The sequence below is a fragment of the Uloborus diversus genome, chromosome 3, assembly GCF_026930045.1.
Source record: "Uloborus diversus isolate 005 chromosome 3, Udiv.v.3.1, whole genome shotgun sequence".
Taxonomy (NCBI): domain Eukaryota; kingdom Metazoa; phylum Arthropoda; class Arachnida; order Araneae; family Uloboridae; genus Uloborus; species Uloborus diversus.
In genome coordinates this window covers 123,253,754-123,397,932 of record NC_072733.1, presented here as the reverse complement: position 1 = coordinate 123,397,932, position 144,179 = coordinate 123,253,754, and the positions used below count along the sequence as shown (strand labels likewise).

The 144,179-nt window shown below is 32.8% G+C and overlaps 2 protein-coding genes across 2 annotated transcripts; one reads left to right on the top strand and one right to left on the bottom strand.

Moving 5' to 3' along the window:
• The first annotated feature begins 29,707 nt into the window (after positions 1-29,707).
• On the top strand, positions 29,708-30,076 carry LOC129218927 (protein GVQW3-like). The gene has a single exon (XM_054853248.1). It carries the CDS (start codon positions 29,708-29,710, stop codon positions 30,074-30,076), a length of 369 nt encoding a protein of 122 aa, XP_054709223.1.
• Positions 30,077-32,345: 2,269 nt separating this feature from the next.
• Positions 32,346-138,005, bottom strand: LOC129218238 (regulator of G-protein signaling 1-like). The gene is made up of 7 exons (XM_054852463.1): positions 137,936-138,005; positions 109,899-109,993; positions 62,330-62,500; positions 43,657-43,743; positions 40,076-40,222; positions 34,766-35,051; positions 32,346-32,916 (listed from the first exon to the last, which is right to left on the bottom strand). The coding sequence occupies exons 2-7, from the start codon at positions 109,929-109,931 to the stop codon at positions 32,798-32,800; spliced, it is 843 nt and encodes a 280-aa protein (XP_054708438.1). The 5' UTR covers positions 109,932-109,993; positions 137,936-138,005; the 3' UTR covers positions 32,346-32,797.
• Positions 138,006-144,179: the final 6,174 nt, after the last annotated feature.

Sequence of the window (144,179 nt, the reverse complement as noted above, 5' to 3'; positions counted from 1 at the left end):
ACAGATTAAACGTGAACCAGTCACCACTAGCATATATGGAGGTTCTCCGACAGGCTGCATCGAACCCGTGACCCTTCAGTTACCAATCCAACCCCCTACCGATCAGACCACCATGGCCACATGTTAAGCAACATCCAAAGGTCGCTTCGTTATTCACCGCTCAATGTATAATGTTTAGATTGCCACTTAAGTTTATGAGCGTTTGGAACTATTCAGAAAGTAGCCAACATACACAGCGTCTGGAAATAATTTTGCCAATGATATGAAAAGTTGGTTTTCTCATGAATTATGTTCTCGGTGACTTTAAAATACGTATCAGCACTTCTAGTGAGTGCTATAGTTTAAAAAGACAAAGAGTATTTTTTTAAACAAACAATATAATAGTGTCTCAAAGTGCTTTCTTCGGAGCCTCCGTGGTCGAGCGGTGAAAAAACACTTCCTTTTATCACGGAGGTTGTGAGTTCAATTCCCACTGATGCCCTGTCTGTTCTTTCCTCTCTCTTATGATTAAATGTTTCTTGTGCTGTTATGTGTGCAAAAAAAAAAAAAAAATGTTTTGTATGTTGATTAAAGTGAAAAACCAACGTAAATAAAGCACAAATTTTGAAGAAAACACAGCATATAGCTGTTTCAAGGCTACAATGAAGCCTCTTTCTCAGTGCAAAAATCTCAACAAACACAACAGAAAGTCGCGAGAGAACTGCCAACAATCATGTGACGTGGACACCGGTATTTTTACCAAAGAGGGCCAACCAATAGGAATTAAGGACACAAGACAACACTCAACCAATCAGCGAACGACATTTCAACCCCGGACTCAGAGCAAGGGGGAGAGACAACCAATCAGAAGCCAGGAGACAAAAAAGAGTGAGAGACAACGAAGAAACCGTAAAAGCAACTATAGAAATTACTTCCAAATATCATTATATTATTGTAGCACAAAGCTTATGTGATAATTTTTCATTGTTTCGTATGTTGTTTTATTAGAAGTCTACCCTGAGGTATAATATAATTACTTAAACACCCTGTATGACAGTTGAAAGCAAACCATGAAAATTTTCTTTGGTGGCCAAAAAACGATTTCTTTTAAATAACCTGGAAACAAAAAAAAAAAAAAAAAAAAAAAAAAAAAACAGGATCTCCCGAGGTCGATTGAGACTACATCTGTGACTTCCCCACAAGACTCCTAATTCTGGGCTCATACGTACTCGAGAGTTAAAGACCTTGCTTCCACTATCTTTTTACTTTCTTTTACAAAAAGGAAGTATTGTATTCGCGAAAAAATTTTCACTCAAAAATCGGCCTTAATTTCCATTTTTCTCACCCCCGAATGAATGTTGAGTTTTTTTTCTTCAACCCCACCACACGTAGATATATGCCTAGGAACCTACAGACACCCGAAATATCCATTTTGACGACCCCCCGAGTTAATTACAACGAATTTTCTTGTGACGTCAGTATGTACGTATGTATGTGCGTATGTGCGTATGTGTGTATGTATCTCGCATAACTAAAAAACGGTATGTCCTAGAAAGTTGAAATTTGGTACGCAGACTCCTAGTGGGGCCTAGTTTTGCACCTTTCCTTTTGGTTGCATTCGGATGTACCTAAGGGAGTCTTTTGCCTCTTTTTTGGGGGAAATCATTGTTAATTTCGATGTGAACTCAAGTGGTGTTATAATTTGTCGAACACTTGGCGATGTATCGCCAGTCTTTTGGTCGCCAAGTTTTGTCACCAACTAGGCGTATTTTTTTTTTTTTTTAATATTAACTGATTTCAATTCGGCCACTGTTGGTGATATTTAGAGAGTAAACAATTGAATCACATTATAATTGCCAATAATGGGGAAATGACATGAAATTGGAGTAAAAGGAAGTCATGTGATTCACACATCAGCTCGTTATCACTAGAACCCGGTCTTTCCATTATGTATGATTTTCGGCTTATGCCGCATGTTTGTTTCCTAAAGTTGAACCAGATGGCAATTTTTTTTGTTGTTGATTTAAAAAAAAACCTTATTCCTTTAACCTCATACCTTCCTAAAGTGTTTTCATGTAAAATTTGCAAAAAATTTGAAATTCACCAATTTTTTCGCATAATGTTTTGTATTTCAACCCCCAAAGTGGGACCGGAACATATTTATCTTGGAATTTGTATGACTCTTTAAAACATTTTGTGTATGTATTTCTCATGTAATTTCACAATTTTTCTGCCCTATATTAGGAAAACAATTTTCCAAAAAAGTTACGCTTTCTACGGCAGAACATATATGTAATCCCATGGAAGATTAAAAAAAAAAAAAAAAAAAACGAAAATTCCTTGCATCGAAAATAAGATGTGTGAAGAACCATAGCTATGCGCCGATATTAATTCGAGATCTTTTGATATTTGTTGTAAACGAAAAAGCAGCCCCAATAGTATTTAGACTATCTACTATTTCATAGCACAAACCCTTACAAGCGTACCCTTACAACCCTTACAAGCGCGTGAGTGTATGTGTGTGCGTGTTGTGTAAAAACTAGTCAGCAAAACATGCTTTTTATCAGAATTTGGATATTTTCTAAATTTAAATGAGCAAAGTCAAGGGTTTAGAAATGATAATAGAAATATGATATGCATTTCCCCAAACTACTTGCTTAAAATTTTTGCTTTGGTCGTGAATCGTAGAAAATCTTGAAATATGAAACAAGGCAGTTTCCACGAGACTTAAAGCTTCATTTTCATTTTATTCTATTTGTTCGCCAAATTGCAATGCAGACATTACATACAGAAATAGAATCGGCAATGTTCAGAAGTATATTGATTATTGGAAATCGCTTTTTCTAACTCTTATTGTGATTCTTTTTCCTACAGGAATTGAAATCGAAGTTTTTCTGTCGGACAGATATTTGTAGAACTGAAAAGTATAGTTCGGTTCCTTGCAATAATGAAAAATATTTATGTATAATTTTTTACATTCGAAACTCAAAGGAGGATGTAAAATAGATAAAGAAAAAAGAAGATTCCTTACATTGAAAATAAGAAGTTGGAAGAGTTAAAAGTACGTCAGCATAGGTTTGAAAATGTTTTGAGATGATGTATTTCATTGAATGTGACACAAAAGTGGTAAAAAAACATGGACAGTAAAAATAACTATTACTAATAAAAGGAGAATTTCGATTTAAAATATAGTTACATTATCCTTTTTACTACTGAGAACTAAGGTAAGTTTTGGTTTTGGATTTTGCTTTAACAAATTGCCGAGAGATGAAATTTGCGATGTTTTGACATCATTCTGAATGCCAAGTATGACAAAAAGCTCCATTGTAACCATCCATTGACATCTCCATTTGACACTGATAAGAAATACTATAAATGCCCCATCTGTCAAATTCCTGAACGGTGTTTTAGTTGCGAAAATTTAAGTTTGTTGACAGGGGAAAATGCAACCGAAAAATTAAACTTTTTTAAAATTCTTGAGATTTGAAGACTGATTCTTGGAAAAAAAGGTAAAACACACACACACACACACACACAGGGCCGACGCCAAGGGGTGGGGGGGTGCTACACCCCTCCAGTTTTTCAGAAGTGGGGTCGCCAATTTTCTTTTAGCGATGCAACAAGCGAAGAAAAAGGGAAGCTCTTCGTTGTTTTAATAAAATAAAACAGTAAATTTAAATGAAAAATTGAAATAATAGTGACAAAAAGTATTTTTTCTGTAAAATTTGAATGGAAAATGTAATCTTGAAATACAATTTAGGAACATCTATGATTCTCTTTTATTAAGATTATCAAAGAAGTACGCTTCAAACGGTCGCAGAAATGTACGCTTCAAACATTTTTTAACGCGAAAAAAAAAAAAAGTATTCAGTGCACTATTCGCTAGACCGCATAGAGAGTATGTCTGTCTAGTCGGAAACTATGAGCCCGGCTCTAATTAAAGTATTGTGCATAAAGTAAAATTAGCATAATGGGAGGGAGGACCGGCGACAAAACTTGCACGCCTTGTCTCTCGGTGGCCCTGGTTATACAAAACCATGGTTTTCTTTAGTTAAAAAAATAAATAGGATGACTTCATAGGGACCGCCGAAACATTCCCATGCGTAACTTTTTTGATGAAAAATATTGTCTTGAAAATCGTTTCTAAGTGGAGAAAAATGCTTGGGTCGCCGAAATCAATTTTAAACAGAGAGAGGGGTAAAAAAAAAAACAGTTTAATGCTAAAAGAGATTCAAAGTATTGTGATGAATACTTACACCAGAAGTTCTAAATGTTTGGACGTAAAAATCGTAAGTAAATCAGAGCTTAATCAAGAGATGCAGGAGACACATTTAAAATAAAATGAAGTGGAAATAAGAACTAAGGTATCACATAAATTACCACATCCGTTCAAAATGTTAAAAGTTCTTTTTCTGGGCCGCAGACACTTGTATTTCAAGAAAACAAAAATATTAGGCTGGAAATTGAGAATTTTATTATGAGAAATCTAAGCAAATAACCGTGTTTGGCAAAGGAAAATTGGAAGAATGAAAGTATTACCACATCATGTTTATCAATAATTAAAATTTAAAAGGAAGATAGGGACTTAGCCAACTGAGGGTAGAGTGGAGACCTCCAAATCCTTTTTTTACGTCCCAAAAGCTGGCCTAGAAGTGAGTTTTTAAAACTTCGGATTTGAAAAACGTCCGAGAAAACGTTCTCAAACCCCATCCCTTGCCTTTACGTTATTAAAGATAACCTGCACATGAGTATTTAGGACTGCACTTTCGAAAAACCATGAGAGTGCTCCCAACGTAACCCCCCGAGAAACGCCCTCTCAATTAATCATTCATCATCATCCACGGTCGAATAAATTTCGTCTTTAGAGAGACTTCGATTTTAAAAAACTCCCTGAGATCTCTTGAACCTGTACTCCTAGTATTGCCGAAGGTCCTCGAAAATTTCATTGTTAAGGCTTCAATTCAGGAAATTTTTGGCGAGAGATCTCCCAAAACCTCTGCCCCTCTAACAGTATTGACAATCACCTACGATTGCGTCAGTTCATTTTCCCTGGTAAATTTTGAAACTTTACCAGGGGAAGACTCCAAATCTCTCCACCCATTAACTTTACCAAAAATCTTCTAAAACTGCGTTTTCTGCAAATCGAAAATTTTTCGAGAGAATGCCCCCTCCCTCTCTCTCGCCAACATCATCGTGAAACGTCTTAAATCTCGCTTTTAGTGCTTCAATTACGAAACATTTCTGTGCGCGAGCCCCTTCAAAACTCCCTCCCCTCCCTTTCATTGAAGGCTGGCTAAAATTACGTATTCGGAGCTTTAATTTCAAGAAACTGGCATTGCACTCAATTTTAACGAAAAAACCTACAACCGCATTTTTAAGGCTTCAATTTCAAAAAGTTTCGGGGAGATGGCACCCGCATCTCTCTTCTAATTAATATCACCATAGATCATCTAAAACTGCATTTTTCGAACTACAATTTTCAAAATTTTCCCGGGGAAGAGCTCCCGGACCCTTCTTTACCTGTCACAGTCAGAAATAATTCACAATTGCTAGCTTGGAGTTTGAAGTTTTAAAACTTATCGGGGGAAAAACTCAAGTCTCCCTTAACATCATCATAGATTGTCTAAAAACGTGATTTTCGAATAACAATCTTGAAAATTTCTCCCGGGGGAGATCCCCGGACCCCCTCTCAATGCGTAATCAAAAATAACTTACGATTATGTTTTGGTAATTTAAATTTGGAAGGGGGGGGGATTATCGGAAGGAGGCTATCGGACCTCCTCCCTTTTTCCTCCCCAACTTAAAATATAGTCTAAAACTGCGTTTTTATATCTTCAATTTCGAAAAATACCAGGAGGAAGCCCTCCGACACCCCTATTTCTGACTGAACATCATCCTTCGGATTAAATTTATATTGCTAGTACTAAGTTCTAGTAATGTGACTATCCCTACTAAACCAGAGAGAGAAGCTAAACCTTCTATCTCTCTCTTTACATACTGGAAAACGCATTTGGAACAATTTAGGGGCCGAAAAATGTGTACCCCTCCCCCCCCCCCCCAGTTTTTTGACCTAGCGACGGCCCTGCACACACAACAACCAACTTAGAATAATTCATGATTTTTATTAGTTGAATTGATAAGTTTCCTGTGTATGGTGTTTATGAAGTCAATTGTAAACCCCCGATCCAATGCTACACTTTTTAAATAATTCAATTCTGCAGCAAGTAAATTTGAATTAGAACAAATCGTTAAAACCCGGGAAAACAAAGGTTCTGAATGCTGCTAATTTTTGTTGAGGGGGATGAACAGATAATTTATGTGGGGGAAGAGTGACAGCAAAGGGTTTACGGAAAACAGTTTTCCGTAAATGAAAAAAAAATCAGATGGGCATTTATAGTATTTCTTGTCAGTGTCTAATGACATACATAGGACAAACCCGATGTTCTCTTAAATTCCGTATTAAGGAACATGAAAATTATGTCAAGAAACAAGATTTAAAACGTTCCCCGATTGCACAAGATTGTTGGTCTTTCAATCATATTTTCAATTTTTCTTCTGCCAAGATTATTCATGGGTGTTCTTCGATTTATGATTTAGATTTTTGGAAATCCTATTACATTTGGAAAAATTCTGCTTCAGTAGTTAATGTTTTGTCGAGTACTCCCCCTTTCCCTGGTGTTTAGAAATCTTATCTTTAAAAACTTTTTTTTCTGTTTGTGACGTTTTTCCGCACTATCGGTGTCGTTGCTGTTCTGTGACTCAGTGTTTCCGGTTTCCATGTCTATTTACTTTCCATTTTTCGTTCATTTGTCGTTCGGTCCTCATTGTGTGGGCTTTTCGTTCTTCTTTTATGCACTGATGAAGGGGCTTGCATTTGACAGCCCCGAAACAGCTGTTTGCTGAGTTTTTAACTCTATTTTAATACTTTATTTGTACTTTATACACGTTGTTGTCGTTTTACTCAAAAAGTTCCATAGTTTTTTTTCTTCATAATAAGCCTTTACATTTTTTAACTCGTTTTCCTTACCCCACAATTTTTGAGTAGTACAGTATGGACATTCATTTGCACTTATCGTAATGGTTCTCAACTGGTGGTACGCATACCCCTTGGGGTAAGCAAAAATATTCAAAAGGTACATGGTTAGCTAGCGAAAGATATACCAAATTAAATTGCTAAAGTTAGAATTTAATTGTAACAAAAGTCTGAGAGTATCGCATGATCCTACATTGAAACAAAAGTACTTTAATACTTTGTTAATTCACTTCTGAACTCGTATCGAAAAATTAACACAAAGAAGTAGCAGACATTAGTTTGAAGTACCTTTTGGGGTTAACGACAGCTTATTTCTGCGAAAAACGGTTCTCGAGTTTAATTTAACTGAGGAGCAAGTATAGAAACACGCTTAATGTTGAGGAAGATTTGCGCTTTTATTTGGCTCAGCTAGAGTCAAATATTGATGAACTTTGTAAACAAAAACAAGTTCAGCGCTTCCACTGGTTATTTCTTGAGACGTTTTAAACTTTGTCTGATGAATGAAGATCTCGAAATAAAATAACCATTAATTTTTGTTTGTTTTTAAATTAAATTGCCTATTTATAATTAAACTTTAACAGTCAACTAGTAAGACATAGCTAATGCTACACATTTTAATGAAACTAAAGTGTTTTTGTTGGGGTTACGCATAGTTATACGCATAGTCAATGATAGAAAGAGTGGCGTAACTATCGAACCGTAAGACTCTGTAACACGGGGGGGGGGGGAAGAGGGGGGGGGGGGCTGGGCTTGGAAGGTACCTAAAAATTAATGAGCTTTTCAATTTTGTTCGATTTTTCTGGAAATCATACTTATTATTTCTCAAAGGTTTTATCAGAACGTCATAACTTCCTTAATAAGTCAGCAAACTATTCAAGTAAGATTTTTCCTCCTTCTTTCGACGAAAAATACGCAAACAATTCGCAAACATTTGGCGTTCAACACCTCAGGCGTTAAAATGGATGCATCCGATTTTTTAAATCAACGTGGCTTTTTAAATCAAACACTATACGTGTATAAGACCTGAATCGCAAAACAAAGTTTAATGTTGGAGTAACAAGAAGCTTTTTATCAATTCATCTTTGAAAAGTCAGAGGTAAAGAGAAACCTCTGTGTGTGAATTTTTGAAACATTTATTCTCCTTAAGTTTAGCACAGATAAAAGTTTATTACTTGAGATATAAATTTTGCCTTTAACTAATAAACGTATTAATATTTATTAAAACTAAAGATAGCATACAGATTCATTACCTAATAATAAACAAATATTTTTCAAATAACATAGACCCTCACAATGTGTGCTTTGCAATCTTTTTTTTTTTTGCTGAGAGTTATACAATGCTGAATAGTTCTTCCGATTTTTAACTTAATGGTCCCAGTTCTTTGCTGGGGTGGTCTACCTTTACATAGCCTTTTTAAAACAAGCATTTTGCGTATAGCATCTTAGGCGCTGAGCTGAAACTGATGCAGCGGCAATGTTCACTACTTAAGAAGACTGAGTGCAATGTAAGAATAAAAAGAAACATCATCATTAGAAATTCGGACTTAAGGAGAATCATCTTTGTATAGAAGAAAGTTTTTTTTTTTTGTTTCCTGAGATATAGATCTGCCTCATAACTGTTTTTGACGTTAAATATAAAATCTTATAAAGCTTTTTACCCAGTAAACTTATGAGTATTAATTGGAAAAAATAATGAAAAACGTTTCGAGTGCGAATGCTCTCCGCACACGTCAGCTAATCAACCTTTTTTTAAATATTTACATTTGGTTCTGGAGTCCGAAAAGCTGTGTTAAAGGTTTTTTTAATTTTTTTTAAGAGAGAAGAAGAAGGGAGGGAGGGGGGGGGGAGAACGAACAGCTAAATCGAAACAAATTTTTTTTTTCTCTGTGAAATATAACAAGAAAGGCAATCTTAAAATAATGTTTAGAACTCTCTGACTATTATTAAGATTGCCTAACCGAAGGCAGTCGAAATGTGTGCAGCAACACTGTCTTAGCAACAAAAACAAAAACTCATAATATCATTTTGAAAAGCACAGCAAAGTGGAGCAAAATACACGAGCCACCAAAATATGTTTCAAGTGGAAGAAAATAAAGAAGAGAGATTTAAAACATTGTAGCGAAACCTACGCCAGAAGTTTATACTTAAATGTTTGAAAGTTAAAATGAAACTTTAATGAGAAACCCTGGATGCATGACATTTAACATAAAATAAAATGGAAAAAATGACTTTCATTCTAAAAGGTCAATAGTTTTTTCTGGGGTCTCAGAAAAAAGCTTGTATTTCAAACAAATAAACAACTTGGCATCCAAACAACAAAGCATAAAATAGGAATTTCCCTAGCAATGAGTAAAAAATTATTTGTTGCGGATGTATAATTTTTCTTCCCATAAAAAGTAGTCCTAATATAATTTAGGTAAAAATTAGAGAGCATTTTGAATTTAATTCGTTGAACAACTAAATTTTCGCTACATTCGAATACTTTAAGTATTGGGCAAGTCTATAATAACTTTCTTTTAGTAATCGTTTATATGGATCATGCGATGTTTTCGCTCGATTTTGGGGATGCGTAATATATAGTGGCCCAAATTTCCAACTACCGCATTCCTCCCAAACATGATTTTAGTGCATTGTCCACAAAATGGAAATCTGAAGGTGAATTTTTTTCACGTTGTGTATGTATGTATGAACACAATAGACACGCACAGGCCGTGATGACCTATTTGGAAAGGCGTAGGACTCGTAACTGGACGGTCCTGGGTTCGATTCCAACCCGTGGAAGATCTTCCGTGTTCATTAATGGTGACTGGGGCACGTGAAATATGCTCGCGGGCACAAATACCTAGAAGTTGCCATTCCAGATCAATACCTTTGGGGGTACTGGGGTCAGGGGTTATTCGGTCTGGATCGTAAAGCAAAACTCTCTTCAGGGTTTCATCCAACCGGTTAAATCACACGAAATGGCAGGTACGGGTAACTCTGGAGTGTGTAGAGTGTAGTAGATTCGCAATACAAAGCAATTTTACTTAAGCGAAATCGATATTAGTCGAGTTTTTTACGAGTAATATGAATCACAGAGCTAACGCGAACTCCCCGCCCCCTACGCAGGATTTGTCAGAAGCAAAGCGCGGGACATAATTAGCGGCTTCATTATTGACTTCATGAATGGACTTTCATTCCTTTAGCAAGCATCACTGACAGTGGAAGTTACCATACCGTACCAGTCTTAATCTTGCTTTGTTATTGAGTGCGAATAACCCCACTCCGTATTTTCCATTTATTATTTTCATTCCAAATTTGGAAGTTAATTACATATAATGGCACCTTAATGGCACCTAAGTGCGCGACTTCATTTCAGGCTAGTGGGAATGGGTAGAGAGAGAGAGAGAGAGAGAGAGAGAGAGAAGGGTTTTTTTTGGAGGGGGGGGGGGAATGAAAGTAGGATTCCGTGAATTGTAACAGTTTTACGTTGAATAACACAACTGTCTCATCTTTTTTCAAATTCAGTATAAATTTAATTCTTTATGGGAGAAACGGTAATATAAAGTTAAAGAATGGTTTAAAACAGTTTGAAGGGTCCCTACAAGCGTTTAAAACATTAGTGTATGATTTAAAAAATGTCTTATACTTAGAGCAGGAATTTAAATGGAGGGAGCAAGTCCAATCATTTGTTAAGCAAAAGCTTGGGCAAAGACCTCAAGTTATGTGACTCAACAACGACGAATGGTTGACACGTTTTGTGTGAAACTAGCAAAATAAACCTGATTTTTTCCAAAGCTTTGCTTTAAAATCTGTCACGTGAGTTGAGGTCTTCCCTTCACGGATGAAAATCTTCATTCCCTCCATTTTATCTCTTCTCAATGGTCGTATACCGTTTTTGCAACGCCAAAGTTTGACTTACAAGAAGGGTCTCGGAACGCATCGCTCGCTGTACGTCGCTTCAGAGCAACAGTAAAACATCTAATCCCAGGAATAACAGCGAGATACTGTACTGTTGCTTTGAAACGACGATATATAGTAAATAAATAAATAAATTTTAGCTGTTGACAATTGAGCCAAGGTATCGACTTAGCTCTCGCATTGAATACGAGATTCCATTTCAGGATTACACCTGCCGCTGAAACCACATCAATCGATGAGAACGTGCACTGTTAAAAAAATTTCCTGAAAATAACGGATAAAGTACCGGCAGCAAAGTTGCCGTAAATATTACGTTTCCGTTAAATTATTTTCCGTGAATTAACAGAAGTTCCATTTCTCATTTCTCCGTTTAGTTCTGTTCTTCCATTTATAAATTTTCCGTGATTTAACGAAAATTCCATTTCTCTTCTTTCCGTTGATCTATTTTTCCGTTTTTAAATTTTTCGTTCATCTATTTTTCAGTTTTTAAATTTTCTGTATCTTCACAGAACTTTCGGTTCTTGATTTTTCGTTGCGCTATTTTTTCGTTTCTCATTTTTACATATTTTACTGAAATTTCACTCTCGTTTTTCTATCCTATGTTTAAAATAATATATATTATAAAAATAGTTAACCATTCAAAAACTATTATTTTTTTAATTTGTATTTATTTCTTCAATATATTTTAAGTGAAATTTTTGCTTGATAACTTACCTTTCAAGCAATTTTTCATCTTGAAATTTGCACTTTCAGATGAATAAAAATAATCGAAAAGTACCAGCAAGGAAATTAGTGGATTTGAATATAACACCAATTTTTGATGCTGATACTGCTCGATATTTTCTTCCACATCTCCTCGTACATATTCTGGCATGGCATGGAAAAGCATACATGAAAAATAGAATATTTTTTTTGCAGAATGAGTCAAATAAAATACCATTAAAAACCGGTTGACTTTATCTTGGAATAATATACCTGATGGAGGGTACCGCATACCAATTTACTGTGTTTAAAAACAGAATCATTGACATACACGTGAAGAATTTTTTACTCAGATGATGTATACCCCCCCCCCCCCCCCGGTGATTTCCGCGTTAGAGCAAAAACAGTAACTTTATAATAGTTCTATAAATTCTAAATCAGCTATCATCGGAATTCTATCAAATGCATATTAACAAGAAAAATACATTTGTATATTAACATGTTCAAAGATATTCTACAATACTTACATGTGACCAGCGGTGCTAAGTTTAAGTGTCTCCATTGCGTCTGTACACAAGTAATCCAATAGCCTTTATTTTATAAATGGATAACACGAGATTCTAAAACTATTCTCATCGCTAGAACACACAATATGACTAACGAACAGAATTGTTCGAAGTATTGAGCAAAATAATACACCGCAATAATATTCTAATACTGACTCAGTAAAACTCACATCAAATCACCAGGGCGATCAAAACACAGCTGCCTGTCTGAAAATGGCGCAAACATTTTTCCAAACTTACAAAGTCCAAAGGCGTAAAAACAATTTCGACATACGAGTATATTACTTTCCAGGCATGAAATAGCAAGCTATCTATTTTGTCTTCGACATCTGAGTTGTTATTCTAAATAAGCTTTTAATTAAAAAATGTAACAGTGCGATTTAATAAGCACTATCAAAAAGCGATAACTTGAATAAGATCATAACTTGAAGGCTAATCAGGATACTAACAAAGTACAGCACAGCGGCAACCCTAGAAATGGGAAAATTCTGTTTTCGTTACTTCCTTTCGTGATATTTCTGTTTTTGGAAGGAAAAAATAAGTTTTGAAGCATTACGGAAATATTCTGTTAAAATCAGTCAGAAAACTACCTGAACTTTCAGGTTTTTTTTAACAGTGTGAGTGTGAAGTTAATGTGGAGAGATTTTCGGAAATTTCAAGTTCGTAGTTTTAGCTTGTATTTTCTTTTTCACTATAGAACTTTATGCAAGCCGTAAGTTTTTTCCTAGCCAATAAATATTGTATGATCCAAAGAAATAAATATAGTAGTGGAAGTATCTTATTATATACTTCTGTTACTGAGCAAAAACAAAAGTGTTATTCAAATGTTGTTTCTGGATATCGTCAAAATTTAACTGCATTATATTGAAGCAATGTAACAATTCTTACATGTTTAGAGTATTTTTAAAGTGTTTTATTTATCAATTTATGCCTCTGTTACTGTAGAATTTTCCATTGGGATAAACTGGTGCCCAGGAGTGCAGCGAAACTTAAATTTTTGGGAAAGCAGAAATTCTCGATTTTGAGTTGAAACATATAAAATTGAGAAGGTAAATTTTTTATGGTTGTCAAATTTGTTCTTGAAATCTGCCCAAATTTTAAGAATAGCCGCCAAATGTAGCGAGTTTTGGTAAGTAATGAAAGACATATTTCACGTGCTTTGCAGATGGATGTCCTGCCACATGCAAAAGGTGTGAAATTGTCGACGAGAAATTGCTACCTTCAATTTGACACTAGGAGTTTATATATGACTCTTTTCTTAAAATGTATAGGCAGATTTTTAACACCTAATACCTCGATAACGGGGGCACGAGGGCATATAATTTTTGCATTGAAAATCTGTTTTAATCTGCTCTTGTGGTTGCTACATATTTTATTTTTTTCTTCATCATTACACCATGATGAAAAGGGGAACCAGGGAATTACTCGTCATTTATTCATGAAATGACGATAATTCCTGGCTAGAATAATTTCTTTACATATTTAGTAATGCAAAAAAAAAAAAAAAAAATCTGAGATTGGAAATAAAAATCATTCGTAATGAACAATAATAAAAGAACAAAGAAATCCGTTTGTTCATTTCATCTCTATCTGTGAAGTTAAATGTGTCACTGATGGTAATAAATGTGACATTATTTTTGAAGTACGAAAAATTTCTGCGAAATAATTATTTTTATTGATATGATGCTTACTGACATGAATAAGTGACAGAGCATTATTATGTTAAAAGCTTAATGGGAAAGAAAAGAAAAATACCATTCTATACATATATATATGCAAAAAAAAGAAAAAAAGAAAACTTGCAAATATCAAACGTTTTTGCTCTTACTCTGAGAACTTATTCAACTACTAGGATTAAAAATAAAATTAATTGAGTGTCGACGATCAAGGACTAATATAATGTATTGAATAGTAATGCTTAAAAGATAAGGGGCGGGGGGGGGATTGCAGTTTCAAAAAAGTGATTTTTTTTTTGTTTCGTCTTGTATAAAATATATCCTCAAAATTTCAAGTCGTTTCGAGCAAAATTCTCAAAGTTATCAAGTATTTAGTGTCCGCTCCTTCAAACTACAGCTCCGACAGGCAGTGATGTTCCCATCAATGTTTATGAGAACATACTCTCAGTAATCCATTACGCACAATATGTGTTTGCGATCATACACATAATATGTCATAATATGAAAATTTTCGAAGCTTGAGGGTATCCGCTGTATGTCTGAAAAATGTTTGAGAGTATACGGCGTATATGGAGTATACCCTATGGGAACACCACTGCCGACAGCTACCGAAGAATGCAACAGTTCTGACAGCTGCGGACGCTCAAATGTCAGTGCTGCTTGCTTGGGGTTAGTTAAATATAATATAAATAAATAATGAAAAAAGAATAGGCTCACGAAATCGAAGCTGACACACGGACTGTCTTCTATGGAGCTGGAATTGATACCTTTTAGCTTCTAAAACTTTAAACGCGTTTTTATCAAAACCACTTTTTCAAAGTCGGTGTTTACTCCCATTTTAAAACCAATTGACAGATCCATTTCAAATTTTGTACTCACATTCTGCATATAACCCCCCCCCCCCACCTTGAGTTTGAGTTTTTTTTTTTTTTTTTCGTTTTTTTAATTAACAGAATAGCGGAATTTTTCGTGAAAAATAGCGCCTTTAGCTTAAAATGGCCGCCAAAAATTTTAAAGTCAAACAAAAAAAAAATAAAGATCTGAGAACGCAGGGGGGGGGGGGAGAGATTATTTAATAGTTTGACTAAATTCAAATATAATTTGATTTCAGATAAATGTCAGCTGAGATACAGTGAATACCACAAATCATCTTTTTCCAAAGATGCTCTGGGGAAAGCTCTGTGGATATTTTTTGATCAAAAATTTACAGAATATTCTTAAAACCATACATAATAATGCACAAAACTTTTAAACAAATTAAATCAAACCATTTTTTAAAAAAACAATTCGTAAAAAAAGTGAGTTTGGACGCTGCCCCCCACCCCCTTAAAAGGCAAAATGACTTGAAACACTGCCATACCATTACTTTTCCATAAAATATGTTTTAGAATGAATTTTAAAACTATCTGTTTCTTTGAAATTAAAATTATGTTATGCGAAAAAAAAAAAAAAACTAAAATAAAAAATTAAAACACCCGACCGAAAATTATCAGATACTAAAAACTTACCAGAGTAATCACATAAGAAATTGGAATTAGAATTGTTAAGAATATATCAGTTTTTTCTTTAAAATAAGCATAACTTATGTAAGAGTTCGGAACAAATGGCTTCAACTATGACAGAAATAGTTATGTTAAAAGAACAACTAAACTTTATTTTCATTTACGGTAACTAAAAAAGGAAGGAAATTCGAAATTTCTATGTGTAGAAGAAAAAAACGCGTATCCCATTCATAACTATCAACCCCAATAATGTTTTAAAAACATGACTGTGTTTTAAAAAATCATAACGCTCTAATTAAATTAAAAGGCATCTTAAAGTGAGTAAAGGACTATTCAAATTATACATATTATTCAGATTAACTGAACATTCATTAATACTGTTTAAATAGTAGGGCAGGGGCCTCCGTGGCTCTATGGTAGAAGCTTCGCTTCATATGCCGGAGGTTGCGGGTTCGATTCCTGCCGGTGCCCTGTGTGTTATTTCCTCTCTGTGTGCAGTAAATCTTTCTTGTGTTGTCTTATCTGTTAATAAAGAAGTGCAATTTTTCGAGGCAATGGCACCAATCTTTCCGAAGCAGTTTATTACGGACACGTCAACAACAAATAGTAGGGTAACGGCACCAGTAACTGACAAGGGTCCTATAGGGTCCAGTAACAGACATTCGTATGTTTGGATTTAAAGAGTAAGAATTTTATGCTGGTAAATCTGGTGTTGCTGCGACCCATGAATACGGCGCAACGATCTAGTGTTATCAGAGTGAATTTTATGACCCAGTTGGTACTTACAAGGCAGTGGTGGAAGGTTATGAACAGCTACCACGCGTGGTGGCGAGGTCTGCCGGCGTTTCATGTTCATTTGAATTCAATAAGGTTTTAGTTCTAAAAATAAAGAACTTTTGCACATTTTGAAGAGAAAAAAGGAATTTTGTCAATTAATCATCCTTTTCTCATTCTGTTACTGGGTATCATCAGATTTTTGGAATCTATTACTGGGGGTCGAGACCTTTCTTCGAAATTGAGCAAATAAAAATAGAATTGACTAATCCAGAGAATCCAAACGTTAGATGAGATGTTGTTGCATGAGAGAAAAATAGTTTTCAAATTCTAAATACAGTAAATGACTCAGAAAATTGAGTTAACCTGAGAGGATGTCTTAAGCATGTTTGTTACTGGTGCCGTTTCCCTAGTAGCTGGTTAAGAAAGAAAGAAAAAAAAAACTTACTTTTCAAGCAGATGTTTGCAAATCTCAGAAGAAAATAGCTGAACTCAGAAGAGCAATAATTTTTTCAGATTACTTAAATCACTGCTGCTATCAGTTGGTACTAAAATTAAATACTTTTTTCAAAGTATATTTGCAGAAACAAGTAGTGGCTCATTCAACCCTATGTTTCATTCATTACAACTCTCCCTTAGTTCATAGCTGTTGCTTTTTGCAATAGCAAAAATTTAAGGAATCACGTGGTCTTGTATGACATGTTTTTAAATTTTGTTTTTCAGGAGCTCTATGTGAACTATGACCATAGAATCCAAAGTAAAATCTTCCGTCTTAATAGATACTAGGGACAGTCAATTTCTTATAGTTTCGGAACACTATGTAATCATAAATATATAAAAAAAAGTTGTTAGAAACTCTTCGCATGTTTTTTTTTAATAAAATTTAAAAAAATAATAATTTCAGTTTTGAAGTAGAAACAAAAAAAAAAAAAAAAAAAAAAAAAAAAAAAACCATAATTGAGACAGTAGCTAAAGGCAAAATGAAAATTTTTAGTCCGACATTTTAACTATCAAACTGTCAAGCTATTTTATTGCTTTAAATCATTATAGCATTCTCTTGTTGCCTTTGAAATTGGATTGAAAAAAATAATGATTTCAACTTGTTGAGATTCCAACTTCAAACATTTCAACAGAGACGAAATAAAAATCACTTAAGTTACAGCTGTTACTTTTCAATAAAGTCCACATAAAAAAAAAGTTTTCATTTTTCAATTCAATTTTTTTACCCCTCTTTCACATTGAAAAGTCGACGGAAACAGCTATTTATATACTGCAACGATTCATCTAAAAAACACTGCTTGGCTCAAGGCATGTTATGTTTGTGTAAAGTACATTCTGTGAACAAATATTTATCAATACATATATTTTCAAAACAAATCCCGATGTCAGACCGAATTCGCCTTCGTTGGAGGATATGAAAAAAAAAAAAAAAACCTTGGTTTTTACCTGGGCTGTGGAGTCGGAAATAAAATGGCCGACTCCGACTCTTGGATTTTGAAACCCCGACTGACTCCGACTCCGGCTTATTTATTTATTTATTTATTTTTCGAATCCCTGCCTCATGGGAAGTGGGAAAACCCCTAAACAGAGATTGAAATGTTAGTTCCTTTTTATGAAATTTTCGCGTTATATTTTATTGTGAACCTGAGATGCATACAACGTTAGAAATTCAATTTGAAAATCGGAATTATCCAATAATTGCTATTTTAAAAGTGAGATTTCTTAAAAATCTCGTTTTTTTTTTATTTTGAATTGAAAAGGATTAATTTGCTCTCCTTTGACGTTTTACAAATAGATGTTGTTCAAATCCTATGCTTTCAGTTTTTTTAAAGCTGAAACTTGAGATTAAAACAAAACTTTTTTGCTAAGTCAAAAAACTGTTCTTGAGAGGTGGTTTCCCCCTCCCGGGGGACCCACCTAATGGGTGATATCTCAACATAATTTCAGAGTTTATAAAAATATAAATACTTTAATTCCGAAAAATGTTCCCGATAAAATCATAAATTTCATCTTAAAAATTTCAAAGAAAATATTGCACTATGCTGCGGGGAGAGCAAATTTTACACAAAATGCGGCGGTATACAGCTTTGAATGAATCACGGGACGCGAGAGCGTCCCGGTCGCCAAGAAAACCAAACGTCAGCAGCCAACAAAAGCAAATCCACCGCCAAGAAAGACGAAAGAAAATAAATGCGACTAAGTACAATTTACATGACAGAAAAAGTTGGGGTTTTCTGGATTTTTCACCCCTCTGTATCTCAGCCTCATGAAGACCTCTGGAGTTGATTTTGAGTATACGCAATCTCTAGTAACCCCTGGCGACGTAAACCAAAATACAATCCCCTGGACCAATAGTGGGAGGAGGAATTGAAGTTAGAAAATCGCTGTTCAAAAAAGTTTTCGCTTTCTTTGACAGGGGTACAGCCCAGACGAAGAGACGAATCAAGCTGAAATTTCGCACACACATTCCTTGTGCCCTACTGATATGCCTTTTGTACCATTTGACCCCCTTCCCCTCGTTTCCCCCCCCCCAATTGTATTTTCTCGGTGTTCTGCCACAGCCCCCCGGGGGGCTATGGTAATAATTTTTTTGTATACATATTCTTGGGGGACCATTGAGTACATACACAAAAAGTCACCCACCAGAGACATCATGGGCTAGAGTAATTAAAGTTTGAAAATCACTAATTTCCCTTAAATTCTTATGTACTTACTCTCAGCTCATAGGGTTTGTTAATCTCTGACTGCAATTGCAAGGGTAGAACAGATTCAACAGTTATTAAAAAGTTGTCTTAGGAACTGTAATTCTAATCAAGACTAAAACAGACTCAACAGTTGCAATTAGACGTTAAATCAGGGATATCAAATTTGCCACAGCGACTGCGCATGCGCGCGGACTTATCTCATTGGGCTTTCTGTTTTAAGATTCCATGCTGTTTGTTTATATTTAAGCAGAGAAACAAATTAATGATTGAGTTTAGAATGCTGTCTCCCCCCCCATACCCTCCCCAAGTTTTGCCGATACGAAATTTCCTTCCTCCTGTTTTTCAGTTTTGATACATTTAAAGGGGAAGAAATTTTTAATGTCGGCGCGAAACTGGGGTTAAACCATTAGAATATTTCGCGTGACATATTATATGAAACTGTACGTATATGACTACGACATATATAACTTTTTATTTGAAAACGAAAAATAGCACTTTTTTTATTGGTTTGCTTATTTTCTAAATTAATGGATTTTTCACCAAAACAACAAATTATGAATTGAAAGTAGTATATGAAATACGTGTGTGGATATCCGTGCTTTGCAGTAATTTGTTAGCTGACAAAATTTTTGCAATTAATTTATGCAAGACTTATAATGAGCTAAGACCGCGCGCATCATGCGCAAGTCGCTGTGGCAAATTAGGGATATCAGCGATTTGACGTCGAGTACAGTTGTATAGATCTTCTGACACATTCAAATTTAAAATATTTAATGGCTTAGTTTTTTTTCTTGGTGATAACATGCGTTATTTCGTCTTTTTTAATGAACTTTTAAGCAAAATTAGGTATTAAACAAGACAAAGACTTACATCAAAAGGAAGATAAATTACTAAACAATTAAAATTATCCCATAAAACGTAAAATAATCCACAATTTAAGAAAAAAAGTCATTGAATAAAAAGTGAAAAACTAGATTAAAATAGCCCGCAAGCTGTAAAATAGTTTAAAAAGACCTTCATGAAAATGTTGAATAATCTGTCAAATAAAGAAACTGTATTAGAATTTATTGCAAAGTTGTAAAATACTCGAAAACAATATAATTTGAAATATAGTATTTAAGCACTTTTATTACACTTAGCCTGATTGTCACGGAGTAATCTGAGGCTTGCTTTTGCTTATATTTCAGCAACTGGATCACTTAGAGACTTCTGGATTTCACTAAATCATTTGCTTAATCTTAAGGTACAACTTAACGCTGAAAAATCAAAATTCTGAAATAAAATTATTATATCGGCTAGGGTAGAAAATAGCAAATTTCATGTATTTTCCCCATTAAATGTTAAATATAAACGCCATTGTTAAAAATTTTGTTGCCTTGCAAATGTAATGCTAATAGTAATCATATTGAAAATTTTGAATCAAGGCTTCTCTGGAGCAAGAATGAAATTTATTCACTGACGGTGCTTTCTCAAGGTTTTTATCCTCATATATGCCAATAATCGAAAACGGGGCTAAGTAAAGAGATGATACTAGAATCTTCATCACAAGTAACTTATACGCTGTGAATCATTCTTTTGCTCATATTTCAGCAACTAAACCACTTAAAGACTTCGGAATTTCACTAAATGATTTGTTTAATCTTAATGTACAACTTAACGCAAAAAAAACTTGAAAATATAAGATAAAATTTTGCTTAGAAACGAAAAACTTTAAAATAACAGAAATTTTTTAAAAAATACTAAGCACTTTTCATAATGCACTCAAAAGGATAAAATAACTTTTCTGGGTCAGAAAGGACAATTTAAGTATTCCTGTTGTTTTCAATTATTCCAAGGAAAAAACTTCACAAACGATGAAAAGTGTGCTCAAGCCATTTCAAGCCGAACTTTCCCATTAAGAAAAATATGCATGCTTCAACACTCAAATTTATGATTGAAAGCTAGCTAATGATAAAACATTCTCTACATGACTTGAGTCGCACTTTTCTTCGTTTGTGAAGTCTTTTTCTTGGAATAATTGAAAACTACAGGAATACTTAAATCGTCCTTTCTGACCCAGAAAAGTTATTTTATCCTTTTGAGTGCATTATGATAAGTGCGTAGTATTTAATAAAAATTCCGTTATTTATTATCCAGAAGTTTTCTTTGCAACAGAGAGGATACAAGGAATGCAATAAAATTTAAACGGTCCAATTCTCGCAAAACGAACATAGAATCTTAATGGTCAGAAAATAACTTGACGTAAAATTAGGCTTGCCATTATTGTTCCTTAAAAACACAAAACAGCGTTGTTTCAATTGAAAATTTTCTGACTTGAAGTTCTCAATCCTAAAAATACATACAAAGCAATAATATCAATGCAAAAAGATGTGATATCTCATCAAAAGCAACCCTGTTGTAAAAATTTCCCCGCCAAGAAAACCTTTAACTTTTCCACACAAAAAAGAAGGCCCTCACACACACCCTAAAACCAAAAACCCTCAGCCTTAAAAAGTTATGATACCTAGTTTGCCTGCCAAGTATCTCTGCCAAGCTATCATCCTCCCTCTTCTCCTCTTTCATCACACCTACTTCCATTACAACCTCCTTCCACCTTCAACTCCCCAGAAATATTTTTTGCTCACCAAGCAACCACTTCAGTTTGAAAAGCCTCCCGCCAAACAAGATAAACAATTTAAAGGATCTATCCATATTTCTTACTGTGATTACTTAGAAAATGTTAGGCAACAAAACTGTTTGCTGACAGTTGCTATCAGTAAAATAAAGTTAAAAAACACGCAAACTAGGTGACGGCGTAGGTAGCTGTTACAGAAAAATTTGATAAACAAACAAGCCAGCTGGTTGCTACAATGACAGTTATTTTCTTATTAGTAGGCATTGTACATGTAATCAAACTAATTTGTCAACAGTTTTTTTTAATGACTGAAAAAAAAGCCCAGAGTCGGAATGTTTTCCAACGACTCCGACTCCTTTACCCCAAAATCAGTCCGACTCCGACTCTTCGACTCTACAAGCCTTATTTTTTACGAACAAAATATTCCGATTTAGCCATTAGTTTATCATACTTATATTTTCAACACCAGACTAGAAAGAGAAATTTATAGAATTTGACTACTTTCTCACTCTTTATCACGGAATGTATGAAAAACATTTTGCACGTTTAATAATATCCAGCAGGAATAAATTTCATTCTTGATGTATGTAAGAATATCGATTTCTATGCAGCTGTGCGAAAATGCTCGCTCAATTGTTACTGCTTGCGGCTAAGAAAATTATTTTAAAGACATAATTTCTTTCGCTTGCATATTGAAATTTAGAGCCTAGCGCGCCGTTCACTTTTTGAATGAATTTCTTCATTTCGTCACCTATATTTTATAAGAATATTTTGATTTTCCCCATTTTAAGGCGAATTCTACTCCAAATAAAACTTTTGCATAGAAAGTATAAAATGCACTGCTGTTATGAATTTGTTTTGTTTTTTCACTTATTGATGTACTAGCAGTACCCACATGACAATGCCCGCGCTAAAAATTTAACTTGAATAATTAAAATCCCTACTTCCCGCATGTACCATGAAAAGAAGTAATTTCCTTAGCAATTTAAAATATTTCTCCGAAAAATCCAACGAATGTGAAAATTCACGAGTCGCGATTTCCAAGTTTGATGGTTCGGCATACTAGTACTTAACGAGCTGATGTGTGCCTCACATGACTTCCTTTTACTCCAATTTAATGTCATTTTCAAATTATTGGTAATTTTAATGTGATACAATAGTTCACTCTCTAAATATCACCAGCAGTGGCCAAATTAAAACCAGATTAAAAAAAATATCGCCAAATTTGTCACCAAGTTTGCGACAAAACTTGGCGACCAAAAGACTGGCGATATATCGCCAAGTGTCCACTAAATTATAACACCACTTGAGTTTGCATCGAAAGTAACAATGAGTTCCCCCCAAAAAGGTGTAAAAGATCCCTTTAGAAACACCCGAATACAACCAAAGGGGAGGTGCAAAACTAGACCCCACTAAGAGTCTACGTACCAAATTTCAAATTTCTAGGACATACCGTTCTTGAGTTATGCGACATTCATACGCACATACTTACATACGCACATACAGACGTCACGAGAAAATTCGTTGTAATTAACTCGTGAATCGTCAAAATGGATATTTCGGGCGTCTATACATTCTTAGGTATATATGCACATGTGTTCGGGTCGAAAAAAAAAAAAAAACTCAACATTCATTCGGGGGTGAGCAAAATGGAAATTAAGGTCGAATTTTGAGTGAAAATTTTTTCGTGAATACAATACTTCCTTTTTTGTAAAAGGAAGTAAAAAGGGCTACCTACTGGTAAAAACTACTTCAAATGGTTGTTTTACACTTAAAGTTATCTATAAAAATTAAAACATTGAAAATAACTAAACGCGTCGGGTGGAGAAAAAAAATATTGTTTCGGCTCTCCTGAAAAGGACTAATTTTCACGTTTAGCATGATGCCGACGATATATTTGCACAGACTTGCTGGATGCTAAAATTAAGTTTTCGGGTGTTACTTTGTTACTGTAACCCCTATAAGTTTTAATAAAAATCAAACTGTCATAAAGCCAATACAACTTGCAGGATGACCTTGTGATAATCATTATTACTTAAACCTGGATCGTACATTTATTTTAATTTCTGCTTACCTTTTAATGCATACCCAAAGAATTGCTACACATAATATTAAACAGGTATACCTGAGATAAAATCCTTTTCATGCGGTTTAAACAAATTATTATGTACTTAATTACTTACTTGAGTGAGTTTTCTTCATGTCGTCAAATTTTTGTAAAATGTGTCATACATTTGCACAGACCTGATGCTAAAACTAAGTTTTCAGGGGAGTTACATTGTTACTGTGTTCTTTTCCTATAAGTTTTAATAAAAACCAAACTGTCATTAAGTCAGTACAACTTGCGGGATGACCTTCTAGCAATCATTATCACTTAAAACTGGATCGTACATTAATATTTAATTTCTGCTTACATTTTATTACATAACCGAGGAGTGTTGCTACACATAGAGGTATATGTGAGATTTGAATCCTTTTTATATGGTTTAAATTGAAAAAAAACTCAAAAAAGTAGTGAACCCCCTCGAATGTTATATAAGAATTTTCCTGAAATCCTGTAATCATTTCTTCATGATTTTCTTAACTGCATGGCCCGTGAAATTTAATAATTTCAACTTAATTTACAAGTTAAGGAAAGTTAATCCCTCTTTGTTTCTTACCCTGTACAGGAGACAAGTAGGGGTGTCCCAATGGGAGGTCACGGTGACCTTCCAAAAATTTCCATATTCGGCAAATTGTGTCTGACGATTCGGTAAAATCATCATCATTCGGAAAAATTTGGAGTTCTAATCAGCAAAATTTCCATCATTCGGTGAAGTTTGGAGTTCTATTCGGCAAAATTTGGAGTTTCATTCGAAGGAATTGAAATTCAGTGTCCGAAATTGCGATTTCTGTTGTTATTATAAGCAAATACACAAGTAATGTAGTTGTTTTAAGCAAATCCGTTAATAGCATAAATTACAATTCATGGTCATATCTCGTTTCGTCAGATATGAACTTAGCATTTCAGGCATTGCCAAAACAAGCAAAAAGTAATAAAGCAGTTGAAAATAATATTATCAGTTTTTTTTTTTTTTTTACTAAGAAACTAAAAATCGGTGCCAAAACTAAATTTTTAGCTGAAAATAAACAACTTGCTTAAGAAAAAATCCTGAAAATAATATTAATTATTTGTATTACTACGTTTTTTTTTATTCTCTTAATGAAAATGTTCGTAAAATGTTTTGCATTTACAAGAAGTTCATATTTTCCTGATATATAAAAGTATTCGCTATCTAGAACATTTAATTTATTATTAACACTGAATTTAAACTTGGCTAACTCCTCTGTTCTGCTCTAGTACTCGGTATGTTACTAAAATGAATTTCTATGTGATTTATTAAATTTAATTTAAATTTAATTTAAAAACAAAGTATGTAGAAAACAAAAAATACTGGAACGGGATTTGTGCTTTAAAATCAACAACTTATTCGACACAGTGTTGGCGTGCGTTTATTTCGACATATTGTCGGTAATATTAAGTAAAAAAAAAATATTTGTAAAATTTTTTCAACCTGAAGTTAAATGTATATGTTTATTAAAAATGACAATAATAAGTACCCTATTTGCGTTTGAACACTAGGCATTAAATTAGAATTATTCATAACATGTTTCTAACTAGTTTACAAAATTAAATTATTGATACGAGTCAAATACAAAACGTTTAATTTTAATAAAATAATTAATAGAGGCAGCTATGACAACAGTATTTTTTTAAAAATTCATTTTATTTTATCTATAGTGAAAACAAATATGATGAAACTCGTATGATCACATATTTTAAAACCATCTCTGTCAAACATTTTTCTTGGAAGAAATGTATAATGCTATGAATTATATGCACGAATTATTCGTGATATACTCAACAAAACGCTCCATTGCTCATTGATGTATTCTTAGGGGCACATTGAAGTCTAACAGAGTAGGGGAAACCGGGGATAATTGGGGAACTTTTTAAACTTTAATTTTTTAAAGGTTGTAAATAAAGTAGAAACTTTTTCTATTATTGCTTGGATAACCTATATGGTATCAGCAATAAATTCGTATTTTTGTTTTGACACTACTACGCTTTATCTATTATTTATTTATTTATTTATTTTTTTTTTGTGAACCTTCGCAGAGTTCGCACATTTGCCCCGTCATGGGGTAAATTGGCAAGCCGTATGGGGTAAGTTTGCGAATTGAGAAAAACTCATAATTGACACAGAAAATTTCACATAAAGCCTCAAGGATGCTTTAAATAAGCAAGTAAAACTTACCAATGAATGAAAAAAAAGAGAAATTAGTATTATAAGTCAGTGCTTTAAAATTAGGTACGTTACACCATATAAAAGGTTTAACTGATTTTAGAAGTAAATGTTGAAAAATGCAAACATTATTTGAAATTATTTTATTTGCATCCGTTTTTCTTTTTTATGTTTCTTTTAGGTTTAAATTCCATTTTTCTTGGATTCAAAGATTTGTTGTGTGTTTTGAGGACTTTTTGTGATAATTTACGTTTTTCTGCTAAGATTCTTTCTTCCTGAAGAGCCTTTTTGACTGGAGTATTAAAGAGTATTGCTGTAGACCTCTTCCGTTTCCATTCTTTTTTGATCCGACCCTCTCCAGCTTTAGGATAAGGTCAATTATGATCTGGAGTAATGCTCAGAGGCGTTTGTGGGTTTGGCTGAGACATAGAGCTATCTTCAGTAACAACCTCTAAATCTGAATCATTCAATGAAGTAGCAACTGAATCTGCTCTAGGATAGGTACATCCAGTTTTATTTCTTTCCAGATCCAGGAGATTGGGAGCCTGACCGATCAGTGATATAACTTGGCATGATGTCAGTCCTGAAAAATGTTTAAATTGCAGGGAAGCACACCAGTTCTTTTGAAACCATTCCTAATATTTATGGGGCTTGCTTCTTGTGGAAAAGCAGCTGTTACCACCACCACCGTTGGTACGTCGTAAATCGTCATTGGCTTCCCTGGATTATTCATCATCCAAGAATCACAGGTGGAATTAACACATTTTTTTTTTTAATGAGTCATGTAGATTCTTATCAAAAGGCAGTAACTTGGAATGCGGCGGGAAAGAGATTAGTGTTATTATTATTTTTAGTAATGTAGTAGTTTCCTTACAAAAATCAAGCCCTTCTATTGACGTGGGAGTCGTAAATGTCTAGTAAGAGAATCAGAGGTTTTTCTTTGAACATCTAGTGTTTTTAGCAAAATACTTTAAGGAATCTGGAAACATTTCAGCTGTCATCTACCCAGTAGAGAATGCACCATACATGCAGAATTACATCTGTTGGGGTTTTCCCGTTGTTGGTTTTCTATTGTAATTTCGCACTTCCTGAAAAAAGAGCACGTACGTTGGCTATTGTATAGGCATGTATATAAGAAATGATAAGCTCAAGAATAGTGTAACCTATGCAATCATTTCATTAAACTGAGAATTTACAGAATTTAAATTTCAATTAATGCTTTGACTCTAAAAACTTTTCTTGGGGCAAGTATGCGAATTCGCACACTTGCCCCAAGTCGCCGTATTGATATCAAGTCATACTAATCCGAATAAGACGTCATTTGTTGCGTAGAAACATGGGCTATTCAATATGAATAAGTTTTGGTAAATTACTCTGCTATTATATGTTTTATAAGAAAATAACTATGGATGAAAAAAAATACTTAACACTGCGAAAAAACGACTTTCTCTTGTGCAACACGTTTGGTTTGGCAGATTTCACTGAAAATAGACTGAAAGTAGCGAGGCATCTAACGTGGTTACGTGACAGCTCACTCAGAGCTGTCAAACCAAAAACAAGAAAATTATTTAACATTCGCACACTTACCCCTTCGCATACTAGCCCCGGTCTCCCCTACTATTGAACCGAATACGATCATTTATATCCATCAACAGTGCAGCCCGAAATTTCCTTTGCCCTCCCGGAAGGAAATTTCTTGCTACGCTATTGACAGGTATAATTCGATCGAATCGAACACAATCGAGTTGAATCTGCCCCCTAAGGTTAAAACTTGACTATTAATTGTTTGAATCAGAACATTCAAGACGGGTTTTTGGCTGTTGTAAAAAGAGATACTCTTCTATATTTAAAATCAGAAACCATACAGAAGGTGGCAGAACAGTAATCAGAAATTGAATGTCAAATATGGTAATGAATTTTCACACGACTTAAACAGAATTCAGAAACAAGCTGTATTAATTCATTAAAAATTACAGAACTGATTTGCCTTGAAATTAAAAGGAAATGTGTATTTAATGTAATTGAATTCGAGTTTTTGACTCCACAATTCGAATCTTCTTTACCAAGTTGTTTGTTGAGATGTTATTTGTGTTGTTAATGTTACGTGAGTTAGAATTTACAATAGTCACCTAGTTGTTGAAAATGCCTTCTTGCGTTTCGTGAACCTGATATTATGCAGCACAATTATTCTCACACTCCAATTATGTTACAACATTTAAAAATCCTTTTCGTCACTATTGTCGAAGAAATTTACTCAAACACTAATAAATATGGAATCAATTAACTACTTAAAACTGCTCGAACTGGTTAGAAGAAAAATTTGATTCGATTGATATATCCGTACATGATCGACATTAAGACATTGGAATAGTTTCTGCAAATTTACTATTATTTACAGCATACTTATAGCATTTCATAAATTCACACTATTCTCTTTGATTTTAAATTGAGGTTTCATAAATTCACACTATTCTCTTTGATTTTAACTTGAGGGATATTATATACCTTAGAGCAGGAATTAGTAAACGGAGGGAGCAAGTCCAATTATTGGCTTAGGATAAGTTCAGGCTAAAGACCCCAAGTCACGTGACTCATCAACGACGAATGATTGACAGGTTCTGCGTGAGACCAGCGAAAGAAACCTGATTTCTTCCAATGCTACGCATTAAAATCTATCACGTGATCTGGGGGTCTTTCCTTCACGAATGAAAGTCTTCACTCCCTCCATTTTATCTTTTCTCAATCTTTATTAATAATAAAGCTCAAAGAGTCTCTGTCTGGATGTCTGGATCTCTGTGACCCACATAGCGCCTAGATCGTTCGGCCGATTTTTATGAAATTTGGCACAACGTTAGTTTGTAGCATGGGGGTGTGCACTTCGAAGCGATTTTTCGAAAATTCGATGTGGGTCTTCTTCTATTTTAATTTTAAGAACATTTTCCGGAGCAAAATTTTCATAAGATGGACGAATAAATTACGAAATTATCATGACGTGGAATGGGAGAGCGAATGACCATTACCAATTGGCGAGAAATTCAATATACAGGCGAACCGAATGACCTTTTAATTTTCAACTACGGGCAAAGCCGTGCGGGTACCACTAGTGTTATATAAGACAGAAGTGGATACAACTCTGTATACAAGTTAGAGTTAACTGAGTGACTGATACTCATGGCGCTTCAGTATGGCACTTAACGTCAAGCACTTTGAAAAGCAATAGATAATTAAGCAGTAAGTTATCGCCATTAAATCAGGGCTAAGGGAGAATTACATGCAATGTACCTACAGTAGGGTCATTACATCTAGAGACTGCAGTTTCATCCAAACTGTAACCTGGCTGTCGGTATATTGCGTGTAGTTTTGCCTTAGCCCTGGTTTAAGGGCGGTAACCATTGTGCTGAATACCCAAGCTTTCCCTTCAATTTACGAGTTGAACTGCATCAAGACTGTGGACTCTCGCTGGTGTGGCTAAAATAACTTTAGCTATCAGCTTGTTGGCACTCTTGGCGACAATGAGATGACATCTGCCTACAGTTCGGTTATTCTCTATTCCAGATTGATCAGTCCATAACAAGGACGAAACTGCAGTCGCTAGATGTGATGAGAGAGCTGTCGGTATTTTGCATGCTATAACTTGTGTTCAGAAGTATTGAATCAGATGTCACTTTAACAATTATTATATGAGGATTAGAAGAGTCGTTTCAAAATATTCAGTTAACATAGAAGGCAAGGAAATGTACTGAAAAACATTCATAAAAGTTCTTTCCGATATACAGGGTCTGTATAATAAGTAATGAGACTCATTTTTTTCTGTTGCGACTATACCTCTCAAGGTCTCACAAACTGGTTAGGCCGGTAGTGGGGGTTACTGGTGGGACTCACTCCGGTTCGCAGTCGCCTTGGAGTCTTTGTTTGGGCAGCATCGTAGTTATATTGCACCTCTGTTGCAAACGTTGGTTCCAGCTCCAAAATGCAGAGAACATTTGAGCAGCGTTACGAGTTTAAGCTTTGTGTGGAACTTGGTAAATCGGCCTCAGATACTTCAGAGATGTGTAAGCAAGAGTTCGAAGATAATCGTCTGTCAAAGGCGCATGCGTTTCGTTGGCACAAGTGTTTCAAAGATGGCTGGAAAAGCGTCGAGGATGAACCTCAAACAGGTTGTCCGTCAAACAGCAGAACGGACGCAAATGTGGAACGAGTACGTGTTGTGCTAAATTCGGACTGCCGCCGGTTGAGTGTGAGAATGATTGTAGATGAAGTTGGACTTGATAAAATGACAGTTCATAGCATCATCGCTGAAAACTTGAGAAATGCTCCTCCAAGACCTCCTAGTCAATAATGGTATCTCTACGCCTGCAGCCACTATTTTGCTCCAGCAGACTTCTTTCCATTCCCGAAGATGAAAATATCACTAAAAGGGCATCACCGTGGAACTCAGGATGCCGTGAAAACGCTAGTACAAGACTTTTAAAGAACATTCTGGAAGCAGCCTACAAAGCAACCTTCGAAGCTTAGAAGACTCGCTGGGATAAGTGTGCGCTAGGCCAAAGGTCTTATTTTGAAGAATTTAAGGTGTGAGTATCAATTTCTGCAATAAATTCTTAGAACACAGCTCAGTCTCATTACTTTTTATACAGACCCTGTAAATTATTGTTAGAAAATAAAGAAACTGCACTTGATTCAACGAGATGCAGAAAATATAGTATAGAACTTCGAAAAAAAAAAGACCAGATCCATATAATTAATGAGTTATATATTTAGTTCCTTACAGCATCGAACATGGATGCTTGGAGTAAAGGTTGCCGAGTAATGTATTTTTTAAAAGTATTTATCAAGGAGCGAAAAAAATTGCGAATGATTCTTTTGCTGAATGAATGTTTCCATTCACTTTCCAAGCTCTGAAGAATAATAACTCTAAATAATATTTTATTTGCATTAAAATAATAATCATAATGCAAATAATTCAAATTCGATTCAACGTACTTTATATACTCATTAGTTAGTAAAAAAAGTTTTTCAGTGTATTTTTTTCAAATAAGGAGAAAAAAGGAAATTTAAATAGTCAATTTATTTCTCCAATACTTTTGGTATTTCTTGTGACTACTCATTAAGGACCCTGAGCGTAGTTTAAAAAAAAAAAAGTTTTTATGAAAGTAAACATTTTTGTTATCATTTGATTGTTGCTACTGGTACGTTTATGGATAGTGCGATCTCATAGGGATTAAATAACGTGAAAAGTGTTGAGAAAACTCTTAATTAAATTTACTGTTTTCACCGACTATTCAGGAGGATAAAGGTCGGTTTTCTGAAGAAAGTGTCTGAATGTATGACATTTGAAACTGTGGTTAATTCAGTGTTTAATGCCTTCTCGTTGAATGCGAGAATTGTACTTTCTATGGTCATGAAGTAAAAGGAGCCATTATTGCACAGAAAAAATACAGCTTGACGTTCCATGATGGAAGCAGTATAATTCAAGGTTTGCATGAAATGGTGAGACTGGTGCGATTACATGCAGGGACACCCCAATTGGAGTCATGGTAGGTCACAGTGACCTCCCTAAAATTTTCTTATTCGACTAATTTTGGCTCACGATTCGGGCGATTTGGAGACAGCATTTTAAAATCGCCATTTTTAAAACTCCAAAAAAGTACTTTCGGAGCGTCTCTGACCACATCAACAAGTTCAGTTATTGATCACCATGAATACGGCTAGATGACTGCAGGTTATTCTTTTACGTTTAACACATTGACTGCTAGGGACGGGATAACTCGTCCTCCAGAATTATGCTGTATGCGCTAGGGACGAGATAACTCGTCCTCCAGAATTATGCTGTATGCGCTAGGGACGAGATAACTCGTCCTCCAGCCAGAACGTTGCTATATTTTTTCAACGGATTCCATTGGCTTTCCTGGCTGTTCTGCCGCGCATAGACGAACATTTAGATAAGGTTCAAAAAGAGAACACAAGATGTTGTCACTACTGCCTTTGCTGTGAAAACATTTTCTGATGCAAGCAGGCGTGCGCGCGATCAAATGAGATAGCGCGCGAGTGTTTTGTGCTGTAGTCTGAAAGTAAATAAAAACTTAAAATGAGCAAACGTAAGAATATGTCTTACATATATAAGTATATGTAAGAAAATGCGTCGTCTGCCATTCTCTGAACATTCGAAAAGAATCGCGTTATCAATGCAAAACATGTGCGCCCAAACCTACCTTATGTGTTGTCCCTTGCTTTGAAAAATATCACAGCGTGGAAAATTTCTTTAAAAAAATAATATAGAATTTGTTTTCCATGCTGTATTATTCATGAAAAGGTCCAATAAAACTGTTTTCCTACAAATTGGTTCAAATAATTAGCTTAGCGCAGGGAGTCCATATATAGGCTGTCGACGACGCAGTCAATGTGTTAAATAGATCAATGAGACCCACACCTAATTTTTTAAATTACAGAGAAATTCATTTTAGTATCTATTGTTGACTTTTACATTTAAACAAATGTATCAATTCGCAAAGACTATTGAATGTTTTTTGTTTGAAAAGTGAAATAATGCCTTTACACGTATGCAGAGAAAAAAAAAGTGAAATAAAATTGCACTAAAAATACTGAACGCTTATTTTAAGCAAAGTTATACATGAAATTATATGCGTTTGAAATAAAGTAGTTGAACGTTTCAGAAAGTAAAATATGAGGAGTTCATTTCACAGATACATCAGTAGTCCAAATAAAATTTAAACAACACAAGAAATCCTGTAAATGCCGTTGTAGCACAACTTTTATAATGCCCTGGTAAATTTTTTTAAAAAATTACTACTTAAATGGGACATTTTATGGTACTCATTTCCAGTATTATGCTATGTCATTTCTCTCTTTTCTTCTTCTGTCACATGTTGGCAGGAAATGATACATAAAGAGTTTCATAAAACTTTTTCTAAAGTGTTCAACACGAAGATTAACACTGATAAATTATGACAAATGTTTTGTAACGTCACTTCTTAGTGGTATTTTAAACGTGTATAGTTTCATTTCATGTGATAATTTTTTTTTCGTGATAGTGAGCTTTTCAAATGACTGAACTTGATTCTTGGGGACACCGTAAAAATTCGGGAATATCACATTGCAACTCAGTGCCTCTTTGATCATCCATTCTTTGCTGTAATCTATTCCAAACTGCATTGATATCTGAAATTTAAAATACAACATGAAATGAGGGTAATATAGTATGTTGGTAAATAAATATGGCACGATACTAAAATTTATTTTTCTTTTTTTGCAAATCCGTCATTTTAATTTACTTACAGTCGTTACTGTATTGATTACTCATAGCAAAGACAGTGCTGGAGTTTTTCTCAAAGCGTAAAAACCCTCCTTGACATATTTTTAGAGGATTGAACGCATGAAAACAGTTAAAGACCACAATAATGACCAATTCCATAAAATACTAACTTTCTAAGGAAAAGATGGAAGATGACAGGTAAAGTGCTAGTCCACGGAAATGCCATCAATTTGTCCCTCACGTAACAGCTAATATATTTCAATAAAAAATTATAATTTTAAAAGATAATGAACAACTTCTTTGCTTGGCGATAAGGGGCTTTTCAGATGACTAAAAATTGGTCAAACAAACGGTTTCTCATTCATTACATTTCTAAAAACTAGACCTTTAGCTGAACCGTTTAAACAAAAAAAGAATTGAATCGGTGGAAAACTGGCGAAGTTATGACACTTTTTGTGGGAGCCACGCCTCTTTTTTTTTACTAAAAAATGCATATAAAATTGCATATAATATTTTAATTTTTAATACTAATAGCATTTCAAGTGAAGCATAAGACCTTATTTGTTTTGAATTTGTATTAAAAATAAAATTGTTTATTCAATATTGAAATTTGCAATAGTAAAACAGAAAATGTTGAGTTTCTCAAAACCTAGTTTTGGACATAATTAAAAATTTAAACTGTTCCTTGAAAACGAATTATTTAAATTTGCTGAAAATTTTATGGCAAGTATTTAAGTGGATTGTTAACATTTTGTTGTGAAAGATTGTTCTGTATAGGTAGTTTTGTGGAGTATATTTGCTATATTTTATTGAAATCTGAACATATTTTACCGAAAATGTCTAGTTTTTGGCTTTTTTTTCCCATTATTTATCTTTACCATAAAATTTTCAAAAAGTAATTCCAACATTCTATTGTCGGTTGTTTTACGTATCATATTTAGCTAGTAGCATTTTATAATTTTGATGAAATTTCATTCGCAAGGAGACAAAATAATGACAAAATAATATGACAAAAACATTACAAAATCAAAATTGAAATTAAAAAAGATTAAATTTTAAAATAATTCTATCAAATTTTATATTTGAGTTGGTATTAGCATCATGTAACTATACTGAAAATTTTAAAGAAATTCATTGAAAATTACTTTAAAAAAATTGAAACCCCCGTATCATCTTAAGAAATCACTCATGCTTCTGTGATTTCGTAAGCAATAAAAAGTTCTGAAGTTCCGTTTCAAATTATTAATTTTAATGAAATATATTTGATGTCACGTACTGGCCAAAAAGTACGCTTTTCCGTGGAATGGCCCCAAAAGCAAAGATTTTAAGATTTTTACTGTTTTGATTTTTCAACATTAGAATTTTGAATTTAGAAAAATAAAAAATGTTCAAATTCAATATAATAAAAATTCAATTGCTTATATATATATATATATATATATATATATATATATATATATATATATATATATATATATATATATATATATATATATATATATATATATATATATATATATATATATATATATATATATATATATATATATATATTTCCCCTATTTTCTACAATGCTAAATCCATTTTATCCTGAATTTATTTTCACATTTTTTTCAATCATGTTTTTCGGGGCAACAACCGTACTCTTATGAGCTCTAGATATAAAAAACTTTTGACATTGTAAGAATAAAAAAAAAAAAAAAAAACAATTCTGTACGTAACACTGAGTGGTTAATAATACTCAAAATAGTATACCTTTTTTACAAGATAAGAAAGATCTTCTTGTAGTTGAATTACCATCATCACTAATTGCGTTCAATTTGTTATTACTACTGCCGTAATTTGTAGAATTGGCTTTCTTTGGATGTATTCGATGCCTGTCTCGACTTTTACTTCGAAAGCGAGTTCCGGATGGACTTTTGGAACCTTCTACATTATTGCACGGAAGAGGCTTTCCCAATTTTTCTGCAGTCAAACACTCCACGAATAAATCAGATTTTAAGAATCTCTGATAACAATCAAATTTCATGAGTGTGAAAACCTGAAACGAAAAAATAAACCTTAGGTTGAAAAAATGTATGAATTAAAGAGGAAAAAAGAGAATAGATTCAAGATTCTCCGTTCATAATCGCAAAACATTGTAGATCGTGTTGTAACTTGAAAATAATATTTTGCGAATTAGTGTCTTAGAAAATTATTCTTCTGTTTTTCAGACAATAATTCACACTGTTAAAAAAAAAAAAAAAAAAAAAAAAAAAAAAAAAAAAAAAAAACCCGAAACGTTCCTGTAAAATGATGGGCAGTTGATAAGCCTAGTTTTTGCCAATAACACATCTGGCAGAAACCAGGAAGTTTTTCCGCTGAAAGATTCCTTCTTGTAACCATCTTGAAATTAACCTGGAATCTTTCTGAAAAATCCAGAACTTATCCCAATCAAAACCAATCATGTTTCTGGAATAATCCAGGAACTTTCAGTGAAAACTTGAAGATGTATATAGTAATAGCTAGGAACTTCCTGATTTATAAAGATAGCTCCTAAAGCAAACATGACGGAAGTTAAGACGGAGGCAATTCCTTTGAAGCTAGAATATCCAACGACCGCATTTCGCCCTTGATTGGGGTTCAGTCAATCCGGAGAGGCCATGACTAAGCTGAAGGAGAAAACCTAATAAAGAAGCCTAGCATAGTTTTACACTGTAGGATAAAAATGTTTTTTACTACAGCGTAAAATCGGCATTCATGGAGTTTGTAGCGATCCAGGAAACGTTTTTGCCAAAAAAAAAACTTGTTTTTTACAGAAAACTGGTGTAAACCCTTGAAATCCCGGCTTTAAAGTTTATAAAAATTTAATATTTTTAAAAATTGAATGCAGTCATATCATCTTTATGTCATAACGCACTAATTTTAATAACTAAAACCTGATAAGAAAAAAAACTACAAAAATAAAAAGCAAAAAAAAAAAAATAAATAAATAAATAAATAAATAAAAAACAAAACAAATGTCATTACTTTTAGGAATCTCGAAGGCTTAATAAAGCACGCATATATTATATTTATTTCTTTTCTTTGCCTTGTTAAAACGTAAATGAGCTGCTAACATATGAAATTATTATCATCTGCGATACATTATTTATAATACAAAACTACATTCCAAACTTTAAAAACTGCAATTTTATGCACATCAATTCCTCTTTTTAAAAATCCCGTTATTTTGAATATACTTAAGAATAGTTTTTATCGTGGTAAGAAGATTCCTTTGAGAAAAGAAATAAATTTTATTCTAGGAATAAGAATTTATTTTTGAGGAGAATGTTTCTCAGATCTTTTCTTTGATTAAAGTGACTTCAAAGACTTTCCATTCTATACTGCTAAAGATTTTTAAATCTCTTATTTACTCTTTTTTTTTTCTTTTAATAAACCTCAAAACAAGACGAATAGGAGGAAAAAATAAAGATGAAGAGTCGAGATTCAGAAAGTATGCGACGTTTCAGTTTTAGCATTTTCTTTCAAAATCTGCGATCAACCGATAGGTTATCAGATTTGAACAAACAAACTTACTGAAGTTATTGAAAGTTAGAAATCAAAATGATTACTTTTTTTTCACGTTACATAACGGAATTTTTCCTAAGCGGGGTATTTGTTCGGAAACTATAGAACAGTGTTTCAGTGTACTGTAAATAAATTATATATTTAGTACGTTATACTAAACCCCAGTTATACTAAAAAAGTGAAAGTATTAAATTATATTTTTCAGTGCAAATAAATTATAAAGAGCTTAATAATAAAAAAATAATGTTTTAAAGTTATAATTAGTACAGAGTTTAAATGCGCAAAATTCATATGGATAGTGAAAATTCGTTGTATTAGGAATTTTAACTTTCAAACCCATATTTTTACTTAATAGTTGTTAAAAAGAGAGAGAGAAAGAGAAAAAAAAAACAGAAAAAGAGAGAGAGTTTCGAGAATATCAATTCAAAAGAAAAGCGAATGCTAATCAGATTATTACATTCGAAAGTTTCTACAGACTATACTGATTCTCACATTAGAGTAGTAGTTCTCAGATTTTAAGCAAAAAAGTGTAAATTAAGTAAATATTACCTAATTCTACCAAAACACCTTTAAAAAAACGCCAAATTAACTATTCATTTTTGATAAACCGAATTCAAACACAGGAACTTAAAAAATCACATTTTGTAAAATATTGAATCATAGACGCTTTGTAAGAAAGTGGCACCTGTTTTCCTCCATTACCCAACAATATTTTTACTCTCTTTTTCAATAAGATTGGCTGCTCCATGTAAGGCTTGCCCCCTTCGTTTTCTATGTAGTATAGCAGACGATTTAGCATTTGCTAAATCGTGATTTCACATCAGAGAACTTAACTGATGATAGAGCATTATTAAAAAGTTTATCGACATGCAAAAGTGAAGAAACAGTTATTACAAAGCAGTTGTCAGAATTTCCCGATCTTATTTCATAGTAAATTAGTAAATTTTGTTTTTTCGTAGTTCACTGAAGTTTACTTGTCTAAAAAAGTTGCTAATTGTTTTATAAATTTTGATTTATGTAGTTGACCAATTGTTGTTGTTGTCGTGTCTAATGACGTGCAGAGTGCGAAAGGTTTAGATGCCTCCAAAAGTCTTGATAACAAGAGTTGACCAATTAAAAAGAAAATAAAGAAAAATGTCGCTGTGTACCGTCATTATTTCCTGTAATTTGGTAACCATAGAAAAGTAGACTGTTGCTTAATAAGACAATGATAAGTTTGATTAGGACTCCGGTGTCCCTATTAAGACAATGAAGGATCGGATGGAAGATGTGATTCTATGTTGCAACATATGTGCATGAACTGTTTGCAGGAGTGACTAAAAACAGAATAATGAATTATAAATGCCTCAAAAATGACGAAGATCTTTCTCCTTTCCATTCAATTCAAAATGTAATTTTTGATTATGTTTTAGAGTTTACCTAATGTTCAGTTAAACTTAAATTTTCAGATCGAATGATTTTTTTTCTGAATTTAAATGAGTTATTGATGAATGTACAAAACATGAAGTCAATTGAATTATAAATGAGCGAGATATTAGGCCATAACTCTTGGATTGGCTTTATTTGGTGCTTCTTTATTTTTACCTTAGTATATTTATTATTGTGTTGAAAATATTGTATATAAAAATACTTGTTAAATGTTTACAGAGACGTAAACATTTTATACATTTATTTGCATTAAACGCTGAAATACTTACGAAGAAATACGTATCAGGGGGTCTCAATAAAATTATGAATTATCGTTGAAAATATGTAACTTTCATTTGATCAACAGAAGTTTTCATTATCGGTATATGAAAATTGTAAAAAGAGCAAGGACTTCCAGAAAAATTGTTCGTCTTTGTGAGATTAATGAAATGCGTGTGAAATTTTTCTAAAATAAAAAATATATACAAATTAATAAGCAAATGCTTTTTGTGTAGTAAGAAAATATAAATGTGTGTGCAAATGAAGTGAAATAACTACCAATGTAGTTATGTTGTGTTGAACATATCATAAATACATTTGATAAAGTTATTTTTGATTACTTTAGATTAGAAGATACAACAATCTTCTGTAACTCTTGAAAAACGCGTAAATACTCACACTTCTTTTTCAACATTTCTCATGAACGATGATCACTTCATCTGTTTGTTTAATGATGTTCCTGTGTAAGACCGTGTGATCATTTTTTGTAAAGGCATGCACTGATACTTAAAATCTACTTTGAGGTAAAACGTAACCAAGACCGACGAAACCCTTTTCTTTCGTTTCTAGATGCCAATGAAATTTCGTTTAATTTTTATAAAAGTATTGCATTTGCTTCAGTTTTAATTTGAGGTTTTATTTAGTGAAGTTTCGAAACTCGGAAAAGTTTGAATTTTAGGCAAATCATCCGCAATAAGGAAATAACTTTATATACAAGGTCTGATGTCAAGAAAGTTGATAAGGATCTCAATGCATTTCAATAAATAGTTGTTTTCAACACATTTATTCATAATACGCGACCAACTGTATGCATTTAAATAAGATCGTAAAACAGGTTTCTCACGCGACCATATTTGACCAGAAAAACCGTATGAAACATTATGTGTCCAACAACGCCTCTCTGTTAACAACACCCTCGAATTTAAAATTTTTATTTTATTGCTTAGAAATATTTTAGTATGTAATATAGTACGTTTTATTTTGAATTTTAGTGTACGCTACTTTACTTTGTGATTCAGTGCAGTTTAACGATTGATCATTGTGCACTTTTGGTAGTTGTTATATTTACTAGGGATGCAGAAAAGGGGGTGGAGCCATGGCACGAATTGAGCCACTGAAATTTTTAGACGGCAATTTTAGTGGATTTTAAATAGCATTTTGGGGGTCTTGATCTTGGGTAACAGGATGTGTCATTGCTCTTGGGGGGAATTGGGCAACCCTCTATTTACATTTTTATTTTCTTATTACTTTATTTTCCTGTGCAAATTGTTAATTTTCTGCGCATATTTTGCTTTTGCATAAAAAGTATTTTTTTAAATTTTTCTTAGTTTTTTGATCGATAATGTTCTTGAAATTGAATGAATTCCAGACAAATATATTTGAGCGTAAATTCATTCATGGCACTATTAAAATTTTCAAGTTGGAAATAAGTAATTTTGAACCCGATTCTGAAATTTTAAAGAGTTGTTTCCCCAGGATTTCAAGAAATTAAAACGGTCCATATTATTAAGTAGAATATGTACATAAAATGATGCATACTTTTAAAAAATACTGATGATATATGAGCATTTTATGAGAAATTACCTTTAAAATGATTAATAACTTTTGACAGTTAGAGAGAAAATTTAAATTGGAATATTCTTGGTGCCTTTTGAGAACAAGATTTAGTTCCAGAATTTTGAGTTATTTAAAAACTGAATAGCGTACTTGCTAATCGGCCGTCTACTATTATGCGGCCGTCTACAATGTTACAAAAAAGGGAATAACGTTATGAATGAGTTATATAAATATTTATGAATTCATGTATCTTGTATAATTTAATTATTTTACTTCTCTTTCTGCTCGATGGAAAAGATCACTTGGTGGATTGGACAAGTTGCTAAGTACATACTGCCGAGTCTTGCTGTTGATATTAACTGCTTCGGGAGCCCCTGGACGTAGGTGAAGGTCGTAAATATCTTTGGCTAATCTGATCATCTGTGGGAGAAAAATATTTCTATGAAAAAAATTAGAATTCGTAAAAAAATATCTGAGAACCAAAACTTAATGAGAAAATGTTTTTTTTTTTAATCTTCCTTAATTTTCATCAGAAAAAGCCTTACTTCTTTTTTTTTACTAGAAATTCAACATTTTGGTTGAACAGATTTTTTTTGCGTGTATTATCATGTTTAAATTTATTTTAAGAAACTCCCCTAAACAATAATCAGGAAAAAAAAAAAGGAAGAAAAGAAAAGAAAAAAACACATTTCATAGGAGTTGCTCCTACGATGTTTGATTATCTGAAATAATTCAACATGTCTCTTTTGCACGCAGGGCGCATGCATAAAACCTGAACAAGGGAGTTTTTGTTGCTGGTTATTATGTGAACGCCTAGGAAATAAAATGTTAGCTGCATAATTCGTATTTACTTTTCCTTGTTTTTAAAATAAATAAACAAGGAGATTTGGGTCAAAATGTTTTGTTCATTACAGGTGCTGATTAATTTCTTAATGTGTTCCGTAAACTCGAAAATTCAAAACATTTCAAACCTGAACTGAATCTTATGGAGAGCAAACCTTCTAATTAAAATCTCAAAGTATTATTAAAAAAATTCGATTGGTTAAAACTTTGATGAATTAATTAGGAATATTGCTCGTTAGCCTCTCTATATCAATAGCATAGTTTTTCCTTTTACGAGCTAGAATCTTTAAAAAAAATTAAAAAAAAAAAGAAAGCTGAACAAAAGAGTTAATTCTATTTGACGACCTGAATTATATTCTTAGTTGTTAATAAATCTCCAAAAAGGCTTGCAAAAGATGTGTTTGTTTCTTTCATGTATTAAAAGATACCGAGTTTCTGAAAAACTTAAGCATCTTTAATTTCGGCGATAGAAATTTAACACCCATCTAAATTTTGTCTTCACAACATCTTGAAATGATGAGTTGATAGAGATAATATAGCTAAAATAACGAATTTGAAATCAAAATTAACTCTTATACGCAAATATCCATAAATTTTATCTCTCACAGACAAACCAGAGGCACAAAAAGTAGGGTAATATTCTCTTCTAAGAGACCTTACGAAGAATTAACATGCTTGGGTATTTTTCCAGTTCACAGGCAAGTCAATAGTGATATCTTTTGCATAAATAATAGTTTAATAAGAGTTTTTTTATTTGCAAAAATACCTTTTAATTTACTTATCAAAGTTTACTTTTGTTCTAAATTTTGAAGCTCTGATGAAGATGACAAATTTGTCGTTTAACAGAAAACTGGTGATGTCATTAACTGTCAACAAGCTTAAAACTAAGTGACACTTGAATTAAGAGCTACGCGTTCGTAAACAATGACATAATAAATTTTAATTCAGAGGCTGTAGGATACCTATTTCGTTAACTAATGTTTGAAGCAGCTGCATTAAGTATCAAAGGAAGCAATTATTGTTGCGAGAATAAAGCTATTTAAACTGAGTCATCTTCAACCGTTGGGAAAAACATTCTCTCTATGCAGCAATTATGCTTAACAAATGTAGCACAGACAAGGATAAATAGCCTTTATTAATAAGTTTGAAAAGTCTCACATTTTGCTGTGAAAATTTAACGCTGTCTCAGCTAAATGCACTCAAAGGGGAATGTGCAGTTTAGAATCATGATTTTTATGGTTTAACCATGGCATTTATTAGTATTTATTGTTTAATTACTATGTGCAATTTTAAATTATTTTGATGGTCAAGCAAATTCAAAAATCTTTTTGTATTCATCTAGACAAAAAAAAAATTAAAATTATATGTTTGGCATTTTTGAACATTAATATACTTTTTTGTATCAGTTTATGTATCAGCGAATTTTGCACTCTCAGTGCTTACTGACTTTGTGGATTCGAAACCTTTTTTCTCAACCCAAGTTTTAAATAACTCGAGATCACCTAATTGAAGATTTGTAGCATACTCAAAACAGAAATAAATTAAATTTAAGAAAATAATTTATGATATATTTATTCATTTTAAGATCTGTCAGAAAAGAAAAAAAATGTTTGCGTGCGGAGTAGAAGCTATGGTCTGCAAAGAAAAAAACATTGCTGAAAATAATTAGCAACAAAATAAATTTGCGCATAGTTGGGTGCATCGTTTGCACTGACGCAATTAACTTTCCTACTTCTTCACGCACTGCCAAATGATGATTATCATGCATGAGTTGATAGAGGCTTGAAATTTTAAACAATGTCATTCTTTTCAGAATTTCAAATTACTATCTGCTTATTTATGAGTAATAATACCTATAGTTAGATCTTTGCTCTCTTTTCTTTTTGGCACAGGAGTTTTTTCTCACTCATGTCTATTTTGCCGTGCTAAGTACAGAATCGTATCTCACTTTTTATGAAAATTCAGTTCTTGTCCCTAGATGGTTCTTTATGGCATAATTTACCTACTATATGCAATGTTTTATATTCATTTGAGAATGGGATTTTTTTAATTCTAAAAAAGCGGAATCAGAATCAAACAATGGAGGCGTAAAATTTTAAAAGAGAGCTTCTTTTTTTCTTCATGAAACATTATGACTCTTAAAATACCTTATTTCAGTATTTTTTGGATTTTTTTGTTAACCTAAATTGCTTATTCAAATGAAAAGTTAAACATGGTACTTAGATAAACCCAAATTTGTTAAGGCAAAAAAATGTACAACTTTTCATGTAATGACATCGAGGCTATACGAAAAAGAGAGTGGACCAGTCTTTCACATATTGTGCTCTTTAGTTTATATTTGCGAAAGTCGTTTCGTTCTTTGCATGTATAGTATTACACTTTCAGTTACATTTTTCACAATGATTCAGCAATGATAAATTAATAAAACCTCTTCAGATTATACAAGCTGTTCCATCAAGATGACATACACAAGGCAACCATAAAAAGACATCAAAAGAGCAAAGAAGTTATTCCCAGGTTGTATATTTTTTCTCATAACAACGAATGGAACTTCTGACATTACACCCGTTTCACCAAAAATAAGCTTTCTTTGAAACAGAAACAACATTATAGTAAAATGTCATTACGGCGAATACCAGTACAACGAAGTAGTCGTTTCAGAGAAATAAATGTTCCCTATTAATTGCTGTTACATCTTTGAATTTCATTGCAGAGAAATTTCCGTTGCAACGAAAAAAATTTGAGGGTCCTTTATAGTCGTTGTAACGGACTTCAACTATACTTGAATAACTATTCCACTGCGAGCTTTATGTAACCGCACATCAAGTAATAATACACATTAAAATAGCTCATTTTCCTGAACAATGAATTGAAAATAAATAAGTTACATCATATACAAGTTTGTTCTTTCTTATGTATGATGTAAAATAAGAAGGGGGAAATAGTTTTACTATGTACATGAATACAAATTTGTTATTTGTTACGGTATATCCATATTTAAAGTGTCTTACCTGATACCTGTCTGTCAATTTACTGTACTGCTTGCACGCAATCCAAAACATAATGTTTTCGCCACTAAATTCTCGTTTTAGAAATTCCTAATAAGACAAAGCACAGTATTATTTGCATCAAGTTGCATATTTCAATTTCTATTGTAGCACTAAAATATGTTTTCCACATTTTCAGCTAAATTAACTCAACTAATGATGGGGAAAAAAAGAAAGACCAACATCTGCCCCCCCCCCCTAGAATTTTGGTAGGATGGAAACAAACTATCCCCCTTTGGTAATTTTTGATATTAGACTGCTATTACGCTTAGATTAGGCAACATAACTAAGAGTTCCTCGTGTTTCCAAATAACTGCAAAGGTGATATTATTGCATGAAAATGAAATAAAAAAATTTTTTTTTAAAGTTTTGTGATCTTACCTTTTCCCCAACAGCAGGTGTACAGTTGCGAAGTGAAAGGTTTCAACTAGTTTTTTTGTCATGTGGAAGGCTTTTAAAAGCATTTTTTATGAGTTTCACCTTCCAACTAGTTTTGCTTGTCATGTGGAAGGCGCATTTTTTTATGAGTTTCACCTTCCCAGCTATTTTTGTATGCATTTCAGGTGTTTAAATTTGTCCCATGAAAGATGTACTCTATGGTAAATGGACACAACTGAGTTTCTTCTTCTTCCTATTCTTTTGGAAGATTAAATTTTGTAGTAAATTACACTGTTGAGTGTGTTTTTCATAAATTTAACGTGTAGTTAAACGTTTTGTACGATTTCTCTTTTTAAATGATTTCAGGTAACATTTGGAGAGTTCAGTGAATCGCATGTCATCTACGGATTATGGATTGAGAACTGGTGGTGTACATCTTTTGAAACTTTTAAACTTATTACGTATAGTGCAATCGTCTACCTACATCAAAATCATAGAGAAATAAATGGGATGTTTTCATCGATCCCCTAGTCTCTGGGGTAAAAGGAAACACGCTGAGGTAAAAACACAAACATGAGTTCATTAATAGTCATAAAACCAAATTCTTCAGACTTAGTTACTCTCACAGATGGAGTGCATGGACAATGCACAAAAATTTATTTCTCAATTCATCCAAACGAAAGGAGAGCATCTAAAGCTGAAACACTGAAATTGTGTTTCCCTTTCCCCCAACTGACTCTACTAACTATTGCTTATTTTTTGCAAAATAACTGGCGCCATATATTGGTAGCTGACTATATGATACACTCACTCAATTTCATAGAAAATTTTATGTATCACATCATAAAATCTATGACTTTTTATCATGGATCAATTTCTGCTTCATTCAAATAAAAATTACAGTTTACAATTCCAAGTTAGAACTGGACACGTATAAAATTAAGTTAGACTTAGCCACTTTCCAATTTTATTAATAACAACATTCAAAGAATATGTGTGCGAATGACTACTCACTTCAAGGTGAGAGACAAGAACAGAAGATAAAAAATACAGGGTGAGTTTGATCGAATCTGCCATACGAAAGGGGGTGATAGAATAGCTTAAGTGGAGCATAGAACCACCCATTATCGTGTCCAATCCTTAACCGTAACCGAGTTATGGTAGATATAAGAAAAATGAGTAAAAAAAAATCTGAGAAAACGATCGATTTCTGAGATTCCTGTAGAACCCACACACGAAATAAGTACATACTGTATAACGAATAAATACCTTTGTGCTGAAAATTCAAAAAATCAGTAATCCAACGTCAGAAAGCACAAATATTGCAAAATATTGCAGACACGTGTTTCGGTGTTACAAGGAACACCTTTTTCAATGCAAAGAAATGTGAGCTTCTGGATGAAAAGTCATCCGAGAAAAGATGGTTTTCTCGGATGACTTTTCATCCAGAAGCTCACATTTCTTTGCATTGAAAAAGGTGTTCCTTGTAACACCGAAACACGTGTCTGCAATATTTTGCAATATTTGTGCTTTCTGACGTTGGATTACTGATTTTTTGAAGTACATACTGTATTTGAAAAGAACAGACTAAATCCTACAAAATGCCACTTTTCCCATCAAGATAGTCGCATTTTACAGCGAGCTACAAGCTGTGAAACATTAGACACACTCAGAATTGAAATAGTGTCAAAGTTTTAAATCAACATTTTCAAAAATAACCATATGAGCTATAATCAAGGAAATGAATCAAAAACTGACCCATTTTACTAGCTTTCAGATGATACAACAACAAATCGTATTGGGCTTCAAGTTCAGCAGAAATTCTGGCTTTTGTTTGAAACAGTGTAAAAATCTGCAGTCGTTGAAAAAGGAAAACCAGCGAAGAGTCGCACTTTTCTGTTTTAAATTTTCTTTTTCACGTAAGTATGTTGCTTTCTTTGTTTAAGAAAATGATACTTTTATATCAAAATAATAGTTTTAACATTATATTAAGTAAAAAACACAAGAGATAACAATAAGTAGAAATAAAAGAAGCATTACTTTCCCGTTCTTTTCACAAAGGAAAAATCAGTAATAAAACAGTTACACTAACATCAATGAGTACATTTAAACAATCTTCAAAATTTACGATAGATGCTGAAATCAGTCGCCGCCACACCTGACACATGCCCTTGCCTTTTTGCGAACGGAAACAGCCGTTGCTCTAAGTGAAATTTCATTTCTTAGTTTCACTCCTGTTCCATCAAGCCGATTCCTGAAACTGGCTACTTCTGCTTTGTAAACTTCTTGTTTTAAGAATCCCTAAACAAAGAAGTTCACTGGAATCAAGTCAGGTGATCTAGGTGGCCAAGGAATGAAGACCGCACTATCAACCAATTGGGAATACTGTTCAGTCCGAAAATCCCGAATGGCATTTGAAGAATGTGTAGGGTCTACATCGTGGTGGTAAATGATTTCCGCTCTCTCTGAAACAGGAATAGTATCATGTAAGACAGGTAAATGATGTTCAATGAACTCTAAAAATGGGTTTCCTGTTAGGCTACTGCGAAATACATACAAACAATCAAATGATCTCCGATTACGCTAAACCAAACATATAAGCTGAATCGACTCTGGAACGATGAGCTTCGGGTTGAAAAAAGGGATTATGTTTAGCATACTTGCTCCAGTTATGCAAATTTACGATGCCCCCTCTAGTGAACAACGACTCATCTGTCCACAGTATTTTTTTTTTTTTTTTTTTTAGAAAATGGTGTTCGTCAATGTCACGGGATTGCAGCCATCTGCAAGTTGTTACCCGCTTTTCCAAATCTGAATTACGCAATTCTTGTACCGGTGTGAAACGGTAAGGCTGATACTTGTTTTGGTGCAATGTTTTCATAACTTTACTTTGTGAAAGTCTACGTACCCTAGCAATTCTGCGTGGAGTCACACTTGGGTTTTCCACTATTCGGTCCAGCACATATTCCTCAACATCGGCAGAACCGTGATCCTGCCCCCTTTCCTGGTTCGGAGCGAGCGGAAATCATTTTCCAACATGATGGAGCCCCTTCACATTCTTCAAATGCCATTCGGGATTTTCTGACTGAACAGTATCCCCAATGGGTTGGTCGTACGGTTTTCTTTCCTTGGCCACTTAGACCACCAGACTTGACTCCAGTGAACGTTTTTGTTTGGGGATTCTTAAAGCAAGAAGTTTACATAGCAGAAGTAACCAGTTTGCAGGAATTGAGGAACCGGCTTGATGGAACATTAGAGAAACTAAGAAATGAAATTTCACTTAGAGCAACGGTTTTTTTCCGTTCGTAAAAAGGTAAGGGCATGTATCAGGTGTGACAGCGACCAATTTCAGCATCTATCGTAAATTTTGAAGATTGTTTAAATGTACTCATTCATGTTAGTGTAACTGTTTTATTACTGATTTTTCCTTTGTGAAAAGAACGGGAAAGTAATGCTTCTTTTATTTCTACTTATTGTTATCTCTTGTGTTTTTTACTTAATATAATGTTAAAACTATTATTTTGATATAAAAGTATCATTTTCTTAAACAAAGAAAGCAACATGCTTACGTGAAAAAGAAAATTTAAAACAGAAAAGTGCGACTCTTCGCTGGTTTTCCTTTTTGAACGAATGCAGATTTTTACACTGCTTCAAACAAAAGCCAGAATTACTGATGAACTTGAAGCCCAATACGATTTGTTGTTGGATCATCTGAAAGCTAGTGAAATGGGCCAGTTTTTGATAGATTTGCCCGATTGTAGCTCATACGGTTATTTTTGAAAATGTCGATTGAAAACTTTGGCACCATTTCAATTCTGAGTGTGTCTAATGTTTCAAAGCTTGTTGGTCGCTGGAAAATGCGACTATGTTGATGGGATAGGTGGCATATTGTAGGATTTAGTCTGCTCTTTCCAAAATGTACTTATTTTGTGTGCGGGTTTTACAGGAATCTCAGAAATCGATCGTTTTCTCAGAATTTTGTTTTTTTACTCATTTTCCTTACACCTACCATAACGCGGTTACGGTTAAGGATTGGACACGATATTGGGTGGTTCTATGCTCCACTTGGGCTCTTCTATCACCCCCTTTCGTATGTCAGATTCGATCAAACTCACCCTGTATATACATTACTATAAGTAAAATATTAACGGAAATACTTATTACAGAAAATGTAGAGTGAATGAGTTGATTTGATGCATAAATGTTCGCCCTTTGTAAAATACAAGGGTTGGCGGATGCATAAAGTCGTACGGAGTTGAAAATAAAAGTTCTTGAACCAAATATAATTAATATAAATTTAACTTTAACGGATATCTTTTATTGCATAACCATATACCATTTTTGTTGATTACATATCTTAGTAAATAGTATTGTGACTAAAGCCCTTGAAAATTAAAACAACAAATTTGCTGTCAAAAACAAGGATATTTATTTCATAAATGGAGTTGTATGAACTGAAGTCAGATGATTTATTTACTTGCTATTGATGAAGAGTTGGCTATCACATACATTATTCTTTAAGTAATAACCCTGCCAACCGTAAGTAATAGCCCATGTACCAGCATGTAGTAGCCCTACTGCACCAACTTGAGCAGTGATGGAGCAGAGTTGACGAACAATGCGCAAGAAAGGTTAATGACCTTTAAAACCACCAAAAAAAATGAATTTAAATCACGTTACTTTATTGCAATATTAGATGTCTTCGTTGACGATATTAATATAAAACTATGAAAGCATTAGCTCAAAAAATAATACCTCGTGGTGGAAAAAAAAACGAGAAAAAAAAGTATAGTCTTTCTCCCCCCCTCAGACGAAACATCATAAAATGCGCAGAAAAAATAAATAGCTTTGACTCTCTGCTTTGGATATTCTTTTATTTGACTTTTCAAAGAGCACAATCGAGTTCCGTTCAAATCCTTTCTTTCAGTGAACTTTCCCATTCACTTCAAAGACTGAATTCTTTACTCATGAATATGGTCACGGCCTCTAAGCAGATACGAAACTCCCTTCTTTATTGGTCACTTTAGCTGAAATTTTGCCATCTTCAGTGGAACTCAACCGAGTCTGGAGGTCGAATGGAATGAGCCATTGCATTTTTTTTTCTCAAAAATAACAACTTCCAAAATGTTTCTGAAACATTGAATTTTATAATCACTGATTGCTGGGAGTTATCACTGAAAAAGGTCTCTGACATTTGATTGAAATGAATCTCAAGAAAAAGAAAACGCAATGGATTTCTCTTTGAGTTTTTACTAAGGTTCTTATTATCAGTTTCGGACTTGAAATTTACGAGATTATTCCATAGCAACTTTAACAATAATGCACGTCTGATCATTACAAAGAGACTTATAACAACAGTAATATTATAGATATCACGCTATGAGGGGAGAGGGGGTTCGTCAAATTGTGATAGTTTGTGACTAGAGGGAGGGAGGGGATAACACGAAGAATACGTTTAAGAAAAATAGCGTGACATGTAACAAAAACGGGAGGGGGGGTATAATGAAGTGTGACACAATGTGAACAAGAGGGGAGGGGGTCAAAAAGTTGAACAAAAGTGTGACATCATTTTGGACAGTCCCCTATATCGATAAAATTTATTTATAAATTAGTTTTTATTCCAATAAAGTCGCCACTTGGAAGAGAAGTACGTTATTTTGCTGATTTTTAAGTTTGAAATCGTGAACTGAGTCATTTGGGATCTTTTTGGAAAGTTTCTTTGGAATTTCAGTTTCGAAAAGTTTTGTTTAGATCCATTAGCTCCCTAAATTTTTTGTTCACCTCAAAAATAAATAAAATAAACGTAGAAACTGAAGAGTAGAAAATAATGTTATTATGATGTGCAGAAATGCAAACTATTCAAGTGAACAAATCTTGAAAAAAATATATATAAATATATGCATCACCATTATCTGTACAATGTAAGCATTACTTAAGCACTCTTAAGGTGCGGCATTTCCTCAAGCGCAATCGAAGAATAACCAATAAGCGATATGACGTATCGCTTTGCAGAAGTTATTAATCTGATTGTATTTATTTAAGTCACGTTGCAAAGCATGTTTGCCGTTTAAAAATACTGTGGCGTACTTCCAAGGACCTACTCGTGAGTCCCCTTGGGGTAAGCACACCCCAATTCCTTAAATGCTGCTCTCGAAATGTTTTCAAGTCCTGTTAAACTTACAAACGGTGATACGCAGAGCTCTTGAAGTATAAAGGCTAAACGGTACTAAAATGAAAGCTTAAAACTTACTTTAAAATACAAAAGATTGTTTTGTAAGCATTATATAAGGTGTTCCGTTTTAACCTGCAAGACCTTTATTTTCGCAACCGTTAGTCCTAGATGTATACTTCCAATTGAAAAAATGTTCAAATTTAGATGTAGAGTTAAAATATTGAAAGTTTGAAGTAAAAATGAAAATATGTCAAAAAAATACAAAATTTAACTTTCTATACGGGCCCCAGGTCCCCTAACTTATATTTAGGGAAATAATTTCCATTGAAAACTAGTTACAACACAAAAAGTTTGAAATTAGTACGACCAATATTCACCGAGGTATGAAATGCAGCGTTTTGTGACTTACACCACATTTCACTTGACGTTTTGGGGGAAATATAGTGGTTAATAGGGCTCGACCGATGGCATTTTTTGGCCGATGGGCCGATGCCGATTGTTGGCCGATTGTTCAAAGATGGCCGATGGCCGATTGTTTTCCTCCAAATGGCCGATTGCCGATGGCCGATGGCCGATGCCGTTGGCCGATGGCAAAAAAAAAGAAAAAGAAAAAAAAATCAAACAGAAATAAATTGATGAGATTGTCAGGGATTTAAAGTATCATTGATTCATTTCACTTTACTTCCTTTTTACGAATAAGGAATTGTAAACACAAAAAAAAAAAAAAAAAAAAAAAAAAATTAGATTTCGACTTAAATTTCGATTTTACGATCACCATATTTATATATATACTCTTGTGATGTCTTCATGCGCGTAAACTTGCGTCCCTCAAAAACGTTATGAAATAGTAAGTTGAAAACTCATACGTATGTAGGTAGTATGATCTAAAAGTTCGAGGACAAATTCTATAAAACCTTACCCTGAATAGTTCACATTGCTGATGCACATCTGTCTACAAAATAGTCACCTTGAACGACTATGCACTTTTGCCAACGTTCGTATAGCTTTTAGAAGCACTCCTGGAAGACATTTTTCGTAACCTCCTGTAAGGCCTCTTGCGCTGCTGCTTTTAACTTCATCGTGGGGAAGAAGGCGACTTTCATGTTGAGGATGCACGTTTCGATTGGTCAATACTCTGATATGACAAACAAATAACATAACGTTTCGTCGGACTTAGTTCCGTGTGATTTTTACCTGTTCCCAGCAAAAAAAAAAAAAAAAAAAAAAATGCGCGCCGCTTTCTTCCGTGAGGAGAAGATAAAGATGCATCATAGAAGGTAGCGAAAAATGTTTCCATGAGTGTTTCCAAAAGTTATATGAACACTGGCAGAAGTACACAGTCATAAGACGACCTTTCGAAGGTGGATGTGCTTCGGTAATGTGAACTATTCAGGGTAAGGTTTTATACAGCTGGTCCTTGAACTTTTGGATCGTACTACGTACCATCTGTATAGGGTGCAGTTGTGCTTCTCCTTTTTTGACTGCTGTGATTAAAAAGAATGAACAACAGCAAAAAAAAAAAAAAAGAGACTGTTTAATAACCAATTGATTTGTCTTTTTTTTTAAATTGAACATATAGCTAAGATTTCAGTAATATTGTAATAATGTATGGATTTAGGTACATTAAACATAATTAAAAAACATTAAATTATGTTGTTTAATCATTCAAAAAAATTAAGAATAAAACTATGAAACAGGAATATTTTTATACTTATTTAAAATTTATGAATAGAAAAGTTTGCATTTTTCAAAAAAACCTATAACAGTGACATAAATTTTGCTGGAAAAAGAAGTAGCCATGAAAAGAGCGAGATTCTTAAAATGCAACTACAATAAAAAAAAAACTCAATATTTACACCAAGTTAATAACTGAATACATATACTACGTGATCTGATGTTTGCACAATATTGAGCAGTTGGACTGTTTAATCTTTTATGAAGCTTTACAAACAAGTTCAAATTAATTTTTTCAATTTAACAATAATTTTCTGAAATTTAAAAAAATTGCATAATAGAAAATCCTTGAAACTTTTAATAAAAAAACTAAAATAACTTATTCATTGATATACATAAAAATACATAAAAATAGTTACAACAGAAAAAAATCGATTGCTATTAATGATGCAAAAAAGACGGCGCATTACGAAATATAAGTGAAACAAGTATGAGAAATACGCAAAATGACACTCCTTGACCAAAATAAATAATCGCTAAATATTTAAAAAATGCTTGAAACGACGAGGTAGGGTTAGGGGATCACCCTCTGATTTTGGAGTAACTCACACTTCGGCCCCAACCTCGGCCTCATTTTTTTAGTACAGAACCGCAATCCCCAACGCCTCGGAAGAGTTTCTGAATCTACTTCAGCAGTTCTGAAGAAAAAATTCAGAAGTCCCTTTGATTTCCGAATTATGTCACCATTGAAAACGTCTTTAATCAATTTCTTACAATAATGCTTTAAATTGTTTCTAAACAATAGATAAAGTTTGAAAAAAAAAAATCTTTAATTTTATGAACGGTGTTAGTTTTAAACAACTCAGAAGTACAACTAGAGTTTAATTTCAGAAATATAGGGAGTGGAAGGAGGGGCACGCAAATGTTCTCGGAAATTCAAAAAATAGTCGTAAAAAATAGAGTTCATAATAATCATAAACATTCAGCAGAAAAACCCTTTCAAAACTTGCACCCGAGTTTGTTTTGACGTGCAGTGGCGGAATTAAAATATAGCAAATGTTGCAATTGCGCGAGAGGCCATATAACCATAGGGGCACCGTAGGAGTTACAAAAATGCTTATGATAAATGTTTTACAACTTCTGTGATAGAGAAATAGGGCCCCAAAATGTATTTCGACGGGCCCCAAACTTGTAACTACGTTGAAGCGATACAGAAAAGACTGCATAACTGTGATTCATATAACAAATACCGAAAAATTACAAATTGCCGTCGGTTCAAAGGGACTCTAATAAAATGACACAAAAACCGGTTTCGCCATCTCATATTTGTTTCCATGGTCTGAGATGCTATATTAGTTTTGCATTGAAATAAGTAATAAATAGCCACAAAAAATGAGTAAACAGGCTTTTCAGAACACCCGAGCGAAAACAAAAAGGGAAGTGCACAACTGGAACATACGCACACCCCACATGCGAAAATTTATCCTTCTACAGCTTACTATTTTTGAGTTATGACTTAGGAGAGATGCATACGTACATCCAGCTGCAAGAAACAACGCAATAATTAACTTGTTTGGTACCTGAATGCAGTATTAAAAACTCTTTTAGGGGCGACTAAAATAGAAATTCATACTGAAATTTAAGTAAACAATTTTATATAATAGCAATAACTCCCTTTACTTTGTACTAAAAAATAAAACAGCAAAGGTCCTTTCTTTTTCAAAAACATCGGCCAATTCCATCGGCTTTTCGATGTTTTTTAAGGCCGATGGGCCGATGTTTCCTCCAAGTTAGCATCGGCCGCCGATGCCGATGCCGATGGCTAAATTGTTGAACCATCGGTCGAGTCCTAGTGGTTAACAAGTGTTTAAAATTATATGTGTGCATAGAGTGTGGTTTTTCAAATTGATCGAGGTTTCGTCGTGTGCTTTTGCGTATCACGGCATAACATCTTTATTTATTTTAAAATAGCAATGAAAAATATAAATACCTTGTTTTTCTTACTTTGACGAAATGTCATTTTTCTGAAAGGGCGATAAGTTACATCTCATCTTCTGTATGGTCCCTTAAAACTTTGATCTGGAATATCTCTTTGAGTTTTGCTCACACAAATGCCAAATTTTGTGTGTCAGTAATAGTTTTCAATTGATATTATTTCTCTAAATATAACTTAAAAGACCTAGGGCCCGTATAAAACGTTAAATTTTGCATTTTTTACTTATTTTCATTTTTCTCCAAACTTTCAATGGTATACGCCCAAAATGTCGCGGCCAAAATGTCGCGGGCCAAAATGTCGCGGGCCAAAATGTCGTGGCCAAAATGTCGCCGTCCCAAAATGTTGCCGGTCCAAAATGTCGCAGTCCCAAAATGTCGCCGGTCCAAAATGTCGCCGTCCCAAAATGTCGCCGGTCCAAAATGTCGCCAGTCCAAAATGTCGCCAGTCCAAAATGTCGCCAGTCCAAAATGTCGCCGGTCCAAAATGTCGCCGTCCCAAAATGTCGCCGGTCCAAAATGTCGCCGGCCCAAAATGTCGCCAGTCCAAAATGTCGCCAGTCCCACAATGTCGCCGGCCCAAAATGTCGCCAGTCCAAAATATCGCCGGTCCAAAATGTCGCCGGCCCAAAATGTCGCCAGTCCAAAATGTCGCCGGTCCAAAATGTCGCCGGCCCAAAATTCGCTAGTTCAATTGGTACGAAAAATTTAAATGTACGTCGATGCTTTTCAGCATAAAAGTTGCGAAAGAATATTAATTGCCTTTCAAAGTAAGTTCCTTCAAAAATTCCAAACGTTTTCTCCTGTCTTAATTTGTAAACATCAGATTAATTCCAGAAAATTAATAGTTTTCAGAAAAACATACGTTTTTCTATATACTATTACGAACGTAAACATGCGAAAGGCTGCTGCAACGGATTTCTCTTTCTCGTTTAATCTGATTAATAATAATACTCAAGATGTAACGCAAAGGATCAAGATGTAACGCAAGGATTCAGACAAAAAATTAGTATGGAAGTAAAACTAAACTGTTCTAAAGGCGAATGAAAGAATAGTGAGGCGCGATGTGAATATGGCAAGAGAATAGGCGGTTTGTATTTTTTGGCGTAATGAAGTAAAAACAAATAACTCCTTCACTCTAGCATATTATTACCTTAGCGACAAGTCAGTCATTTAGGGGATCAGGTGGAATGGCCCCCGACTTTGAATTTTTTTTTTTTTATATATACAAGTGGAAGTGCTTTTTATAGCAATCCTATGAAATTTGCATTGGTTATTAGGGTGGGCCGAAAAAACTTTTTTTGGAAATCTGTTTTTGGATAGTGCGGACAAGTTGCTATATGGGCCCGTTATTACCCATACAAAATTTCGCTAAATTTGTTTAATATTTAGCCGGCGCTATTTGACCTTGAAAAACTGAAAAAAAGGGCAAAAATGCACTTTTTCCAAAAAAAAAATAAAAAAAAAAAATAAATAAATAAATAAATAAAATGGAGGGGGGGGGGTTAAAAATGAAAGTTTGAAGCTAGTTTCAGCAAACATTAGAAGTATCTGTCAGTGAATTAGTTGAAATCCTCAAAGACTTTTATACATTTCGTCGAATATTTAGCTACGCTCCTTTAAGACTGACACATGGGAAAAATGAAAAAAAAAAAAAATTTAAAGTAGTTTCAAAATAAGTAAATACTGAAATGTTACGCAATACGTTGCTTAGAAAAAACAGTGAAAATTCAATCAATTTTATGCGACACTTGTACGCCAATTTTAAAAAATGCACACACTCAAATAAAAAATAGTTACATAAGATGCTAATTTTTTAATCTTTGGTTCCAATTGTTTCTCCTGGATAATAAACGGCGCTCAACTGCTTCTATTATTCCTAAGATTATGTTATAACTATTTTATATATGTTTGACAAATAGAGCCCTTGAGTATTAAAAAAATGTGAATCCTCTGAAGTCTTTTAAACGGGAGCCGGACATTTCGAATGTCATTGCATTATTATCTTTGTTTTGGCATACAACACGACTGTTATGTAGAAACGCGCGAAAAAGAAAATAACGCGAGCAAGCACAAGTAGTCTTCTATTTGGACCTGGAAGAGATTTGTCTCCTCCCGATGTTTTATTTCTTCCAACATATGAGGACATTATCAGATGTTATCAAATCACTAAGATGCAAATAAAGGGAGAAGGAAGTAAGCAACCATCTTCAGCAAGTGTGGCCGCTGTAGTTGCAAAAAAAGTTATTGATATTTGGGGGCGTGCTTCCCTTCCCCTTGTTTCGATAAGAAGAGTGATTACCATGATTTTATCTTATTATTCTAAATATAATAGCGAATAGCGCAACAAAAAATGCTAAAAATATAAAGACGCAACTTTTACAATCAAAGCTTAGGCAAATTTAAAGCAGAGGCTACGACTTTGACGTTTGTGCCTGCAAATGCGCAGATTTATATTTGTGTAATTGCAGAAAAAAAGCAAAAGTCCCTGATAGAGAAAAACAATTTCTAATTGATCAAAGGACAGTAAGAAAAATGGCTATTGGAAAAGTGGATAAGGTAACAAATAATGCATATTTCGCTCATCCTGAACAGCTACTGATGACAATGTTGTTTGACTCAAGAAAATACATTCGGGAATTAGCTGTTAGGTGCATTCTGAACTCTAGAAATAAGAAGATGAAGAACTCGGATGGTTACGATATTTAAGCGTCCTAAATTTAATTTTGAAGCCATTGATAATGTTGATTTAGTTCATTGGGCAAACTGTGTTGCAACAGAGTCACCTCTTACAATGCATCTAAAAGACCAACAATTGAAAAAAATGTGCAAAGAACAGCCTACAGAGTTCACTTTTGAGAAATTTCCCTGTCACACGGAAGCTCTGTGGAACGTTGTGTGAAACTAAAAACCGAGGCTGCAATAAAAGTTCGTGGTGAAACTGCACGAGATGGATACATTCGTCCCAAACTTCAAGCTAGGAAAGAACTTCCATCATTTGATAACAAGGGACAATATTATTCCAAAAAATAATATTCATTATGCATGAGGTATTATAAATCAAATTTGAAGATTTCTTTTTCAAAATTTTACTATCTTTATATGTAATTCTAGAAAATGTATGATATTATTGCGTGATAATAATTATTAAGATTAATAGTGCTATCTAATTAATTAGTCTAGGATTTTATTTTGAAAAATAATTTTCACAATGGTTTTTAAAAAAATTCAATATTTTTTCATTTTTTTCCAATTTTTTGATGTCCGAAAGGAGCGGTTAAATACTCATTAAAATCAATGAAACATTTTATGGGCTCGAACTGGCTCATTATATAACATTTTCGGTGCATTCCAGCAAAATATTTGGAAATTAGTTTTTTAAAAGAAATTTCGACACAAATTCATTTTTCTCATTTTTTTCGGTTTTTTAGTGTCAAATAGCGCCGGCTAGATATTTTTTAATATCCAAGAAATTTTTTGTGAGTGCTAACTAGCTCATCACGCAACTTTTGCGCGCTATCCAAAAATTGATTTCGAAAAAAAAATTTTTCGGCTTTTTTCGGCCCACCCTATTGGTTATATGCCCGTTATCCTCCCTCTCCCCTTTCACTGGAAAAATTCGAAATCACGGGCCAGAGTGGAAATTTAATTTTCTCATAGATTTTTTAACATCACCCTAAGAACTGTAAAAAAAAAAAAAAAAAAACTGGAGAGGACATTTGTATGTCCTTTGCGACCGGGATTTTGGGACAGCAAAACAAATGTTTAACAGAGATGACAGATTATTGCCGTGGAAACTCCCATGTCTTATGAGTAAAATTCTGAAATTACGTCGAAATGTTCACCGTCAAATCTTTTGAAATCAATGAAACCCGTAACTGCTAAAACAGGTGTCTTTCACTCAGATTTTTGAAAAACGACTCTACGCGATGACAAATATTTTCAATTCTCAACATTCATGAAATTTATATATTCGATAGAACATCAAGGGGGACAATTTCAGAACAGCTATTTTATTAGAGGTTTTCAAAAGGATACTTTCATGCTTGCGAAGTAGCGCTTGTCAGCTGAATCACATTTTCCAATTTTAAATAGAAAAGAAAAAATTTCATAATGTAGGGTGAAATAACTGATATCAATGAGATTATTCAGATCAATTTTGACCTAGACTTATTTTTAAAATGAGTTTCAAAAAGTAATAGTTCCAGCTCAATATAGCTTGGTAATTCAGAAAGAAAAGAATACTGATAATAATAATAATAAACAAATAAGTTTTTCCCTCTCAGAAAAAATTGCTGTTTTAATTATTGAATTTTTACTACGCAAATTGTATAAGAATGCAAACTCAGTTTTTATTTAACACCCACGATAGTTAAAGTGCTACAAAAATGAGAGGAATACACGGCTAATTTAGATTTTATTGATATCTTGCTCAACCTCTCATATTTAAATTCAGTATATTTTTCATTGTTTATTTAATTACACTGACTCACGTAAACGATTACGAAACTCAACTTAGAACGAAAATAAGGCTTGTTTTCGTTCAATTTCACTTACATACTACATTTTTGTATGAATCCTCGCATTACTTCTTGAGATATAGCAGTCACATAAAACGATAAAAATTATTCGGTGATCCATCCTTTTGGGATGACTGAAGCCAAAAATAAATGAGCAACTCGCCCTTTAAGATATACCTGTAGACCAAATTTTGTCTTAACCCTTGTACAGTAGACCCTCGTTTTACGCGGGTGTTATGTTCCACGGAAATGCTGCGTAAATCGAAACCGCGTAAATTGAGACCTAATATCAAAAATAGGGAATGGGTTCAAAATAGGGATTAGGTTCCGTAGATAAAAAAATACTTCATTCTAGTGATGACTAATTGTATAAAAAGTTTAATGTGTACTTATATCGATTTTTATGCATAATATGCATAAAGAAAACAAACTAATTTCGTGTTCTGTTTATGAAGAAGAGCTGGCTATGATAGTCTTTTGGTAGTCATTAAGAATTTTTCCTCTAATTCTTTGCTGAGCATTAACGCATCCATGACCACTTGCGTCATTTCCTTGATAAAATCTTCCTTTACTAACAAATCAGAAAAAAAGTTTATTTCTATTGTCTACGAATGGTTCAAAATTTTCAATGTGAGCGTTTTTGGTTGTGTGTCACCGGAGTCGGTATCCTCGTTGGTTTTGACCTCCTTTGTCACTCCTAAAAGCTCTTCTTCCAGTGAGTTCTGAACTGTGTGAGTTTAATCACTTTACTTCTAATGGAAAAAGCTCTGGAACCAATCGCAAAAAATGTCTCCAAGGACCCAAGTTCGATTATTAGCACGCCAAAATGCAGTTAGTTACGAGTAATCTGCAATCTATAGGAGCTTGGGTTTTGAAAGAGAGGAAAATGTTATCTGTTTGCATTGCCGCATCAGCGTAAAACCGAAACTCATCTGCGTAAATAAAATAAAGGTGTCAAATCTTCAACCGCGTATAATCGAAACTGCGTAAAATAAACCTGCTGAAAACGAGGGTCTACTGTATTACTTTTTGAGATATATCAGTCACAGATAATAAAAAAGAAAGGAAAAAAACATTCGATTGCTCCACCCTCTGGTGTTATTGGCTCCAAAATCTGTCCCCCTGCTGCTTCCTAACATTTTATTTGATTCCGTTCATCATTTTTTGAGCAATGACAGTCACGCATATCGATGAAAACGTTCAGTTACTCCACTATCTTGAACGAATTGACGCAAAAAAACCACGCAGCCCTAAATCATATATGGGTACTTGCGGGTATCGTTCGAATTCTTACTACAGGTTTTGACGTAGAATGGCCCCAAAAAGTCGGTCACATACAAACGCACACTATTCTTGAAGAAAAGTTTAAAATAATTTATCGAACGTCAGAACTGAACGCCGTCAGAACGTTTTACAGTTGGTAGATAGCGAGTCACAAGAAATAAGATAACGTAACGCTTGTATTCTATTTGTTTGCTGAAAAACAGCCGAGAGCTGCGAACCAAAACGGAATAATCTTTTTAGAATTCATCAAGAAACTCAGTTAGTCCAGTCCCATTTTTAACGGAGACATTCATTAAAGGCAGTAATCATTTATTCTGCAAATTTGGTGTTAAACAGCGTTTTTGTACATTTGCATTTTTCTTACCAACTGAATGAGCGAATTTTGGTTCTACGACATTTTGGACAGGCGACATTTTGGCCCGGCGACATTTTGGATCGGCGACATTTTGAACAGGCGACATTTTGGATCGGCGACATTTTGGCCCGACGACATTTTGGACCGGCGACATTTCGGCCCGGCGACATTTCGGGCCGGCGACATTTTGGATCGGCGACATTTTGGCCTGGCGACATTTTGGACAAGCGACATTTTGGATCGGCGACATTTTGGCCTGGCGACATTTTGGATCGGCGACATTTTGGCCTGGCGACATTTTGGACAAGCGACATTTCGGCCCGGCGACATTTTGGACCGGCGACATTTTGGAAGCGACATTTTGTCCCGCGACATTTCGGTGGCGACATTTTGACCCCAAACCCTTTCAATGACTTAACTCTGCATCTGATTTTGAACATTTTTGCAATTGGAAGTATACATCTAGGACTAACGGTTGCGAAAATAAAGGTCTTGCAGGTTAAAACGGAATACCCTATGTTGCAAAATTAGTAGTACATTACTGGTTATTTGTTCCTAACTTTAATTATTTTTGCTAAATCCGACAAATACAAATAAATTATTAATGAGAACAAATACTGTCTTCTGTTAATAATAACAACTATCAGCAATGTAACTCAATCCAGACAGTGCTTTAGTATTTCAGTGGTACGCAAGTGATGTGGCAGTTACTTGAGTGGTACGCAAAAACAAAAGGCATGAGAACTGCTATTTTAAGGGATTATATAAATAATTTTTTTCTTTTGGTAAAGAGAACATAAGTATGAAATACTAAGAGAATACTTTTTGGTTTTGAATGCTAGCCCTGTACCCTCAAAAGTTTTGACTGAAGCATATGAGCATACAACAGAAGGAAATATTTTACAAATTTTTAAATGCAATACAAATGTAGACAATTAAAACTAAATGAAAGTATATAAGAACTTAAACAGAGTTTAGTTTGTTTATTAGTCACAAAATGTCTGTCGCCAGATACGATTTTTTTCAGGGAATGTTGAATTGTAAACATTATTTACTTTAATAGAAAACATTCTGTCTAAATTGAACCGCAAAAAAAGTTATCTGTACAAACTCAAGATAACACCAACCAGAAACTCTTGACTTGGAATCGTGTTGTCGTAGCTTGATATTATTTTTAACAAAAAATAAACACATGGTCGACACTTTCGGCGACTGATACTTGATTCTTTGGTAGCCCTTTTCAATAAAATGGTCAATTTAGAGCTATCGTTTTTTGTATACTTGGAAACGTTACGTGCTAAGGTTTACAGGTGGCCAGTGTTCCTAAAGTCGAGTTCCTCCAGTGACCAGTGCTCCTTCAGTGCAAATGGCTGAATTTGAAGAGATCACCTTAATCGGTCATCATTGTTTGCAGTGATTTCTTTTTTGAGCAAGATTAGCTTTAATTTTGAGGTCGGAATGTATTTTAGTTCACATGAATTTAAATTCTAAGATGTTTGGGTAGTGATACTTTTTCTACCTTTTATTACTTTCTCTTTAACCTCATTAAGGAGAACCCGGGGCAAGATGACGAAATGGGACAAGATGAAGAATATCGTGCTTAAGTTTTTAGACACTAGATCATAGCTTTATTCATGGAATGGTTCATGAAATCGTTAGTTTAGAATTTTTTGAATTACTCAAAAACTTTTCATGCAATATCCAAATTTAAAAAAAAATCGTTTTTTTGTACACATTCAGCGTCAGAAGTTTTTTTTAACAAACTTTGTTCGAGGCAAGTTCGTCTTTTGCATAAGGATTGATATAGGGTTTAATTAACCCGGTAGGCGCTAATGTTAGTTTTTTTTTTTTTTTTTTTGATCTGTTGAAAATCAAACAAAAGTATGCTCAACTAAAAAAAAAGTGAAGCGTGAGTGTGAGGGAGAAAAGGACAACCTAGCAGAACTCTTTTAAAAAACAGTGAATTTGTCAATCACCTATGAGGTCATTGCTGTTACCAGTAATGTCATACGGGAGGAGAGTGTAGACGTTCAACATTTCTACACCTTAAAACTCTATTTTCAACTTTTTTTTTGAACTTTTATTCAATTGTTGAATGAGTGTTTGACTTCTTTTTTTTTTTTTTTTTTGTTTTCAGTGACGTTTTTACGATATTTTAAACCTTTTTTTTAAACTACGAGAGAGTTGGATTTTAAAAAAGGGGGACATAAATTATAATCTAAAGTACAACCACATTGCCAAACAATTCTCTACATCACGTACCGTAAAAACTCTCAGTCCCGCGGGATCTTCAAGCATATTTTCAAAGCTAATATTCCAACTGACTACTGACTGTGGTTTATTTTTGCTCGTAGACTTCCCTTTCTGGGTACTCCGTCCAAACATAGTTCTCGGCTGCACCAGACTGATCTTTTTGGAAAGCTGTAGGAACTTCTGAAAGAAGAAAAAAAAAGAAAATAATGAGAAAATGATAAAATAATTAATCTTATTAAGGAAGAGAAAACCTACGGAAAACCAACAGTTAGGTAGAATGATAGCAATTCCTTAACTAAATAAAAGAAGTATTTTCTGGAGATTTTCAATGACTTTTTATTTTATCATTTTTATTTACTTTTTTCGGTTTTATGACACATCTTCTTCGTTTACTATGTAGCTTTAATATTCGATCATTTTGAAGAAGTAAATCTGCCTGGTTTAAAAAATATTTCATCGAATGCTATAAAATCACAAGAATACGCTGAAAAGAAAGAGAGTTAGTCGAGTTAGTCTTAATACCTTCCTTGTCGATTTTAAAATGAAGTGTTTTTATTGTTAAATTTTAAAGACTTGATGCATCAATTTAATGTCTTAAAAACTAAATATATTTGGAATTATGTGTCTTGTTTTAGAATAAAAAATACAACAAGCGCTTCATTTAAAAAACTAGACGTTATTTATGATACGTTTTAGGTACAGAAAAGTGCGTTTGGATGCTCTTAAAAAGTCCAAGTCAACCATTTACCTTCCGGCTCCGCAGCCCCATTTGTTTTCCCCATTTGACGCTTTTTCTGAAAACATACTGCAAAAACACAGATTTCTTCCTTATTTCTTAAGAGCAAGAGACTAATATAATAAAATTTTAGGAGTTTTTTAATTTATAACTAATTAAAGAGCTGGTATTTTAAATTTCGGCGATACACGTCTCACATTCGACCAAAAAAGAAAAAAAAGCTAATAACGTAAACAAATGCATTTAAATTTTTAATAATTCCATAAACGCAATGTTTTATTCAGGGAGGAAATGAGATATTTGGCACAATTCTTCTGAACACACACACACAAAAAAAGCCCCCCCCCCCAAAAAAAAAGAAGAATTTTGAAATTAATCTACTGTGTTAAAATATATTTTACAAAAACGGGCATATATTTATATGCCAAATTCAAAATTTATTAATAATAATTGTTATTGTCTGTTATTATTGTTAGCATTCTGCATACCGTTCTTCATGGCTCAATTTTACTTTTAAGAACTGCCTACAAATTAAGTTTCAAAAAAAAAAAAAAAAAAAACGCTTATAGTTTAAAACTATTTGAGTAACAACAATTAAACTAGAATCACATTAATAATGTACGGTTCCCTTTATGTTTAATTTTGAGAACACGTGGGAATATCATGGGAATATTAAATCATTTATCACTCAAACACTCCTATGACACAGTAGTACAGTGAGAGTCGGTGTCGACTGGATGTTGCAGTTATACCACTTACTAGACAAGACGTGTTTTGTGTTTTTAAGAGTTTCTGAAAGTAAATTTTCAAATGCTTTAATATATTTATGCACATGTGACTTGAACATTGATATTAATTGTAACATGTACTAGAGGAACTATAGTTTGTTGCACTGTGTTCGACTTTCCGCTGGTAATGCTTTCTCCATCAAGATTCATTTTCAATGATGACTCGACGAGAATGATGGAATTCCAAGTATTCTGCAATCTCTAACCCTATTCTGATGTCCCTATTTAGAGTCCTGATGTATTTATCCTTGGTACGTTCAAGTCGACATTTTTTTTTCTATCCATACACTATTACCTGCAAAGAAAGTTAAATAGAGGCAGTAGAGCTGAAACGTTTTCTACAACAACCTACTCGCCAAATAAAAAAGAGTTAAAGGATAAATTGAGGGATAATTAAAATAGAAGGAACCGGATGATCCATAACAACAAAACAAACCAAACGTTCGAAGATTTTCAATGATTCAAACTGCCTATTTCATATTACCCTCCATTTGCCACATTTTTTTTTTTTTTTTTGCTACTTTCCTTTTTTTGCAAGTGACAGTTTAGTACAGACCAGTGGTACCCGCACGGCTTTGCCCGTAATAGAAAATTAAAAGGTCTTTTGGTTCGCCTGTATATTTACAAATAATGTATGGTGATTTTTCTCGCCAATTGACTTGTGCTCGTGTTACGGTTCCACGTTATGATAATTTCGTAATTTACTCGTCCATCTTATGATAATTTTTTTCTTAAAATTGGAATAAAAAAAGAACCACATTGAATTTTCGAAAAATCGCTTCGAGGTGCACACCCCCATGCTACAAACCAACTTTGTGCCAAATTTCATGAAAATCGGCCGAACGGTCTAGGCGCTATGCGCGTCACAGAGATCCTGACAGATAGAGATCCGGACAGAGAGAGATCCTGACAGACAGAGAGAGAGAGAGAGAGATCCGGACAGAGAGATTTTCAGCTTTATTATTAGTAAAGATAGCTATAGTATACACTGAAGGTGAGTTGGGGTTTTTTTTTTATCTAAAAAGAAGTTAAATTATATTTTACCCAATAACGATGTAAATAGTAGTTATTACTCTACTTAAATATATTACTACTAGTAAAATAGTTAATACTACCTCTTAACTTTCCTCTCCTTTATCTCTCTCTCTCTCTCTCTCTCTCTCTCTCTATATATATATATATATATATATATATATATATATATATATATATATATATATATATATATATATATATATATATATATATATATATATATATATATATACATATATATATATATATATACATAAAAAAGATACATTTTCAATTTCTATCTATTTTATTTATCCACAACTCATTTTGATGAGATTCAAAAATTTATGAGCGAATATAAAGATTAAATGCTGTTTTAGTTTTACATAACTCACTCCTCTCTCATAGCTATTGGTGTGAACAGCAAAAATTCCCGCTTCCCGCTAAACTGCCGAATGTATAACGAATTTCAGTGCATCAACGAATAACGGCCTTTTCAATATTTACGGCGTGGGATAGACCTTGAGGCTTTTGATGTCTGTTGTTCTAAATGATGCATAACACTGTGAAACGAACTAGTTTGTATGAAAACTGAAAAATAATAAAAAGATTGATTGCTTAATCGTATGGGACACGGTTAATTTTACTTACATAATTTCACACTACCATTAAAGCATTGTGTCCCATAAAATATTTTTAAACAAACTGTTTACTTTTCTTCAACAAAAGCGAAACCTTTCAAGTGAAACACAAAGGCATAAGGCAACAACTTTCTTATTTTTATTGAAGACCCGTTCAAGTTTTAATTCCTTGCTTCACTGTTTACTGCACCGGTGCACAAAAACAATTTGTGATTCGTTTGTTTCCATGTTTAAACATAAGTCATTACATGTGTTAATGAAGCATATTCTTCCATTTTAGGGCCATGAGTTCAGTAAAATTTAGGGGATATGGTTTTTGTTGCAAGAGTTTCGAATCACGATTGTTCGTTGCACTTACGAAATGTTTTCTGCTTTCGAATTTGTAAAAGTCAGATGATTGTACAACAATTTATTCAAATTTTTAGGTACTATTGAGGTAAGAAAGTTTAAAGTCCAATGTTTAAAGGGAAAAACTAAAACTGGAAACATTTTGTTTATTGAAGTTTTTAATGTTTCACAAACGGATTTTTTTCTTTTAATATTTCGTAAACCAAAACTTTATTTTTCGTTTGATTTAAATCTATGGAAACTTTTACATAAATTCATATAGTATTGATATTTTCACAAACTAGAATACACTTGAAGATTAATACTTTTTGCTAGACTAAGATTTACCAGAAAATTCTTAAGCACAAGCTATAGTATTAAATTAAAATTAAAAAAAAAAAAAAAACAAAAAAAAAAAAAAAAAAAAACCCGGACTGAAATGAATTATAGCTAAGAACACTCTCGATAACATCACCTAAAGAAAACAAGGTTCTTCCGTTTAGGATCTACGATGCCCCAGAAAGACACACAAACACACACGTTAAACTTATAACCAGCCCTCTTTTTTGTGTTGATGGTTAAAAATAGTTATGATTCCGCTACAGTTGACGAGTCGGCTAAGCAGTACTTAATTGTTCTACAATGTATATGGTTTTCAGTCTCAGCAAATATTTACTGGTCATTTGAAGGAGCTAATATAATAGATTCATGAAGTTAAATTTAGAAAAAAACCTTTAAATGTGTAAATTAAAAAGCTTTTTTAGTGTTCTAAATCTATTATTTGTTCCCCATTGGAAAAATTCAAACTGCACACGTATCTTTTCTTATTTTTTTAATTTAAACTTAGATGGTGTAACTGAAGTGAAGTATCGATCAAAGAGTTTTTGCCACGGGTAAGTGTGGGAACGAAACTTAGCAAATGTTTAGGAATTTGTAAAAGCATCTGGTGTGTGAAATGACAATGCAGGAGTCCCTCGTATAACACGGTTAATTCATTCCGTGTAGTATCGAAACCGTGTTATACGACTTTTTTAAAAATAACTTTTAAACTTATTTTTTCACACTAATTAATCACGTACATAGTAAAAACCATGTCAATATTTTTCGTATTGTATCGAAACCGCGATTCGCGTTGTATCGAAACCGTGATTCGTGTCACGTCGAAACCGTGTTATACGAGACTAAATAACGTGATACGAAATAATGTGAATCAAGGGATGCGTACCGTGTTGTATCAAAACTAATTTTCATAAAAACCTATTAAAGTTGTTATCAAACATTGAAAGAAAGTATTAAACAGAAATGACTTTTTAAACATAACTTTGGTGTTAGGGTTGGTTGGGGGAAGTAGGTCACTGGGGTAAGTGGATCACCCCCTAAAACTGAAATGCGGATAAAGTTTTCAAACCTTTTTGCACATATCATGGTAAATTTCATCAGTGATTGGTTTTGCATGTATTTCAGATGCCTGGAATTTTTTTCTAGGTCACAGCACTTAGTCAAAAAATAATTCTGAAAAAATTTTTTTTGCAAGTTCAAGCAACATTTTTCAAAGAAGTGTTTCCAGGTTAGTTTTTTATTACTTTTTAGATAATTAATTTTTCGCGTATAATTTAACAAAAAGCTCATATAGCAACAAGTATTTTTGTATAAAATATTATTAATAAGTGTTTAAGAGGAGGGGTCCCACTTACCCCGTACATTTTTGCTATACGGGATAAGTGGGTCTCCTCACTATGGGGTAAGGGTCCCCCTATAATTATGGGGATTTCAAAGCCAAAGGCAACTCTGATTAAATATTTGTGTTGGTGAAATACATGACAACTATGATGACTTAGTAGGAATTGATAGTTCAGCTACAAAAACTGCTAAAGCTGGTGATTATGTATTTGTGAAACATACATAAAAGAAAATCATTAAGATTTAAGTGAGTCTAATGTTGGAAGTTGATGATACAAATCAAAAAATACTGTTGAATTTGCAAGAACGAATAGAAATAGTGACACTTTTTATTGGCATAGTGCAGATGATGTTGGAGTAATTACTGAGGATGAAGCGATAATTGTTATTCCTTAGCCAACTTTACATAGACGCAGTCATTTAGTGTTTACAATTTCTTTTTCAATTTATAGTTTTGGCAAATTCAATCAAACTGATCTTAATCAACTGTATTACGTTCATTAAACACACCTTTATATGTAAAAGTAAAATATATCTCTATATGCTTACAATAAATTTCACAAATGAAATTGTTTTGTTTTTCGTTTTAAAATTTTCCTCGACACAGATTTAAAAGGCAGTGAATATCTCATAAATGGATGCATTTACAAAAAAATTATTCACACAAAAATTTTTTATTCTTTATCATGTAAAGTATCAACCCCTTACCCCTTTTATAGATATGCTTCATTTAAATTTAAATGAAAGGGAGGTGTGACTCACTTACCCTTTACTATGGGGTAAGTGGGACACCCATCCCATTTTTCAAAACGTATAATCGTCAAGAATATTTAAAGCATAATTTTAGAAAATAATGATTACTTTCTGTTTGTTAATAATGTCCAAGATGAAATAAGACAATAAGTTTTTTTTTTCATAACTTTTGTATAACGTTTCAAAAAGGAACTATTCTCAAAAGGGGTCCTACTTACCCCAACCAACCCTATATCAAAACCATGAAGTATTAAATTCAAGTTTCGTACCGTGTAATATCGAAACCGTGTTGTACAAGTACCTTGTTATACGACGGACGCCTGTACATGCGTTACAAAATAGTTTTGACACACAAAGGCCAAAAGAAAATATTTATTCTTGCTTAAGATTTTTTTGAGAAAGCATTTATTATTCTTTCTTCGAACTCGGGGAAGTGTTTGCCAAAAGAGCATACACCCTTGTGCAAATTAACTGAAACAATTTTTTTTCCACTAATTTTAAAATCGTTCCTAGTATTCAATCATACTAAAGTTTGTAAAAACATGGATGGGATGAATAAATCCTTCACCTGTCATCAATTTTTACCAATAAGTGGGGTTTGTGAGCTCATTTGCAGGATTTTCCGTGAATGAAAGCTGCAGCTATGATCACTTAAGTTGAGATTTCACTCTCATCAGCTGTGGATGTGAATCCGCGAAAGCGTACAAAGATTGTTGCTTTTTCCGAACATATGCCAAAGACTCATAGATATTTCTAAGATAGTTGGCGTTAGTATTACAACTGTAAGCCGTATTATAAAACAAATAGAGAAACAGGATCCATGTCTCTAAATCGGAGAGAGAGATATAGCCTAAAATCGAAAACAACACCAAGAAATGACTTTTTTCTTCTTACGCAAAATAAAATAGACCCTCGAAAGGCTACTGCAGCCCTTAATATAGACTTAAAAGAGCATGGAATAAATATTAGCTCATCTACTGTTCGGAGGGGGGGCCTATAAAGAAACACTTTCCGACCTAACGAGTAAAGAAAAAGAGCTACTTGTGGGCGTTATGTTGAATACTGGAGGAAAGTATTATTTTTAGCAATGAAAGTCATTTAATTGTCCTTGGCCAACGAACTCAACACATGCGGAGATCTCCAGGCAAAAGAACTCGGGATAGACCCAAGAACCATTTGTAACACACCCTTAAAAGACGTTTTAGGGTTGTTTCCATTACATTGGGGTTTGTTTTTTGCAGCCTGTTGAGGGTATGACGCATTCTGAGCAATATATAACTATTCTGGGAAAAAGATTTTACCAGAGTTAAAAAAAAGATTCCCAGATGGAATGAGAAATTTTCAGGAGGATTTAGCCCATTACCATTCGTCCAAAAATGGTCAAGAAATTCATGTCTAAGAACCAGATTGAGACATTAAAATGGCCTGGGAACTCTCCTGATATCGAGCCAACCGAGAATCTTGGGGTCGTCTATTGCATAAGGACTGTTCGACTACAAGAAGCTAATCACTGCGGTAATTCATGTCTGTTACAAGGGCACAAATATTATAAATTGCAAAAAATTGAAGCATTTCATGCCAAATCGTGTCCAAGTGTTAAAAAATTGTCTTGGAGATCATATTATGTACAAAAAACTTTTGATTTTAAATAATTTAAAATAAAAAAACATATCTTCTTAATTTTCTCATTTTTTCGAGTTTTTTTCAATTAATTTTCACAAAGGTGCGCCTTATAAAGCGCAGTCCTATTAGGCTAGAAAATTCAGTGTCCTATCAAAGCAAAACAAATGAGTCAATCCAGCAAGCTCTTATCACGTGATTTGCGAAATTTTCTCCCTTACTATTTAATTCAAAAACAACAGTATCGGTACGTCAGAAACAAAAGAAAAAAAAGAACAAAAAATTATTATTTCATGATATGTTTCTTACTAAACTCTAAATGTAAAGTTGATCTTCTAAGAAAAAATTAGTCGCAGATTATGATTAACCAGTATGCAATATTTTTTTCTGGGGCGGGGGGGGGGGGGGTACCGTACGAAACAATGAACATTTTGTATCAGTTCGCGCAACAAAGCAGAAAGATTGATTTAGAAAAAAGGCAAGAAATAAAAAATAGTTGGAAATATCATAGAATTTTGTCGTACTCAACTTTTAATGTTTTAGATGCATTGAAAAATATTTCATTCAAATTAAAAAGAGTAAACTACTAAATAAATTTTCAATAAATAGATAAGTATACGTATATAAGTGGGGGGAAGGTGGGGTACCTCGGACCTATTTTCATTTTTCAACTTTTAATTTCATAATTATTTGCCAAATCCAAATACCTTTAGTTAAAACGTTATGATTTTTTACACAACATATGAATTTCTTAAAAATTTATCTAACTTATTTCAATTACATTTTTAAGAAGAATGCAATTAGTACCGAGGTACACCACCGGTGGTGTACCTTGGGTCTTGGGATGGTGTACCTTGGACCAATGATTAACAAGTAAAGAAAACATGATTTTCAGTAAGAACATCCCTATTTATCAATCAGTAAACCACACACAATTTTAGAAATACATTTTTTATTTGTTTCAAAGATAAATAAAAATTTAGATCTTATTATCTTATTACGGTTCACTTTTTTAATAAAATAACAAGACGTTCTAGCTTCTGAAAACCATACTAAAGATTATTTTTTTAAGCTACACTTTTTTCTAACTAAGATTGTGATCGGATTAGTCAATTCCAAATGTTAACTTCTCGAGCTCCCTCTCAGATCCACCAGTTAGTGTTGGGGTGTGGTAGCTTGAATATGATATCCATTTTGTCAACTTCATAAAGAGTAGGATCTTCTCTGGTGAATTTCTGACAGTTTGGATCTTTTTTTTCAGATATTACAGTTCATACTCAACATCAGCAATAGAAATAATCTCTGCAAGAAAATATTTGATAGTTTTCTTGCCAGAGAATTTCACCAATACAAAAACACCAATCTGAATATTGACGTTATCTGGATCTTCTAGCTCATTAAAATGATGATCTGAAACATCGGTATCCTCATATAAATCTTTGATATTCTCAGGTTCAGACTCTGAGGAATAATAAAGTGTTCTTTTACCTGGCTTGGTAGGGGGTTTTCTTTTACTGTCTTAGTTTGCTTTACTTTTCTATTTCAAGATTCTCTTTCTCGGGTGTGTCGGTCAAAATACAAGACTTTATTTTAGGTCTCCTCCTATGAAATTGTTTTCTCGGTAGTGCCTTTGGATATGGCCTTATTTCTTCAGGAGTGACAAGGCTTGGGAAAAAATACTAGCTTCTGATGTTGACACACCAGTAAAATCATTTTGTGTGTTATTTTCTTGTTACTTTTGCATTGAGAGATCAGTGACATTTGATAATAGGAAATCAAAATCATGCGGAATATTTTCATTCAGCATATGTAAGCCAGTGACCTTAAAGCCATTGATTATATTTTATAATATGAAGGCCAGTGGGAATGTTCGTCCAACTATTTCAACAAACATAACTATGCAGAAGCGTGTACCTTGAACCAGTCCAAGATAAACCACTTGTTTTGGGTTCGAGGTACACTATTTGGTTATAAAACACAAAATAGCTGACCATCATGTTACAGTTAGGCCTAACTTTGTTTCAAGCACATGGTGTTATAGCTAGAGCATGACTGCATACTGCATGACCTCTTCATTTCAGAATAAACAATATTTGTTTCATAATAAAAAATACATAAAAGTATCTGGAAAAACTTACTTTTGAATGGTATACTTCTTTTTTTAATAATACTTCCATCAGATGAGCTTTCAAGAAAACAGAAAGGTATGCAATGAGACGTCTAGTGGCAAATACTTTAACTACACATGTTGCTATTCAAATATTTTAATAAGCAGAGCTATAATCAGCCTAGGTCCAAGGTATACATATGTCCGAGGTATACGACTTACCGAGATATAAGGGGGGGGGGAATACCGTACGAAACATCGAACATTTCGTTTTAGTTCGCGCAACAAAGTAGAAATATAAATTTAGAAAAAAAGGCAAGAAATAAACAAAAAATTGAAAAACAACATAGAATTTTGTCCTACTCATTTTTTCTTAATGTTTTAGATGCAATAAAGAATATTTCATACAAAGGAAAAAGAGTAAATTACTAAATAAATGTTCAATAAATAGATAAGTAAAAAAATAAATTTACTAATAGCAAAAAAAAATAAATAAAACAAAGGTCATCTCATTAAGAGCATAACAAAAAGAATAAAAAAAGACCTATTTAAACTAAGCAAATAATGTCCGATACGAATAGATTAGAAAATTTCAAACTTAATGTACTTCAGCTGTTCATATTGGACTACACTGCAAATAAACATGAACAATTTGGAACACTTTGTTTCAGAAAAAGTGATCCTAATATGTGAATGTAAGCTATGAAGTGTTCTGAATAAGCTCCGTCAGAAGGAAAGTGTTCCAAATGGGTTCTGGATACTGAACCTCGACTGCCAACACACGAGTCCAGGCAGCAGATGGTTCGTCAACACATTTGAAAACATGTTTGGTCACATTTGGGCACACTTGTAAAATCATTGCTTTCTTTGCTGCAATGAGAATGGCTAGATGAAGATTGGTTGGTTGTACTATATACTGTATGTATACACTATTAAATTAAATGACGTTATTTTTACTGTAAGTTTTGTTACATTTTTTCAATACCCTCACTCATAAACTTAATTGAAAGAACTTTGTGCTACGAAATTGTGACGTATTTCATCACGTGTGCCAAATTCTGCGAAGCTACGCCGAAAGTATTAGTAAACATTCATGTCGATTTCAGAATTTTCATCTATAACTGTGTTGGCTTGGTTTGGAATAATTTAATGCAAGTTACTTATTTCCATTACTATTCATTACATTATGCTTAAACATTTGAAAATTGACTTAGCACTCACAGATCGTTGAGCTCCATATTTTGTGTACATTATGCGTTAGCATTTGTACATTAAGCACTTGTACATCTCTGAGCATTCACATTTGGTTTTAAATAAACTTTTATTCATCATACTGTTTAAGTTGTAGAAGAATCTAAATTACTAAGTTTAAAAATTATACAATTGTAATCCAGATGTTTGATCATTGATTATGCTTGGAACAAGGATTCCTAACCTTTATTGTTATTTGTTACTTTATAAATTTATGAAATTTGATTCTCACAATTTAAATTTAACACAAATGCATAGTAAAGCAAAAAAAAAAAAAAAATGATGTTTGGAATTCTACTCTGAGCTCGAAATATATGCAAAAAGTTATATCAGCTATCTTGATCTGTTTTCTGAAACTACTAAAGCTTATATAGAATTGTATAAATGTATGTGTGTCTCAGTACATATATCGGGCCTGGAATTGTTCAAAAATAGGGTTGGGAATCAAAAAGTTTTAAAGCATTGGTTTAGAAGATAATTCTGAAAAATTTACCTTTTTTTTTTTTTTTTTTTTTTTTTTTTTTGCCTTATTTAAATCAATTTTTCAATTTGCTGTTCGACAAGTTACTAAAAAAATCTTCTACAACTAATCTACAACTTGTGATGAACTAAAATTAAATAACATATGATGAAAATTTTGACGAAAACGTGTAATTATTGGATAAGTAAAAAGTTCATTCTGTTGCAGATATCAAAGAAATATTTTAATATTATACATATATTTCATGCAAACTATTTAACACTATAAAAGAGAGAATCAGGGGCCCACAGACTGGAATTCTCGGCATTTTCAGGGCTTTTAATTAAAAATTTATTTTAGCTTTAATAACGCAATTTTAGGCCATATTTTTAATATTCGGGCAAATGTGTAGGGATACCTTCCCGAGATATTTCTATTCTATTCCATTCAAGAGTCACAACTGACTACAACTGTATTTATGTCGAGGACTGCATACAAAGTGCCTTGCCTCCATTATTTTATATACCGATAGATGGCAGCACCATCACCGGATCGAACAGTTAATGAGAATTTAGAACTAGTCCAAGAGCTAATAGCTACCAGGTACTAGCACCCCCAGAGGTATCGTTTCACTTGGAGGACATTGAGACCACGAGCATATTTAACGTCGCCCAGTCCCCTTTAATGACGACGGTGGGTCTTCGACCAGCGGGGATCGAACCCGAGCCCCTCCGGCCCCGAGTCCAATGCCCTACCGATCAGGCTACCACGGCCCCCCCGAGATATTTGTTGAAGCTGATGTTTTGAAAATAACGTTTAAACTGTCTTTGGGTGATGTAACGGTGAGAAAACGAAGGGGGGGGGGTCTAGAAAAATGAATTAAACTGGAGTTTTAAAATTGCAATTTTACATTGGTCTTTAGTAAATTATAGGGTAAGAGTTTCCATGAATGATCCCCTCCGAAAACGATTCAGAGGTGAAGAATGAAGAACATTTTTAGGGGACTTAAGGGGATATCCAACCTCAATGTTTCAAAATTTAATTTTAAAAGTATAATTTTAAGCTGAACTTGAAGACGTTAGAGGAAGGAGACACGGAGAATCTCACCGTAAATTTAAAAAAAAACAACAAAAAAAAAAAACTGATATTTTAAAAACATTTCAGCTATATTTGATGATAAAAGGGAAGGGAGGAGGGGGGGGGGTCTAATTCTAGAAAAAAATTATCCAAGAAAATTTAGTGTTAAAGGGGACATATATTATTTGTGTTCAACTGATAAAGTTTATAAATGTAAAAAATAGCTTTTATAAATTCAATTTTTATGGAATCTTACAATAGAATTGACTTGCATGTAAAAACGAGGATTCAGCAATACAACTGTCCAGCAATGTGATGTAAATTTTAAAATCTGAACATGTGTCAAATTAATTAATTAAAAATATATTGACTGTTAAGTAGTAAAACTGTAAACGATTTCTTCAGATGTGTTTCAGGATTTCCTTTTATTGAAAAGAAATGAACATACTTCTGTTCAAGCTCGAGTTATGTAAGACTTTTTCCTGACGTCGTTTGTATTTAAATTTTCAGACATTTGAAACTGAAAGTCATTTTTTTCGTATTTTGAAAAGCTTTGAAACAATGAACCTACCACACTAAATTTAATTAAACGTTCGACTGAAACAAAATAAGTCAAAGTTGACCAACACTCAATTAATTAAACTTTTGCCCAAAGACGATAAGGATTCAGCAATACTACTTTAAGCAATGTGATGTGAATTTTAAAATGTGTATATATGCCAATTAGGTTAATTTAAAAAATATTTTGTTTTACGACAAGATGTGTTTAGTAAAATGCAAAATAGGAATTTAGAGGTTCTAAGTGCATCAGTTTAAAATGTAAATGAAATACGCTTTTAATTTCTAGCTGCATTAGGGAACTTATTTCTTCCTTGAGACAATTTAACTTTTTAAACAGCACTCTGTATTTCAAAGTATAATTAAGCAAGTTTGACCAGGAATTTCTGTGAACTCGTGTTTTTATTTAACGAAAATCGAACTACTGAAAAAATTCAAGTACAACTGAAACTTTTTAAGTTGAAGTGGCCCATTCAACTCAAACATAATTCGATCCAATCGAATAAGATTGCATCTACCAATAGCACAGTCAAAAATTTGCATTACCTCATCCAGTTGAAATTTCTCACTACGCTACTGGTAGATAGCATTTCATCAAATTGAACACAATCGAGTTGAATGTGCCATTTAAAAAAAAAGCAAGTTACGTTTAATAACTTTTGATCAACCTAATAATCAGATGTTCACAAAATTGTATTCCATAAGTAATTTTTCCAAAAAATCATACTGAAATAACAATTTAGAAACAGTACCTAGTGAAATATTTGTCGCTCAATTTTTCACCAAGTGGGCGTCCATTCATAACATCATTTCAGGGGCACATTCAACCTAACATAATTGATGATTCGATTCGAACGAATTCTATCAACCAAAACTGAAGCCAGAAATTTCCTTTACTCCACCCAGAAGAAAATGTCTCGCAACGTGACTGGTAGATAGAATTCGATCGAATCGAACATAATCGAGAAAAATATGCTTCTTAGTCGTCATTTAAAACTACACCGATTTGGCTCAAAAAAAAAAAAAAAGAAAAAGTGTAAACGCTTCTTTTGAAACCTCTGTGCACATCAAAAACGGAGATGCACAACCAGACTCCACTCAGTCTACATACAAAATTTTAACTTATTACGGCATACAGTTTTTCAGTTATGCGAGATACATTAAAACCAGAGGTGAATTCGTGCTTGGTCTTACTGGAACGCCGTTACTTTTCAAGAAAAATAATTTCGCTTCCACACAAAACTGGCCAAAAATCGTTATTCAATCATTTGTCACTAGCGTTTCTGGTACTGTAACATTTACGAATTCACCTCTGATACATACGTACTTACTGACGTCACGAGAAAACTCGTGATAATGAATTCAGTAATTATCAAAAATGGGCATTTTGATTTCCCGTACATTCATATGCACTTACAAACGGGTTGAAAACACTATACATCTGGGAATGAGTTAAATGGAATTCTTTGGCCTAATTCAAAAGGATTTTTTTTTTTTTTTGATTTAATGCATTTACTCTTGTACTTTGCACAATGAAGAAAAACTAAATACTAATTAATTGGCAATTCTATCTTTGCAGTGAAGTTTCACAGAAATGATTAGTTATTAAAGAATTTCATTGCATTTTAATGGTATAAAAGAGCACTACTTTTTTAAATGGTCATTGATCATAAACCGAGCAGTAGACTACTGAGTAGCTAAGTCAATGGCGTAGCTACAGTGTTTGCCGCCCGGGCCGGTTTCTCAATTTGCCGCCCTTTCTTTGTGAAATAGCTAATACATTAAACTGTCAAGGGTGTTTAAACCAAAACTAGAAATTTAATTAAAGAAAAAAAAGACGTAATTAGTTTCTAAATACTTATAAAAGAAAAAAAAAAGAAGAGTGGTGGAGGCGAGGCCCATACTTGTAGAAAATTGCAGAATTTACGTAAAAAATCGCAATTTTCGGCAATTTTTAGTAAGGTTAAGAGAAAGGGCAGGTTGGGTTTGCTCCCGAGTTTTTCCAAAACTAAATTTTGGCAATCTTTGGGGACATTAGGAAAAGCTTTGAAGAGTTCGGCTTTCCTTCCTCGGAAATTTTTCAAAATTGAAGTTTCCAAAATGCAGTTTTAATCTTTGGAGACGTTAGATGAGGGGAAAATGATTAAGGTGCGAAGAGGGGGGGAGATGCTCTCAGAATAATTTTGAAACTGAAGTCCTAAAAACGTACTTTAAGCTATCTTTGATCACGTTAGGAGATAAAGGATAGTCAAGTTCAAATGCTGTTTTCACAAATTGATATTGAAGTATCGAAGCCTTAAAAACGTAATTTTAGATTATATGTTGAGATATAAGAGAGGGTATGAGTTTTCACCAGAAAAGTTTTCAAAAATAAAGACCCAAACATGTGGCTTTGTTTGCTACGTTAAAGGAAAAGACCGGGTTCGGGGTTCTACTCAGAAATTTGTAAACATTGAGGTCAAAAACCGTATTTTAAGCTATATTTGGTGATATCAGGAAAAGAGATGAAAGATTCGAGAGCTGCCCCTCCTAAAAACATTTTGAAGCTATCTTTCACACTTTTAGACCACAAAGCGGAGGTGGGAAAGGTTCCTGACAGGAATTATTTGATACTGAATATGCTAAAAAACAATTTTAGACTATGTTTGGCAAAGTTGAAGGACCAAACCAAATGTTAAAAATGAAATTCACGTACATAGCGCATAAAGAGTAGACTAACGTGGGATCCAAAGTTGTCGGATAAATTTTCTACTCTCAAAAGCGAGGAAACGGAAATTCTTTTTACTTCTTTTGAAATAGAGAGCTCTTGTAATGAATGAGAAATCGAAGTAAACTCTACAACATATAAAGCCACCCCTGTGATGTCAGTAAATTGCTTCGAGTACCATTTTTCACCTCCCCCTCCCTTTCTTACTCTTGTCACCAAAAAATTTTTTGTTTCCTAAGGAGGTTTTTAAGAAACTCTCTTAAAATCCAGTTTTAACTCTTTCTTATTATCGAAAATTGGAAAACTTCATTGTTTTCTTCCTTTTGGAGTTAACTTCTAGAGTCTAAAAAAAACATTGGTCCTATAACTGTTCACTGCCGTGTCCTCAGAAAAAAAAACAAGGAATTGTACTGATATGCTATCAAGAAAGACTTATGAAAGTTATTGAAAAAAATCAAGCAGAAGGTTTTGTATAAAAGTAATTTTTAAATTTTGTAATGACACAAAAGTCTTATAATTTGAAGATTTTCTTTTTGCCTGCAATAACAGATTGAAACCATAATTTCCTTATTTGAAAAATACGTTCCCTTTTCCACATCAAAAGGATTAATTTGCCGCCCCCCTAAAAGTGCCGCCCGGGGCGGACCGTCCCCTCCGCCCCACCCTAGCTACGCCACTGAGCTAAGTAGTAGGAACGTAAACAAATTAGATTTATAGACAGTAATAAAAAGTTTTTGTTCTTGAGGAATTTTTTTTAAATTAATTTATATAACCATTTATTTTTGACACATTTTTGTTTACTTTTTACATTATTGATTGGCTTTGAAAACTTACTTATAGAAATTTATATTTCAAATTTAGTTGTCATTTCTGTAGTAAATATGATTTTGTACTACAATTTCCTGCTACTGTTTTTGCTCGTTTGTCATTTTGCTGTAAACTATTCAATTGATTTTGAGATGCCATTAGATTTTAAATTTTCATACTCATAATGCAGATTAATAATCATATTCACTCAAAGCCTAAACCCATCATCAAGCCTGCAGTCTCAACAAAAATGAATTATTGAGTATTTTTTTCTTTTTATAAGCTTTTTTTATACTTGGGTAGCACACATTCCGGGAGGATATTAGCGATCGGTAATTGTTCCGAAACATATCCTAAAAACTGTACTAAAACGTGTGGCACAAAATGTTTAGCGCAAGTGTTCAAAAACCATTTTTTTTACCCCATCCATGAAATGTCTAAAAAGTGCGCTAAAAAGGATATACATGTTCCGAACAGTGTTTCTAGAAGTGTTTTGAAAACTGTCCGGAAAAAGTGTTCTAAAAAAGGGGACAAGTGTACGTGTTCAAAAAGTATTATGACATGTGTTCACAAAACGGTTCTACACTGTTAAAAATTTTCCGGAAAATTTACGGTAATTGTTACTGGCATCCATGTTGCCAGTAACTATTACCGTAAAAATCAAATGTTACTGTAAAATTTTACGGTTTCCTCGGTAGGCCACAGCAACCAATTGGCGCTGGGATCACTCATTTCTCCGGTATAAATTACCGTAGAAATCAGCGATGCGTTAAGTCTGCCATTTTACAGTAACAATTACCAGAAAATCTTCCTGAATTTTTAACAGTGTAATAACTATTACAAAAATAGTGTTCTTAAAAAGGGGACAAGTGTGCGTGTGAAAATAGTGTTCAAAAAGTGTTTGATTATTTGCAGTGTAATTTATAAATTTACAGCGCACGAAGAAAAAGTTTACTCCCGCACTGCTAATTCCATTGTCACTTTTGGTGCAACCACATAATTAATTACGCATGAAAAATAAATCCATACTATTAAAATCTGTTCGCGTCCGTCTGTCTGTCCATCTGAAGATTGATCTTATCGAGAATCGCTGCGAATCGAGAGTCGAACGAGATACCGGTCGATTCGAAATTTTTTAAAGAAAACAGTAAGTCCAATCTCGTAATTGTACGACGGAAGTATTAATTAAAACTTTAATTAACATTACGTTATCCAGTAATTTTTATTTCTTTCTTGTTGCCATTTTGTTTATTGGTGAGCAAATAAAATTCTAATTATTGTTTTTAAATGATTTTTTGGTTGCTGTCCAAATCTTAAAACAACGTTTCCATCTAGAATTTTATTTTAAATTAGTTTAAAATCGGTTGTTATTTTCGGATATAACCTTTATTTTATCGTCTGTCCTTTTTTTTTTTACAGCCACCGTTCTTAACTCATTTCAGCATATGAACATTGTTTCTTTAGCTATGTTTATTTATTGTAGTGTAAGTTTATCATTACCAGTCTCATATTTTGGTAAATTTAGGATGTGCGACTAAATATGTTTATTTTGTTGGACTTTCCCCCTTCACATTGGTGAGTTTTCGAATTGTAATAACTCTCATTTTCCTTCCTGTTTTTACTACATTTTGTATCGTTAAAAGAACACGTTAAATTAAGATTGCTTGGATTTCTTTAAGTGAAACAGAGTTGAACAAAAAAGATTGTTTTTAACAATTTTAACTGAAGCTAAATTATAATCTGATGAATTGGTATTAAATTAATGCTTATTGGTATTTATTAAGTCTTGGTGCTTTAGTTTCACGTAATCAACCAAACAGTGTCTCATTTTATGTAAAAAGCTGATTGTAATTGCACATAAATATTTCAGATGTAGTCTATCAGATGTAATTCAGTTTAACGTGAGCACAGATTATAGTTGGTAATACATATATTTTCTTCTATTGTGCTAATTGAAAATACTCGTAACTTGTATCATTGATAACTATGATTAACGTTAATGAGATTTTTTCCTAAAATATGCTCTACTGGTGTTTTCTAAACCTTGCATTGCGCTTATTTATTTATTCCTTAACGCGTTAGAAACTGATGTTAGAGTAATACTAAAACATCAAATGGACATCTCTTTCATTTTTTAGGTAGCCCGTGCAACACCGGGCACGTAGCTAGTAATAAAATAAAATTTGTTTCAAAGGTAAGAGTTTTAATATTATTAAGAATAACATTGAGCAATCATGATGTACTGCTAAAATATTATTATTTTTTTTATATAAAGAAGACATTTACTTAGTTGATTTAAATATCTTGCGCGGCAAAAAACAAACTTTAACAATGCTTCAAACACCTTTTTTACTGATTCTTATGTAAAATAATCCACATAATCTAAATAAGACTACCGTTTTCTCTCATGAACCTCCACTTTTAGAGATTCAAAAAAAACTCCCCTTCCCCTCATATTTTTTGCAGTTTTCGACAGTTTCCTAGCCATTATTTTGATTTGGAAGTTTTATCAACCATTTTATTAACCATTAACATTCTTCAGAGGAGCTAGAGAGGTGAAAAGCTCAAAAACATGAGCAAGAAGGGACATTTAGAGGTTAATTCTGCCCCAAATAATTTTTTAAATAATCTATAACGATATTTTTTTCTATGGAGTTTTGCTCAGTTTTTCCCTTGTTTCTAGATGTAAACCCAGAGTATCGGTTTTTGACTGAAGCCCAGGTCCGAAAACAATTTTATTTAGATATGTGTGAGGCAGTTGAAAATAGAGAAATTAAAAATTTTAAGAGTTTTCATTCAGTTGTATGCCATTCGATTCAATAACTTTACTAAAATGTGAGACGAGCAAATTGCAATAGAGAAATTGCGGAACAAAGTAATCCTGAAAGAAGGAAGTCAAAGTAATTCTTCAACTAAAAATGAAAGGCAAAAATGTGATTTCACGGCAAAAGAGGATAGAAACTTTAGGATTGCATAAGATTCTATTTAAGGAGAGTTAAAATCACAGCGAAGAATTCATTTAGGGGCAAACAAACTTGCCCCTATTACTGTCACAAGTTTTAGCTCCTAAACTATTGAACGTTGAAAAACTCGTACGGCACTAAAAACTTTAACTTGAAGTTATTTTTGGATAACTGAGGAAAACAGAGAGCCTCTGTAAATTGTATTTTCAATTTAAGACTTAATCTCTTGTTACTTGGACTTTAAATGCCGCTCTTAGTTGAATGAAACACGTACAGCACAATTAAAAGGAGGAAACATCTTTAGATGCATTTGTTCTGAATTTCTCAGAATACAATACACCATTCATAATTGTTACAAGGGTCCCTTTTGTCATAAAATACGGGATATTCTAAGAAAATATTTAAGATCAATCACTGTAAACAAACGAAGATATTATCAGCAATATTTTTAAAAGCTAATCAGTCGAATCGATTAGTAAAAGTTTAAAGTTACGCATTAAATTTTATTTCAATACTGCGTTAACAAAACAAGAGGAAAACGATTGGTTTAGTTTTACTTGTTAAGGCTTGGTTTTGTTTTAATGTTTTCGATTTTGCCTTATATGTAAAATAATATTGAGAAAGAAAGCGTATTTTACACATTAAAAAGATAGCTTTATATCACATATTAAATAATTTAAAATTGCTAAAAGATGATGGTTTCGAAGAAGAATAGTTGCACTAACAATATTAACTTTCCAAAATTTCATGAAAGGTGCAAAATGATATTGTTGAAAGGAGATTATATGTTTCCTTACATGCTTTGATGTTGTACATTTTGAAACATTGTTTAATAATTGTACAAAAACATCCTTCGTTTTCCTTATGAACTATATCTAGTCAATATATTTTAGCTGCGATCTTCGACGAGAGTGTTCTTGTATGAGGGCTCCATAACTTAGAGCTGAAAGAACGTGATGATGTGAAATTTAGACTGGTTTAAAGTTAAACTTCTTGTGGAACAAACGTAAGATTCACTAAAAAATTTTAACTTTTGTCAGTAAACAATATCATATGAACAGAGACCACATTATTCAAATGCAAATATAATTCATAATTTATTGCTTGAAAAACGATATACTTTAGTTAAAATTCAATAATTTTCCCCCTTTTATACCTTTGTGTTGTGATATTAAGATTTTGATAAAAAATCCATTGATAAGCAAAAATTATTGTTACCGAATTATTTTTAGTGGAAAAAAAAACTAATTAATTTGAGATCATACATCCCTCTAAAAATATTTTGTTGCACTTTCTCAAAGTCTGCAGCAGTTTATTTAGACTTCTGGCATTAAATATTCTTTTATTCAAGAAACGCAAATGATGCAGGTATTTATTTTTCATACAAACCATATTCACACAATACCGTTTTTCAAACAATAGAAAGATTATGTTGAAATCAAGATCGGTAAGAAGTCATCGATTATAGTAAGAGAGTACGGATTTTGAATGCATTCAGCTTTTTTTTTTAAATTCATGTCATAGATTTCTTGAACCCAAAATACTAAAATAATTGTGTTTTTTATTTTCAAAGCTACACTGTAAAAACGATTCAGAAACGTTCCTGGAAAATAGTAGGCTACTGATGTGCCCAATTTCTGCCAGTAACATATCTCGCAAAAACCAGGAATTTTTTCCGCAAAAGTTCAGTAACCATCTTGGAAATTATCCTGAAAAATCCTGAAATCTTCCCTTTTAAAGCCAGTCGTGTCTCTAGAGCTTCAGAGTAATCTTAGGTAGGGATAATATAACAGCTCCATAAGCAGTATTACAATCATGGCCAAAGCTAAGCCAGAATTGCAAGTAAGTATCAAGTACTTGATCGCAATTCTTGCAAAGCTCGTAGTCCAAAGACTTACTCGCTCCCTTTGGGAACTTAATTAGTCAGGACACGCAGATTCGCTCCCTTTTCGAACTTAATCAGTCAGGACGCACCGTATTTGAATTTAAGTCGATACACCTCATAAATACTCTCAGTTAATCTTTAAACTGGGAGCTATAAATATTTTTCACAACACAGAGAATTTTGCATTCCTGCAATTTGTAGCAATACTGGAAACATTTTGACTGTGATACTTGATATTTTCAGGAAGAGGATAAAAACCATTGAAATCCCGAAAAAGTTACACGGAAATACTCAGTAACGTTTCAGAATTTTTTTACAGTGTATGAACCTCTTTGAGATTTCAATTTTGCAATAGTTCAAGTCTTTAAAGAAATTTTATGAGCTAAGACAAACACGTCATATTTTATTTACTTCACACATAAAATATTCTCCTTTAATAAGGACAATATCGTCAAAATGAGACATTGTTAGATCAGAAACCTTAATGGCAAGACTTTCACGCAAAAGCAGCTGGGTTGTTTGGAGTGGTTTTGTTTAGAAATGATATAATCAGCATCGGAGAAAAGTGTGATCGTTAATGTCTCGGAACTGAAATTCGTAAAAAGTGGTGTTTAATATCTATTTTTAAAATTAAATGTAACAAAATATCTAATTTCTGAAGAAAACAATATAGTACATTAGAATGGACAAGGAAAAACCTTAATTTATTCGAAATTATTTCGTACACGAATCAGAATCGCAGGCAATACGGTCAAACTCGCTTATAGCGAGTACAAAGGGACCGAGAATTTTTCTCTTTATAACTAAATGCTCGTAAAAACCGAGTTTTTGGAGAAAAAAAAATCTTAATAATCACCACTTTCAGAAAAACACCATAACCTTACCTCATTCGGGCGTGTCACTCGCATTAATCCAAAAACATTTCAATCATTGACTAGATTATCAAGAACCGATGCAAAAAAAAAAATCGTTTTACAGATATTACGTTTAACAATATCGACAACTTTAACGTGATTGAATGGACAAATCTCTAAATATCGCAAATAGTGCCAAATCTAAACCAAATTCAAAAACCCTTTTTTTTCGCCAACTTTGTCACCAACTTGGCGATGTATTGCAAAACAATATACCAAACTTGGCTACCCAAAGCATGGCGCTATATATCACCAAATGTTCGCCAAATTACACTATAACTTGAATCTGCATTGAAATTAAGGCTGATTTTCCCCGAAAAGGTACAAAAGATTCCTTTTAGAATATCTGAATACATTCAAAAGAGGAGGTGAAAAACTAGACCCTACTAGGAGTCTACACAGCCGAATTTCAACTTTTAACGGCATACCGTTTTTGAGTAATGCGAGATACATACACACATACGCACATACATACATACGTACATACGGACGTCACGAGAAAACTCGCTGTAAAGAATTCAGGAATCGTCAAAATCGATATTTTGAGCCCCCATACATTCTCATGTAAATATGCACGTGCGGTGGGGTCGAAAAACCACTCTACATTCATTTGGGGGGTGAGAAAAATAGAAATTTAGGCCGATATTTGAACTAAAGTTTTTTCGCGAATACAATGTACTTTATGAATTATGTAAAAGGAAGAAAAAACAGCAGAACTTGAAGCCGTTATTGATAATAGGAATAAAAATGAATCAAATTTAGAGAAACGATTCTAGAAATGTAAAAAGAATAAAAAACTAAAAACATTAATAACTTAGTTTTGTTGAGGCGGAGATGCCCCGGTGAATAATCAGATATTAACAAAAGTTCAAACATCATTATGGTTCCTACATTACAATAATTCAGTTTCTTGATGTTTTTACTTAGTAAATAATGCATCAGGTATTTATTGTTTAATTGCGCTCGTGTGCCAAACAGGACCAGCCAAAATGCTGCGTCTTATCCTGAACAGACGAACAGTGTTAGGTTTCAGAACAAAATTCTTAAACAACACACAAAGCATATTGTTTATATTTTTCCTCGATGTATATTCGGATATATCGTCACTTCAGAACAACAGTAGGATAACTTAGTGTTATTCCTGGGATTAGATGCCTTAGGGTTGCTCTGAAACAACGATATTTATCATTCAATAACATAGCATTCTGTGTGCGCCATGGTATTTTTTACATTGCTTCAAAAAAAGTGCGGTTTAGCTCTCGGATTTAGGGTCTCAAAGTTTACTTAGTCGTTTTTTATTCTAAAAAATAAAATCCCCCATCATCCTTTCAAACAACTTGATATCCACTGTCGTCATCGCCTTTCCTAAATCTAAAATTATCAACCACCCGCTCTTAGAAGCAAAGTTTTTTTTTTCTTTTTGGTATTCTACAACTAAATATCCATCATTTCCTTTAGGAGTTTTATTTTCTGTTTCAGAAAATATTGTTATCGTTTGTAGAAGCCAAATGTTCTTGAGACCAAATCAATCCAAATGGCTGCGAGAAGCAGAGATTGAACCGACAAAAGAAAGATTTTTCATTAATAGAGGGCAAAGGTCAAATTCTGTGGGAGTTTTAATAATGCAGTTTTTCTAAATTATATTTAATAGCAGCGCCTACCAGAGCTACCACAAAGATTTTATTTCCACAAAATAGTTTGGTGTTTCTCCTGTCATTTTCTTTTGCTATTATCCATCCTACATGTTCTTTACTGACAAAGCCTTTTCTTCTATGCGTTGCAATTCTGATTTTTTTTCTTTGTATCAAATAAAAATTATTACAGAACCCATTAATTTTCCAAAATATTAAAATCAAAAATTTGACAAAGATTTTTAAAATATAAGATAGATACTGAAATATTACACCTATTAAGATGATATTTACATTCGTTCTTTATCGTTGCTGACAAGAACATTACTACGTTTAATTCTTGCGATAACAAATTTTATTTATTATGGTTCGAATAGTCATTTTATTCTTATTTATCCTTTTAAGTCACATATGCTTCTAACGAGGTGATATGACTTCTTTTAAAAACGAAAAAAGTAAAATTTAAACGTGTTAATGAAAAATGTATTTGGTCTCTAGAATCAAAACACATTATGAAAGAACTACTTGACGAGTTATTGGGAGGTTTTTCCCCCTTATTTAGATGCAAACGTAACTTGTGACGAATACTGTATTTTCAGCTTCATTTCTGAACTTTAAGTTATGAATGGCTAAATGTTTTCCATAATAAAAATAAGATCATGAAAAAGAGTTATTTTATACCAAACCTATTTTCCTCATTCCAAGAATTAGAGATAAACATCGAAGTAAAATTGAATAAATGTAACTTTAAAGTAGTCAAAATAAATATAAAGTAAACAAACTAGCCTTTAAACTTTCTTAACTGATCTCTTGCTACTTACGAATTTACAGTGAATATTAAAATCGTTTGAACTGTTTTAACGGCTACGTGTGTAATTTTTCGCTGTATATTTCTTTGCGTATTAATAATCTTGTATTATGATGCTCCTGCAGAGTGATTATTGATTCATTTGAACGCATCAATGTTCATTCGTTAACGTTTTTCTTGGAACTTCTATTGAAGTCACAAGCGCAGCCAGAATTACCTTTTAGAGGGCAAAAGTTTTTTCTTTTTTGACCAAAAAAAAAAAAAAAAATCCTATAAAATCAGTATAAATTACTACTGCAAGGTGAGTGCGCCAAATAAAGCCATACAGACCAATAACCACATCTCCTCATTTTTTGATGTATCATAACAAAAACTCGCTAGATCATGATTTGTTCCTTATCCGAAAACCTTTACCTTCTTTCATCTTCTTACTTTTTGGTGTTTTTTTCTGTAGTCGGGTTACAGTTTTTAATAAAGTTATTTAAAACTCGTGATAAAAATGAAAAAGAAAGAAATTAAATCGGTTAAAATCGGGATTTACAAGGTAAAATTCTTATTCTTGAAGTTGGTTAAAATGTAGCCTATGTTATCCGGGCAAAAGTAACCAATCGATCGATACCTTATTCCTTAAAATCGGACAAACAGTTTAGGTGCTACGGTGGAACCAGTGGTTGAAAAACTATTTTTTTTTGTATGAAACTGCAACTACTTTATTACAATGTAGTTAACTACAACTATTTTTTTTTAATGTAGCGACTACAAACTAGTTTTGAAATACAGTCGCTACTTGGCTGCATTAGAAAATAAATAAATAAAAGCATAAAAGCATACACACACCGTTTCAGGATTGAACGAAAAAATTCCAAAAGTTGCTCAGATCGATACACTAACTAATTTGAACATGGAATATTACTTAGAGTTATCATTTCTTTCTTTTTTTTCTTTTTAAAACCATTTTTACGAATATTCGCTGCAAGAATGGATTAAAAAGTTTAAAAATTTATTCGACCATTTAATAAATGTAAATAGCAGACACATAATCTGATTTAAAATTTACATTGGCATTCATATACATAAAATTGATTTGATAAGGAAAGCATCTTTTACATAGAGGAGAAAAAACTTTAATTTCCTATATTGGAATTTTTTTAATTGCAGGAACTTATATTTTCTAGGATCGAAGTAATTAATTTTGAGTTTCAAGCCAGGGGTCTGGCATCAACTTTCTTACGCTGCTGAGATTTTTTTTTTTTTAACTTTAAAAGTAGTTTTCAGAAATCGCAACAAACTACTTGTATCGAACTACTCGCTACTCCACTTTTTTTTAGTAGTGCGCTACACTACAAACTACTAAAAAATATACCTTCTACAGTAGCGTCGCTAATTGTAGCGCGCTACTTCCGACCACTGGGTGGAACATCCTCTCCTTTTTGCTTTGCCGTAGTCGGGTAAATAAAAAAAAAATCACAAGATTTCCTTTTTTCTTCGCGTAGTCGGGTAAGTTAATAAATTATCAGTCAACATTCGGTTCAAGTATCTAGACAATTGTGTCTATTTTCAAATGGAAAAGCACTATTTCTCTTCTGTCAAACATATTAAAAAAATAAAAAAAAGATGTCCCTACCTTCAAGCATTGACAAATGAAAGTAAATAAGCAGCTTGATTTAAATTATTGTTCCAAATCTCATCTAACTGCATACATTTCTAAGAAATGTTTGAACCCCCTCCCCCCCCCAAAAAAAAATGAAAAAGCCTTAGACATCCAAATGTTTATTTGTATTTTTATCTTATTTTTAATTAGGCGTAGTATATTTCAATATTTGTGCACTAAATAATACTTTCGAATCCTGCTTATAAGATATTCTACAAGAAGCTGTTTCCTTTTCAGCGGCTGCAAAGAGAAAGTGATTTACCTTACTCGTCGCTAATTAAGATGCAGGTGAAAACCAACAAATATTTGGGCATGGTTGGCGGAGCGTTAAATATTTGCAACAGTTGGTTCTGCCTTTTGTATCACCTTTTCAACTGCATACCTTTAGTCGGAGGCGGAAGTAGAAGAGGAAGATGGATCCTTTCTTTGTTCGGTTCTTCTTTACTGACTGAACTTCTTCACTATGACTCATACTAACCTATTTGACCTCTGATCCCTCAATGATAAAAACGAATCAAAATACTGGTGTGTTATGAAAGCAGTCTTAAGCAATCTTAAAACAGGGTTTTCCCGTTTAGTGAGATATAAATTGTGGGATGAAGTTAATATGTTATGTATACTATTGTTATCTAACTTGCTAACTACTTTTCCCTTCAAATGAGAAAAACATAATAAATTATATGCTTGCGAGATGCGCGAAAGGTGGCGCACTGGTAAGAGCGAACAGTTCCCAGGGCAGAACGTTCAGGTATAAATTTCATTGCTTAAGGATTCAGACGTTATGCTTTTGTCACCATTCATAAATTGACTTGTGCTGCAAATGTTATAGCACTTGTATTTTGTACAAGAAAAAATTTTGTTAAAAATAATTAGCAGTGTGAAACGTTATGAAGGGGTTTAAAATATTCATATTACTCATCAACTTTTCAATGCTAGTCTTATTAAATCATAAACAAAAAAGAATATGCCAAAATACACAAACTATGAATGAAAATATAAATTTGAAAATTAATGTATGAAAACATAAAAGCAGAAATTTTAGACGAAGAATATTAGCGGTTCGTGACATGCAGCTTGACATGTATATTTAGAATCTGATTACCTTTTCACTGGATCCAAAATTCGTGATTTAAAACCTTTTTTCCCACGGAAATGAAAGAGAATTAACGAATGGGAATGGAACCTTGAGGATGTTAAGAAGGGGTTTATTCGGCCTCATTTGAGGTTAGTAATAGCCTATGCTCTACGTATTTGCTATTCTAATGTATTTTCTATTTCTAATATCATTGTAGATGAATATCTTTAAGACACTGAACATTTCTTTACAATAATTATTTTAAATAAACTCCGTATGTTAGCTATTCACACATATGAAATTGCAGATGGCAATCTTTGAAGCACTGAACATAGGGGGCTGGTGCGCAAAAAAAAGTGGGGGCCCAAAGGAGGTGTGTGTGTGTGTGGAGGGGGGGGGGGGTAGGGGCGCTACCCCAAAAGTTGTTTTTTTTTCCTCGATTTTCGTAAATTTGAGCTACATGTTACTGTGTTTTCACATTACTGATTAAGTGACCCCTGAAAAATGTGGACTGCGACCTTGAAAATCGGAGTGACTGACCACCGTAGACTCCTCCCTTCCAACTAAAAATTTCATTCTTTTAAAATAGCATGCAGAAACCCCATTTTTTGAAATTTTTAGTTTTTATTTTCATGAAATAAATCCAGCTACCAGTAAAAAAACATTTTACAATCTATCGTTAATTTTTAACTCAGAAAAGCGAGGGAGCAAGACCCCTTTTCATTTGGAAGTGAGAGGACAGTCGCCACCCTTGCCCCCCTGTACGACCCGGCTATGGCACTGAATATTGCTTGACGGGTATTATTTCATTAAACTCCGTACGAATTAACTATTCCAACATACTGAATTGCACATGACTATCTTTGAAGTACAAAACCTTGTTTTACAAAATTATTATTTCAATAAAACAAACGGTTGTGTCACAATATTGACAAACGTGCTACTTTGGGGTATACGAGGTGATTCAAAGATGCACACGGCACCTCTGCGTGTTGTATTATAACAACGAAACACTATGTTAACAAACTTTCGGTGTGACTGAATGGTTCTGATCAGATAAAGGCTAAGTTAAAAATGTTTGCTATTTACGTCATGGGTAAAATGGTACCACTTCAGGTGTGCATTTCAGAGCAAGTACCTTTAGTTCCAGTTGTTTCTCATGCTTAAAAAGTTGACCATCAGAAAAAAACTCATATATTTCAATACTGTTTTTTTTATGGTTTTCTTTCTTTCATGTTTTCTGTCAACGATTAAGAAATTTAAGAAATAAATAAATAAATAAACAGAAAGAAAAGTGAGATACGCAAAACGCAACGTAAGGTTTTGCGCTGAGCTGCAATAGTTTGAAAACCGTGAAGAACGGGAAATTCAGATTGAATTTTTGTTATTCATATCCCACACGCGGACAGTCCTATTTTCACACATGCTAAAGAAAAGACTCGAACGAGAGTTTTACTATAGACTTGAGTCTAATTAGTTGGCTTTGGTTCTGTCTGCAGTCAGCGTAAATCTAGTACGTCATTATCATACACGAGTGTTTTTACAAACCCCCATATAGCAATTATTTATTTATGTTTTTACATAATTCAAATTTAAAAACGTAACACGTTGAAGTTTATCGCAACCATTTCATAAAAAAACTAATATTTTAAAAATAAATATATCTTTCTGTTTTTTGAAACACATAAAATACCTCGCAGGGAACAAAATATTCCACAGAGCATTCAGTTTGAGATAATTATGGGTGTTACGTGAATACAGATCTATCATTTCGAGTTTTTCTAGGGAGGGGGGATGTAAATAATACCAAAAAACTGAGAAACCACGTCCACCTACATGTAACTACATTCATTTCCCAAATTTAGGTGTGCAATTGACACCCCCCGACCCCCTAGATAACGAACTTTCTCTAATATCCCTTGAAATTTTTCCGTTATATTTTTGCTATTGCTATATTTGTTCAACATTATTATGAAACGAATTGACATTGCCCTTGAAGTAAACACCAAAACATGCGGATATTAAAAAGAAAATTTTATCTCATCCAAGGAATGAAATCATTGAGCAAGGTTTTAGAATGACGTGCACCGTGACGTCACAATCTTATTCTCCCTTGTTTAAAAACATACTCTTCGTTTTAACTTTTTCTAGACTATTTTCGGATAGTTCGGATTTAGAGACATAACAAATGAAAAAGAACGATCGTTACAAGGCTGGATAATAGCGGAATTACGACGATCGTGTTCGATTTTTAAACTTAAGTATATAATTTGGGGAGAACATTTTCTGCTACATGTGCGTGGGCCGCATTCATATGCGTCAACACCATTTGACATTTTGGTCATTAATTAGGATATTCGCACGAACATCTGAACAAACATTATACTAAGTATAAGAGCTCATCCCTACTTTGAGAATGACATGCTATTTTTGGTTTAGAAAAATTCTCTTGTGTACAGTGCTGCAATGTTAATTTTTTCAGTGCAGGAACAATAGAAAAATTACTATCACATTATGTACCTTTATTTTCGAACATATGCAAAAATGTTAATTACTTTTGTTTCTAATTGCAAATGGTTTAAAATATTCTTCAAATTGCAAACATTTTAAAGTAAAACTTTTCACATTCATTATAAGGTTTAAGACGTAGTTTAATTGTTAAATTTAAAAAATAGTATTACAAGATACTAACATGACGCTTATTGTAATTATTATTATTATACTCGATGTTTTTAAATATGTTTATAAAAGAGCCCAACATTTGTGTGAAATTTTTTTTGAAAGCCTCAAATAAGCTTACTTATTGTTATTTGTGCTATTTTTTCTTACGAAACTGTTATTCTCATGAAAAAAAAAAAAAAAAACATGTCATTGAAAGGGGGAAAACTATTCGTTAAGGGGTCCGGGACACAAAAAATTGTCAAATTTTGTACTTTTTTTCTTACCATATAAAAAATATTTTCCGTTTTTTGTCTGCTTAAAAGGACGTTTGAATCTTGTTTCTATCTTAATTACAAAGAAAGATATAATTATTTTTGTTGGCATGCGTTTAACTAATATTATATTTAACTTTAAACGCGTTTTTCTCCATGATGCAATTTTCCCGATTTTTTTTCATTTGAACTCTTATAAGTCTAGAACTGATATAGATAAAGTAATAAAATTCGGAGCATATCATTCAAACAGTTTACTTTAAATTTATTCGGCAAATTTGAAAAAAAAAAAAATAAATAAAACATTTACTTCAAAAAATGTGATTTTTTTTTAAAAAAAAAGTATCATTGAATTTTTTGAAATTTTTCTTCAAATATTTTCTATTTAAATAATATTTTTTTTAATTAAAGCTTAGATATTGGTGCACTTTTTTTTTTTAAATTGAAAATTGACCAGGAGTATTTTGAGTTTTATCGATTCAAAGCAACCTTATTAAAAAAAAAATTAATTTAAAAAGTTTTGTGCTATGATTTTGCTTATTAAATAGATGGTGAATCAGTGCAAAAAATTTCAAAACTCTAAACTATTTAATTTTTTTTTTTCAAAATGAGTCCCGGACCCCCTTAAAGAGGAAAATGATTGTGAATATAGTTGCAGAGCTTTTGGAAAAAAAAGTAGATCAAACAAGCTGTTGATTCCTTGGTTCAAAATCTACAATAAATAAAAATTGCAAAAATTTACGAAATAAAATGGGATTTTTTTAGAACACCAGTGGAATACGCCGTTTCCTTGTGCACTCCAGCCACTGCATCCCTGTACAGCACTAGGCCTGCGAATATAAACCTTTTGTTTGTTGCCTAAAGTAAAATATATGATTTAATATAATGTCGATGTCTGCGAATCTAATTTTTGTTCTTGGAATATTAAGATCTCACCAGCTCTAAGTAAGTTAGATTACTTTTCGTAAATTGTGTTTTGAATCATGTTGAGCATAGCTTATTTATAGTGACCGTATAACTGACTGAATGTCACTCTAATTAAGTAAAATGACAGTTCGTAAATCTCTGGTCATATGGGGTAAGTGACGAATTCGGTATCTGTTGCAGAGAAAATTATATTTGCACGGTAGGATTTCCAGATAAATTGCAAGCATTGAATGTATTGCATTTTCCGGACAACAGAAACATTTTTCCCGTCATACCCTCGATAATGCTTTTGTGTCACATCAAAATTAATCAGTTATGGAAAAACATTTTTCAGCCCCCTAGTATTTCTTACTGCTATGTTTTTTTTTTTTTTTTTTTGAATTAGGTGTTATCTTAAAAGAAATCGTCATGTAGCCCGTATAAGGGAAAAGATGGCGAATAATTTCATTTTACAAAAATAACTCGATCTGCTACGAAATTTTTAAATCATTTTATGTTAATTACATAGCTTTATAAAATGATATTTATTTTAAGAATTTTGCTAACAAAGTATCAATTGACAGTTTTTTTTGCGCTCGGGAAAATTAAAAAACGTAGATTTTGTCATTTTCCTATAAAATCACAAATGCTCATAAATGTTATAGCTATTTTGAATTAATAATGCATAATGAAATATGCATTAAGGATAAAGGAGTCAGTTAGAATTTCGTTACAGGTGTTGTGTTCAAAACTTTGATTTCATGTTGGTTGAATACAAAGAAGCTTCTAGGGATTGGTTTGCCACTTGCATATGTAAACGGAGACAAATTAATCCACCTATAGATAGTCCAAGTCCGTACGTAGATATGCTTTTATCTATAGACATTTAGAAAAAAGAACTATTCGAAGCAAAAATTTGGGTTGCAACAAAAAATAAGAATGCATTAGAAATCTACGTAAATGATTCATATTTTAACGCAATCTTTAGAATATCATAAATTTCGAGACATTGAACTCCAACTGAAGGGTATGAAAAATTTATTTCTTTGTTCTCCTATGATATGCTTCTTAAATATTTTTCTCTTTTAAGCCCCTTTAAAATTAAGTAAATTGAATTTGTTAAAGTCAATTTAATTAAGTCAACTGAAAAATTTTCTCGTAAAATAAGTAAAAAGTATATTTAATTTAAAATTTTATTTAAAGTTCTTCTTCAAATATGTAATCAAAAAGACGTGATTAGAGTAAAAATTATTCAGAAAAATTGTATAGCAATACAAAACTATTCCAATTTTTTTTCCTTTCTTAAAGCTGAGGTTAAAAAAAAAATGAATTAGCGTAAAACCTAAGTAAATAAAAGTAAATAATGCAAAAAAAAAAAAAAAATAATATAAGTTCAAATAAAAATAACCATGTCTATAAATAAGTACATTTTTTTTGCTCAGAACTGAGACCTGGTTGCTTCAATGAAAAATTTCTATTTGCGTATCGCCCACGTTTGTTTTGCTTTGTATTTGATTCTTGCACTCAAAAATGTTTTATCTCTATAAATAAGTCTCTTCTCATTAAATAAAATAAAATAATAATATAACAGGTCACTTAAACAAAATTATTCGGCGAGAGCAAATGAACTCACATCTTCCAAGAGAGTCTCTTTTACCACACTAGCTACATCAGATGGTATCCATGAGAACATTCGTATCTAAGTATTTTATTCCTTATAGTTTTAAAAATATAAGCGTAACAGATTAATAAAAAACGACAGTTTTACTTTCATCAATCTGAAAATATTTTTTTTTACTAATAATAAAGCTGAAAGTAGGGGTCTCTGGATGTCGGGATGTATGGATGTCTATTACGCATAGCGCCTAGACCGTTCGACCAATTTCCATGAAATTTGGCACATAACTAGTTCGTAGCGTAGGGGGGAGCACCTCGAAGCGATTTTTTGTAAATTCGATTTTGTTCTTTTTCTATTCCAATTTTCAGAACATTTTACCGAGCAAATTATCATAACGTAGACGAATAAATTACCAAATTATCATAAAGTGGAGCCGCAACATGGGCGAGCACATGAATATAGCAAATTGGCGAGAAATTCATCATGCATTATTTGTAAATATACAGGCGAATCAAATGACCTTTTAATTTTCTACTACGGGCAAAGCCGTGCGGGTACCGCTAGTTCATAATAAATGTGATCTGTGCATATTAAATATTAGAAAAATAAATATACTACTTTTATAGAAGACTCATGTTTGTTTCTAACGCATGATTTTACCGTTATGACTAAGGCTCAACTTGTTCCTGTCAAAAAATTATTTCTTTGTGATTAATATGACCTATACATAACATATTCTAAAAGTAAGTGTCTTGCATTAATCTTCATTTCAATAATATCCTCTAAAAATAAACAACAGTTATTCTTACTTTTAAAAGTTTTTATTATCTTTTTGATATCACTGACGAAAATCTATCTTTTCGTCTTAGAAAGAAAAATGGATCGGGTTCGGTGGGGTAAAATGGGTCATAAGGGTAATAAGTCAGTTTGTAACTACCACAAAGTTAAAACAATTAAAATGGAATTTTTTAACCAAAAGTTATAATATTTTTATGTTTGACAGCAACGAATTTTAACCTTAAAAACGTTTCTCTCGCGAATGTGATAACAGAAAAAAAAAAAAAAAAAATCAGTATCGTATCGGATGCTGTTTTACTTGACAAGCTTCTAAAATATTTTACATTTTATTGAATAACTGGGAAAATTAAAGGTATTTCTTTATAAACAGAAGTTTATTACATCCGCTGAAAGCAGTCAGATTAGATAATACTGTTTATTTATTTATTTATTTATTTATTTTTTTTGCGTTTAATTTAGGGTGGATAAAATGGGTCATAGTTAGACTTAGCTGAATTTTCCTTAATATTTAGTCTATAGTTTTATTTGTAGGACATATCACATATGGTGATAGCAAGGAAATAAAAGAAATGTATTAAAAACATCAAGAATGGTGAATCGTTATGCATTTGTAAGAAAGAAAAGATTGATGTGTAAAAGGCCTAAAATTACTGAAAGACTCGATTTTCACTCAACGTCAACATTATCATTTAAAAAATAAAAATTAAATTCTTTTAAGTATTAGTTTCGTGTCTGTTAATTGCAGTTTTTGAATAAATAGCTCCGACAATATTCTAATTTAATGCCGTTTTTGCTCGATGACCCATTTTATCCCATTATGTAGTAAAATGAGTTTACACTTTCGTGGTTATTTTTTGTTAATTTAACATTTAAATATTTTAAACCTAAAATTACATGTTTTTAGGATAAATCTAATGTCAAAATGTAAATAAAAGAAAACATAAAAATATGATGATTTGTTTCTAAAAAGCCTTAAATATGAACATATGAAGTAGTGAGAAACAAAGGAATGTAAGAGGAAAAATTAAAAATTTGGAGATAACCAGTACAAAGGGTGGGTGAACCTCTCTTCTACCTAGGTAGTTATGTTTTAACGCATTTCACTCAAAACTTGAAAATGTCCACTTACATCCCTTTGCTTTTCACTGCCTCATAGGTGAAAATGATCCATTTTACTCCACCTTACCCTATTTTGACAAAGTGCATGCTTATAAAAAAACAATGAATTTAAGACTTATTTTTACATATTCTGTCTGAAGTGGTTTAAATAATAACGGTTTTTTTTGTATTAAAATTTTAAAAAAGGTCATTTTATTGCGTCAAATATAGATAGATAATGCAGTACGAATTTTTAATTACAGATCTTCCATTTAAAATAACTATACAGGGTCATGCAAGGGAAAGTGGGGATAAAATCAAGCTCTTTTAAAGACAAAACCCAAAAATCAGACTAATAAGTTTATGTCAATGAAAACTTTTAGTGAATTTTGAACGAAAACTATATTGATTAAACCTAAAGCTGAACCATTTATTTTCTTTGATTTCTTAGTGAATAGCATGTTTTGATACTTCCACTCTACTCCTCAATACCGTTGTTCACACATTAGTGCAACGTTACCGTAACAACTGAAGTAGGAGAATGCCAACTTTCATCGGTGATTCACTGAAATCCTTCTCCGTGTGAATGTTGATATTCACTAGGTCGACCTACGACCTTTATCAAATTTCAGACTTCACAATAACACACAAACACATGTATGAAAAACAATATGTAGACATTGTTTTTGAAAAAAAAAAAAAAGAACAGTGAAACAAATGTATCGTAATTACAAATACGTGATTCCTTTTTTTTTTGTAATATTTTATTACATGAATTATGCGAACCTATAAAAAAATTCTAGAGGGCCTTGAAACTGAGATCATCTGAAACACCTAGTGTTTCAGTTATTTTTCTGACAAATTTAAAATAAAAGAAGTACATTTCTTTCAAAACAACACTGCTATGAATATTCTTCAATGCGATTTAAAAACTGATTTCCTAAAATTATCCTGCATCAAAATATTAATTTTAAAAATTATGAATAATTATGAATAAATGACTTAATACTTCCACACTAGAAATGTAATTAATAAATTGATATTTTCATATCAGAATGAAAAATTTACAGTTTTCCTTTTTATCATTTTATTAAAATGTAATTTTTTAATGTGATTCAATATCATCATTTCATTTTATTTGTAAAGTGTTAAGCATAAAACTTTTGTTTAAAATCAGCATTTTGTAAAATCGTTGAAAAATATTAATAATTACCAATTAAATGTATTAAATATTTCCTAGTTTGTGCCTTAGATTTGACTTATTTACAGCGCAATTCGTAACTCGGAGCCGAATTTAGATTACTACAAACGCAGCAGGACCTCCTTTAAGACGCCAGATTCTTTTGTGAATTGTCAAAAGAACCTTTTATAAGTAATGGAAAATCTAGTCTGCCGCAAGCATTCCTTCGTTACGTCACAAAAACTTCTTTTTCTTTCGCCAGACCTCTCTATACCCCAGACGGAAGGGGGTAAACGATGCGATTTGATACGACTCTAAAAACCACGTGATTTCAGAATCTTTTCATCAATGGTTAATCGCATAAGTTGCGTTTTCAGCTCCTGTAAACAAACCGATCCGTTGAAGATTTTTTTCGGCATGAAATTTAAGACTGTTTCCGTTATATAACTCTCTTTTTCCTTCAGTACAGATATAAACACAAGCCATTTTGAATAAGAAAAAAGTATCAATACATAACGCAGGGGTGCCCATCTCTATTTATAATGTGATGCAACCATTAAAAGACTATGACCCTCCCCCACACACACAAAGAAAAGGGGAAAAAATCAGCCTAAAGGATTTCAGATCTCCAAAATATCCCCCCCCCCCCTCCCCTTAAAATTCTAGTGGCATAATCTACTCCGTGACCTTTTACCGTGAGTACCGGGCTTGTCCTTTGGGGATCGGGGGGGGGGGGGAATTGACTCCTTCCTCCTGGATTTTAGAGACATAATGAAATTAGACTTTTTGTACATACGTATTTTGTTTTTTTTTTTCTGTATAAAATGCATTGAACACAAACCTCTTTACCCTGGCAGTCAAAGGGAAAATACTTAGTGCATATTATATTAAAACACGCAAAAACCACGCCCACATATATGGAAATCCTTTGATTTCTCAAAGCCAGGAGGGTCAATTACCCTCTTAAGACCCCTAAATAATGGGCCTGCCTTTGCCCCCCCCCCCCTCTTCACTGAAAATATTTGAAATGAAGGGCCTGGTGGGCACCTACGTATTACGATTGTTTTTTAACTCTTAGTTCTTCGTATGAAATCACATTTTGTAATAATGACATTGCAGTTGCCGTGTAGTTATTTTTTCTGGTAATAACCACGATTTATGTTTCTAATAATATCAAATTAGCATTAAAATATGAACAACCGCTTATAGTTGTCGATGTTCTTACAGTCTCAACTTGCTGTATCGGTCATTTTGTTTTCCACCTTCTATGTTTCTTAATGTCACTTTCCATAGTTAAAAAACTTATTCAAAAATCTTAGCTCCAAACTGTTTTCATATCTTTTATAATTCCTACATTCAAGATCCGAATTTAAACTAGCAAAATGTACATTTATACCCATTTATAATTTCTCATTTGGAGAATCGTGTTATTTTAGCGCAATTTAGTGCTTTATTATATCAATTACTTACATCAAATGCCTAGTTTAACAAACTTTGTTTATAGCATTATACTGCCATGGGCAGGTAAACGGAAGAATCTTCAGAAATGAGTTTTCAAGATGCTTGAAGAAAATGCGTTTAGGACTCACTACTAAAAATAAAGAAATGTTGAAATTTGACGTTTTTTTTTTCGCGCTTTTTCTTCTGCCGAAACCAAATATGTTAGCTTCTACAATATAGCTAACGTATGATAGATAGATGACATAAATGCAAGGAAAAAAATGCAGTTTCAGTTGTTGCAGATGTAGATACAGTACAGCACTATCTAACTTTCAGTTGTAGTTTGATAAGTTGTCGTACAGGGAAATTTTAATGTAAATATTTTGCAGTAAAAGGTGTACTGGATTTTAAAGCTCTCTTAATAAAACTGTAGTCTCAGCGCTGAGCCTAACAGCACAGCATGGTAAAATTTCATTGTAGGTATATGATGATTCTTAGTATATGTAGACGTGAGGATTCAGAGGACACAAGATATACCTAGCTAATTTTTGTCCACAATATTTTAACAAAAATCTATCGTGTTTGAAACATTTTCATTAATTCTACATAACCCGTTTTGATCAATAACTGTTGAAGGGAGTGGACATCGCATAAAAACGGTGAAGATTTATACATAATCTCAAATACTTTCCGAAACAAGTCAAAACATCTATTATTTCCTGAATAAGCAATTCGGGTTACATTGAAATTCAATTATTGAACTTTTTTCGCCGATTTTTAACTTTACCAAGGTGACCCACTAAGAACATTTTGGGACAAAGTTAAAGTTCAATATGTGTATTTTTTTCTCTAAGAAATATAATATTTAGATATATTTAATACTTAAAGCAAATGCTAGAAGAATAACAAATAACATTTTAACAATAATTTATCAGAATGAAGAAATTTGACGAAAAAAAAAGCGTTACAAGGTGAGCCGCTCTTCCAGATATTGTAAAAAATTTCAGATTATAAAGCTTGTGGTAAATTATAGCAGATAACTATTTACAAATTAGGAAATATTCTTGACTATTATGAATAGAGTAAACGATAAAAAATAAATTGCTGCTAAAGAATAACAGATTGTTAGTAATATTTGAACATAGGGGTTAACCAAATTTTATGCGAGATTATTTTTGAATCTCGAATATATTTGTACTACATACATTTCTAGCTTGTATCATCCGCCAAGAGTCTAATGTTTCAAGGTTTTGAAATCAAGAGTAATATGATTAGAAAGTAAAAAATAATAATACGAAGCCGAAAATCATAAAAAAAATTCTAAAATAACAATTAATGAAATTCATAGATACGAACGAATGAAACTCATCAATAGATACGTGAAGGTCACAACAGTTTTCATGTCATACAAAAGAAGAATACGATAATGAAATGTGATATATGGTACTTTTTGGTGTATGTTTGTCATGTGAAACTAATTGGAATATTTGCGTAAGTCTTTACTAAACGTAGCCAGTTTTAATTTATTAAGTTTTTTTCCCAAACATTCCATGTAAATTTCAATAATCTAAAAACAACTGTAAAAGCGTATTTCTTTTATAGAAAATGAATTGTTCTTAGGGTGCATTTATGGTGAAACTTTGACTCCATCATAAAAATGAAATAAATATTTCTTGAATTATTTGAAAAACATTGCAGTTTTAATAGAGCTTCTGATGGATATCTCTTACATTACAACAAATCAATAAAATGTAAATGTTTAAACTAGGCTTGGAATTTTTTTTTTGTTATTTTAGCATTTTTGTGATATTGTGGGGCTCTACCTTAGACGAGTTCATTTATGTTTGGGTTGAAAGAGATGAAATTCTTAGATTGGCACTTTACCAATAATCATTACCACAAAGTAAAGTTGCTCTCATCGCTTCAATTATAATAAATGGAATCGTTAAAGCCTCAGTGGATCGGAAGTCAACTTATCAAAGTCAGGCTATACTTCAGTTTGCTTTGACGCTTAAAACTATTCTCTGATTGCATAAAATGAGGACTGCTGTTGCCTAATTTCTGTTGCCTTATTACTTTCAAATTTTATCGCAATAGAAACAAAACACTTAGTGCTAGCACTACTACTGGTTAATATCTCTATATCTGAGCTCAAAAAAAAAAAAAAAAAAAAAAAAAAAAAAAGAAGATCAACATTTCTCAGAACAATTTTTTTGTAACGAACTTTTTTTAAATATTTTGGAGACAAATAAACTTTTTTCCCCTGATTCTTAAGGCTTTCAGAAACAGGTTTCTTCTAACAATAATATTGATAAGAGTAAATCGTCCTGTGAATAGTTTGGACTTAAGTACAATTGGAATGGTTGTAACCTAAGCGCAAGTTACTTTTCAAAAACTCATAGCATTTTTAAAAAATGTAGCATTTGGGACATAACAGTAAAAATCTTTTCATCATATATTTAATTATTTTTTTTCAAAATAAGGAGAACTTTTACGGTTTTTAGTCAGATTTTTGAGGAGCATAAAATTAAAAAAAAAAAAAGAAAGAAACAGCGCTCTCCACTCAGTGAGTGAACACCCCTAACCAGGGGATAAACACAGCATTTTCTAGTCGTTTTTTTTTTTTTGGAAATGCTTTAAAGGAAGTTGCTTACAACAAATTCAGTTGAGAAAAAGCTTTTGAATTTTTTTTTTACTATTTTCTAAATATGAGGCGTTTGTTCACTGGGATGTTGATAGGCCTGTCTACCCGACATTAAGAAAGTATTAAGAGAACAATATGTATATGTAGTTCCTTCTAAGAATTCCCTATCAAAACTAAATCAAAAGACCGGAAACCACAGCTAGTGATTCTTGCTCGCACAGCAAACTACTTCACATTCGAACTTCCGTTTATAACAAATTCAGTCACTAACTGCTTAAAACTTCGACAAAGAATTACTGAAGAGCATAAAAGTTACTGTGTACTACGTGTTAATTGAAGTTGATAAAATAGCATAGACGTTTTGAATTTACATAGAAAGTGTCTTAAGAATTAATATTTATATGTTTATGTCACTTTCAATTCCGATCTTGATATTAAAATTGATGTTGAATTGAAAATAATAGCAACAAATTAAATCATTTCACTCTGGCATAAGAAATATAATGCGCTTTATCACAACATAAAAAGTGGACGATTAGAAAATCATAAAATATTTTGTTATATTTTTTCAAGCATTTTTCGCACGTTGCAAATAGTCTACCCCCTCTCTCTCTCTCTCTCTCAATATATATACATTTATTCGTTAATTGAAAAGTACCCACAATTTTCCACACTTTTCAAGCTAATGTAAAACCAACAATGTATAAAGATTACTTTAAATGACAAATATACTAATGATTAATGTTTTTTAAAATGAGAATATATCAAATAGAGTCCTTCGAGTTCTCATATTCAAGATTTTTTGATTGTTGATGAGAAAATTTTAAAGAATTCTGAATCATAACTCCATCATGTCGTAGCAAAATGCTAACCATAGCTAACATAGAGTTCAAAAGTTCACTGCAACCGTTAAATTAGATCTTGAATTCGCTCCATGTTCTTCTTCCTGTTTGCAAGTAAATAAGATCATCTAAGTCACTGAAATACCGAAACCGTAAACAATAGTGCAAACAAAATTTTAAACGGGATAAAAATATCTTTCTTAGAAAACCAGTTGCGTAAAAATGAATGTCAAGAAAACCGTCAGAAGCTAGTGAAAAGCTTGGGGAGAGAAAACAGACTTGCGAAAACGTTTAAATTGAGGAACTGTTTTCACGCTAGTAAGCTTATATACGAAATATTGAATTGATAGTATAAACTCGTTTGATTTTTATCTCCTCAGCTACAGTACATTACATATCATTAATAAATCATTAATTACTGATATTTTTCTATTTAGGAAAATTAGGTTTTTAAAATGATTTGGTGTTGATTCAGTGTCGGAAAAACAGTTGATAAGTTGATCTATGAAACATTGATTTTTTATTGGGTAATTAAAAAGTCAAAATAACTGTAAAACGATAGGGACAAGATGAATAAAATTATAAATTAATTCATCCGGTTCAGGGGTTAATTTCTAACAGAAAAAAGTGTAGGACGCCTATATTCTCGAGAACGTATATTAACAGGTAAATTATATGGAATTAGCCGACCGACACTTTGATCATTAAAAAAAATCAATATCGGAGCGTTTGTTTTTACATCATTGCAAGAACATGGTTGAATTCCACAGGCGGGAAACTATACTGTATTTTAATCGTGTAATTACGTAGTTGTTGAACAGTTTGTTATTAATTTGTTAGTAGAAGAGAGTAAGAGAGAGAAAGCAAAAAATCTATTTTTCGATTACTTATATTTTTGTTTCAATTAAAATCATAACACCGACAGCAAAATTTGATAAACTTGGTACAAGAGGTTTCTAAAAGACTGAAAATTTTAATCGTATGATTATGCAAATGTTCAACAATGTGCTTTTAATTTGTCGGCAGGAGAGAGAGGGAGAGAGAGAGAGAGTAAAATTTTATTTTTTGCTTACTTATATTCTCCAGTTTCAAGTAAAATCAAAAAACGTGGTAAACTCGGTACAACAGGTTTCTGAAAGTCTAAATATTTTAATCATGTAGTTAAGTAAATGTTGAACAATTTGTCAGCAGAAAAGAGAGATAAAGAGAGAGAGAAATATTTTTCGCTTACTACTTATATTTCAGTTTCAATTAAAAGAATAACACTGACAGCAAATACATAGGGAATTCGATATAAGAGGTTTCTGAAAGTCTGAAATGTTGAAATACGAGGAGAGGGAGAAACTGTAAACACGAGAAATCAAATAACGGCAGATATGGGTATGTTTACTATTGACATTCCTCGTTGCAGTGATAGAAAGAAGCTCTCGACTACGTTGCATGTTACGTCATACATGTACACTTTTGCAAAGAAAAGAAAAATACTGTTAATCAATCGCGGAGTTGATACACTGGTAGACTCCGGATCACAATATCGATGAAATCTTTGTTTTACCGTTTAATTTCTGAAAATTCGCTGGAGAAAAAGGAGTGCAAGAGCTGAGCTCTCGTGAGCTCCCATACAAATTAAGCTCTGACCTGCCGTGGGCAGGTAAACGGCAGTATTTACAAAATGAGGTTTTGAGGTACTTGAAGAAACGCGTTTTTAATTGCCCACAAATACTAGTTGAAACGTTGGATTATCACATTCTTTACATGCTCCATTTTTATCGGAAAACCAAATAAGCAAGTTTGTAAAATAAAATAGAAGTAAATGAATGAAAAAAATGCAAAACAAAGAAAAATGAAAAAAATGTAGATGCTGATGATTACCTGCCTCGAGTACCTCAGGGATCTAATATGTTAAATGAAGTTTAGGTGTAGATGCATATGTTTTTAATTGCCAGAAACACTGTAATAGATTATACGCATTTTATGTGTACATGTTTACCTTTTGTATAAGCCATTACACTATTTTAATTATACCCAATTTCATCAGATTTACAGAGACAAAATGTGCCAGCTATATGTAATACATTAAATGTTAGGTGTGAGAAGAAACGATACAATATTGGATATTAATGCGTTGACTGTTCTATTAATATTTTACTCATTCAACAAACACAGTCTTAGATAATTTTATGTGCTTATTTCTTAAATATAAACAGGCTAAAGGACTGGAATGTAATTAAATTTTGAATAGACTGACTAGTCATTTCTGTAGTTGACATTCTTACAATTATTTATTTAATATTTTAATTGGGAGGAGATCGGCACCCTGCAACCAAAATGGAAAGTGTTAAGGAATCGAAACACGACAAAATACCAAACTTCATTTTTTTTAAAATTTATTGGATAAATTTTTTTTCTAGCATTACACAAACCTTATAGCTAATAAATGTAGTGAATTTTATGTTTCTATGTGCATATTGTATAGTAAAATTCAAAAAACGTTTTCGCAACATGTGACCAGAAAACACTTTTAATTAAGTTATATAGCGAAATTTTCATTTTGAGTCTCTACTTTATCCAGGAGTTTTATTTTTTATGAAAACTAGAACGCAGTCTCCAGCCGATTCGCTGTATTTCCCCAGGCAAACTTTCAGCCGAAGAATCGTTAAGCGCAATGCTATCTTGTTCTCATTAAATTTCATATTTTGAATAAAATGTCGACTCAAGATGAAAATTTCGCTATATAACTTAATTAAAAGTGTTTTCTGGTCACTTGTTGCGTTTTTTTTTTTTTTTTTTGAATTTTCAGGTCTGCAATTACGTAAAAAGTTCCTTATAAAACCTCATTTTTTCAAATGCCTCTAAAATCTGTTAAACGATAAAGTAGAAGCTCTCCTTTTCAGGAAACGTAGTGCTTAGTGGTACTAATAAACTAAAAAAAATTAAAATTTTTGAAATTGACATGTTTGAGAAAAATTAAAAACATTATTTAAAACTTTTTTTTTTTTGCAAAAGACTGGAAAAAAAACTAAAGCACATATTTCAAAATGTTGCATATGTTTTTAAACAAGAAAAAATATCCTTTTAAATAAAACAAATCGCAACAAAATATTTTCTACTGTTCCTGAGATAATGTACTTTAAAGATTTTGTCGAAAATCCCAAGTGAGAAATCATAACAGGACCGCCATCTCTGGCGGCCTGTATCTCGGCTCAGGAATATTTTGGGTAAAAAAAAAGTATTTCTTAATTTTTTTATGAATTTTAACATATGTTAAATTCAAAAAAATCCGACCATCATATTACAGCCCTTGTTGAATTGACATGTACTCTACCGTTTATAAATTGTATTTTATCTGCTTTCAAAATAAAAAACTGAGCTACCTAAAAATCAGTGAATCAAAATGAGAAAAATGCAAGGGGCTAAAAAAGAGTCTTAGAGATTCCTCGAAAACAAAAAAATGCATGTTATGTAAAAGGGCTTAATATAGTAATAATATTAATCATGTAAATTACGATCTCATTTTAAAATTTTATGCGTGGAATAAAAAATATTAAACCGTTTAAAAATTCGAATGCAGTAGATTTTTGAAAAAAAAAAAAAAAAAAGCATAGAACATATGATTGCAGTAGAATCTTTGAGTCATGACGTAAAGAAACAGAAGTTGCTATCTGTACGTAGGTATTTTTAATGTGATGATCGTTACTTCTATCGCTAGAGCAAGTTGTAACAAAGTTCGGTTTTTGAGGGAAAGTCATTAGTGAGTACATTCGACCGTGACATCAAAGTGAAGTAGAGAAAAGCGCAATGATATAAATGCCAAGGAAAACATCAGCGAAACTCAAGGGATGACATAAATGGATGAAGAATTTGGCTATCATTGCTGCAAGTGGGAACAAAAGATTGAAAAGGAAGGAAGAAAAGGTGCAATTATTTTAGACTGCACGAGAGGTTTAGAGGCAAAGGATGCTTAGGAATGTTAAAATTGCTTAGGTAGCATGTGCTCTAGCAACAGCGATAAGTCAATGCCCAATTCTTTTGACTGGATGTCATACGAGCTAGACTTTTCATTACAAGATTTGGGGTCATATGAGACAGTGAGAAGCAAAAAGTGTAAGTGGACATTTTCAAGTTATGAGTAAAACGCGTTTAAAGATAACATCCTAGGTAGGCTTTCATTGAATTTATTTTTCTAAATCATGTTGTATAGCAGCAACTACCAGGGCTACTAGTACCATCTCTTTCCCGAAGACAGAGGAGGGGTTCACCTACCAGGTGTGCTGGTTATCTCCAAATTTTTAGTTTTGCCACTTACATCCCTTTGCTTCTCACTTCCTCATATGCTGTAATGAGAAAGATACATCACAAGGGAAATTTCACATTTGAGTGTTCATCAATAAAGATTGAAAAAGTGAAAAACTTTAAACCTCTGACTGATGAACTGTTTTAACGATGACAGTTTAAAATTTCTACATTTTTTGAGCAGAAAAAAAAATGAAAAAATATATGTACTAAATGTACACAACTTACGTTAGAAATTACTTTTTATTAAAAGATTGAATACTTGTTTTCTAAAACTCAAAACAAGGATTGAAGAAAAGCTCTTCTTCACTTCTCCGCACCTTTCGAAATAAATAAAAGCGCACTTGAAGAAATTTAACCTCAAAAAGAAAAAAAGACTGATCACAAAAGTGCGAGCAATATTTATTTATTGTTTCGTTTAAAGTAGATTAAATGGCATTCTCCAGGTTGAAATTCAAAGTTAAAAGCAAATAACAACGAACTTTTAGGATATAAATGCCTTTGAAGTATTTATTTTAAGAGATTTTTATGAGTGCAAAAATTTTTGTAAGAAGCTCAAAAACAACATGCATTGTTTTCATGTTTTGAAATAGAAAAAATGCGATTTCTTTCATCCCCATACTTCATATTTTTCATTCATTTTACTAACATTGAAGATGAAAACTCATTGTTCATTTATAATCTCTTCAATTATGTATGTATATATTAGCAATGCAAACACATCGCAATGAACTTTGATTTTTGACTTTCATCACTTATTGAACTTTGACCTTCATGCATTAATTAAATTGGCTGACATAATTAGTTATTACATAAGTTAATCCCGCTAGAAGTTTCACATTTCACAAAACTCTGCTCAAGAGTCTTGAATTCATCTTAATTCATTTAGCTAACAATTAAATACTGATTAATTAGTGTGTCAGTAAAATTACATTAAAATATGCGTCTTATCTTGTGATTGTTGGTTAAAACTTTCAGTATGTTTCATAAATTATCAAAATGATCACTCGGATTATTGACAGTTCTTTGTGAAGTCGATACGAGCTTGTAGTAAGCACAACATTTTCTTTTAGTTAGTTAAAGTGACATCGTTAAGAACAAATACAAAAACGCTATGACTATGGAGGTTCAAGAAAAGTAAAGTATACGATGAAAAAAAGCTTCACATATTTTACTTACTGAAAAACTGAAAATGGTTTTATACATTTTTCATAAAAGTATAACGGAATCGTATATTTCAATAATTATTTTTAAAAAGAAAAAATTGTAGTCTTACTGAGTGTGTATCTTGCATGCATAAGATATTATAATTTAAAAATGCTCAAATCTTTATGAAATTACTAGCTACGAAATAAAATTTAATTAAATTTCATTGCGTTTTCCATAGATACCAGAATAATATCAGTTGCTTCAATTGAAATGATCTTCAACTGAACGTATTTTCGTGGATTAAAACAAAACAAATCTTACATATTAGTTATTTACTTAATTTATATTATAGAGGAACCAACTGAACAGTTGAATTCAAAGAAAAATATTTGATAGAAAGCAAGAAAATAATAACGATAGGCATTGTAAAAAAATGAAGAAACTATATTTAAGAAAATATATTTTTATCACATAAAAAGAGTATTTCATACTGGGTGACACAAAATTGTAATTTTGTAACAATCCAATAAAATCAAGAATGATGGAAGAAAAAGCATTTTGTTCATAGTAATTGAAACCTTAAAAAAACAGTCATTTAAGAAACATTATTGGAATTCGTCACCTTTTAAAAAATAGATTCTTTTGATGGCGTCCGCCTATAATGCATTCATGAAATCTACTTTTGTATCTAATTCTGCTGTTAAAATTCCACATTGACCGCAGCAGCATCTAAGCTGGTACACTGTGAGTTGTATCTTGAGTATTCTGTTTACAAACCAAGAACTCTAGAGGAGTTAAAATTAAAAATCTAGGCTGAAATTCATAGTATCAAAGCTGAGATGCTGCAGCGGTCAATGAAAAACCTCAACACCAGAAGTAGATTTCAAGTATGCACTCGTACAGGAGGACGACATCTAAAAGATGTAATTTTTGACAGCTGATGAATTCAATAAATGCTCCTTAAATGCAAGTTTTAAGGTTGTAATTATTATGAATATTTTTTTTCTTATATCACTCTCTGCTTTATTGGATTGTTAAACAGTTATCATTATTCGTGTCATCTTGTATAAGAAAATTGAAAATAAGCTAGGAAAATCTTTCAACCTATGTTGAAGCACAAACAGGATATTATGACTAAATTTCCCGAATTTAATCTGAAAACTATTAGTTTTACATGATATTAATATCTTAACATGAAAGTGAAAATAAAAGTTAAAAGATTACCTTTATGTCGATTTCAGTTTTCATGAAAAACATACATGAAGGCACAACGTTGAAATGAAAATTGCAGACAACGTGTTTCGGGGTAGTAAATAAACCTAAAAACAAGCAATAAAATTTTGTTGTAAGTTTTTACCTAAAAACGTTGTTCTTTCTTTTAAGAGCTATGTGTTTGGTTACGTAATGGATTTATTATTGTAATTTATTGTTTAAATCTAAGTGCAGGGACAATTTAACATTGCAAAAGCTAGTTTGCAGTGCTCCAGACATTACATCTGGAGCTTCGCAAAAACATTCATCTCATGTTGGCGTGGTTTCTTATGAATTCTTATGAAACGGAATATCTAGAAAGAAATGTCATCCTATAATTAGTAGTCGTACTATAGCATAAATAAAGCGTCGAGTCTTGTTTACGACAATGCTGAGAGCGACAGTCCCAATCTATTAATCGATAATTAGAGAGTACATTAAAGATTCAAATCGCGATTGTTGTCGGAAAAATGTGATAAGCCTAGAAGGAGATTGGTTAGGGGTTGGTGGAAATAGAAATAATTATTTAAAGCAAAAATAATTCCTTAATCTTATAACTTCTCCCAATGGCAAAACATAAGCAAGGCTTGTCCTCAGATATAAAGTTTTGGCTCATTCATCATAATGCTATTTGCTATGCCACAGATATATTTGTAAGTTTTCTTTTTTTTTTTTTTTTTGTTATTTGGTTGACGAAATTCAGATACCTTTCAGAAACATGAGGTTTTAAGAATGAATTGGATTTTTTATTTGCAAACTGTTTTTAACTACACAGTTTTTTGTACTATTATTTTTCAGCTCGAACTAATAATAACGATTGTTCAAAATAAAAAGACATAATATCGTGAAATATTTTTTATGTCCTACGAAATGACACATAATAGCTAAATTAAGCGCCAATTTTTTGTTTAAATCACATCAACTGGAACATCTTGTACAATTTTTGTTTTGAAGTTTACAAACATGAGTGAGTTTTCAAACGGTTGCTTTGTGGATGATATCACCTACGTCCAAACAATGAATGACTGTTCTACACACGGATTTCGTTCAGGTTCAGTGGACATTCGTTATCTACTTGCACGCATCGCTGCTTTAAGACTTATTTAAGGACCACTAAGAAGTTGCTAGGACGGCTTCGAAAAGTGGATGGTATGCATCAATTAGTCAACACACTCCGGCTCTTCCAAAGTTTTGTTTTCAGCCTCTTGCATTTTCTGCTAGTTTCATTGTCAGTCAAAACTTAACCTTGATCGGAAAGGATAGTTCTTTTTTTTAAATGTTGTGTTGAATCTCAAATGAACATCAGTCAAAAACGTAATTCTTAATTTTTCTCATTTTATAGATACAATTTCATGATTCACAGCAGCAACACTTAGTTATACTTTCAAAGACTTTATGTATATTTTTTATTATGTCTGCTACTACACTGATCGTCCGTGGGTTCACAGACATTTCTAACAACAATTATTTTTACACCCTAGAAGAAATGCAATGGAAATTTCATTCACTAAAGAAGTAAAGCCAGACTAGCCGACTTGTTTTTATTGCGTTTTCTGAAGTTTTCTCTATAGCTAATTATAGAATGTCACGCCAGTTTCCATAGGCAATATTTTTCAGTCAATATGTACTCTAAATCACACCTCATATTTCTACCACTACAGTAAGTGCATATGTGTATATATAGAGGTGTGAAAATTATTAGAATAATTGTGAAATTTATAGTAATTCCTTGTTATATCAAAGAAATATTACTTTCTTTAAAAAATGTTGATACATTTAATATTGAGGGGGCATTCTCTTATGTTTTAATAAAGATTCCATCCATCTTGGCATTTTTTAAATAAGTTTTTGGCCATTAATTTGTATTTCCTCGTCATTGTGCCAAATTTGAATGAGTACTTCTGTGAGACAATTCTTGTTTGTGAAGTTCTTTCATTTTTTCTTTACAATAGTTTAGATATTCGCTATTGGGCTCATATTTGGTCTGTTTCCATGCCGTGAAAGTGTTTTTACATACGTTTTTTTTTTTTTTTTTTGCATTCAAAATGTTGGTCACATAAAGTTTCTAGACACAAAACTCCATCATGCATGAATATGAAGTCCCCGTTTGGAAACCAAACTTTTAACTAAAACCTTTGTTAAAGCACTTTTTCATGTTGATATTCGTTCCTTATGCCTTCTACAATGCTTAAACATCCAGAATCCTGAGTGGAAATTCCGCTCCAATCCATAGCTTGGGTGGTGTGTTTAGACCGTTTGTATATAATGCGACTCGGAAAAATACTTTACTGGTACTTCTCCTGACACACTGACTGCTATCTTTTGGTATTTTAAGCACTGATTTATCAGAAAACTATACCTAAAAGGTAAAAAATACCTTAGTGCATGTAATTTGTTGGGAAATATTCTCATGAAATTTTTTTAAGCCACATTTATAAACAGTTCTGAATCTTCAGTCATAATGCAATAAATTTAATTTTAGGAAAAAGACTGAGCAACTTGAATTTAACCGAACAGTTGAAGGAAAATTAACGTTTCTCACCTTGCTCCCATCACTAGTAAATAGTATATGTACAATTTTTTTCCCAAGCAAGTCTCTTTGTCATATCAAATTTGATTTTAGCCAACTTCACGAGGATAATGAGCACAGAGTGTAACTGAGGTGAGTTTTCTGCGAATAGAAGAATCACATTCATTTGCTCCTTACACTTATAAAGATCTTTTTAGTTCATAATCAGTTGTTTTTCTGTTATTTTTGGCAACATGACTTAATTTTATTTCTATTTTTGCAATAAAGTTACTTATCTATTGTGTTTCCCTACTCAGGAATTTATTTGAAATTCAAAGATCTTTTTTATTATACACACAGATGCTTGCAAAATTTTTAGTTTTTAGCGATTTCTTGTTGTATATAGAGATTTTCTTGGATGAGACATTTTATTGCTGCTAGTTTTCTAGAAAAAATATTACTTTTTTTCGTTCATGATCACGCAATAATTCTTTAACAAAAGAGAAAAAAATCTGCCGATTACAAATTAATTAAAGCTGCAAAAAAAAATTGCATTAAGAACAAAATAATACTGATGCCAACCCATGGAAAGAATATAAAATACTAGCACCGCAAGCTGACAGTTTTTAAATTTATTTTAAATTCGATTGTTAATCGAACACATGCTTTATGCACTGCGAACAATTTCATTACTTTAGATCAAATGTATCTCTATTTTATAAATGTCAACATTTAACAAAGTAATGTCCCCAAAGCTACTCTAAAGGAGTGAAAATATGATTAGAACAACAAAACAAATTATCCTTCATGAATTATTGCAAGTTTATACAAAATTATTCAAGAAAAACTGAAAAAAAATCACAATTATTCGAATAATTTTCACACCTCTGTACACTTACTGTAGTGGTTTTTTAGTTGGTTGCTGCCAGAGCCGCGGATTTGGAGGGAAAGGGAGCAACTTCGGCTCCGAATCCTACTACCGGACTTCTCGAACCTACTACTCCGACTCCAACACCTTTTACCCCCAAATCAGTCCGATTCCGACTCTGACTTCCCAGTCCTGGCAGAGTTGCGGATTCGGTGGGAAAAGGATCGACTCCACAGAATGACTCTGACTCCGCAGCTCTGGTTGCTACAGCCCTTATTGTAGACGCTCTGTAGTAATTTTGCAAAACAATCCTTTGAAAAATATTAAGTTAATTTTATTTCTATATAAGTGAAAGTCTTATTCTGATTCCTGCATTGCCATAAATATTCAAGTATTTTTTGTTAATGGCAGGTAGACAAAAAGGGTTTTGTGAACACTTTTCGGGTAGAAGACAAGAAAAAGTTAAATATCGACAACACTTGCCAGAACATTGACCAACACTATTTCAATTTAAGTTGACGATAAACAAAACATGTGAGTTTTTCAGGTGTTCCATATCTTTTGCAACTTAGTTATGGTATTAGAAAGTTTTTGTTTAGAAGATAATTTCATTTTTATCAAAAATTTGCATTTTAAATGATTTAATTTTCTCATATTCTTCATGAATAAGCAATTTTTTGAGTGGTCACAATTTATACGAATAATAACGAGAATAAAAAGCCTTGAAATTACAATTCTAAGCAGTTCAGTGAGTAACTAAAATTTATTATGACACAATTCTACTTACACCTTGTCAATTTGCTGGCTTGAAATATCTCTGAGCCAATAATGAAATAATGCATAAAAAAATTTCACCATATGAAAGCAAGAAAAACTTTTGAAGGCCAGTACAGAAAACAAAGGCATTCCGTAGAACAAATGATTTATACTACAAGTAACAGCAGAGATCGCGTAACCTGTTCCTTTTGTAACCAAATGCAAGTAAAGAGTTATGTCTTCAAAGGTTTACTACAAAAAAGTTTATGATGAAATTTGAATTAATACGCTTACTTCGTAGGATTTGATCTTCTAGTTAGAACAGGAGAATAAATTGGAGTATCAGTGATGAAAGAGAGGAAAATATGCAATGCGTGTGCGGGTAATGTAAACAAAAAGACAGAAATAGAGATAAAAAAGGAAGTTACATTTACTTCCTTTTAAGTGTGAGAGTGGGTAAGTGAAGAATGAAAAGCAATATGTTTTGTAAACGCAACTTTTAGAGATTTATTTACAGTTACTAAAAAAATTCTTCGCAGGTCAAAAGATGTGACTTTAGTTTCTTGATGCAATATTAATAATATATTCATTCAGAGTTAAACGAACCTGATGAAGTAATATTTGTTACAAAAACGTTTATTTAAATTTTCTTTGAGTACGACAGAATTTTGGGTTCCATAATATCACCAATGAATTATTCTTATAGTGCGTTAATCGCTTGGTGCGTTAATTGTCCAATAAGTTTCTTTCTTGAACGTACATTTATTTAAAAAATAAGTTAACACTTTTTAGGATTAAACTTAAGGTTTTTTATTTTTTGGAATTTTAGCCAAACAGCTTATTTTTTAACAATGTTGGTTTTATATAAATAAAAAGTATTATGTATGCACATATACAGGCATCCCTCGTATAACACGGTACTTGAATAACACGGTTTCAATATTACACGGTACCAAATTTGCGATTATTACAACACAGTTTCGACATTACACGGTATGAAACTTGAATTTAACACTTCATGATTTTGATATATTACGAATGTTATTTTTTAAAAAGATGGAAATTCATTTTTGTTTAACACATTCTGTTAATGTGTGATAATAACTCTAATAAGTTTTTACTTTGTTTTTATGAAACTTGGTTTCGATATAGCACGGTACTCATCTCTTGATTCACATTATTTCTAAAACTCGTAAAAACGGTTTCGATGTAACACGAAACACAGTTTCGATACATATTGACATGCTTTTTACTATGTACAGGAGTAAATAATGTAAAGAATAAGTTAAAAAAGTAATTTTTTATAGCGTTTTGTATAATACGGTTTCGATGCTGCACGCAACGAATTAACCGTGCTATACGAGAGACGCCTGTATTAAATTTCATACATAAAAGCTTATGTTAAATATTTTAAGCTGCTGCAAATTAGTTTTGATGCGATGAAATCAAAAAGTGTTGCCCGCATTTTCTATTCCCTATATTCTTACAAAACAAAATTTAATAAAAGTACTTTTTTCTGATTTGGTAGAGCGTTACGAAGGATTAAATTTATATCATCGAAACTTAATGCTTTTCTGTGAACTATTCAGAACAGAATAAAACGTTTTACCAATTCAAAATATAAAACGAAATTGTTAGAGGGCGAGAGTTATTTTCAGAAAAGCACCTCTCTCCAAAATGTCATGTATACCGCAGGGTCGGGCTTTCTCTGTTTTTATTTGCCTCTCTTCGTTGCTAGTAACGGAATTTGGAGTTAAGATCATTTTATGAATAAAGTTCCTGTCATTCATTGCATTCAGAAAGTTGATGCGTCGCACAGTGAGGCAGCCTATGGACAAAAGTGGAAAATGAGACTTTTTTTCCCAACATGTTTTATTTTATTAATCCTTCGGAATGAATTGGAATTTGGGCTTTTAATCCGATATCATAAAAACAAAGGATAGAAATCATGTTTGAACAAGTGGCAGATAGCATTTCTCTAGCAGTGAAACAATTTTAATTTAGTAGGTCCTTCTTTCGGATTGAGGACACATCGGCAATTTTTATATTTTTTTTTATATTCCATTTAGTATGGAAGGCATTAAAGAAAGTGAGTAAAATCCATTTTTTCGTTAATATTTTTGAATAAATTTTTTTGTTAATATCATTAAATAACGTTTAAAAAATAACTTCAAATAAACATTTTTCAATTTTGACTCAAAACATTCCGAGTTTTTGAAATATTCTGATTTAATATCGATCATACATCATAAATATACAAGTAGGTCATGCTTTAAACTGCTTTGAATAGTTCTGGGTGATTCTCCAAAAACATAACGTTTTCCAATCACAATTTTTTTGAAAAATAAAAATGCTGAAAAAATCTGAAAATTGTATGCTTACTCTTTGTTAAGAACTTATTTCGAGAAAAAAAGAGGAATCTCACTTTAACTATTCTATAATAATATATATTACAAATTCCGTCAAAAACGACTTTTGTCCACTTTGACCGTAAGAGCACCGCACTGTGCGTCGTGACCTTAGTGGTTATAGTGTTACTGACGGCGAAGAAAAAGAGAACTCTTTTCTATATTTAATCGAGACAAATATGCTTACTTGCAATTGTAATGCCTCTTAGAAGTTCAAAAAAGCCCAAAACGTACTTTAAAATCTGGTTTAAATTATATGGGAGCTTAGTTCCTGCTCTTCTTTTTAACGTTATTCAATACATATTAGTCGGAATGCAGATTATTTAAGCAAAAAACTAACTTTTGAAGACTAAAGGGTATCACCTATCTTTTGCTAGAAACTTAGGACGAAAAAAGAGTAAGAGAGTGCTTCAAAAGGAAAACCAGACACACAGAAAGGGAAGCAGAGCGTACCATAAAGAGCAACAAGGAGCGGATCCCGGGCAAAGCAACGAATCATCATTACAAGCGTCCATAACTGTAGGTTTTTCTGAAAGTTATTTTACACTTTTGAATCATCATCATCAAGAAGAAAAAGTAATATAATCGAAATCACTTATTGACTCCGAAAAAAGTAAAACACTTTGTGAAAACATTACTCTCAAAAAATATTTGAAAAATCAATGCTTCCAGACATTTTATATAAGAAAGTTTCAATAAAATCCAGATCTTGCTCATGACACAAAGAACGAAGACATAATACTCAAGCTTAGTTGTTGAAGTACGTATTTGACCCAATATATACGGAGCAGGATTTATTCTAGCCCTGTAGTAAGTCATCTTATGTATCCCAAGCCCTTCAAATAACGACTTGCTTTTTAAATTGCAGTCTTCACAACTACAATGTACACTCCTGTTTGTGAAAATTGCAACACCATGAAGGAAGCATCCTAGTTGAATGAACTTTAATACACAGTTACATGGTAATGGTACAAATAATTGATTACATTTTCAAACAAACAAACAATAAAATGAGATAGAAATTAGTATTTTGTGTGGCCACCACGCGCCGCAATAATAGCTTCTACACGGCTCGGCATGGAGTGAAACAAAGTTTGAATACCTGCCTGTGGAAGAGTATTCCATATTGTTTGTATGCGCTACCAAAGTTCGTCTGTCGAAGCAACAGGACGAGGATCATGAGCGAGACGCCGCCCAACGAAATCCCACACATGTTCAATCGGTGACATATCCGGGGAATATGCAGGCCAAGGAAGAAGCTGTACCTGCTGCGAATCAAGGTAAGATTTGACAGTCCTGGCGACATGTGGACGGGCATTATCCAGCTGGAATACAGCCCCTGGCAATCCTTGCAGGAAGCGAATAGCCTGGGGCTGTAAAACTTCGTTTATGTATCAGGTACTGTTCAAATTGCCCACAATTTGTAGCAATTGTGATCGTCCATGATATGCTATGGCACCCCAGACCATAACTCCGGGTGTTCGTCCACTGTGGCGTTCGATAATGCACTCTGGAATGTGCCGTTCACCGGCATAGCGACTGACATGAATTCGGCCAACACGGTGCCACAAATTGAAGCGGGATTCGTCAGAAAAGACCACCTCCTGCAAATCAGCGCACCAGCTCCTATGCACATTGGCCCATTGTAGCCGCAGGCGGCGATGGTTTTGCGTGAGCGGAATCCTGTATAAAGGAATCCTTGCGCGCAACCCATGCTGCAGCAGACGTCTCCGAATTGATGAAGCACACAATGAAACACCTGTAGCTGTTGACCACTGACTGCCAATTGTCTAGAAGAAGCTGTGCGGTCCGTCAGCACCATACGCACCAGGTGTCTGTCACCGCAAGCTGACGTCACATTTCGGGGTCCACTCCCGGATTTCCGAGCTGTCAGACCCTCGTTCGTCCACTGCTTCCATGATTGTGCTGCTGTTACGCTGCACACGAGCGGCTACTGCACGATAAGACAATCCAGCTTCACGAAGGCCGACGATTCTGCCCCGTTCAAACTCCGAAATTTGCTCAAATTTCGCTTTCTTTCGTCGAAGAGGCATAGTAAAGATTCAGTTAGCGTTTACTCTAGCATATAACCTGCGATAATCATACACGCCTCGCTACAGCCGTCTATTTATATTCGGTTCGATCCGTCGTTCAGAGGGCGCTGCTCAGCATACGCATGCGCTACCGGTCTGCAATTCTAATCATTTGCATATCATGCCCTACTTTACATTTTTTTGCAATTTTTAGCTCACTCGCGTAAGTCCTTCGTTGTGTTGCAATTTTCATAAACAGGAGTTAATTTCAACTGAAGCTTCTAATCTTATTCGCAGCGTTATGTAGAAAACACGTAAATTTTTAGCGAGCGGCTTTTTCGCTCGTTTGATAAAGGGACTTCACAGCGTCATAGAGATACATTAAAAATATTCAGTCAAAAGCAATCCTTTTAATTTGAAATTGAATTACATCATGTATGCTAAGAACTATACATTTTCCTCCCTCTAGGTTACATTTTTTACATGATCTTGGAAAAAAATGGGCAAAGCGGGTATAGGATTTAATCATGTATTTATTTATAATTTTTTTAACACATGTGCTGACTTAGATTTTCTATTTCAACAGGATAAGTATAACTTTAAAAAGTTATTTTTTATGATGGCCATTGATTATTCTATAATTTAATCAGTTACTTGTTTATATTTCATAAACAAATGCATTGACTTTAAACTGGAAAAGTATAACTTTTTCATACATTTTTTTTATAATGGCAGGTAGCTAGTCAACTAATTTAATTATTTATAACTTCATATTTGATTGGCAAATGTACCAAATTACAATTAGTTAATCTTACCCGCTTTGGGTCCCCTGGAAGGCCAAAGCGGGTTTTTCAAGTGATTGTAATGTTTGATGATTAATAAATATTAGGTTTCAAATAATACAAAAATCACTTTTTATTTTGAAGTTCAAAAACCCTGCTGGGAAACAAAACCAAAATTATTGCAATAAAATTCCAAAAACTACAATTTATGAGCGTTCTTCGTTAACCTACACCGGCTTTGGGCCACCCTCCCTTATATATATGTTTTTATACACATATTATAAGCAATAGAAAATTTAAGCTAGTAGGAACGAAAATTTTAACCAAAAATCCCAAAACACCCTGGGGCCTCATCAGGGGGTTACTGCACAAGGGCAGGGAAAACCATGAAATGTTTCGTGAGTGCTGCAGGCGAAATTGCCCAAAAAACGCAGCACTAATACACCGACACCTCACAAGTCTTGCAAAGAGGATACCGGAAGTCAAAAATACAAGCATGACCGAAATTAATTAGAACATTTTCAAATCAAATTTCAAACTTCAAGAAAAAAAAACATCTGAACTAGGAAAAACATGAAACAAAATCAAAAAGGACCTACCAGCTACTCCTTCTTCAGCTTACCAATGATATATACACACTTGTATGTATGAAAGATTCAGAAACTATTCCATGATATAAAAGAATGCAAAGATTACAAAAGATATCAACAAGAAAGGGAAACATTAAGTTTTGTTATAAAAAGAAAGAATAATAGTCGCATGTGTCAGTGTCTTGCGTTTAAATTGAAAAAAAAGAAAGAAAAAAAGAAAAACAGAGGAGGAGAGAAACGATAATCTGCAGAAAACTACAAGAGAAAACACGAAAAGGGACATAATATCAAGATAAAGGTGACATTGAATGGATAATAACGTAAATAGAACATCATGTGTTACAATTTCAATCCCAATGCCAACAAGCGTGAAAAATTCGCAAAGAATGCGGAGTTTTCACCGATGGTTCATAACTTAATATAAAAGAATAAAAATAAAACGAATCCAGGCGTGAATTTTCAACCAGTAACAAGAAAAATAAATTCAAAAATAGATTATGAACCCCTCATTTTTTATTATTTTAAATTAAAATGAAACTTTTTTATCATTCATTAGCTAATAGAATTGTTTTTTTGAGTCTTTCATTTCTTTTCGGCTCATATTTTACTGTGACTTTAATCACGTAATTTATTCCGGACCATACATTTTTAGAAAGATCATGAATAGAATGATATATGATTAAAATGATATGATAGTAATGATATTGCCCCCATGAAATAAAAATAGATTATGCCCCCTTCATTTTTTATTATTTTAAATTAAAGTGAATCTTTTTTATCATTCATTAGCTAATTCGCAACTCCAACGAACTATAGGGGGCACTGAAGTCACTGTCTAATGGCGGACTTAAAAACTAAAACAAACGCACATGGTAACGAAGAAAATGCTAAAAGTGTTGTGATTTTTGTTCGTACGTATGATTTTTTTCGCTTTATTCTTTTTAAATTAATTTTCAAAGTCTTGTGGATATTCTGGCCCACGTAGAAAGAAATGAGAATTCAAGAAGCATTACTAAACGTCAAAGATTAATGCCAACTACGTAGTTCGTAGTTCTAAGCAGCTATTTCCACGATGTTGAATTCGATATTTATCAATTCTTGATAAAACTAAATAATAATTGTGGCCTGACAAGAATAACAATTAATGCTAGAAAAGTCAATATGACATTACAAATTGTTATCGAAAGAAGATGATACTTTTTTGCCTTGCTTGGCTAGCGCTTATTGTTTTCCATTTGTAGCTGAGTTATTTCTCTCGAATTCCCGAATCGGTTAATTTAAAAATTTTCTGTTTCGATTTTTCTAATTTCTGAGTTACGATTTAATTGTGTCATGTTATGCAAATCATCAACAAAATTCTCACGGATATATGGTGGTAGTTTTCTTTTCAGTTGATTGACCATTATTTCTTTTCACTTATCGAATTCTGTAATCTTACTACCATTTTATTCCACTCATGATAAAAATTAAAAATGGTTTGTCTAAAAACGCGAAATCTCGCCAAGGCTACTTTGCTCGCACTATACTAAAACTGTAACCCTAAACAAATTTGGCGAAACCTTTCAGCTGAGAATAAAAGGAATAAAGTAAATTCTTTCTCGGTTATTCATTTTGTTCTACGATAATATATTCAAGAAAATATTTTGCATACTGTCCATTCCAACTAAATGCTGCTGTAAAATATGGTAAGTTTAATTAATTTAAGATTAAAAAAAAACCCATATTCTTACAAATTCATACAAAACAATAAATTTTTTTACCTTGTATAACGTTATCCAAGTTTGTTAATCCAGAATTTTCGCTTTCACCAATTATTAAGGAAATAATGAAAACTAACATTATTTTGAGAAGCTCGAGAATACTACTAAGGGACGAATTAATTTCTGTAGCTGAAAGCAAACTAAGACACATCGATTGCGTTAATAAATACTCAGAACAAACTGCCTGTGCTTACGTCAACAGACACACGTGGAACGCAACGTGGCAATGTTTTAGTTTCATTTTCAGTTTTGTAAATCACCGCAAGGTAGCGTATTCGAGCGCTGGAGTTCCGAATATTTTTTTTTTTTTTTTGGGTTTTTTATTTCTTTTTGGCTCATATTTTACTGTGACTTTAATTTCGTAATTTATTCCGGATAATACATTTTACAAACATCGTGAATAAAATACCAGAACCAGTTAAGGTAAATGCACCAGCAGTGGCCACTTTAAGGTTTATATTTGAAAAATAAGGATTCCAGGTCTCCCAATGGATTCAAACGTGCAGGAGGTAGAGCTCAGCCTATATTGTAGTGGGCAGTTCAAGGAGGAGTAGGCAGAGCATCATGAAAAATTGCTATCAACTATTTAGTATGGCCGTTTACATTGTCCAAGTTTTTCCAGCTATCTTCTAATGCTTCTCTATAACGAGGTATATAAACCTTGCGTTGTATTATGAAGAGAACAATGCTCAAAAATAATATTTTTGGAACTGTAATCGTGTTGTGAAATGTGAAAGATCATGTTTGGAACGTTTTCAACTCGAAATAGTTGCTTTCTTGGCTGACAATTTATCTGGTTACTACTAGTACCAAAAACGTTGGGTAATTCAAAAGTGGCCACCGGGTGGCCACTACTGAATCAGAAAGGTTTTTGAAGAATCAACTTGATTTTCCTTTCAATAGGTTGCAATCTCTTCACATAACAACCTGCCTCTTTTCTGATATGATATTATTGTGTGATCTAGTTGTAGCCACCCGGTGGTCGCTTCTAAACAACAATATGGCCACTACTGACTCATGTACAATCATGTACAATGGCCACTGACGGATCAAATTTAAGGTTTGGGTAAACAATTGAACAAATTGACAATCTAGCATTTTTTTAAAATGGCACGATTAAGGAAGAATAAGGCTTTACGCTAATTGAGTTTCAAATGTGGTAATTAATATTGTAGGCCCACAGTTTAAAAAAGCCATAAAATAGGCTTCACTGTGGCGACTACTAGTGCGTTTACCTCTTGTATGGACAGGCCCAGACTACCCATCAGGCCATCTTAGGCCCTGGCCTAGGGGTGCATATCACGGAGGAAAAAATAATTAAATAACTTGTTGGTTAAAAAAAAAAAAGAAAAACTAAAAAAAGAAAAACAAAACAGGAATTTGGCGCGCTAGTGTATTTAGAGGAGAAAAAATCATCTAGAACCGATTGCAACCTGCCTGCTGAGCAGGTAAAAAATTGGACAGGGGGAGGGCATAATGCTTGATCGAGGTAATCCTTTTCTGATCAAAGCAGATAATTTTCCATACCTTGGATTTAATCAATCATTTCTTGAAAATACAGATTTTCTAAAGTTAAAGGTTATTAGAAGTAAGTCACACATAGTAAAATTTGTAAAAGCCATGATATATATGAAACTTTCAGTTATAAAACTTGCTTATGGAACTATTTTTTCTTGAAATCTTTAAACCATGTCAGCAACCATGTGTTTTGCAATTAATAATCAATTGATTCATATTTATTTATGACTGCCAATCGTAAGGGGCGCCCAAGGTTCAAATTTTGGGAAAGGGGAAAAATTATCAGTTTACCGAATAAAACTTCAAAGTTTACCGAATAGCAAAATATGAGCGTAGTACTACGAGTAGTTTTCTAAAATATTTGAGACTAGTAATAATTTAGTAGTTACTAAAATTATGTTTACGATAAATAACATAAATAATCAGAAAAAAAATAAAATATTAAAGTACTTAATAATTAATTTACTAGACATTACCAGATATACCAGATATTTATCTCCAACGTTTTAGGATATGTTACAAATATTGTAACAGTTCCGAATTTGTGTAATTTGTAACATGTTCGGACTTTTTAAAAATTTTACCCTATAAAATTCCCTGATTTTTGTATTTTATCGGTGTCTAAAACATCCGTAATTAATTCTTCAGACCAATTTTATTTTAAGACACAGCTGAGAATTAATGATAATTTTTATAAGGGTTAAAAATAATGTTAAATACATAGTTATAAATGCCCAAATGGGATTTCGAAATGTGTGAAAACTCGAGATTGACGCGTGAAAAATGGCCAAGATGCGTATTTTTAATCCAATCTGTAGAATTCGATAAATATACATGTTCTTAAACTCAAAATCCATGACCAATTGTCATTTGACCAATTTTTGAGACTTTTTTGCCGAAAATCATGACTTTCCATGACCATTTTCGATCATAGCCGAAATTTATGGCTTCCCATGACTTTCCAGATGCGCGGACACCTTGCCTTTAGTAATATTGAAAACTTACGCAACCGATTTCCTATATCCATTGATGTGCCTTGGTAAGTTGCAAGAAACAAAATGTCCTAGAATTACAATGAATGGTGTGCTTACCTTAATATTTTATATAATATATTTTTTATATAATATATTAATATACAAATATACTTACCAAAATTTTTATGCATAATCTATATATATAAAAATGGATGTATGTTTGTGGGTATGTGTGTATGTTCCTTATACAAATCCAGTTTTCGTTGGATTTCTTCCAAATTTGGCACAAAGGTAAATTGTTGCTCAGGAATTCATATAGGAGGGTTTTTGGAATTTTAAAACGACCCACAAAGATCTAATTTCATATTTTGAGTCATAAAATTACTCTTTTCTGCATGAACTAATTTTTGTATAGTTATGAATTTAGTTTAAACGAAAAGCCCGTAAAAAACTGCCCTAGATGAAGTTTCTTCAAAGATTGACTTTAATCGTTAAATTTGTGAACCTTGGTTCGAAGCAAATGAAAACGGTTATCAACATATAACCACCAGGAGCTATTTTAAATGCAATCAACACAAAACGTATCCTAAACGATAGCCGTCAATGCCGTTTAGCGATGATCGTTGAAGCATGTTTAACGAGAAAGCCGTAGATATAAGAAATGATGCTACACATCGTTTCTTACACTGCGACCAACGAGGCCCCAGGGGTCCATTGATGCTACTCATGGTGCTACTTAATTTGAATGCTACCGTTGAATTATAATTTTTAAATATTGTTTAATTATAAAATCCACAACAGTAAGGCTTCGTGTAATTTTTAATCAGTGTTTATCCCGTTATTAGCAGGATAATACAAACATGAGTAAGGTAATAGTATTGCATTCAATATTGACGTACAATCTTCGACTGTTTCAACATTAGACTACTTTTATTAAAACCACATCTATTTCATCCTTGCAACAGAAATTTTATTTAATGTTCTATGATCCTTATCAAACCAATTTTCAATTTTTAAATTTTCTTTATATTATTGCTTGATTTACGTCGAATCTTTAAGTAATTCGGTTCAACTTCGGTATTTGTGAACTTTGGTTCAAAGCAAATGAAAATGGTTAACAACATATAACCACCAGGAGATATTTTAAATGCAATCAACACAAAAAGTATCCTCAACAATGGCTGTTAATGTCGACTAGCGACAAACGTATAACCTGTTTGGCAAGAAAGCCGAGCGAAAAAGAAATGTTGTCTTTCAGTAGTTCTTAAATTGCACCCTACAAAGACACAGGGATGCATTGAAATCAGCATCGGTGGTTCTTCTTCAATTTGCTTGCGAATTTCGCTAATAAGTTTTCAAGTAATAACGTAATTGTAATCGAAATTTTGATTTGTATTTTCTATACATAAACAGCACAGAAAATACCAAAATGAGATAGGTATTATCGAAGTACAGTCTTCAACAGTTTTACAATTAGAATACTAAATTTATATTAAAACGACATCATTGCATCGGAAATATAGTTTAGTATTGTATTATTCTTAAACAAATCAATATGTATTTGCTATTTATACTATTCCATGATTTAAATAATTCAGTTCTCCTAAGTTTCATAGAAATCGCTCCAGGTTATCAGAGACCAGGAGTAAAAATACTAATATGGCTAATGAATTGCAAAATAATCATTTTTATGCATAGTAGCGTAGATTGAATTAATTTTTCAAGGGGGAGGGGGATAGTCATGGGGTTCAATACATGTACATAAACTATCATACTAGGATTGCTAATGTGTGGTAGAGTAAAAGGCTGTGCACCTTTAGACTCGAAACCACACGAAAATTTAATACGGCAGAATTCATAGTTTTAGAAGTGTAAAAGTTTAAAGTTTGAAAAATGTAAAGAAATATTAATTTACATTTAAACTTTTAAAATGCATAAAATGTCTCCATTTTTTACGTGAACAAATTTCTTAATCGTTTAAAATTTTACATTACTTTAACGCTCGAAGCAATAGTACACCTGAAGGAGCATCTTCATTGACTAGCAATAATCTTAAACCAGTTAGCGGGCATGAGGCAACTTTTGACACGAAGAGATTTCTACTGAAATGGGCATGATGAAATATTACGCCACATTATAAAGTTTTTTCGTTTTAGTCTTCATCGTGAAATTAGTTGAGCAAAGCTCCCTTTCCAGTTACAAGACTCTCAGTTCGATAACTTTTATTGTAAACAATCGAAAAATATTACTGCTTGTAACTACCACTAAGTAAGTCAACCGTCATTGAAAAAATGCTGTAAGATAAAAATGGATACGTATCAGTGTTATAGAAGAAACTCTGTTTACAGTGGAGGGATAAGGTGAAACAATTTGTATCTCACGTATATCCGCTAATCGCAATACATCATTCTTTAAACTTCAAGAAATTAAAATTTCCAGTGAGACTTAAGTTCTGTATCACGATCAATAAGTCAGAAGGGCAGGCGATTAAGTATTTTAAATGCATGTGAAATTTACCTATTTCCCATATAGATAATTTTATGTTGCATGCTTAAGGTTGGGTTCATTCAAAAATGTATTTCATTTTGCTGCTGGAAGTTGGACTAAAAATTGTATTCAGGAGCAAGATTTGAGTTAAATTTAAGAATTAGAAAATTTTAAATAATTTAACTTTTTAGTTCTTGGATTATGTTTTTAAACGTGGAAATACATTTCCTTCGTTTTGAAGCTGCGGATATGGGGAACAGAATGTGCAACAAGCTTTTGTAAAACATAAACAAAAGAATTGTCTATTATACAGTTGTAAGTAGAAACAAGACGGTTTTTTTCTTTCTTTTAATTTCTTGGCTTGCAAAAAAAAAAAAAAAAAACTACGCGGATAGCGACCAAAATGTGCACACCTATTTCTTTTTCTATAAGGCAGTTCAATTGACGGGTTTTATATAGTTCGTTTCATAAGTTCGCGTCCACGTACTCCATTTTTAATGCTTTATGTGTCTTAAAATAATTACTGTAACTGTTTCTTTGGCAAATATTATTCAGTTTAACCATTCCTACCCCTAATGACGACTGTGTCTCTGCAAATTAAAATTTCGATATTCTCAAAGGAATACTTCAGAGCAGCAAACTTAAATAAGTGATCTTACTACCTGCATCAGTTTGAGTTCTCATGTACAACATTTACGGCAAGTGTGAGGTTTTAAAAATTTGAAATAAAATTTTAATCTAGACAAATTTTGAATCGTTGCAAGACACCAATATTAATATCTAACTGTCATTTTTACCTACGAAAATAGAAATTTGACATAAATATAGGAAATAAAATGTAGTTGACGTACGTCATTTTATGCAATTTACACTTATCTAATATTACTCCACAGCATGCTACTAAATCGCCACGGAAAGGGCAAACAGACATATTTTGTGAAGGTATTTATACTAAGTGAATGTTTTCTACGGAATGTGCTTACATTCCTGAACATTTACAAAAAAATATAAAATGAGTCTACCTAACATGTGAAACCTTGAAAGTAAAAACACCGCCAATTATCCGTAAAACGAAATGTTAACGGCTATTAATATTAAAGACCGAATTCCTTATTTTCTGAACAGTGATCTATGATCACTGATCTTCCTTATTTTCTAACAGTGATAACTGACTATCTGTTTAGCTTTTGGGCCATTGAGGATGATTTTCATATCTGAAAATATTGTAACGGCGGCATATTTTGCATATATTTGTAACTGATAAAAGCCATTGAATTTATTCACGACTCTTTCTAGGAAAACACCCAAAGATTTTTTTTCCCAGAATAAAATGTATGTGAAGAATACTATAGCAGGCTTTAATGTCTTGAGGTATACAAAACCGTCAAAGGCAGCACAACGGTTTTCGTATTCGAAGCACCACGCAAAAGGTTGTCCCACAAGATATGCAAGACAATCATTTGTCTCTGCATTAAGACATTGGATGTACCGCCCGTCTGATTCAACCGCAGACAACGTGCCAGTGAACCCTGAAGAACCAAAGAATATCGTTGACAGAACCCCGATAACATGTCTCATGCTTTTTCGTTTTTACTTGATGCTATTTTTCCTGCAAATGCTCAACTTTCTGTGCTATTTACAGTCTTTTGAAAATTTGAGCCTAGAGTTGTGTGAATGCAGTTTTTTACTCTCATTTAGATAGAATTCATCCATTTAATTATCTAAATGATATGTTGCATTGAGAAGCACCCGGGCAACGCCGGGTAATAAGCTAGTGTACAATAAAAATGTGATATATTGCTACTTAATGTAAATATCATATTGAATCAATTTTATTCATCAATTATTTGAATTTAAAGTAAGTAATGTAAATTCTAGGGAAAGGACGGTCAGATGGCCACTACTGACTCATGCATGTGGCCACTACTGAATATTTCAGATTTTGGAGTGGCCACTAATGGATCAAATTTGAAGTTTGGGAAAAAATGGATAAAAATTGAAAAAAAATTGAAATTCTGGCATTTTTTGAAAATGGGACGATTAAGGATGAGTTGGGCTATAATACGCTTATTGAGTTTTAAAATTGGAATTAATATTGTAGAACCACAGTTTAAAAAAGACAAAATATGCTCAACTGTGGCCACAACTAGCGCGTTCATGATTAATTATTTCCCAAATATTCACAGATTTGTGCGCATGATTTGTCTGAATATTTAAGATCGATAATCTTTCATAACTTTTACATGTCATTTCTTTTACCTCCATCATTCTGGGAATCTTTGCACGGCTTCAAGTTTTCCCCTAAATAACGTATGGTGCAGTGCATCCAGATTTCTTATGATACTCGAAAATCGTCCGTTATGGTATGACGGGCAAAAATTGTTTCTACATTTGAGCGAAGCAATTGCCTGTTTGATGATATTTTGATAGTTGAAATTTTTATCCTAACTCCAGTGGATTAACCTTAAACTCCAGTAGATAGCAATCATTGTTGACCACTTTATCGTTTCTTCATTCTCCTAAACGAACTGTCTTACCAGTAAAACAGTTAAGTTACCGGATCCAGTTCAGCCATGTCAAAATAAAGCATTTCCCTGCATGTCTAACATTACCAAAACATATTATCAAATTATCATGCAGTGGCGTGAGTTTCATTGTTGGTGACGTCAGCATTACTCGATCAGTGAGTTGGACATTATATTCACGAGGATATATGAGGATATTCAAATATTCATTACTTAATTTTATAAATACAAAAATAATGCTATTTTGTCTATACTCAAAGAAATTTGAGAATATAATCGCACGAATTTAGTTTTTTTTTCTTTAAACCAAGCTTTAGCTTCTTAAACATTCACAGCATGTTCTCTGTCCAACTTGAATCCTTTTTGGAGCTTTTTTCTAACTTTTCCCTGCCATTCAGCTTAAATTTTTAAGATTGCCATATAGCTGAGTAGAAGTAATAGATTCATCCCATGCTAATGATCAAGCCCCCATCTGTTTAAACGCCAACGGCCATAACCGCTACACCACATAGGACCATTTTAGTCATCAGGTATTAGTGATTTTCTTTTATTTCACATACAAGTCAGATATAGATTTGTCATTACGAAGAATTTCTTTTTTCTACAGTCTTAACGCTAAGAAGTTCTCGCTTGCTCTATACGCAAAGGAATGTTTGTCGTTGCTGCTTTTCGTCTGATGAGGGGATATATCAAATCATTGTGCTGCATTTCGAATATAGATTAAATGATTAAACATTTGAAAGTTCGTTAAAATTCGTTGAATTTCAATAGTAAAATGAAAAATTGGCGTAATTAATAAACTTGGTGCACAAAGGGTAGTCATCTATACCAGTCATGCTGTTTCCCTAATCAAAACAGAAGTAAAAAAATTGTAATTTATATTCTGATCAGTAGTTCTTAGCCGAATTTTTCAAATAGCGAGTATGCAAATGATCAACTAGCGATATCAGAACTAATGTACTTTCCCACTAAACATGACGTCTGAAACAGGTTTCCAGTACTCTAATTACCTCAGTTGACTACGCATTTATTAATTTAACGCGTTATCTCTTTTTATTCAATACAGACTTCGTAATGTTAATATTCTGCCAAAACTCAGACAGAACAACACGTACTGCATTTTTTGGGGGAGAATCAATGCGAATAGAAAAATCAAAGCATGATTCTGCATCGAAATGTTGAGTTATTAATAGTTATCTCAGGAAACTAGAAAAAGCATATTTTCTTTTCGATGTTATCGCTTGTGAAGAAATTCAGGCAAGAAAAATCGTTTTTTTTAACTTTCCTTCTGTGATTTGCATTAGTTCACAACTATCAATTTTCCCATCGTATGTTTCTTGTCAATTGAAATAAAGGACGCTCAAACTGCCTTAAAAGACACTTTTATAATTCAATTTAGAATAATAATGCAACTGATCCAAGACATCATTTTATTATCAGTTTGGTAATTTTCATTTATCTCGAAAATAAATTTAAAATTAGTTTTATACATAATAGCAAAATTGGAGATATTACCTATTCTATGCTGCAAAATTTCCTTGACATGGGAAAAGCTGATGCAAAACGGCATTTTAATTTAATGGGGATTTATTTAACTACTGAAATGCTTGAGGTTTCCTCAATAGAATTTGGAAAGACAAATTGTTTTCTAAACGGCACATAGCTAAATGAGGAAGTTGGGACAATCATGCAAATTTTACAGTAATTTTTGAAGTTATTAATTTCCTTACATTTTCCTAACCAAAGAAAGAAAATGGTTCGGTTTTCATGTAATTAAATCTTTCTGAGTAATTAATAGGAGCTGCGTTCATTATTTTGGAAGTCATGGATGGTGTACTCATTATCCACAGTATCAATCTTCAACTTTAACTCAATGGGACCTTTTATGAGGGAGAGACGTTAATTGAACATAGTTGTACAGGATATAAACAATAGCGAGTCCTTACTCTTTTTAAGAACTGAGGACTATATCGGAAGCCCTTACTCTTTTTCACGAACTAAGGAAGTTTTACTTTTGGGGATTATGCATATTTAATAAGCAATAATCTTTTCTGCTCAAAAATGAGTTTCTGCATTTGAGGAGCATAGGACTTTCCCCCCGTAATAAAGTTTCTATTTAGGAATGAAGGATCCTTTACTCTTTAATGAAAACAAATCATATCTTTTTAAAGAATGAGGGTTTTTGCTCATTAAAATGGAAATAGTACTTTTTTTTGAAAGACTCTGATATCTTTAGAACATATTTTTTTTACTTCTCAACAAAACATTTCTACTCTGCTAAGATTCCCCAAACTTTTTTTTTTCAATTAGAGTGTTTACCTCTTTTAATTAAAGAACTAAGGTGCTTTTACACATCAAGGAAAAGCTTCATATCTATTATGGGATTCTATATTTAGACGTGAGGGAACTGTTCTGCCGTGGGAATGTAAAGAACAGTACTAGGATTACATACTAACAATAGTGAAATGTTGAAATTTTACTTTTTTTTTATAGTTTATTTTTAGAGTAAACCAAATAGGTGAGTATGTGCAATGAATCTTAAGTGCTATAGATGACGAAAATTCAAAAAAAAAAAAAAAAAGAAAAGAAAACTTGAAATTTTGCAGATAATGCCCTTGACCTTCTAAAATGTACGTAGTTAACTCATTTGCTGTTTTTTTAAATCACAATATATTAATGTTTTAATCTTACACGATGAAATTTTGTTTTATACATTTTCATCTCACTTTGTTTTTCTGGATGAGGAAGAACTTTATTTATAACGTATTAAAATTCCTATGAAAATTATTTTAATTTTCTAGGTATATTTTTGCTTAAGTGAAATTTTAACTTTCATTAACAATTCCTCTGAAGTATTCTTGTTTTCAAAACATACATCTGTGAAAGCACGCCTTTTTAAAGCAATAAGCAAAATAAAGATGCCATTCAAATAATTAATAAAATCTGAATAAAACAATGCAAATAAATATGCTAGGGTATTACAGAATACTATTGAATAAAGTAAGAATAGAACATTTGTGGCAATATACTCGCGCTTTCAGTTTTGGCATTCTATAACTGCAGATCAGATAAGTTTGCTAAGACCACGGCCGCCCGGTCCCTATGTGCAAGGTCGTGCAATACACGACGGCGCCAGAGTCAAAAAGGCGCCGAGTTCTACCGATCAAAAATGCCGCAATTGGAAGAAAAAAAATCTCCGATCAAAAAATAAAACTGAACTTTTCAGTACATATAAAGGTGGCGAAGAAATTTTACTGCTCATTGAAACAAGTCATCCGTCTCGCTGTCTATGTCTAAAAAGAAACATTATTGCCTTGTTGTGTCTAAACATGCTTTTCAAAAGCGATGTCTTTTACACTGAAAACACGTGATGCTAATTAGTGCATACATTCGCATTTTTCTTCGTAATGTGGAGCCGTGAATATATTTCAGTATGTCTATAGCACACAAGGTCGAGCATACGAGGCACAAGAACTTTGCTATTCCTCAATTAGGTTCTTGTGCTCAATGGCGTAGCCAAAATTTCATTTCGGAGGGATTCCGATAAAAAACTATCTAATACCAATCCTAACCCTCAAATCCGATTTTGCTAAAAATCCTTTAAAAAGCTAATATTTTTGATTTTCTACACGTTTTTCAGATGCTCTTAGACCATGCTTTGGCTTTGAAGTTGCTTCTTATCAGGAGGAATAAATGTCTTTAGTAGTAACGTCATCTTTTAGTGAAATCATTGCATTTTTTTTTAATGAAAAAGGGGGGAAAAAGTGTAGGTTTTCAAATTCGATTGAACCTTGCATTATATAAGAAGCAGAGGAAATGTATAGAATATTATGCACTCAAATTCGAGTTTATATATATATATATATATTTAACTATGTAGAAAAACTGCGTGTAAAAAATAGATATTTTCTATTTTTGAAGTTTGTTACTCACTTCGGGGAGGGTCCCGACTTCCTGGATCCACTCTTGGTTACGCCACTGCTTGTGGCGAATATATTGTATTATAATTTGTGTAATACGTATTTTTGTGATTTTTAACTATTGTTCGAGGTAATTCGACTGCTTCATGATATCATACCTAAAAATATGGTTGGCACAATTGCATATTATTTACTCGTGCGTAACATTTATATATTGTAGACAATAACTTAAAACATTTTAATTCCGTAAAGTAACGACTTGAGCATAATTTCTGGATTCTCTACCCTTCCCCCCTTATCTTCAACTATTTGTGCATTAAATTAAAAAACGAGCTTTGGACAATGTATTTATTTGTTTTAGATATTAAATTTAATTTATTTTTAACGATTCTGTACTTTAGAAAAAAGTTATTTTACAAGTAAAATTTTAAATTTCAGTTTTTAAAGTGGAATATCCTCAATTGATGAATATAATCAGTACCCTGTTGTCATGTTTTTACAGGCATAAAAGTTTGACTAATTATTCATCAATTAGAGATTAGGAGATATTTTTCTTTTTCTAAAACTCATTAGCATATCAGATGAACTACTGAATCTGAAATAACTTCGAGATATGAAGCAAAAACGTGCACTGTATTCCAAAATTTTATAGTTACACATTGTTTTTTAAATAAATTATATTTCGAACCATTTTTTTTTTCACAGTATATTTGACTACAAAACCTCACTCCAAGTGTTAACTCTAGATTTTTCCGGAACGCCACTGCATAGAAGAGCTCAAAAAAAATTTGCACGACGGCGCCGATTAAGCTTGGCGCGGGCCTGGCTAAGACATATTTTTAATCCAGTCTACACAATTACAAAAGTCTCAATATAGCGGATTAGGGCCCAAGCACTATAGGACCGGACGCACAGACCCAAAACAGTAGCAGAAGCCTAAATAGTATGGAGATGAATTTATATGGATTCCTATACAGTGAAACTTACAACGGTTGATTTATGTGATAAAGGCTAATTCCGTACCTGAAAAAAGCTGTCAACTTAGACAGGTGGTCAACTTACAAGGGTGGTCAACTTCACAGATTTTACTGTATCTACTTCAACCTATTTTTCTCAGTTATCACATCCGGTTAAAACCACACCAATATAGATAGGTACCTCGGTGATTCACTTGACTTAAATAAGCAAAAATAAATAAAATGAATAAAATCTACTTCAACTTCGGTTGCAACAAGATGAGGAAACTTGGGTCAGAATTCCATCTCCTAGAGCGCGTTTTTACAAATTGCAATTAAACTTTGGAGAATAGCAGAAAAAAACTCAAATAATATTTTTTTAGTCAGTAATGGACGTATCTTATGAGATACGCTCGCTACTAAGTAAAATAATTAATTCAAATATTATTTCTAGGCATTTTTAACATTAAATTGCATTACATTGAAGTGACGTCCTTGTTCTCAGGGGTTGATTATCGCATGGGTCTTACGGGGCCTGGGTCCTGGTCACTTAATTCGAAAGGGTCCAAAAACCAGTAAATTTACTAAAAATCTTTATTTCTTTTTTTTTTTTTTTTTTTTAACAAGAGCTCAAAAGCAATGTTACACATATATCGAACTACCTCTAACTTTCGAATCTTAATCATGATCAGCAAAAAGTAAATAAATAAAATTCAAAACGAGTGAACTAACTAGAAGTTGAGATATTGGTTTGAGGGAAATTCACCCAAATTGAGGTTCAGGTTATGGTCTATCGAAATTTTTATCACAGTCAGGTCCTGCATGTTCTTCATTAAGTGATTCATTCTGGCTGGTGTCCTGCAAACTGTTTTTGTGCAATGATTGATGCTTCTATTCAGTAAATTACCGCCCATTAGCCATGGCTAAAGCAGAAATACATCGCCAGCTCAGTCATTTCCAGCCGAGGACAGCAGTTTCGTGCTTATTAGCACTCATCAGCCAGGCATAGGAAAGTGACTGAGCTGGAGATGGAAAACCTCTTAAGGAAGCCAAGAGTGCCAAACAAACTGGTAGCTAATATAGAGTAAGCAGACCAGACGAGTGACCGAAGCAATGGTTCGGTTCAACTCGAAGATTGAAGGCAAGGCATGGTATATTCAGTAAATTACCGCCCATTAGCCAGGGCTAAAGCAGAAATACATGAAATACACCGCCATACACCGGCATACTTTCCTATGCCGGGCTGATGAGAGCTAATAAGCACGAAACTGCAGTCCTCGGCTGGAAATGACTGAGCTGGCGGTGTATTTCATGTATTTCTGCTTTAGCCCTGGCTAATGGGCGGTAATTTACTGAATATACCATGCCTTGCCTTCAATCTTCGAGTTGAACCGAACCATTGCTTCAGTCACTCGTCTGGTCTGCTAATTCTATATTAGCTACCAGTTTGTTTGGCACTCTTGGCTTCCTTAAGAGGTTTTCCATCTCCAGCTCAGTCACTTTCCTATGCCGGGCTGATGAGTGCTAATAAGCACGAAACTGCAGTCCTCGGCTGGAAATGACTGAGCTGGCGGTGTATTTCACGTATTGATGCTTCTGTTACCGGGGAATTGTTCTGCAGCTTTTGGTCGAAATTGGAATTCACCAGTGATTCACCAGAAATATTCGGTTTTCTTGGCTATGTGGATGTTGACATTTACCAGCGATTGTTGACACTTACCAGGTTTGGTCTTTTTTTGGCAGCATACATACATTTAAGCAATAAACGGAAATCCCTTCCCCCATCGTAATAAAGAAGATCTTGTTTGTGCTTCTGATTTTTGAGCCAAACTATTTTCTGGTGCTGTTTCATGCTTTAAAAGTAACGAATCTGCATAATTCAACAAAATATAGAAGTTCATTGTGCATTTAAAGTACTCATTTGGCTGCGTGAAACTAATGTCGCTTAACGACGAAAAAGTAGGTTCATTTCGGGAAGAAAATATTGAAAGTTCTCGGGAATTTTCAAACAGTTTAAAGAAATATAAATCTTATTTTTGGTTCTAACCCCTTTCCTTAGCAATTTCAATGACGTTTTAATTTTGTAAATTTGAATTCAGCAGTATTTGTTTTTTAACTTTTATAGAAAAAAAAATGTTATAAGCTATATGCTGACTCTTGTAACTAGCTGATATTCCGTATTCAGTATTTTTTTGACGTATTCAATGGAAGACGTAACAATGGTTGTTCATGGGAGTAATTACTATTTGTTTAGCGAATTTAATGCTTTAGCTTTAGATAAACACATTAACTTTAAATTAAGCAGTAACTTAAGCGGACATATGTTTCAAACATAATCGCGTCTATGGAGTCTTAGTTTTCTTCTTTCGAAGTAAACGCAATTTAAAGATTTAATTTTGAACTTATTTTTGAGCGGATTGTTTATTGTTCTCAAAATACTCAACGAACCCTAGTTTTGTCCAACGTTAAGACTACGAACACCATTTTTTTTTAAAATCTTACTTGAAATGCTAGTATAATGTTTGGAGAATAAAAGAATACTTAGTGATGAAGATAATGCTGAAAAACGCCGTCTAATAAAAAGTTAAATTTCATTTTGTCTAATAAAAGTTATTGATTTTGTTAGACTTTTTCTGTCAAAACTCCAACTGTGTACTTCAAAGATTTTGTCATAAAAGCTTTAAAACACGTTCTTTTTTTTATGAATAAAGCCGGAATACTTACAACTAACAACGAATTACTTCGACTTATTTTTTAACAGTGTGTAATTAATTATGCTTAAAATAATGACCCAGATCTTTTGGCTGTATGTTTAAAAATATAATAATGTTTAATAGGTTTTGTGGTTTGGGGGTAGGCTTTTTTTTTTTTTTTTTTTTTTTTGCAGGAAGCTGCATATACTTTCACAACAAGAAAACTTGACTTAAAATTAAAAAAAAGAAAAAGAAAGGATGCAAATTATTTTTAAAAAAAAGGTAATATCCGGATAAGGTAATATAATGATTATGTATTCGGGATGTAATATCATGGTTATGTTATGTAGTTGTTAGCTATATTGCTCTCTTTTTTTTTTTTTTTGTGAAATCGTATTTACAGATTAAATGCAGTATTTTTCAGATAATTTTAAAAAAGAAAAGAAAGGTTGTATTTATATATATATATATATATATATATATATATATATATATATATATATATATATATATATATATATATATATATATATATATATATATATATATTGCTGTGGTATTACTGTGTACACACAGATCCGTCATTTCTAAATTTCCGGGGGGGGGGGGGGGGGTTTATGTTCAATACACACACATTTTGTCAGAAAAAAAATCAACTAAGTCTGTACAAAAATGCCTAATTTCATTATGTGTCTAAAATCCAGGGATCCAGGGGGAGAGCAACTGACCCCCCCCCCCCCCCGATCGTCCAAATGACGAGCATGTGAACTCACTCATCAGTGCTGGCTGCATCTTGATGATACGTTGTTCAATGTAAAGTTTTTTTTTTTTTGTGCTAATTACATTTCTTCTAATTGTTCAAAAATATCACTATCAAACTGTTCACTACAGCCAGTCTACTGAGTGTCACAGAATCACTACAGGCTGTTGTATTTACGATGAATGCCGAAAAGTAAACATTTAACGAGAAACAACACGCTAGGAAGTCAAACTTGAGACGTTAGTTGACAGAAATAAGTTGGCATTTTTCATCGGCGACTCTTAAAAATAAAATCACAAAGTGACAAAAGTATTGAATAAACACAAGCACGTTTTTTCTTGAAGACACCTTGTTTGTGCAGCTGGTGTCACTCATATCTGGAGTAGGATGACCCACGACAATGACCAACAGGACAAATTCTGATCACACATATAATTATAAGATTCAACAAAGCGAGAGGCAGATTCTTACCTGGAAAATGTATTGCAACTTCCTGAAGAGCGGTCACGCAGCGAAAGTGACAGCGAAGAGTTAAAAGCCGCTGATCAAGTGGGCACGGGAACATAAAAGGATGTGAACCGTTGTTGTGGAATGGCGCTGCAAGCGTTCAGCAAGTTTTTTTTAATGAGTTACAAGTGTTGCGACGCATTTAGGGGGATAGACTCGGGTTTTTTTTTGCAGCCAGAGCGCGTTTCCGTCAATAGTGCACCGAGAATTGCTTACACTGATGTTTTTTTAATGGTTATAATTTTGTGCATCTCCAGGGGGAGGGCTCACCAGGGGAGGAGGGGGGTCATGACGCAGACTGTTGCATTAAAATTTTTACTAGAGCTTGTTTGCAGAGATATTTCTTTTTTTCTTTGTGGGGGGGGGGAGCTCTCGTTCCGGGGGGTTTGAAAAGGAATGTGACACATTGTTCTTGGGGGCATCCCTGACTTCTATTAAGTAAATAATTTAAACCATAATGCTTGACAATTATTTTTTGTTAACGCATAACATTGGAATCATATCATTTTCTAATGCTTGATTGGCTTGCAACGGCAGGGACACGTACATTTTTGGGAGGTTGGAAAACTTTACGTTTTCTTTTTTTTGTTATGTATCTTAATATTATGATTCAACAGAAGTAAGCACATTTTTTAATCTTTACATTAGATACAAAGAGACTCCTGACACAGTATTATTTTTATTTAAAATTTTATCCCTTAAAATCTGATTTATTTGCATGCGTCACGTACGGGACATCCAAAGTCAACCTCTTGTTCTTTGCTGTATGCATTACATGTTCTATATGTTTGCTCTATTAATATAGCAATGAAGAAACAATTTAAAAGTTTTGTAAGCTAAGGTCCCAACGTAAATGAAACATATCTCATTTGTTGAGAACTTATAGTTTAAAACGTTGAAAAAAAAAATATATATATATGGCCACACACATTCTACTGAAAACGATCATTTTGTCCCGCAGGTATTTTAAAAAGCGATGATGAAATTTTTTCTCAAGCAGTCACACATACGTTTGTGATTTTTTGAGCAACAAAAGTTTGTTCATTACCCTTTTAAATTATTATTTTTAACGAAGTGCATGAAAGTCATGTGCGTGACAAAATGACCGTTTCCGTGGGGGGGGGGAACCTTTTGCAGGTACTGTCCCCTAAGTTGTTGAATCGTCAGACAAAATTTACCAAACAAGGAATGTTTTCTGATGGTCAATGATCTACTGTGACTTCCCATTCGGGGCGGGGGGGGGGGGGCACACAACTATTCAAAAGCAGATTGTACTGTATTTGTCTGAACGAAATATGATCATCAATGCATGACTTCTCACCTTTTTTTTTTTAATTTTGGACATTACAATATGGAACCATTTTAATTCATTATTTTGTGCATATGTTCCGTTTGTAAATCGTGCACCAGCGACAATAGGGGAATATCTCAAAAACAACTCTGGAGAAAGTCAAGGTTTTAGGCAGTATTTCTTTTAACTTGTTTACAAATTCTGCACTGCGCTCAAAGCATTTATTATTTATGTTTACTGCTTAGTTTTGTAGTCTAAACTAAAAAGTGTAGAATTGAAGTTGGAAATTTATTTGCAAATTATTATGATCATGCAATTTTAATAATTTGTTACTTTTGATTATACCATTTATATGCCGCCAAGCACCAGTTATGTAAATTACTTTTCTACTAGTTTTGTGGCAAAGAAAGAGCATTAAATTGAACTTTCAAATAATTAATTAGTACTTTTTCTCTAGTTTTTGAGATATATCACAGTTGTCGATGGTGAGTGATATCTGCCCTGAATCTTCAGTTGATTCATATTTTAGCACAAATGGTTTTTAATTATTTTTTGTGGATTTATAAACATGACGGTAGCTCATACAATATGGTTCATGCATTAAATCTGCTTGATATTTTTAGTCATCAGATTGTGATGTTAGTTTGTTTCATGTTAATCATATCGATTTTTATCAGTGACCAACAGTCAACCAATTGATGTTATTAATATTAAACTACTTACGAAAACAGCCCAATAAGTTAATTTGTACCGTACATTTTTGCACTAGCCACAAATAATTTGCTGCCGGTGTATGCCATGCAGGAAAGAATCAATCAAAATATCAACTTTAAATTTCAAGAAATAGGAAAAATGATTAAAAAACAATTCGCGATCGGCAAGAACAATTTCCTTTTCGAAGGTTTGAATGCTCGATAAAGTGACAGAAAAGCTTGCACATTAAAGTAAATAAAAATTGTTAACTATGTGTTAATTGTATTAATACACTAAAAAAGGCTCTTTGTGTAAAAATTGTTTGAAGAACATTTCAAAACATGTTCTTTGCTTCGAAATTGGCCCAGAAAAAAATATTAAGTACAAAACTCAAGAGGCTTAAAAGATGAACTTTTAATAAAAATTGCAGATACTTGCTTTTTTTTGTGAATGAAGATAAGATTTATTCAATACAAGCAACAAAATAATATTTTAAAAATAGTAAAAGCTGTCGTAGTGTTTTTATAGTAGTAAAATATGAAAAATATTCCAATTTTAAATTGAGGTGAAATATCGTTTTCAGAAGAAAACGATATTTTGGAAGTTCCAAAATTTAGTAATGCTTCATAATTTTATACAAAGGAAAATTCAATGAATTTTGTTAGCATTTCAATAAAACAGATGATTTCGTTTGAAAAATGAAAAGGAAAAAAATCGATTCCTTTTCCTTAATTCATTTTTTTAAACTGCTGCATTTCTATTAAACTTCTTTTGTTCAGTGAATTCTTCTAACCTGCATTTAATTTGATGTGAATTATAACTTTCTAACCGGTTTTATTTTTGAAATTCCAGTTATAAAATTTTTCAACTGGCTTTTTTTTGTCGTTTTAACTGGATTACTTATTTTCCTTACGCAATATGATGCTCTGTAAAAATTTGACTGGGATGTTCAGATTTGTATGATGTTACATTTTAATGAACTGAAAAATATTGATAGCATTAAATAAGAACACAAATCGAAAAAGAATGACGGCTTTAAACAAGTTAGGAAATGTAGGGGTAGTGCTGAAATGGCAGGGCAAAGTGAAATAGTAAAATATTTTCAGTTTGCAGCGCCACCTATTCATTAATATTTTCACAATGTTCTGAAACATATAGCTGATTCCAGTCGAAAATTAAATTTCTTTAAAGATCTAGATATGAAATTATACAAGTCATTTTAAAAATTTGATATCTATAACGAAATGTTTTGCGGTATATCAATTTTATTATATATATATATATATATATATATATATATATATATATATATATATATATATATATATATTGCTGTTAACACTTAAAATATTAAAAAATGTCTACTAATCTAATGCCCTGTGAAATACTTATTTAGTTTATATTAGGTATATTTTGATTTTAAGTTTTAAGCGTTTAACACAATTTGTCAAGTGTGAACGTGGAAAAATTAAATAGTTCATTTCATTACCTTATTCATTTAAATAAGAAATTTTTATTTATTGATCTCAATTCACTTCCTTCATTCACATCCTTTATTTATTCATTCATTCACGAATTTTTTTTATCCACTTTTTAATTCACTCGTTGATTTTTTCTTATGTAATTATTTATTTAGTCGTTAAGTGCTTCATTGTTTATTCATTAATTCATTTGACAAACAATATTTCAATAATAAAATAGAAAATATTTTAAGAAATAGAAAGTGTTATTAATTTGTATTAGACAAATATTTGACTTTTCTCTTTTGATTGAAAAGCGATAGCTTTGTGCAAGGTAAATTAGATAAAAATGGAACAACGTTTAAAAGCACAAAAAGGATAAAAAGTTTTTAAAAACGCAGACATGTTTCGGAAGCAATAGCCTCCTTCCTCAGTGCGAAATGAACAAATGGATGAATCAAGGTCAAGGGAGAGTTTAAATGCGTAACCGGAAAAACATTGACCAATCAGCTATCAGCGAGTGCTGAGGCAAAATATGACGTATTCTAACATGTAAGATTGAATAAGATTGGAGAAAAATGCGGAACAGCAAAAGACTCATTGCAAAGATTATTTAAGTTTTTATGAATATAAAAGGATTCCAGAAAATCTAATTCACCTACTGTTGTAGGTCTGCAAATGATCTTGGCCTCCGAAAAGACAAAATTGTGCCCTGTGTCCCAACAATGTTTAGCAATTGAAGATTTGTTCAGTTCCTGTTTTTTAACGTGGTTTTCATGTTCTTTCAAACGAAATTTAAGTGAACGCCTTGTCTGTCCCACGTAACCAATATTACATTGACAAGGAATGTGATATATGCCCCACTGATCTAGTGGTTGGATTGGGTCCTTCAGTTTGGAAAAAGAAAGTTTATTTATGGGTCTGTGAATTACGCGAAAGTCAAATTTACTGTGAATTCTAGAAATACGAAAAGAAATGTGTGGATAAAACGGTAAAACCACAAAATTTGTAGAAGAAAAACTACGTATGTTGGAGATTTTATTCCGGGTTGAAAGTTTGCAAAAAGCCCTGTCGATGACCTGAAGAGGATAACCCCTGTCCAGAGCCACGCCTTTCAAAAAATTGAGTTCATTATTGAGAAGGGTCTGATCAGAACATATGGAGATGGCTCGGTTAACAAAAGTATAAAAAGCAGACATTTTTTGCTTCTTCGGGTGGCATGAACGAGAGTGTGGGGGAAGACAGACAGCAAATGGTTTTTGGTAAACAGTAGTAGAAAACTTATTATTGTTCTTCGAGATTAAAACGTCCAAAAAGGGCAAAGAATTATTGTTTTCAATCTCAGCAGTAAACTGAATATTAGAATCGACGGAGTTAATTAGATCAATGATAGACGGAACAAAATCAACAGTGCAATCTAAGAGGGTGAAAGTGTCATCAACATATCTAAGCCAGAGTGGAAAGTCAATTAACTCAAACAATTTCCGTTGAAAAAAGTCCATGTAGATTTCACTGAGGATGGGACTCAAAGGGTTGCTCATAGCAAAGCCGTCAGTCTGTTGGTAAAAAGTACTCTCAAAAATATAGGTAGAATGTTCAAGACAAATTTCAGTCAAAATTACAAGTTCGGAAATTTCGTGTTGAGTGTGATGGAATTCCCGGAGTCTTGTTTCAAGACACCGTAAGGCTCCAATAACAGGTACATTGGTAAAAAGAGATTTAACATCAAAAGAAAACCATAAGTAAATTATTGGGTTTGAACCGACGAAGAATATTAACAAAATCAACAGAATTTTTGACAGAATGTGTGTTGGAGTCCATTAATGGGGCAAACCTAGAAGTGAGAAATTTGGCCAGTCCATAAGAAGGAGGCACCCCGCTTCTTATGGACTCCGTTGATTCTAATATTCAGTTTACTGCTGAGATTGGAAAACAATAATTCTTTGCCCTTTTTGGACGTTTTAATCTCGAAGAACAATAAGTTTTCTACTACTGTTTACCGAAAACCATTTGCTATCTGTCTTCCCCCACACTCTCGTTCATGCCACCCGAAGAAGCAAAAAATGTTGGCTTTTTATACTTTTGTCAACCGAGCCATCTCCATACGTTCTGATCAGACCCTTCTCAATAATGAACTCAATTTTTTGAAAGGCGTGGCTCTGGACAGGGGTTATCCTCTTCAGGTCATCGACAGGGCTTTTTGCAAACTTTCAACCCGGAATAAAACCTCCAACATACGTAGTTTTTCTTCTACAAATTTTGTGGTTTTACCGTTTTATCCATACATTTCTTTTCGTATTTCTAGAATTCTCAGTAAATTTGACTTTCGCGTAATTCACAGACCCATAAATAAACTTTCTTTTTCCAAACTGAAGGACCCAATCCAACCACTTGATCAGTGGGGCATATATCACATTCCTTGTTAATGTAATATTGGTTACGTGGGACAGACAAGGCTTTCACTTAAATTTCGTTTGAAAGAACATGAAAACCACGTTAAAAAACAGGAACTGAACAAATCTTCAATTGCTAAACATTGTTGGGACACAGGGCACAATTTTGTCTTTTCGGAGGCCAAGATCATTTGCAGACCTACAACAATAGGTGAATTAGATTTTCTGGAATCCTTTTATATTCATAAAAACTTAAATAATCTTTGCAATGAGTCTTTTGCTGTTCCGCATTTTTTCTCCAATCTTATTCAATCTTACATGTTAGAATACGTCATATTTTGCCTCAGCACTCGCTGATAGCTGATTGGTCA

Bases quoted from the DNA above. Each gene is read 5' to 3' on its own strand.
- LOC129218927 (XM_054853248.1), top strand. From the start codon at position 29,708: ATGCAGAGAACATTTGAGCAGCGTTACGAGTTTAAGCTTTGTGTGGAA.
- LOC129218238 (XM_054852463.1), bottom strand. From the start codon at position 109,931: ATGTTTTTCATGAAAACTGAAATCGACATAAAG. The intron at 43,744-62,329 runs GTACGTGATGTA...TTGTCTTATTAG, and splicing joins CGGGACTGAGAGTTTTTACG to GAATTTCTAAAACGAGAATT. The intron at 35,052-40,075 runs GTAAAATAATTA...TTTTCGTTTCAG, and splicing joins TCCATCGAGCAGAAAGAGAA to GTTTTCACACTCATGAAATT.